This window comes from Serinus canaria, chromosome 2, assembly GCF_022539315.1.
Source record: "Serinus canaria isolate serCan28SL12 chromosome 2, serCan2020, whole genome shotgun sequence".
NCBI classification, from domain to species: domain Eukaryota; kingdom Metazoa; phylum Chordata; class Aves; order Passeriformes; family Fringillidae; genus Serinus; species Serinus canaria.
Genome location: NC_066315.1, coordinates 81,494,932 through 81,639,110, shown reverse-complemented (window position 1 = coordinate 81,639,110; position 144,179 = coordinate 81,494,932). Strand labels below are relative to the sequence as shown.

Here is a 144,179-nt window from a genome sequence, read left to right as displayed (position 1 = left end):
CAAGTTTGGCAGTGACAGGCATTAGACCCTGTATTCAAACAGAGCCACCCAACTGACCAGGACAGGCTGGGGCTGTCTGGCAGCACTGCAGGAAAGAACTTGGAGTCCTGGGAAGACAGGAGTTATGAGGGATCAGCACTGCACCCCAGTCTCAAGGGCTCAAGGAAGACCAGCCACACACTGGGCTGCACTGGCAAAGGCATTGCCAGCAGGTCAAGAAGTGTGATTCTCTCCCTCACTTGTGCACTGACATCCAGAGTACTATGTCCACTTTTGGCCCCTCAGAACATGGCACATTCTGACAAACTGAAGGGGCACCAAGATGATTCAAGGTCAGGAGTCTGTGATGTGCAGGAAGAGGCTGAGAGAGCAGCTTCTGCTCAGACTGGGAAGAGAAGGCTGAGAGGGGGCTGACAGAAGTCTTGCACTACCTAGGAAGGGATTAGAGAAGATGCAAGAAGCCACCTCTCTGAGGTGAACAAAGAGAAAGAGGCAGTAGATGCAAATTGCAGGAAGCAAGTTCCCAGCTGGATGAAAGGAAGAACATTTTCCAAGCCTGCAAGCAGGCAAGCACTAGAATAGGTTGCCCAGCAATAATGGAGTCTCCACAGTGGCAAATTTTTGGGACTCAGCTGCATAATGCGCTGAGTAACAGATCCATGCTTGAAGCAGGCATTTTGGCTAGAGATCTCCATAGGTCTTTTCCAAACTAAAGTTTCCATGATTCTGTTATATTATATGTGTTATAAAATTCTGCTCTTCAGAGGTATTGGGAAAATAATATGCCTGATTGATAAAGCTGCTAACCTCCAGAAAGTATAAGGTGTCCCTTTCCAAGCACCCTGTGCTCTAACTTCACTGCACAGATGTCGGAGTATGAAGTTGTACAAACACCTGCTGGAGGTATCACTAATTCACACTGAAACTCTTGCATACCTACACCAGCTACAGCTCCACTGCTACAAATATTTTCCATATAAATGGGTGTTTTGAGACAACTTTTAATTCTGCTTTCCCTGAAGAACTTTAGGCTTAAGGGGTTTGTCATGCTGTCTGTTTTCCTGCAATGCAAGATTGAAAAATACTTCCCTCAGGAGAAGTCATGGAAAGCAAGCCTGGAGCTTACAGAGAGGATCTCCTGGAAGAAAGACATTTAAATTACAGAAAGCAAGCTATTCCAGTTGAAGTTGTGCCAGAGTGCAAGTCTTTCACAATTGCTAAGGTGAGCTATCCCTGAGTTCCTTGGCCCAAAGCCTCTGTTCTCAATATTGCTCTAGTTTTACCTCCTCTAAACAATCTGCAAATTAACATTTGAGGATAAAAGGATTTTGCTAACAGTACTGACAGGGACTTTCTCCTGTAATGTGTCATGCCATAGAATGTGCTGAGTTGGAGTGGACCCAACAGGATCATCAAGCCCAACGTTTGGCTCTGCACAGGACACCCCAAGAGTCACACCCTGTGCCTGAGAGTGTTGTCCAAAGACTGCTTGAGCTCAGTCAGGCTGGTGCTGTGACCACTTCCCTGGGGAGCCTGTTCTGGGGCCTGGCCACCCTCTTGGTAAAGAACATTTTTGCAACATTCAACCTAAACCTCCCTTGACACAAGTTTGGGCCATTCTCTCAGGTCCTGTCACTGGTCACTACAGAGGTGAGATCAGGGTCTGCCCCCCTCTTCCCCTCACGAGGAAGCTGTAACTGCAATGAGATCTCCCTTCAGTCTCCTCCAGGCTGAACAGAACAAGTGCCCTCAGCTGCTCCTCAAATGACTTCCTCTCAAGGCCCTTCACCATTTCTGTTGTCCTCCTTTGAATGCTCCTAATAGTTTAATGTCTTTCTTACATGGTGGCACCCAAAGCTGCCCCCAGCACTGGAGGTGAGGCTGCCCAAGAGCAGAGCAGAGCAGGACAATCCCCTCCCTTGCCTGACTTTTGATGCTGTGCCTGATGCACCCCAGGACAGGGTTGGCCCTCCTGGCTGCCAGGACACTGCTGGCTCATGTTCAACATTTCATCAACCAGGACCCCCAGGCACCTTTCTGTGGCACTGCTTTCTAACACCTCATTCCCCAGTCTGTCCATGCATCCAGGATTGCCCCATCCCAGGTGCAGAATCCAACACTTGACCTTGTTGAAATTCATACAGTTGGTGGTCTCCCATCTCTCTAATTTTTCAAGGTCTCTCCTGTAGGGCATCTCAGCCCTTGAGGGAGTTCCTCCCAGTTTAGTATCATTGCAAAATTTCTTAGTATTTCCTCATGTCTTGCATGCAGGTCATGTCACAGAACAGTTCTTCTGCTTTGCATTTGATGTCCACATTCAGCTGCACAAGAGATCCCAGTTGGCTCAATACATGTACTTCCCCTGTCCAGCTCATAGGGTCAAAGGCTCTGCAGGCAATGAGAGGACCTGGATTTACCTTTCCTTCCCTGCTCCCTTGTGTGCTTTACATCACTGCACCTGAATACAAAAGCCTTCTCTGATTTCACTTATTTTGACCCCATTTCTGAGATAAAGTTGTGTTGTCAAGTACCCCTCCCTCACAAGGACAGTCAGAGCACTTGGAAAAACAAAGGGATGGAACAAAGGGCTAGTGTATTCCAAGTGAGTCGCCCTAGAGCACAGCTGGTAACATTGCCAGAGTGAATAGTGCTGTGATTCAGCTCCCTTATCCTCTGCATCCCACAAAATGGAGTCACACTGGAAGTGCCCTCGGTCTGAGTGCTGGACACTGCAAGAGCAGTTTTGCTGCTCTCTGCGAGCACAGGCAGTGCCCAGCCTTTACAGGGCTCTTGCAAACAAGGTGCACCTGTGCTGAGCTGCTTCTCCCTTCTCCTCCATCACCAAGCAGAAAAAACCTGACCCTCATCCTGACTGGCTGAACAGTTACTCTATGGGCAGTCAGTAATTCCTGAGGTACTTTTAATTTTTATATCTATTCTTATTTGATAGTTACTTTTATATATATATGTGTGTATATATATATATATATATATATATATATATATATATATATATATATATATATACATACTTACATACATATACATACACACACATATATATCTGGGTGAACCCTGGACCCAAATCAAGACCAAAGATGAAACAGACTCTGTTCTGGTTTTCTATTGACCAAAATACCCATGGGGATTGCACACTTGGGGCATAACTACACAGACATCTTCTCATCTTCTGCAGAACTTGGGGTAGGAATAACAACTTTATCTGGGGCCATTTCTGCTCTTCTTTCTATTTTGGCTGCAATACATTTAAAGGCTCCTGCCCACTGGAAGTGACCTGAAGTATTTTGTGACATGAATTTCAAGGACAGATGATGTGCTCCATCCATTGCTAGCTGGAGCTATCTACACTTTATGCACTAGCCCTCAAAAAGTCACAGGTGGATGCTGCCCATAATACCCATGGTAAATTCTTTATGGAAGAAGCACAAATGTAACTAGGCAAACCAGGGTATGAGTGGTGAGGATCCACCATGGTGAAGCTGGTAAAGGAGGAGGCAGAAACACCCTTCACCAGTACACCTACTGACTGTGCTCCTGGAAGAGCTTACAGGTCCTTTGGAAGGAAAAGAACCAGAAATTATTGCAGCCTCCTGAGGGAGAAGCTTCAGTTTATGCTGCTGGGTTCTCTTGAAATCTTCTTTTAACAGAGAAGAACATTCATTCCTGCCAGTAAACAAAGCCAGAGAGGGAAGGATGAGAAGTCAGGGGTTGCCTAGGTATTTGAAAGATGACCAGAAAATTCTTCTTTATAGCTCTTTGTCCTACATTACTTCACATGCCTTGAGCAGCTATTCTGTTAAATATGCCTTTCCACCTTCCCAGTGTTTTCCCAAGTGATTTGAAATACATGTGGATTGGATACATTAATACATTACCCCCCTGTACTCAAGGGGCCCTGTCAGTGACACCATCAAAGGCCAGGCTCCTTTTAAATGTAAAATTGCTGGTAGGAGGGAGAGCACTCAGAAATGTTAGTGTATTCCCTGCATCCTCAGCTAGCAAGCAGAGATTGTAACTGCAGTGCTATACCTAATTTGATATGCTTTTTGGGGACTTTTGTGCAATGTACCAGCTGGAATGAGAGAGGAAAATTGTCCTTAAAAATTAAATTGAAGCGTGTGTTTAGCTTAATGACCACAAAGAAACACGCTGCAGCCTTTGTGTGGCTTCAAGTTATGAGCTGCTGGATCAAAGCAATTCTGGCAGCCATCTCCTCTTAGAGCTAGATGTATGAATGTGAGAGTAGAGAGTCCTGGCTTATAGCAAGGTCATCTCATCTCTGTCACTGAAATTAATTTCAAGAAATAGATTCTCTCTTCAGGACACTTTGTCAAGTGATCTGAGATTTTGCCACATGACGTGTAAGAAGAGCTCTAACGTAATGGAGAAATTGAAGCAGCATTTTGATTTCCCAGTAATGACATCCCTTTGTCCTCTAATGCTGATGCTCTTAAACAGATGAGGAAAGCTTAAGAATACTCATTAACTCATGAAAGTAAACAGCTGGCATACCAGCTTAAACTGATGTGAGCAAAGCACAGAAGGTTTTTTAAACATTTAGCCAGATTTTTCTCTTCATAAGCAGAAACTAGTAGAAGGATAGGACCTCCCAATAAAAAATGTCTTCAAAGGATCCTTAGGAATGTCCTTAACTTTTTACAGAGGCTAGTTTTACACAAAGGGCAAAAAATTTTTCTTTAAAACAGACCTCCCTGCCACTGTGCATTGCTTCTAGCTCCACAGACATGTCCTGCCCCTGATTCCCTCATAGCCTGCCAAACCAGGAATGCCATTGCTCAGTAGATGACAGCACTGGCAAAGTTTAGTCAACATCTGGAATGCAAAGAGATTATCCTCTGTGACTCAAGCAACTAGTCAAAATGTAATAATACTCTGTAGTAAATTATTTCAACAAGATTAATTTTTTAACTCTGGAAGAGAAGCATTTAGGTATCTTTGATGGAATTCACCCTCTTATGAGAAAATGTGAAGTCTTAGCTTCTCCATCTAAGAAGGAAAGATGCAATAAGAGACTTCTTATTTCACAGCTCCTTGACCAGAGACATCTCTTTGTCTACAGGCTACCTAGGGAAAAGATACATTTTTTCCCTTCCTGCTTTTTTTTACTTCTCTAAATGAATCATCTGCTGGTGCCTAAAGATAAATCTATTAGATTCCTTTGTGCTGGGGTAGAAATGGAGGTAGAAGAGTAGGGTAGGGTAAGGGAAAAGAAAAGAAAGCAAAGTTAACACAGACCAACCTGCAAAGATGTTACTGATCTAGCCAAAGGGAGCAAAGTCACAGAATCAGCTACAACAAAAAGAATTGAGCTGAGACAGATAGCCACCCTCATGTCACTCCTTCTGTACTCTCTCTTTTTGTCACTCACTGTCAGTAAGGCAAACATACATAAAAGGGACTCACACATTTAAATCTCTGTTGCCAGGAAATATTTTGCCCTCTCTTCATGCATCCATTCCTTCCTTCCTGAGCAACATAACACTTTAAATCACCTAAAAAGAAACTTCACCTTTTCAGAAACAAATATAGTTAACATTCCCACCACCAAAGAAGACAACAAAATCCTATCCATTTTATTAGCACTAGTTACAAGCATGTTTTTTACTCAAAAAAAACCCTTTTAACTTAGTGTAAAGGGACCCAACTATTTCAGAAAGTGGAAGGTGACCTTATAGAAATCAGTAAGAGTTGGTGTCAACTTCAGCATGATCCGTGTGCCATTCTGAAGAGAAGACAGCTTCTCCAGATTGCTCCAAATGACTCAGCACTGGCTACGGCACTGAAGGATGCCAGAGGGCACAGCATTGCCTCAGAGCTGTGCACGCCCTCAGGGAGCAACTGAAAGGATGAGAATCACAGAATCAATGGGGTGCTTTGGAAGGGACCTTTAAAGGGCAGCTAGTCCAAGCCCCTGGCAATGATCAGGGTCATCTTCAACTTGATCAGGTTGGTCAAAGTCCAGCCTGACCTTGAGCATTTCCAGGGATGAGGCATCCACAGGCAACCTGTGCCAGTGTTTCACTATCCTCATAGTAAAAAATGTCTTCCTCATGTCTGAATTGATTCTCCGTTGGAAGCTGTTCCTCCTTGTCCTATCACTTCATGCTCTTGTGAAAAATCCCTCTCCTGCTTTCTTGTTGACCCACTTCAGGTACTGGAAGACTTCTACAAGGTCTCCCTGGAGGCTTCTCTTCTCCAGGCTGAACCACAAACCTCTCAGCCTTTCCTCACAGGAAAGGTTCTCCATTCCTTTGATCATCTTTGTGTCCCTCCTCTGGACTCACTCCAACAGTTCCTGTCCTTCCTGTGCTGGGCAGCCCAGGGCTGGATGCAGCACTGCAGGTGGGGTCTCCTTAAAGGAGAGCAGAGCAGAGCAGAGGGGCAGAATCCCCTCCCTCTCCCTGCTGGCCACGCTGCTTTGGATGCATTTTGGCTTTCTGGGCTGTGAGTGCACATTGCCAGGTCATGTCCATCTTTACATTCATAAAAGCTTCTCAGTTTGCAGTTAGAGCTTTGATTTTGTCTATTATTGTACCTGATCCCTCTGCTCAAAGGTGATCAAAAAGAAATCTTAGTTTTCATATGGTTACATGCAGGGCAACTTTGGCTGTTTGGTAACTTTATTGCCAGGATATCTGAAGGCTTATAGCATGCTCTACAAACATACAGGCTTTTCCTAAAGAATGCCTAATGATATTTATATATTATATCTTAAAATCTTTCAGTATTACTTGCAAATTCAAGCCTGTATGCATGATGTGCAAAAAAAACCAACTGCTTTATGTTGTGCTAGGCAAGATTTGAAAAAGGCATCTGGTTTGTATTTTTAGTGTAATATAGAAATGTTGAGATTGGTACAAATTGATTGTCCAGTTGGATGAGAAAGTCATCTAATTCTGTTTCCTAATGGCTCAAAGGGAAGAATCAGAATCTTGTCCTGGGGATCAGAATGATTCAGTTTGGAATGGAGATGATCTCATTCAACACTTTGCTCCAAAAAAGGTCATCTGGGACATTAGATCAGATTCCTCAAGGCATTGTCCTGAATTCCAAATATCTCAAAAGGTAGACACTTCCCCACCCCTCTGGGCAGCCACTTCCAGTGCTTCGTTACCCTCTGGGAGTTTCCCCTTTTCCTTATGTCCAGTGAGTAGCATGGCTGTGGCTCTTGTCTTCTTTACAGCAACCTCTGACAGAGGCTTGCATTGCTGAGAAGTGAATAAAACCAGTTCAAAAAGGAAGAGAAGAATGGCTACATTTCCCCAGTTTGTGTCTCAAGGTGACATTTCAGTGTTTAATCCTCATGGAATCTCCCACCAAGCAGAGGTCTCCATGAGCTGCCTACAGCAGTGCCCAAATCTCACCACCATGTTGGTATTCTCCCTCTAAAATTCAAGTGTTTGAGGAGCTTTATCTTCTCCTTCCACTTCTCTTTCCTCTGTGTTGACTATGGAGGGCCACTTGTCATGGAAGATGGAGAAGAACTATTTACAAGAGCAGGACAGAGCAACATGGCTTCAAACTGAAAGAGCAGGTTTAGACTAGATATTAGGGAGAAGCTCTTTACTGTGAGGGTGATGAGGCACTGGAACAGATTGCCTGGAGAAGCTGTGGATATCTCATCCCTGGAAGTGTTCAAAGTTGGGGTTGGATGGAGCTCTGAGGAAACTGGTCTAGTGAAAGGTGCCCCAGCACATGGCAGGGGGTTTGGAACGAGATGGTCCTTCTAATGCAGGTCATTCCATAATTCTGTGAAATTATATATGGCATGTTATTGTGTAATCTGATAGCACACAGTATATTTTACAATTATACTAACATGTGCATATATTATAGACACTCTGTTAAATAAACCTATAACAACATACATATGGAATATACAGTGTATGTAATATAGTTTATAATATAAAATACATATAGTTTATCAGTAATCAGTAAAATTTTGAAATAATAGATTTAAAGTATAAGTAAATATAAACATATAACACAAAGTAAATCAATTAAGGTAATCTGGGTATATACACATTTAATAAACATTGAATATAGGCTATGCATTGAGGTTTACCATGTGTTATATACTATGACATAATTTCATGTGCACCCTTTCAGTGTCCAGTTTATGCCCCTTCCAAACTCTGGAGCACAAGTCAGCTGGGCCTATTGGAACAGGCTGCTCTTTTGTGTGCCATGTTGGCCAGAGAGAGCAGCTCTTGCATGGACACATTTCCCTCAGGAGCTGGAGCCAGCGAGTGCATCAGTGCTTCATCACGTTGCTCAGTCCTGGAAAGCAGCAGTTCCAGTGCTGTGCATGCACACAATTCCCCAGAGGCATCTTTTCCTTTTAACATCAGATGTTTGACCTTCAAAATCCTTCCAAATTCCTCTCACACACAGCCAGCTGCAATACTTTAAATTGCTTGTTATTCCTAATGTTGCAGGATTCCTCCAGCAATCTTTCCCAGCTTCCCAAGTTTATCCTAGTGCTTATCCTCTGCCCTTCCCACTTCCCTTCCTGTTCCTCCCCTCTCCCTGAAGCTTCCCCTGCCTCACAGCCTCCCTGGGGGCTGGCTGCCCGTGTCACCTCCCTGCTGGGAAGCCCTTTGTGAATGGATGCATCCTTCTGGGAAGAAGCAGGCACACAGCATTCAAGAGCATATCCACAGCCAAGCCACGCAAGCTTTTCCCCTGTGCCAGGAGAGCCCTGCGGGAGCGCAGCGCCTATGGAAGGGAGGAGCTTTAACTCGGCATTTGCAATGGTTCCGCTGCCTGCCTCTGAGGCAGCATTGCTCGGGCACACCGCTCTACTCAGGGCTTCTTCAGCACCCTGCGCTCCTCCAGACACATCCCACATCCTTCGGGGGGGCGGGGAGACAGAGGTTTTGAGCAGCGCCTTCAACAAGTTCGTGCCCCTCAGAAGAACACTGACACAATGAGAGCTTGTGAGGCTGCTCTCAGAGGCTGCCTTTGCTTTGGCTTCTTTTGGGAGGCTGTTTCTGGGCATCCCTGACCTGTGCCATACATGAGAGCAGCTTGGTGCTGGTAGCACTCATCTTCCAGGCAGACGGGGGTGAGCAGCTCTAAAGCTAAAGCCAGTCTTTCTGTCAGAAACCTTCAATCCCAATCAGGGGTCTGGAGGCAAACATGGTGATTTCCAGTAATCACAGTGCATTTGCCAGATTCTTGTTCTTGGATCTTCCCTAGAAACAGTAGCTGGCATCTGTGCTGGTGCAGCCAGCCATAAACACAAGTATTGTCCTTACCAGCTGTTTCAGACTTTTTATATTAATCTTATGACTAGCATCCTCTGCTCATTCTTTCACAGTAGGGCTCCTCTATTGGCACTTTCAGCAGTGAGCCTGACAAAAGTTATCATCTGTGTATTCCCTCTCTAAATCAATGGTAATTTGTTGTAATCAGTCATCTCCCACTGAGACCTCTCTGTCATCCTATATACTGTGCTTTTTTTTTTTTTTTCTTTTTTTTTTTGTGTTAAAACACATCTACAGTATTTCAGGACTGTATAAAGTATTATTCCACAGAGCTCTCCAGGACTGGGAGTGTCTGGAAAGCTGCCCACTGGAAAAGAACCTGGGGGTGCTGGTTCACAGCCAGCTGAACATGAGCCAGCTTGTGCCCAGGTGGCTTGTGTCAGAAACACTGTGGCCAGCAGGACCAGGGCAGTTGATTGTCACCCTGTGCTCAGTGCTGGTGAGGCCACACCTCGAGTGCTGCATCCAGTCCTGGGCCCCTCACTACAACAAGGTGCTGGAGCATGGCCAGAAACAGGCAAGGAAGCTGGTGAAGGGTCTGGAGCACAAGTCCTGTGAGGAGTAGCTGAGGGAACTGGGGGTGTTTAGCCTGGAGAAAACGAGGCTTGGTGAGACCTAATCACTCTCTACAACTGCCTGAAAGGAGGCTGTAGTGAGGTGAGGGTCAGCCCCTTCCCCCAAAGTAGCAAGTGATAGGACGAGAAGAAATGGCCTCAAGTTGTTCTAGGGAAGGTCTAGATTGGATATTAGGAAAAATGTGATCCCTGAAGGAGTTGGCAGGCATTAAAATGTACTGCCCAGAGAAGTAGTGGTGAGGTCACTGTCCTTAGAAGTGTTGAAAAGGTATGTGGATGTGGCACCTGGGGACTCGGTTTAGTGGTGAACAGAGTGGTGCTGGGTTGACAGCTGGACTCACGATCATAGAGGTCTTTTCCAACCTGAATTATTCCATGCTTTTATGACAGGGTCAGATTCCTGGGGGTTTTTTGCCATATTTTGCTGAATGACCTCCATACAGGAGCAGGAAAGCACGGAAGCAGCTGCCCAGCAAGGCAGTCCACCCTGGGACATAGCCAAGACTCACCCAGACCCTGAACAACCAGGGAAGTTGGCCCTTAGTGGTGCAGGAGGCTCACTGCACCACCTCCCCAAGTCCCTTCCAACCCAGCCTGCTGTCCTGATGCACAGTCCTACATGCTCAGTTTAGGGGACAGGGTTGATTTGAAACACAGTCTCGTTCGCTTCAAGAACAGAGCCCGGAAATTAATCTAGAGAGACGGAAAATGACATCAGTTTCTTGTCGATGGCTGGCACACTACAAAGAATGTAGCAGGGAAATACCCTGTTTCATGATGTTTACTTTTTCAGATTAAATCTGATTTAATGTGCTTTTCTATAAACTTCAGGAAAGAATCAGGCTGAGTTCGACTTTCCTTTCAATGTAGTTCATGGAGGTCAACAGCATCACCCTGTTATCACAGCCCTGTACCAAGGCAGCCTGGAGTACAAAATGTTAACGTTATTCCCTCTGTTCAGACACACCATTTGTATTACATTATCCCTCCTATTTCTTCTCCAAGGAAACAGCACAGTCTCTGTAATAGCATGATCAGAAACATCATATTATTTTAACCCTGTAAACCCCCTTGTATGACATCAGTCCTTAACAAAGTGTGTCACATCCATGACCTGTTGCAATTTGTCACAGGAAGGAACACATTAAAGAATTAGTTCTTTTTTGAGGCTTTTGAGCAAGGTATTATGTGAGTTTTCCAAACATTGGATGTAAATTCAAATCCTGTTTGGATGGATGTGAAAAGCAGAATAAGTGGATTCTCCATAGGAATCAAAAAAATTGTTCATCAGTTGTGATGACTGCTTTTGTTATTTGCCACACATTTTCTAAGCTTGTCTTTCTCTCCCCTTTTTTGCTAGTGTTGCTTGACAATGCTTTGATGAGAAAACGAAACAATACAAAACAAAAAGCCAAAGACCAACCAAAAGCCACCCCACAAAACAACTTTTTATCAGAAGGAAAACCCAGATTGGCTAATATCAGAAGCAATTCAGTTAAACCCTGAAGTCCCACCCACTGGGAAGTTAAGTTGCCTAGAGTTGTCTCTGAGTGCCTTTAAGATGTTCCAGAGCACCAGAAATATCTCCATGGACTGGCTGACATCCTGTACAACCTACAGGAGACCATCAGCACTCACATGTGTCACTTGTCTCCACAGAACATTCCTTTTAAGACAGTCAAACCACCTGCCTGCTATCAACACCTTCCACTGGTATTTCTTCCCTAGAGAGGCACTTTCCAACTTCCTTGGAACATCCTGTAGTCCCACCAGGACAGGTGCCTCACAGCTGCCATTCCTTTTGTCACTTCCTTTTTGAGATCATGAACAAAGTGAATTTCCTGCACCATCTGATTTTACCACACACCACTGAGCAGTGTGTCCATCCCCCTGGCCAAAGCTCAGGCCTGGGCTGGTGCTGGCTGGGGTAAGTGGCCATCTCTTGATCAAAACTGAAGGGGGCATGGGTTTTCCTGTGCTGTCCAGTAATCAAATGACCATGCCAGCTTTTTCCTTTTTTTTTTTTTTTTTTTTTTTTGAGGGAATAAAATAGTTCTAAAACTGCTCAGATCTGCCCTTTCTATCTGAAATTCAGTCATTATGTACAACTCATCCTCTGCCTCTAGAGACAACGTAACATTTACAGCTGAACATACGACTTAATGAAAACAGGAACAAATCAGATCTGTAGATGCCTCACATTATTCATCTGCTGCAGCTCTCCTCAGCCAGCAATGCAGCATTTTGGAACACAGGACACAATTCCCCAGCCTTGTGCTTCTGCAGTGTTCCTGAAGTAACAAAACAGTGGTAGTGGTACAAAATGCCACCCTGGAGATCCATTTCTACCACAGCAATCTCACGTTAACAATTTCATCAGCAGTTTCGACTCCTTTATCCTCTGATTCATGATATAGTTGAAGGAACCATGAAGCTATTCCTCCTGTATTTTGACAGATTCCACTGAATCAGCTTGAATTACAGAAAATGAAAAGCACTGGCAATACCAACCTACTGTAGGTAGTCAGTAGGGGATCCAGTAAATGCATTATTAGACCACTGCAGGCTGGTTTAACTCAAGTTAGACAGGTGCAGGTGCTTCCCCAGTCACTAAGTGCAACATTTCCACATCTGAAGAGCCAGAGGGTGGGTGAAGGTGTACTCAGCAAAAAGTCTCAGGGGGCTGTGGCTGCCTGTGCTTGGCTGAAGGCATTCACCTGGGAAGTGATCCTAAAATCAGAAAAAGACTAAGGTTTGAATCAGCTCTGGAGGAGAGCTGCTCCAACCCCCTTCTCAAAGCTGAGCTGGCTGCCTGGCTAGGTCAGCTTGTTCAGGGCCTCACTCAGACAAGTTTTGAAGATCTCCAAGGATGGAGATCCATATCTCTCTGGGCCACTTGCCTCAGTGCTCTGTTCCTTTTGCGGGGAATAATTTCTTCCTCATGTCCCACTGTAGCCTCTCTTGCTGCATCTTTGTATCCTTTGCTGTAAGTCACATCACTTTGGCCTGAGAAGTGCCTATGCAAAATGAGATTCCACTTAGCAAGAGAATTTCAGGATAACAAGACACCATTCTCTGCAGTTTGTTCTTACCTTGAGGAACGGCCCAAAGAAAATGCTGATAAATAAATTCAAGAAAAAAAGGATCAGCAGATGATTTGAAACTGAGTTACCTGTTATCTCTTTTGAACCTGCATTCTCTATATAGTAATTAATATATCCAAAATGATGACCTAGCCCTTTAACAAAAAGAGCTTGTTCATGCACGTAATATCAATGAATGTTCTTCCTCTTGGGAACGCGTGGAAGGACAAGATAGACAGTAATGAAATAAGTTACACCAAACCAAATTAGACAGCTTCACAAATTAGACAAGCCTGATAAATATCATCAAAGGATACCCAGAGAAGTAGCTGTCACTGACTCAGAAGACTTAGCAGTCATCTGAAAAACTGAGTATGGGAGATTAGAAAAGAGCAGATGTCTTTAAAAGGCTGAAAGAGGCTGGGAAATAATGGAACAATCAGCTTAACTTCAAGGCTGTCAATCTGCCACCTTTCACAAGCTCTACAGTATTTTCACCAATAAAAAATATAAATCCAGATAACCTAAGCTGATTTTGCAGCAATGAATTTAAACACCACCATAAAATATATTACTAAGGTGTAAAAGAAAAATAGTTCTAAGGTGAAGACCATTTGGGATCAGCTGAGTGCACTTGTCTCTCTATATTCAGATTGAAAGTTAGGAAATTTTAAGATAGAGGAAATGCAAAGTTTTTCATAGGGTAAAATGGCTTTAAAAGTCACTTGGGAAAAATGACATAGACTTTTTTAGTATTTCAGGCTGTTTCAAACTCCTCCTTCACTGCCCTGAATTATCAGCTGAAAATATGGACACACAGTCAGACAGTGTACCAGACTAAGAGCTGGTCAGGGAGACATCCAGACCTACAAGGGCAAGAAATCCTGGTAACACAATGTATAGAATATCACCTTGCTGCACAAGTTAATTGGTGTATTTGAAGGCTGAGAAGCCATAGGAGTTTAGGGGATGGTTCTCAAGACCATCCTTGGTAGTTTTCTAGGTTGATGAGCCCTGGCAAAGATTTAGGGGAAAACTGTCAGAAGTTTTACTGTGCTCCTAAGGACCCTTTTTTCCCTCCAATAAGTTACTATTTTCCAGACAAAAGATATTTTATGAGAGTATTTTGTGGATGTATATTTAATTACTCAAATATTAGAAAGAAATTACTATAGTCTCTTTGGGCTTGGTCATCCTGCTCATCGGCATTTTGAAAAATTCTGTTCCTGTGACATAGTCATAATGAAACAACCAGCTTAGGATCCCTTCAGAGTGACTAAGGACCTGCAGACTCCCAGAAAACTATTCTGGGAGGGATACAAGTCAATCAGCAACTACTGGTTTAGCTCCAGCTTCAAAGAACTTTAGTCGTTCTTCAGAAGGACCTTACAAGACCAAGGTACTGAGTGATGAAACAGAAAACAAATCTCAATGCAGACAAAAGTGATTTATGTGGGGCAAAATGTTGCTATCAGCACATGTAAAATAACCAGGCTCTCACTCAGAACATAATAATGAGGCTATGACAGGCAATTCCAGTGAAAAATCAGCTTGATACTTAAGTAGCATGAAGAATCACCAAGCAGTGTACTGGAGGACAGAAGAGCGAGCACACGCTTCTACAAACACCACATCCTAAGTACCATGTGCAGTTTTTCTCCTCTGAAAAACGACATAAAAATTGAGAAAAGTTCAGAAACATTTGATAAAGATGACAAAAGATCTGGAGTAGTCTCCATAGAGGGAATAAACAAGTTAGCTAGGAGCCTTCAGCTTGGAAAAGGGATATCACAGAAGATAATAAAATCACAAGTGTCCTGAAAAAACCACTCAGCAATCAGTTGCTTGCTGTGGCTTTCAGTGCAAGAAATGGGGATCATTGAACAAAACTATTAGATGTTAAAATAGTTCTTGACATAGCAGGAAGTAGGATTCTGGGGCTCCCTGCTACAGGATGTCATGAGAGCTACAAGTCCACATGGTCTCAGGGAGCAAATACATAAAGGACCATTAAACCCAAAGACATAATCTCTGGTCCAAGGAACTCCTGGAGTGTGGAAGAGTATTCTGGGCAAGGATCACTGTATATTTACCTCATTCTTACCTAAATTGTAAGAATTGTTTTGGCCACCAGTCATATTGGTTTTCCCTTTGGGAACAGGCAAAAGTTTGTTATTCACAAACCTGAAAGCATGTGAGTGACACAAAAAAAAAAAAAAAAACAACTAGGGAGAAGTCTGTAATTTCAAGGGATGACAAGCAGCAAATGGGAAGAGAGGCAAAACATCAGAAATACAAGGAGATATTCAGGTAAGGCAGGAGTGTACAGGCATGTTCTCGAGTGATGGTTTGGAGTTACCCATCCTGCCAAAACCACGCATGGATAAATAATTTAAAGAAAACATTTGGCTACCTGGGCAACCACCCATATAGCCAACAGTTTACTTAAATGTTAAGTAAACAGAAATACCGAGTGCCAAAGAAACTTATATGTCACCCAAGCAGCCCCACCCTAGAAAAAAAAACAGATTTTAGTCAAAAAGCAACACTTACATTTGTTTAAGAAACACGGAGCAACAAATGAAATGTCAATTAAATCCAAGCACGTACGTGGCACAAGGGTGAGCCACAGGTGTGGCTAATCCCCCTGGAGGAGAAAGGCGCGGGCAGGCTCCGCAGCCCGGTGCGTGTTGGGCGCTGCGGGCACCGCAGGTGCGGAGCGCCCTCGCCGGCCGCAGCTGCACGGCCCGGCTCGGCTCGGCCGGGATCTTTGCCGGCAAGAACAGAGCCGCTGTTGTGTCCGCCTCCCTTGGCTGGGGGTTGTTTACAAGGCTCGTCCTGGGCACGGCCGGCGTGCCGAGCTCAGCTCCGGCAGCAGTGCAGCATAAGCACGCCGCTGACTGTTTCCCGGGACGGAGTTTTCCCGCTGGAAGGAAGACACGCGCTGATTTTCCTTCACCGCCGCAGCTTCAAAAAGGGCTTGTTACGGGAGTTAAATTGCTTTCTTTTGCTGTTTAATCGAAATTTGAAATTCATGGGCAGGATTTTTTTGAAGGGGTCTGTATACTTTGAGAAGCCTCATTGACTTTTGATAGGATTCAGACCTTTAAGGAAAAAGAATAAATCACCTCAGAGGCACTAGGCCACGGCACATTAATTTTTCAGCAAACTAAAATAAGAAAATTCTAAAAGAATTCCAAAAGTAACAAATTACTAACATCAAGTAAACGTTGAAGAAAAGCATCCCATATGGGGAGTTCCCTTTGTTCTCTCCTTAGCTTTCTAGGCTTTTCAGTCAGCAGATTTTAAGGATTCAGGAGTTATTACCAAGGACTTCTCTGAGCAGCACATCAGCCTATTCACTTAGATGCATGAATTTTTTTCTGTTTTCCCTCTATCACATATAAAACCCCCTGCCATCAGTGCAGGCATCTATAGTCCTGTGTTTCTAAAAACCAGCAATGCTAACTAGAGAAATCCCACTAAATTTAATTGGGACTACTTACGAGGACAGACTTCATAATTTGTGTCCAAGCTTTATGTGTTCAAGCTCAAAGTGATTGCTTATTATTTTTCTTTTGTCTTCCTTTTAAATGATTTGCAGAAACCACTCAGGCAAACAGAACACACCCATTTCATCGGGCTTCCAGCCTGGGAAACTGGCACAGTGCTTTCAGCCACTACCTACACAATTTTGTGCATCTTTCTTTCTGGCTATCAAGGCAAGATCAACTGGGAAAGGGCAATTGGTGTAAGGAAAATTGCAGTATTAAAAAAAAAAAATATAATAAATCTGCAATCTCTGGATTTGCTTGGAGATGTAGAAACTGCTGAACAGCACAAGAAAGTAAGACCCCTAGTTTCTTAGCTTTCTCCCGCTTGCACTTGACAGCAAAAAAATACATCTTGAAAGAAGCCAAGGGCAAAGCAAAAAAAAAAAAAAAAAAAATTCATAGATAACATAGGAAAATAGGACTACTGAGACCATTTAAAATTATGGGCTCTTACTCTATTTCAAGTCTAAGTTATACCCAATTTCAGTCAGTTTATGATACAAGAACCTACTTTTCTTTAGCTCCCAGATAAAAGCTTCCTACTCTCATTTTAGTCTGCCAGTCATAAGCTCAGTCAAAAGAACCTAACCAGGACAGTTCATTTTCTATAGTTTGCTTTCTGCTGGATTGTCTAAATCAACAAGTATTCTTCTCAGCTTAACCTGTCAAACTTGTATGCTTAGCAGAGCCACTGACTGCAAATAGGCTGAAGCTGCTGCTCAGGAACATTAGTAGATACAGTAGCAGCAGGCATAATTCAAAACAAATTTTCATTTCTTCACACAGGTTTTAACACTTGACCTTTTTATAATTTATGGGGAGATCAGAACATAAAGATTAGATGGATTCAAATCATCCTCAGGGCTGAGTACTGCAGAATACAATGATGACTTGTCAGTAACGCTGGCCTTTCCACCCTTCTTCCATTTCAAATGCCAATATGCCAGAATAAATGCAAAGATAAAAAAACACGGTTGAAGTTGTTTCAAGTTGCAAAATCTTTTTCCTCATATACTTTAAGAAATAAAAAATATACTTTGCACACATGTCTGCTCAAAAGAAAATTCTGCTACGCTGCTCATCAGCCTAAGGAGCTGCCAGAACAGAAGCTGTCCCATCACAGCTCTCAACTCAAAAAACAAACTCAAACCTTAGCAAAATACAAGGGCAAGAACTGATTTTTTATTAACCTATTTTATGGACTCTCAAGAGGAAAATGAGTCCTGTCAATGGCTCCTCACTGCAAGAGACTAATATCTCATCAGAGGATGTGGCATTATTTCACTTTTATGTCTGTCCCTCAAGAATTCTCCCTTTGATGAAGTAGTTCAAGGGCAAACATCAAAAAGTCTGTTGTAGCAAGGCACAGCAAATGGATCCAAGCCACATAAGACTTCCTCAATAAAAATACACATGGTAAAATTACGCTTGACAAGCATAACAAATATCTGCATCACTGTGGTCCTAGAGGAGGACAGTACCTTGTACTGCTGGTCACTTTCCTTTCAGACCAACTTGACAGAAGTACAGAGTACTGCTGAAACTAAGTCACAAAGGACAGAATTTATATTCCAAGTCTCTGAGGTAGTCAACTTTTTTTAAAGTCAGATTAAATAGATTACCCTTCTAGACCTAAATAACCTTATAAACATCTACTATACAACAACCTATATACCACCATGCTTTTTCTTTAAACTATTATTTCAGCTATAAACAAGTTATCTTAAAAAATTAGAGATGACTCCCACTTGAAGAACTGAAAGAGGAACAGATGACTGCAGCAGATTTGAGTGATGGTTCCCAGACACATTTCCAGACAGGAGTCTGCGGCACACTCAGCACACCTGAACATCTAGCTAACAATATTTACTAGCTGGGTCAGTCAAGCAATTAATCACTCTGAAGAAGAACCTCAGACATCAGTCTCTGATAAAGTGCATTTTTTTTTTCCCCAGGATGCTGGACATGGTTTTCTTCTGAATAACCATGCACCAGCTTGTCAGTCAGATATGCTGAATGTGCCCTTGTATGGATACACTGATTCTCTCACCCTTTAAAGAACCTGCAGTTATCAACAGTAACCAGATCGGGTGGTAGGTGGCATAACCAATCCTAGGAGAAAAAATGTTTTTGGAATCGATGTGCTTTGAATGGAACCCCAGGTTTTTCTTCTGAAGGAATTTCTGACCAGTTACACACATGCAGTGCATTTGTGCATACCACTGTTCCATTAAAAATACGGACTTGAGATTTTACTGGAGCCTGGTCTGTTGCACAAACCCACCAATAAAAGGGAATTTAAAATGGTGAAAAGAAGACACACTTGAAGAGAAATCTCTTTATAGCTTTCATTTAAAATATAAAATAGGTGAAACTTTAAAAGAAGAACATCCCATTCTGACCAAATTTTAAAATACAGTTTCATGCTAAAAGCAAAAATCTGGATGTGAGCCTCCGGGAAGCTGTCAAGCAATACAGAAGAAACCTAATCTTTCACATCACTCACACCCGTGTCTTTGGCTTCCTGGCTTACATGAGTGTTGGCATTTTTACTAGATTGATCTAAATCCTCAATTTTATTTTCTATTTCCATAGCACTGCTTTTGACAGGACTCTGAGAAGACTCTTCACCTATTTCTGCTTCCATTTTTGTGACTAAATCATGTTCTTTATCTTCCACATCCATTATTTCCTCTGTTTGCACCAGTCTCTGTTGAACTTCTTCCTCAGTTTTGTCTTCCAATTCCTCCTCTTTCCTCTTTGCTTTAAACACTTCAACTCCCATCATCCTCAGGTAATGGAGTCTCTCATTCTTGGGCACAAAGGCACGCAGTGATGTCTTCCCTTGCCAACCACACAGCACTATTGGACACTGAAGATCATGAGGTTTTCTATGAACAAGCAGTTAAGTTCAGTTAATTATGAGAAAATTCATCTTCAAAACTTCATTTTATAGCCATACATCAATTCAGTTCTAACACTTAATGCATTTTGTAACTATTCACAGAAGATGAAAGTAAATTGTTCTTCACTTCAACACCTACAGAGACACCTGCTTGTCTACAAGCAAGCATGCAAGCCAAAAACCAAGAAACTCAATGCTATTAAGTTTTTGCAACAAGCAAAATAATTTTCTGGCTCTTGGTTGAAAACTAATACAAAGAACAGCAAAATGAAAGTTTACATTTAGAAAATTCTCAAGAGTTTCGTCCACAAGAGTTACTTTGTCCACAAAAAGGAACAATAAAAAAGTATTTTTTCCATTCCAAATGCTGGACTTTACATGGAAACAAATAAATCACATGCAGTTATCTGTTGATCTCTGGCACAACTACCAGCTCTCCTTTATGAAGCTAAATTCTACACTTGTTTTAAGAATTCACAGACAAGACAGCTTCTTTTCCTGTTTTATTCTCTGCATCCTATATGGCGTTACTGTTTCCCTCGCTGCATTTCTATGCCTCTACTTCTGTTTTTGCTGAGTGAAAATAAATTCTTGTGCAGGTCTTAGGAGTGCATTAATGGAAAGCAACACATCTACTTACTCAGGGTCTGGGTCGTACTTCAGAACTATACTTCCCATCGCTACAGGGAAGGGGGGAACAAAAACAAAACAGATGTGTTACACTCATTGTATCATTGTACCAAGTATCTGAAAATGCTCAAGAAAACAAGTTTTTAGACAAACACAGAGCATGACATGGTTAGCAGTTATGCACATCAATACACTGAACTATAGACAATACCAGATTTTATTCCCTTTTTTTCAAACCAAAGCATTTACATAGTCACAAATGCAATTGCCAACACTGGCTCCTCCAAAATCCCAAACAAACAAATTAAATACAAAATCCACACAGTGGATTAACTCACTCAGTGAATCTAGCAAGAAACTTTTAATTAATTAAAATGAACATAAGAGTATGCCAGACCAAACTTCAGAACATTTTTTTCTTCCCACTTTGTCTCATGAAACATGGAAGTACAAGGATCAGCAATGAATTGGAAATGAAACAATAACAAAAGGCTGAAAATCAATTTTCATATCTTTAAGCATCCAGTGTAGAGGAAATTAAAAGTTTAATACGAGTAGACATCGCTCCCCATATTTATGAAATCAAATCGGAGTAACTATATTTGAGACATAAGGTCATGACAAGCAATTGCAGATGACAAACAGTTTCAAGTGGAGCATTAACAAGCAGAAAAAACAGAAGCATGTATAAAGTCTTTGTTCATCAGATATTTTAAATGCTGCCTCACAGCACTACTTTGCAGAAGTTGTAAGATTGGCAACTCTTCTGTTCTCTAAAGCTCAAAATCCTCAGGGGCTGCAATCAGAAAGGACTACAATTTCTAGCAGCACACTGGCTATTTAGTCCAAACTTTTAGCAAACAAACACAGTTTATGCTGCAGGATTTTATAGCATTCTGTGCAAAGAAGAAAAATAATTTTGTGATGGCAAAATTAGCAGGCTTACCCATATCTTTGACTTTCTTCTGTGTTTCACTGCTAAATTTACTTAAGAATGGATTTTCCTGGGTTAGCAGAATTTTGACATCTTCTATGCAGACGTTTATAATCCTTGCATGAATGAATGGGTACAGAGTATAAATGCCCTGTTTAATAAATAAAGACAATTATTTCAAAATTTAACCACTGATTTCTGAAGGAAGAGAGTTAAAAACCATATGCACTTTACCTAATACCAGAAAAAAAATTTTAAACCATAATGAAAATGTCAATTACCATTAATCTGGCAAAGTTAATGCCAGCTGTCTTATGGGCTCTTGAGGAAACCAAAGTATCTCCCTTGAGAACACAGTGCTATGCAATTACCTCTTGTGCTAATCTGAAGGCACATCCAAACTGTTCACCATCACTGTTGCGAGACCAGACTTTTATCCCTGTGTTGATAACCTGCAAACAGCAAAGCCAATAAACATCAGTAGGGAACATTAACAATAATTTAAAAACATCATTAGGGGAATTCTAAATTGCCACTCTGAACTTTTTTCCTCAACTCTTCGACTAAAAGTTCATTTGCACTGAACACTGAATTACTGTAAAAATTCCATTTCAAGGGAAAAGAATTCCATTCAAGGGAAAAAGGAACTCCTGCTATAAAAATGTGGCGCTTCCTCAACATAAAATGCCTTTTCTTCCTTTCCATATTGAAAACCGAACAGTGTGAGGAAGTGGCAGCTTTAAAAAGAGGCCAAGAAACTACTAATATCTAATTTTAATTTTTGACTAAGAATTTTCTGTATGATTCTGGGAAAGTCAATCAAGGGCAGGATTTCAAAAATGTACAAGGGATTACTATTTGGACACTATCCTTTGTGGTACTCAAAGCCTCACTACCTAATATAATCCACCAGTTTCTTAAAATTTTGTCACTTATGTAGCCATTTCCTGCATAGGGGATGAAAGAATAATTGTTTACCCATCTCAAAGATCTGTTGCAAAGATGTACTGAATATCCTCAAAAATGTTCAAGATTTGACTGGATGAGGCCCCAGAATGTATCTGATCTAGCTTTGAAGTCAGCTCTGTTTGATGTAGGAAGGAAGCTGGACTACATAACCTCATTCCAACCTAAATTACACAATGACTTTTGAGACAAATCTTTAGCATTTGCAAGACATTTTCCACAGGGAATCATAAAAAAATTTCCCTCTATTCACAAAAACTACTTATTATCCCATTATCACTCAGCTTAATGAACTTCCAAAATGTTTAATTGTTAAAATTACTTTGAAACAATATCCCTGTGTAACACAGCCAGTAAATAATTCAGCCGAACTTATCTTTTTGGTTGGCTTTCAAAGCTCTTAATACTTTTATAATTAAGGGGGTGATAAATACAACATCATCAATGCAAACATGTAAAGTTACCTGAAGACTACATAAAAATGCTGGCACACACACAACACAGTTATACATTCCCTTTCTCTACTTTTAAGTTCTCTTTCATCCACCAAATATATGTACTGATTTTTATCTCAGAGACTGTTATTTATCTCTGAGAGTCAACTTTTCATCTCTAACACAGGAGGGACAGAGAGGAAAACATTAATCTAGACTTTAAAAAAAAATACAGCCTGTCAGAGGGCTAATCCTCTATGTAAACATAGTACACTTGGCAAGTTCAAGGAGACATACACTGATGCTTATGAACCATACCTTCATCTTCTCACTATTGTTCAGAAGCACATTCCTTAGCTCCTCAGAAACCATGTACAGCTGCCTCTTTTTTCCTTCTTGAGTTCGAGTCAGTAAATTCATCTTGGGAAATGATGGGTCCAATGCATAAAACTTCCTGTGGCCATAATACTTGTTTTGATTAACTGAGCAATAAAATCACATACTCAAAATGCATGGTTTAGCCCATTTCCTCCAGCTATCTCTGCAAACACTTAGCACTTTGGCTTCAGAACACAAAGATTAGACTTTCTAAGCTGCATGACATCAGAAAAGACAAGCTGTTATAGACACTGAGACACACTGGAAAATTTCCAGTGCAAACCCTAGTTGGCTATTTTCATTTAAGTATTTAAGTATTGAGGAGAGGGGGCCCTGGTGCAAAGTCAGGCAAAAGCTGTTATGCAAGACCAACGAGACCCATCCTTTGTAATGAACCAAACTTGAACTACTAACATCCCTGAACTAATAGGAATCTTACTGCCAAAACAGACACATCTTTTTTCTTACTGGATAGGAATGAACAATGGATCATCCTCAGGGAGAAACACAAAGGGGTCTTCTTTAAAACCAAACAACTTCATTTTTTTAGATGGTGGTGGTCTAGAAAGGAAATAACATTGCATTGTCAATTTCACTAAAATTTTGCTTGCTTCAAAATCAGTATATTCAGTTCATTCAGTCAACAGAGAGAATATTGGCATTTTCTTGTGCTTCACTAACACTACACACAGTTTAACTTGTTAAAATCAGGAAATCAAGCAGTGCTTGGAAACAGAGTTCACAAAAACAAGTAAACAGAGTTTCTGATGGAATGACTGTGAAGGCAATACAGATCTTCCAGCTTCTGAAAGTATTTTTTTCCTTAACAGAGAAGAAAGTATCAGCAGACTTAACAAATGCTAATAAGAAAACTGGTTATTTTCCGAACTTGCTGAATGTAACACAGACGAGACAGAAAACATGGAAATGCAAGACAACTGAATGAATTAATTAATTTTTTTGATGGACTTCTAAATTACAAAAGAACTAAAGAATACTCAGGAATTGCAAGCTGTCACAGGACAAATACTTAGATGTGATCCTTACCCGCATACTCCTTCCTTTTTACTCTGCTCAGCATCCAAATTCTGCAATTCTTGCATTTTCTTAGACTCTTCATTTTCAGCATTTGTTGGTTCTTCAATAATACAGCCAGAACCATTATCTGAATTAGCTGCTGTCACTTCAGTATCTCCTGTTCTTTGTGGTAATTTCTGATGAACCTATTTCAAATTACAGTATTTTCAAAAAAGCAAAAGTAGCATCCAACTTGTAACAGAAGGCACCTATGTTCTCTTTGTATGCACTTAATTCCTGTCAATTTGTATGCAAGTGCTTAAACAGATCCATTCAGGGAGTTAATCTGATTACTAGATCAAGATACCACTATAAATTGCATTTACCTCCAGTACTGATATGGATAGTTTCATACCAACTGCCCAAGAAAGCTATTTTTGTACCTTCTACAAAATCATGTTCAATCCCTCAGAGAAGACTATTTTAAAACAGGATCTGCTGTTTTCCTCCTAACACTCAAAGTGACACATGCATCCTGCTGCTGCACACCTCCTTTAAGAATGCTACGATGTTTTAACTTAGAACATCATAAACTATTTGGAGGGTGCTTACTTATGAATAAATGCTGCTTCCTATTGCCACATACATTTTACTCATAAGTTGTTCTAATGAAGCAAATCAAATAAACACCTAAAAGGGATTCACAACAGAAGTTCTCACAGACATAACAATCTAAGAGATCAAATAAATCACATCAACTTAAAACCCTGTTGACAGGATTTTAAAGACAATTGACAACAAATGGATTAAAGTCAGATGGCTGAAGCTGCTGCTCCAAACAGTTTTACATCCACTCCCTGTGCTGCTGATCTGCTAATCTGCTAGTGAATCACTCCTGAGCAACCAGCCACAGAGTGAGATAAACTGACATCAGAATTAGCTTACAACACAGCAGAAAAAAGCCTTTTAGCAGGGGACCACACACAGTTGAAGAAAGTGACAGCTTTAGCTATCCGATATAATCTGCTTCTGTAATTCTTTCAAAGCCTTAATTTTAGGGTCAAGATTTAGCTTATTATTTTACTACCATTTCAAAATCCTTTTTCTTTTCAATTTTTTTTCTTTTTTAAAAGTTTTCATGGTTTTTTCATAAGTACTTCTTCAGTACTTCACAAATTTAGGAATTTATTTTTAATTGATACACTGAACTATAATGAAGGGCAGATACAGAACAGTTATAGTATGTCTTCTATTACGTGCAAACTCAAAAAAAAAAGCCCAAAACATTATTAGTAATTTACATTTTAGATAATCTAAAGGAAGTTACCTTAGGCTGACGTTTATTCCATGGCATTGGAGACTTTTTTATTAAGACAGCCACAAAGAAGCCACCTGTGTTCTGGTGATGTGGCAATATCCTAAGACTAGAGAGAAGAAAAAAAATGTTGCAGCACATTCATTGCTGCATTCATAATCACACGACACTAGAAGGCCCACATTTATACTTACTTTCAGGATAAGGTAAGTATTCCTAGTAGGATTGTGCAGATTTAATTTATCAAACTAGAAACAGGATCTAAATAGAGCATTCTGGCAAAATTACTTCCATCAACGCAACACATTCATTCATTGTTCACACTTGAGCTTTAATGACTCATTTCTAAACAATATTTTTAGAATAGCTGTGGAAAGCCTTTAAAAGCAAGTAAGTCACACTGTCAATATGTTAAAGTTTTACATACTTTTTCAATAATTTTAAATGTTTATCTCTATGGGATGCAAAGAATTTGACCTTTTCATGTGAGCACTTATTCCTCTTATGCAACTTGAAGTAATTTCTCCCGATCCACTGGAGTTAAAATATTGTGCACTGCCATGACATACGAAGCAATCAAAATATATTCAAACCTACACATTCGTAATCTGACCTAATTATAATTTGCCCACAACCATACATGTTACCTCAAATCCTCTTAAGATTTACTCTGGGAAAACTTACCAGCGCTCCAGATTCATTGCCTTTAGCTTCTCTTCATCTTTCACTGGAAACATAGTAGGACGTATTTGTGTTTGTCTATGTGAAGGCACATCTTTCCACTCCTCAAACCACTGCCCATCTTTCAGCATCACCTTCAAAGGGGTAAATATAAATTCAGTGAAGAATATAGGTCACCATTTTACAAGTTTTAATTAAAATACTTGCAAACTAAGGTTCAGACACCAAACAAAGAAGTTATTTTCTGGTACAGAAAATTAAGTTATCTTAAGTGTATTGTTTCTTTGTGCATTGTACGTGTGCACTTCAGAGTAGGAGATTTTTGCCAGCTGCAGCTCCACTGCACATACTTCTAAAAGAAAGCATACAGTCAAAGTGCAGATTGATGCTGAATCAGCTGCAAAGATCTCTGTTGACCTGTCAAAACATGTGAACTACCAAAATCCAGTGGAAGGACAGTGGTGAAATATATAAGATCAGTGAGCTATCAGATTTAAGATACACTGTTTCTTTTTTCCCATGAGACTGGCTGTGAAACGTTGTGTTACAGGCATCTTCCAAGCGGCATACAAGGGAAAAGAGCTACTGCAGTCTAGTAAAGATCAGAACTGAAGAATCCCAATTTCATTACATAAGGAATATGCAAGAGTGCAACACAACAGCTTGGTAGGCAGAAAGCAGCATGACACAAGCATATACAAGTCACTGACAGAGATGAGTTTGTCGAGAGTTACTGAAGAAATGTCCCCATGAATTTTCTAGCACCCATACCTTTACTTAGAACTCAAAACTAATCTACAGATCCACTCTAAAACACTGTGTAGACATAACATCACCTCAGTATGGCTAAGGGTCAAAGCTTTTGATGGACTCTTAAGACACAAGCAGAAGGTTAGAGCCACAACTCTTACAGGAAGGCATTCTGAATGCTCTTCAAGCAATGATACCAAAGTGAAAAAATAAACCAGGGAAAATTTGACTTCAGAGCTCTAGATGCCTGGTTTTGTACTGGATGCTAAAGTTGTAAGAAGGGCCCCAAATGGGGATGCACAGGGCAAATGCCTAAAATTAATCACTGAAATGAAGGCCCATTTTTGTTGTTAAGGCAACAAAGTAAAGTAGTTGCAGTGATGGCAACTTCAGGACTGGCAAACAGGGTGAAGCGGTTTCATGCATCTCACTGTGATTGTCTTGAAAGTTGAATCAACTGCTCTAGTGGAAACTGAAATGTAACTTTTATCTAGACTACAATTTCACTAAGAACTTTGGAATGCAGATTTCAGCATCATGAAGTCTGGCACTTCTCAGACACTGATCAGATCACACCTTGTGCCTTTCTACATTTCCTGAAATAGAAATTACTGTACTTTCAGAATTAGTATTTCAAGTCAAAATATGCTACATTTCATAGTGCTAGATGGAAACACGACAGACTGTACTTCTGAACTGCTCTTCTTTGAAAGTCACGACTCAAGCTTGAGAAAAACCAACAACAGGACTGATAAATAACCAAAGTCTAAAAAAAAACTATTTTGGTTTTACCAGAAAAACTGCCTATCAGTCCTGTGCTGTTCAGTTTTGGTTTACCAGCCAAAGTGGTAAGTTGGTGTGAACTGGTAGAATGACAAAGCACCAAAGAACACTCCGAACTCTTCTCTATTGCACATTTTACTGACCACCTGTTCGAGCAGAAGGAAGAGTAAAAGTGTTGCAGGAACAGATGACCAAATCTGGAGTTAAAAAGACGTCTTCCTTCAAGCCCAAAAAAATTCACTTGAGTTCACTCATCATCTGGCTTAAGGAGGGAGTACTGAATACTATTTCCAAGCACCCAAGTGTCCCTTGAACAAAACCTTATTTTTGTTTTTGCTGTTTCCAGAGATTTACAGTCAACTGATGTTCAGGAATACTCAATGCAATCAGTCACAGAGCTCCTAGAAAACAAATGCTGCACCAGGGAACAAAAGACTACACCAAGTAAAAACAGCACCGAAGTAAGCAACTACATCCATAGTGACACACTAGCCAGTGAGGCATGAAAATATACAGTAGCAGGAAATCAGGCCTGAAGAAAGTCTGGCAAACTTTCACACATTTTTTCAGACTAGTTTTTAAAACCTGTTAGGGAGATTTATATTTCAACTGCAAACAGAGAAATAGATGCTATAGGGAATAGAAAATGACATTAGTGATCATTATATAAATATATATATAGTGCCTTTATGGAGTACCAAAAAAGGGTAAAATTAAGATCACAGAGCCACAGTTATCCATTACATTTATTCTTCAGATACAAGTATACAGTGTAAACTTTAGGAACTGTAAGAAGAAAGAAATCAACTAGTTGCTAAGCTGCATTTCCAGTAGTAGAACATATCCAAATCTTTATTCCCTGCACCTTGTTCATTAGACTGTACACAAGCATAAACCTACCTGGCATTGCAAGAGACTAGTGAGATGGTAAGACAGAAGACCCAATGGCATTGCAAAGGCACACACTCCTAACTAATCAGTATCTTTCCCCACTACCACAATGGCCTTCTACTTTTTTTGACTATACTCTTGACAGGAAGCTGAAGCAGCTTTGGGTTTTTTGCCCCTCCCTATTAGTTTGTTTCCAGAACTGAAATCATTTAAGGCCTGGAACAAAACACAGGATGCTATTACTATTCTAGGATTAGTCACATAACAGAAGGCTTTATAGCTTATTTGTAGAAACAGTTTCACAGCTTTTACTTCCAAATGAAATAAAATGGACTAGCTGAAGCACTGCAGAATCTAACATTCACGGACCCTGAAGACAGAGATAGATGGCTAACATTAAAAGTGGCTGAAATTATGTTGCCATCTACAGGCCACATACACACAACAGAGTAGGGAACTGTAGCAAGAAATGTAGGAGACAGAGGAAAGAAACCTAGAGGTAAGGGGAGAGCTGATGAGAAGAAAAGAACCTACCCTTGCAAAGATTTTCAGCTTGGCTCTCTCCCCTAAACATCAAATCACTGCCATTAATGCAGCTCAACCTAATTTTGTGAAATGTTACACTTCAGAATTTCCCTAATTTAACACTCTACCACAGACCAAGAACTTCACAAAAATATCAGGTTAAATACCTTCCATTTTGTAATTCCTGGCATCCTCTTCAAACCTGGTAACTCAGAAGAGACATCAGCAAGTTCTAAGGCACCTAAAATCCCAAGAACATAAACATTTTGAAAACAGAATTTAAGAGTTATGTTGTCAATTGACTTTCACAAAAATAGTTCTCCCTCAAGTTTTAAGCCATTTTATGAATAGTACTTTTTAAAATTTTCAACAAATAAAATGCTATACAACTTCTACCATTTACATTAACAAAGAAGGTGGGAAGAACTGTTTATAACAACTACATAAGATACAACCATAAATTACCCAAAATATAATGGTTAGATATTTTTGTAGCTGCAGCTGTAGCTGCTACAACATGTTTCATTAAACATCAGTGTTCTAAGCAATGGAATCATTGAAGTTCTTATTCTCATTTACTCAGCATTTGGATTTACTACACTGATTATGTATTTTTCAAGAATAACTTTTGGTATAACTAAGCCTTCTGAAATGCCTACAATATTCTAATTTCAAGGACTTACAATCTCAATATATTTCAGTGAGAGAGGAAAGCAAATTTGTTATTTTTAAAACGGAAAGGAAAATTCCAAACTTTTAACACTAACCTGACAAATGACTATGTGCCTAAAATATATCAAATTACTACAAGAAACATCAACAGCTTAATTTACTGAATAAAATCTTCAAGCTGCCTAAAGTCCAGAAGGAATTATATAAAAATTTACTGCTTAAATAGGTGAACTCCCTAGAAAATAATAACTTTTAACACTGCTTTTCTGTGATTGTAAATACTTATATTACTTATACTCTACATGACTATAACCATTTACTCTTACAGTGACAGCTTAAGTAAGTCTTTTAAATAAATGAAAAGGAGATACATGAATTCATAGAAAAATTCAAAAATTACACCTCAAATCAAGTGATTACACTTGATGTTTTGCATCCATCCTTTGAATACTCCTGCCTCCCCATAGCATGACTTCAGTTGACGTCTCAAGACTACATCAGACTTATCAGGCACTGAAGAGTCTGTCAGAAGTGCTACAGTTTCCAATGGTTGCTACATGGTACAAAAAGGCCTTCTCCCTACTCCCTCATGCCTAAGGGGAAAGCAATCTCTCATCTTCTTCTGCTTCAGCAAGGTAGCACTGCTAGACTACCAACAAACCTTCTGGACTGACCTGAACTAATTCCTGAGGTACAATGCCCCTTGCAGACCACTGCCACTGCGTCTTTACTACTACCTGCTTAAGCTACACCTGTGTTCAAGTTCCAAGGAAAACATTCACTTGCTGGGACATATCACAGCCTCCAAGTATGCCTCAAAATACCTCCACTGGGCAGAGATTAGATCTGAACATCATAGCCAGTCCTTCTTTCAAAGTATTGAATTTCCCCCAGCGGCTGCAATTGCTTGCCTTCACATCCTGCTGCTTTTGTGTTCCTATCCCAACTAGATCTTAATGCTTTCCAATCTTGTCACTGTTAAAATTAATGCTTGCTTAGTATGGCCTTCAATAAGCCAAGCATACTGTAATTTACTGAAACATGTCTATGATTACCAAAGAAATTACTTCTAAATAAAAATGTCCTTTCACAGAATCAGCCAAGTTGGAAGAGACTCACCAAGATCATCGGGTCCAACTCAGGCCCTCTGCAGGACATCCCACGAGTCACACCCTGTGCCTGACAGCACTGTCCAAACGCTTCTTGAACTCTGTTGAGCTGTGACAACTCCCCTGGGGAGACTGTTCCAGTGCCCAGCCACCCTCTGGGTGATAAACCTTTGCCTGATATTCAATCTAAACCTCCCCTGACACAACTTCAGGCCATTCCCATGGGTCTTGCCACCGGTCACCCGCCCTTCCTCTTCCCTTCACAAGGAAGCTTCAGACTGCAATGAGGTCTCCCCTCAGTCTCCTCCAGCCACTCATCACCAGGCTTTTCCTGTAGGCCCTTTATCATCTTGGCTGCCCTCCTTTGCATGCTCTCTAATAGTTTAATGACTTTCTTATAAAAAAATGATCAAAACTGCACATAGGACATAAGACGAAGCTGCCCCAGTGCACTGAAGAGTGGGAGTAGAAATGACATAGTCAATTCCGAATCAACCTGCAAACACTTTATCTAAAGTGCTGGTTTTAAGATAATGAAATTTCATGCATAACTGGGGGCAGAATAGCTACTGGCACAAAGCAAACATTACACAAAACAAGCTACCAACTTCCAGAGTAAGTGCAGCTCCAGGAGCAATAGAGCTGCTTCTGCTCTGTAAAAGGCTCAACTTTAAAAAGTCTGTGGAACTTTTCATGCCAAATCAAATTAGATGTTTCCAAATTTCAGGTCATTGATTCAGAAAAAAACAGTATACACCAGCTACTAAATGGGCTACTGAACCCTACTATCACAAAGTGATGCAGTGCAGCTTCCCAGCTCATCTCAGTTTTTCTACCTCTTGTAACCTCAGCCTTCACATTCAAGCAAAAAATGCAAAAAAGCCCTTTGGGTTTAAACACATTAAAAATCCAAGCATGTCAAAATGTGGGGCAAAGGATGCTGAAGGTATCCTACTACTGGTGTACAATTACTTCACTCTAACTGCTTAACTACACCCCAGGCTTTTTACTCCTATAGTGCACAGCAGCAATGTTCCACACTGAGTTTTCCAAAGGAATTACAGATGTCAGACAGGGATTCCAACCAGTGAAGGCAGTCAGTGGGAGCCAGATAACAAAGACTGAATGCCACTGATCTGTAGAAGTGTCTTTTGTGTCATTAACACAACTCTTCAGGTTTTGTATTTGCAGCTGATTCACTCCCATTAAGAAGACTGCTCATAGCAACACTAATGTAATCCTACTGGTACCAAAAGATTTCCATAGTTGTGGAAAGTAGCAGCATATTACACTAAGATTATCACTAGTACCATCACACCCATAGCCTTTTTTGGGCTGAGAGGAAAAAATAAATGAAAAAGAAAGAGTTCCCCACTCTGTTCAAGCTTACATTCTCACCTTGACTCTTTTCCAGCAGAGATGCGATCACAGCTTCATTTTCGATGGGATTCAAGGAACACGTGGAATACACCATTCTCCCACCTTCTGCCAGCTGCTCAACACCACGGGTTGCAATTCTCAACTGCAAACTAACAGAACACTCTTGGTCTAGCCAGCTATCATTCAGGAACCACAGAATGCAGACACACAATTCTGCAGAGACTAAGCCAGCACTTGGGGATTTCTAGAGCTGTCAGAACTACACAAATTACAGTCAGTACTGAACTAAGTCAGCTTAGTGCAGTCTGTGCTGCAGACACACTCACAATGACACCTATTAAATTAGGTCAAATATTAACACTAACACTGCATAACTTTGAACATTCTCTTATTTTGTTCTTTCTAGTGCCCAATCAGTTTTATTAAGAGGTACTCAAAACTAGAAAAGTAACACCCAAAAACATGATTCTTCTCAGAAATCCAGTTAAATGAAGGATAATCTGACTACTACAAATATTATGTACAACATAGCTTAACTAGCAGTGGCCTTCTGAGAAAGGTATCACTGAGCTGGACCATGAGTTTAGACTCCACCTGCATACTTCCAACTAAAATGAGACCTGAAATAATGAATGAGTTGCCGAGAAGTCATAGGTCAGCTGAGTTACAGTAACCAATGGTATCCCCAGCTTGTTAAAAATACACAGTAAAATGTTCTGAATTTTTTTTTATCTTTTCAATTACTACATTTTGCCACATGCCTGCACTAGGCTAAGTACTTATTCACCATCAGTTTACATATATCCATCTCAGGTAACTGAAACCATTTGTATATGATCTCTAGAATACTAAAGACTTTAGAATATCACTAATAAATTTTACAACTTTGTGTATTTTCCAGCAGAATTTTACCTGCCTAAATGCTAATAAATCCCAACCAAGTTATTTGTTCCATTTTATTAGCTATACTGTCTAAATCAATTCAATAAATAATTCCATTACAGGTATTCATAACAATACAAGAAATTTAGATTCACATGCTTCCACCCTGACATCTGAAACCCTACACTTCCTCTCAATAGCACTACGCTCTTGATTTGAGAGAAAAATGATTCCTCCTAATCTCCACTTTGTCATATTAACATGTGAATGCATGCAGATGTTAAAGACATAGAATAAGGAGAGGAAAATTAAAGAAGTGCAGATGTGCAATAAGCATTTTTACCCATGGAGCTGCAAACTGTTTTGTGTTGTCCACTTCTTCCACACATCAATGTTTTTCCTCATGGTTCCATCTCCGCTGCAACAGAGATCGAACAGATTTGTATTATTTATGTGTAAGACTCTTTCCATATCAAAGCCATTTACAGCAGCACAATAGCAGTCCCTCTCCCTTGTAACTAGTTCTCCTACACTGTTCTGTTTTGTTTCCTCACTGCCTTTGTATTTCAGTGTCCTGAACATAAGGTCAAAATCTGAAGCCCTTCAACTGATCAAATTTAAGGACCACTTGGAATGAAAAAATTCACCTTAATTCTGTATCCCCACATTTAAAAAGCATTCCAAACTATAAATCCTAACTCACTAACCTACAAAAGGCACAATTCAGTAACATAAAAAAATTAGCACTGCACTTAAAGCAGTAAAATCCATGTATTCAAGTTTATGTGCAAGGTACCTGCAGGGGACATCACATAAAATCCTGTCATAGAAGAGGATCTCTTTTCTTCCATCAACATCTATTTGAAGGTTAGGAATGCTGGAGGCATCATGATTTACCACCATAATGCAAGGACTGTTCAGTCTCTTAGCCTGATGAACCAGCAAATAGCAGCGCTTGTTGTCAACATCATTGGCAATTACAAAACCGCCTGGGAACAGAAAGTAGGAAAATGCTTTACCATTCAACAGACAAATAATTTTACATAGTTTATTACCTTATCTCTGAAAGTTCTGTAAACCTTTCACTGGAGGTTTTTACTTAAAAGACTGTTCATGGATAGGGGAGCTCTTGCTGAGCATAAAATAACTTAAAGCATACTGCAGGTTAATTGATGTGTCAGTCTCGAGTTTTAGCTCCCATCCTCTGGCAGTAAGACACAGCCAAGGGCCCTTCAACTTCTGAAAGGAAAACCTCTAAAACAGAAAAAACTCCCACTGTCACCAAAGGCAATCTCCACATCAGCAAATTTTCAGTACAATGCAGAAAGAATCCACACACTCTCTACAACTTTACAGTGTCAAGGGGCAATATTTTCCGTGAGCATCTAACCAAAAATAAAGATTCTGAAGTTTACAAAACCAATAAATATCACAATTTCTTCAAGTCTAAAGCAGTTTAATCCAGTGTTTGCAGGATACCATGAAAGCTGGGCTGCCATCTACTAATACAGAAATAAAGCTCTGATCACATGTACTGTAATCTGAACTCTAAAGATAGATATAATTCATGTCTGTTTTTCAAGCAAAGGAAGCCCATGAAGTTTCCAATCTTTAATCTTTAATCTCATAACAATCCCTTGGGGAATTCAGTATGTAGTTAAATGCAGTTACTCATCTGTGACATTAAAAATGTAACAATTAAAAATTTTTCTTTCTACTACAAGAAAAAGCAGAAATGCCAAGTCACAAGTTTTTAGTTTTCCAGACTTACTGGGAAAGGGAACATTCATGTCTGCATGCAACATTTCAATGAGCTGTGCAGTCTTAGATCCAGGAGCAGCACACATATCTAGAATCTAGAACATAAGAAAAATTTAAAAATTCCTGCCTTGCACTTTTTCAGTACTTGAGAAATTTACTATGCTCTTGTTTAAATTAGGTATTTTTGAATATGTATGATTATGACTGCTCTGAATACCAATTTGAAAAAAACAAAATACAATCCTGTCCTTTGTACGTTTTACCTTTAAAGGTTGAAAATATAAAAAGGACTTCAGTTTGTAGGGAACAAAAACATCAGCTGAAATAAAATTTGAAAGAGGAACCCAAACACAGATTTGGGGATATCATCCTTTTACCAGTTCACAAACAATTCCAACTGAAGTTATCTGCAACTTTACATATATATACCTATATTGAAGACAAAGTTACATTGAAGAGCAAATAGTACCTTTCTTTAAACTATAAATAAATTAATCAGAGACAGCAGTATATACAGATTTTATAAAAATTAATTGTTGTCCCTCCCCACACATTTACATTTTAATGTACAAAATCAGGGCAGTATAGGTCTCCTGCTTCTTTATCTTGGAAGAAGCACTTGGGAAGTGTTTGAACTGCCCTGAGGCAGCTGAACATAACAGCAGAGACACCAACACCTAAATTCTAGTGTATTTCTCCCTCTTAATAAATCAATTACTCAGCTTGTGATGAAGTCATTGGCAGAGTCACTTTCACATAAAAACAACTGATATCTCAAACCCTTCTGTTAAGCAAGGAAGCTTAGAGTCTTTCCTCTTGCCCAGTTACAGATTTTCAGAAACATATGTCTATCTCCTGGCCCTTTGGCTCCAGTAAAAACCAGCTGAGATCGTGCAACAGGATAAAGGATGGGAACAATCTGCTCAGATCTTCATGTGAGGATCATCCTGGCACAAACAAGACTAAACCAGGAGAGTCCCCAGAGAAACACAAAGAGACCTCCAGGGAATGTGCGGTAAGTGCTGCCATGCAGCAGTGCTAACACATCACACCCTGCAAGACAGTATCAGATCTGCTGTTTAAATTAGGAGATGTGATGCTACTGTTTTCTACTTTAGCAGATAATGCAAAAGATTATGAAGAATATACAAGGCTAAACATATTCTAAAACTATCCAGCAAACTGATGGTGGGGGAAAATTAAATGGGAAAAAATAGATTGAAAATTAACACAGCTATGGGAATGCTTGACAATTATTAATCTTATCCTTGTGGAAGATTGAATCAGCATGTTAGACATGACGTATAGAACAAACATACTTTTGCTGGTTAAGCAAAAGTAACCTGCAATTCTGGTCCTAAGAAACAGCTCCTAAACTAAGGCACTAAGGACCATAAAAGGTCCTAAATAACAAGTCAGGGCACCATTACATCATTAAACATTTGTTGTTTTGGCACAAGAGAGGATAAAGAACCTATTCTTAGTCTGATTTATGAAATCCTACACACATTTCTTGAAAACGTTGTAGTACTCACCTAAATGAAATATTCAATGTAAAGCCTACATACTGCTAGCCTATTATATACAGTGTAAGGTGTGTGCAAAAATATCCCCACAATTTGCGTTTTCCATTAAGATGAATGTGTTTACCCCCTGTTCAATTCCAGACAGAAATAAAAATACACCTGGGACACATCAGGACCAAGACTTTCAATTTACTATTCACTTAAAAGAGATGAGAAGACCTTGCCTCACATAAAACAGCCATAACTGACATACAGTGGGTTGGGGTGAAAAGTAGGAGAAGAAAAGATGAAAAGTTACATATACTAAGTAATGTTAATATAAAAACAACTGTGCACAAACTAGTCTTTAAAACACATATTTGAAGTTTGATAAACATAAAATTTTAAGATACAGCATGAAAACTTAAGAAAGAAGAACACAATGTGGCTGCTTGAGATAGCAAGGCAACTAGCTCATTAATTTAACAGATTAAGAGAGTAAGGCTGCCTGACAGATTCAATCTGCAAACAAGCACAGAGTATGAAAACACCACAAAGTTAGAACAGAAAGTTCGCTACCAGATATCCTCATTCCTATGGCATGCCCTAAGAAAATACCATGGACATTCCCTACACACTTCAATTAAAGTTAGCACCCTATAGTGTTTAGCCACCACCAAGAGCATGTTCCAGCTCACCCAAAATATTTCATCTAACAGATTATTTATAGAGTAGAATTTTTCAGCTCCTTCAAAAGGCACAGAGGAGTGAAATCTATGAGGTAGGGAAAATTATCAGTTGCATCGTGAAAACTATATCTGTTCACAGTGTGATGGAGAGAGAGTTAAACAGTCACCTTACTTTAAAAGCAGGTTATAACAAGAGTACATAACTCACATGCAGCTAAACACATTTACACTTTGAAAACAAGACTATGCAACTGCCTAAAATTGAAGTGTTTTTTGCAGGGTATTACACACAGCTGAAAAAGGAGATGTTCCTCTGGTAGAGTTTTTGTGATCTGAACATTAGTTGAGTATTGCTGTTGACGTGCAGAAAGCATAAAATGTACCAACACAAAACAGAAATGAGTATTAGCCCTGATACTGCTCTTGTGATTTGTAGCTCAAATAAGCTAATTTCAGAAAATAAACTTTAGCATACATTATATTCAAGACTTACCTTATGATGAGGGCTAACATTAAGCAGCAGAGGTGGGATCATACTAACAGCCTCCTGACGACTGATGTTTCCCTTGAAAGGAAAAATTAAATTAAATTTGCTTTTATTCCATGAAAGAACGCATTTCTTTTGCAATAAACTTTTAAATTGCTATGTAATAAAATAAGAAAGCAGTCAGAAACACACTACTATAAGCTTAGGATGAAATTCTGTTAGAATCGAACCAAAAAAATAAAAAATCACAGTATCTCACCTGATTGTAATTTCTAACAATTGCATATTTACTCCAATTGTATTAATGCTGTAGTTTCTGCTCAAAAGAGAGGAGCAACTGGCTTAAATCAAGTGACAAACATCCATCACTTAAATGCTGTCATACCCATGCATGCATTTTTTATCAGGTTTAAATATTTGATTCCTAACAGCAACTGATCATTTTACAGGGACTCATTTTAGCATCCCAAACAACAGCAAAAAAATGCAATTCGTTCAGGCAAATATTTGTAGCTGCAGTTATGCACCAGAATCATTGGATGCACCACTACCAACTGCACCACAAAATCCTGATTTTCTGAGCTATTCAAATTCTGAGAGAAAAAGTAAAGTCTCCATCTTTCATAATGTATTTCAATAAAATATAGCTCAGGATATGCCAGAAAACAAAAAAAATCAAGATCTATCCCAAACTTACACATTCTGTCTCGCTAACCAGAAACTGATGAAACTTTTCCAGTTGCGGGGACTTGCGTAAGATTTTTCTACTCAAGTTAGTGTGCCAGGCTAACTCTTCAGGATACCTGGAAAAGAGATGGGAAAAGAACAGAGGCAGAAGAAATACACGGATAAGCCAGGCTGGTGGCTGGGAACCATGCAGAGAGCCTATTCTCGCCTCCAGATCACTCACCAGCTCAGCGACTGCGGCATCTCGACTTTTTGGCCATCCACCTCCAGGTCCTGCAGCTCTCGGAAGTACTTTTCCTTCAAGCAGTGGAGAATCTCTCTGGCGTGGCTGCATGCGAGAGACACCCGGAGGGACACCGGATGGACAATCTCAGAATCACAGCACGGTTCGGGTGGGAAGGAGCCCTAAGGATGGCGCAGTTCCACCCCCCTGCCGTGGGTGGGACTCCTCCCCGTGTGCCGGGCGGCTCTGGCAGCCGCTGTCCGGGAGCCCCCAACCCGTACCTGCGGTAGCCGGTGATGCGCAGCGTGGCGGGCAGCGGCTCCCGCAGCGCCGCCATGAACGCGTCCCACTCTCCGGCGGGCACGATGCCCAGCTCCCGGTAGTACCGCTCGAACAGCTCGTTCTCCTTCACGATCTCGGGGTAGCCGCCGGCCCAGCCCTGAAGAAAAGCGCCGCCGCCGTCAGGCTGGCGGCCCCGGCACTCCCCGCCCCGCTTCACCTCCCCCGGCCCGGCTCTCACCGCCTGGTCCCCGCCGCCGCCTCGCTCTTGCCGTTGCTGCCGCTGCTGCTGCCGCCGGCGGTCCCGCGCCCTGCGGCCCATGGCAGCCAGGCGGCGGCCGAGCCGCACCACCAGCCCCGCCGTGAGGAAGAGCGGCGACACCCGCTCCGCTCCCGCTCCCGGCCGGCCAGAGGGACCGCGCGGCTGCCGCGTGCTCCCGGCGCGCACGCGCGAGCCCGCCTTCTCCCGGCGCTGCTTCCCGGCGGAACTTCCCGAGCGCCCGGCCCAGCCAGGCCAGGCCCGGCCCGGCCCCACCCACAACGGGCGGGCGGGGGCGGGGCGGCGGCGAGCACGCCCCCGGCAGCCACTGGCGGTGCCAGATGAACCGAGGCAGCGGAGCGCGATGGGCTTCGCCGGCGATGGCGGCGTGTGCGCGCTGTGGCGCCGGGCCGAGGGCCCCGAGGAGCGGCGGCTGCTGGAGCTCTTCTCCTACGGGCTGATGGCGATGGGCGCCGTGTCCTCCCTGCTGCTCCGCTTCATCCCCATGCCCTACGGCCGGTACTCCTCGAGGCGCTTCGGCTGGCTGCTGCCCGCCCGCCTCGCCTGGGTGCTGCAGGAGCTGCCCTCCCTCCTCGTCCCGCTCGGGCTCGCCGCCTGTGGCGGGGCGGTCGCGGCCGCCCGGCCCAACCGCGTCCTGCTGGGCTGCTTCCTCCTGCACTACGCGCACAGGTGCGGGGTCGGGAGGGCGGCGCTGCCCGCGGGCACCGGCGGGGCGGGGGCAGATGGCCGATCCCTTCCCCTGCCCCCTGCCGTGCTGGGGGCAGGAGAAGGGATCGCCCTTCATAGAGATACCTGGTTGCTGCTTCCCGACCGAAGGGGTTGAGGTTCTGCTAGTTAGCGTTTGTTACTTAATATAATAGTTACTGATGTCTCTTCTGCTTTGCTACACTACGATGTGCCCTGTGTTGTTACGGTAGCCGGGCGAATAGCCGTGGCGATGCGGTGCCGGCTGACTAGTGCGCTCTGTGCACTGCGATGCTCCGGCGTGCAACAGGAGCGCTTGGCGCTCCCTAAGCTTGCAGCTCCATCACTGTGCTCCTGCTGCTGTGCCTCCTGGTGACTCCCGCTTCCGCAGTGACTTGAGCAGGCTGTCTTAAGGTCACTGTTACAACAAGAAAAGTTCAGCACCGCGTTTTGATATAATCTTGATGTTGCTAAACAATAGCTGTTTTCTAATTATATTGTTTAACGTTGTCTTTCAACATAGCGTTCGTTGCAGGGGTTGGACTGGATGAGCCTTGTGTGTTTCCTCCAGCTCCGTATATTCAATCATTCATTAAAATACTGGTTAAGGTGAGGCTGAGTGCCCTATGTTGCCAGGCAGTCAACAGTATTCAGGCATTTTGTAAAAATACTTGGAGAAGGCAGGTTAGTCGGAGCCCAGGTGTGATCTTGCTGTTCCCTTTAAGTTATGGACAGTAGCTACTTTTCATACTCCACAAGTAGATTTGCCACGAAGACAGAAGGGTTGGATTTGGCAGGTTTATTTTAAGCTACTTGTGTGGCTGATACGTTATTTTCTGCTACTTATTGAGAAAAACTTTTGCTTTTGACCAAGTGTGTTCCACAGCCTTGTGGTGGTGAGGTATATGATGTACGGTGCCTGGAGGCTGCCTTTGAAAACCTGCAATTGTGTCTTTGCTCCCCCTTTTTCTATTCTCAAGCGTAAAGACATTAGTTTTTACATGGAATCTTAACTCATCCTTGAAGTCTGGGAATAACTAGGAATGTGAGGCAATGACTTGTACAAAAAGGTGAGCTGTGCTGCAATTCCTTTTTTTCCAGTTGCTTGTTGCTATTGTGAAACCTGAAGCATTCTTCTGTATGTGAACGTGGACTGGAAGAGACCCCTGTTATCTAGTTCTGTTTCTTGTAACATTGTGTGCTTTAAATAATCCTGTGATAATGAATTTATTTGATGATGAATTTATTACTCTTTCTTGAAAGCTGTTAGGGTTGGACTTCCTTTGGAAAGGTTATTTTGAAGCAGTCATCCTTGTATAGGTGGAAGACACGTGACGAATGCTCAGGCTTCAGTGATCCTGCTTCTATATCATTATGGATCATAATTAAATCAATAGACAATTGGGAGTTGGCTAGTTCCACAAGAAAGAACACAAGAGTATTCACCTGCTCTTCTTGTTTGGAGCTAGTTTGTTTACTTGCATAATCCCCCAGGAAAAGCAATCAAGATTCCTTTCCCAAATGGATGGCAATTGTGGGTTTGTCACATCTTTAGAGGTGTCATAGAGTAGACCAAAACTACTCCAGGTGAAGCAATTAATGTTTTGGCTTACAAGGTAGGGAGGAAACTGAGGTCAGTTAAGTTAATTTAAAGGGGATTGACTTTCCCTCTGGAAATGCAGGAATTTAGTGAAGGGGTCTTGTTTCCTATCTCATCTCAGAAAGCTGAAATTCAACTGAGAGTTTAGGAACAAAAATGGACTGTGCTTAATATCAGTTATCTTTATTCCTCTCACCAAAGTAATTGCTTTGGACGTAAAGTTCAAAATTTCTGCCATACAGTAGAGAGGACTGGTCTTGTAATTCCAACTAGGCAAAAAAGAAGAATGTTTTAGATGTTAAAGCAAGTGCAGCTGTCCTCTCAAACTCACACCAAGGGCTGGTGCTGCGAATTTGTAAAGTAGGGTAGTGTGGACAAGGCTTGGACTTCAAAACTGTCTTTTTTTTTGGTTAATACAATAAGTTTTCTTTTCTTTGTTCGCTATAGGGCACTCATCTTTCCTCTTCTGATCCGTGCAGGAAAACCAACGCCATTTTTCACTTTTGTGTTAGCACTTCTGTTCTGTGTTTTCAACGGGTACTTGCAGGGTCGAAGCTTAACCACCTATGCAACTTACCCTCCAGACTGGCTGGGTGACTCACGCTTCATTACAGGTGAGTTAAATCGTGTTATGAGAACATCAGGTGTAATTTTCCTCTGCCTTCATAGCTCTTAATTTTTTATTGTGATTTTATAGTAACTTCAATGCCATTTTATAAGTCTTCTGATAATTTTCTCATTGGTGTAGCTGGAGGCCTTTTAACCTTTCTTAATCTGTGAACTGCCACTTCTTTCTGCAGTGCTAGATGATCTGATTGTCATCTTTAGTCTCTAACAGCCAAGTAAATCAAGGTAATGTATTTTTTTTTTTTTCTCGTAGAAGCTTGAAGCCTTACCTGGAACCAGCAGCATGCATGTTTAGAAGAAACAAAGCTTTTCTAACATGTAGATTAAACTAAAGTAACAAATTCATGGAGTAAAAAATCTAGCAAGGGTAGCTGCTAACTACCGACATACCAAGGCAAATGCTTACAAGTCCTTGGTGTCAGGATATCTACACTGGATACACACACAGGCACCAATCCAGCTGCCCTTGTAATTGGGGGGCGGCTTTGTCTAACAACAAAACTGGCCACACAAGGAAGGGGTGATCATTCACTCCCAATTAGGAAGTGAGGTTATATTTATACTTGAGGCCAGGGATATGATTAAAAGACTATGGTAATTAGCAGCGAAGTATTTTATTTACTCAGTTTTTTTGTTTCCTAGACAATCTACTTTTGCCTACTGTCAAAATGATAGTATAATTTCCTAATGAAATCTTTACAGAAAGATCATTTTCATCTGAAGATAAACCAGAATATTTTGCCTCATCAGTCAGTCAAAGGCAGAGTAGTGGACCATGTAGATCCTTGATCTGAGTCAGTACCCTTTTTGTTATTCAGTAACCAGAGCAAGTTGGTGTTTCTCCCTTATTTCTCAAGCCTTTTTCAACAACAACAACAAGAACAAGATATTTTTTGTCTTTATTCCAGTGCTATTTTGGATGATAATAGAGGACAACTGTGGTGAATGCTGTCATGATTATAAGGTTCAAGAAATTTCAATATAAGTAGATTCTCTTGCCAAGATTAGGAGGCAGTTCTGTTTGTGTGCTAAAATAGAGAAATTGAAGTAGAAGGGAATTACTTCAGAGGGCACTAGAATATATTTGAAACTTTCTTGGTCATTTAAAATTTCCACTTTCATTAAATCGGAATCCAGCAAAAAAAGGTTAAAAGATTCTTGATCAAAATTTTTGAAGACTGAAGCCAGGCAGACTTTGTTTTCACTACCTTAGTCGAAAGATATCTCAATACAGTGCTGTGACTGAATCATGATTAAGGAGCCATAAATCCATTCCTCTTTACTCAAATATCTTTTAAAAAATCAAATTAATAAGACTTGTTGCTGGAGTTTCCTTGGGTACTTTTGGGTGTTGTTTTTGTTTTTTTTAAGCTTCAAGGATTTCTTAAAGATGCAAATGTATCAATGACAATTCATCTGCCTTCAATTATGAATCCTTCTGTGCATGAATTAGTTTGGTTTGTATTTGTGGTTTTGTTTGTTTGCTTTTTTTCCAAACCAGTCTGAAATATATGCTTATATATATTTCTAGTACCACTAAGTGGTACTAGAAGTGAAATGTTGTTCTGGTGACTATTGTTAGTCAATACAGTGCTTTAAAAAATTATCCTGAAAACTAAGGAAGTGAAGATTCCTGATATCCATATCAACCACTTTAATAGTGTGACCACTGCTGATTTTTTAAGATTGTAATTCCAACAAATCTTGAGATAAAATTTGGCATGCCCATTAACCAGCTAAACGGAAGACTTTATTTTTCCTTTTTTTTTTTTTTTTTTATTCCTGTAATTAGAATATGTTTTGCAATTTTTTTTTTTGTAGTTCATACTTACATAATTGGATCTTAGCAATTTATAATTGCTATTTGGCATTCATCCCAGCTGGGAACCTCCAAATACCTGCAGTTTATGCTTATGGCTTTGGTCAAAGCAAATGCCAAAGTGAAGTATTGTACACTGGGTACTCCCTGAACAACTGGACTATTTTGTTCTAGTACTTCAAAAATATCTTTGTGTCTTTAAGCTTCTGTTTAAAATTACAAAAATAAATATTACTAGAATATTAGAAAATAACAATAGCAAGAAAGCAAATGTCCTGGTAGTTAAAATTATATTTCTTAAGCTGTATGAAGTTATATGTGGAAGATAAATCAGAGAGTGTCTACAAATAGCAGCCAACTAATTTTCAATATCTGGAAGCTGAAATGAGATAAATTTCCAGTGAAGACAGAAATTTGGGAAAGTCAGGCTGATTAACTGTTGTGGTGAGAAGTTTCAAACAAGTGATATGTTCTCTGACTGTAGAACCTTTTTATATAGTTTGTCGGTTTTGGGGAACACATTAACTTATATCTACAGCAGCAATTTATTTGGAGCAGGAATATGGTTTTGATGTGATTTCCTCATGGTTTCTCTGGACTATGTGTTGGTTTAATTCACAGTGAACTTGTGAATTTACCAAGTGAGCTGGTGATACCCTGAAGTGGTGACTGCGACAAACAGGACACCAACACCTCTGTGCCTGACCCGTGTGTCCCTTCCTAATCTGTCTGCACTTTTAGTTGGAAACTTTTCTTGCATTGCTTGCTTTAGCTTCTTCAAACCCTTTGCAGTATGCCATGTCTTTTCTTACTCCTTTAAGTCCCTATTCAACCACTTCCTTCAAGTGTTGATGGCTAACTTATTTGTGCATCAAAACACTTCTTTAGTAGCAGTTCTGCAAAGCAGAACACCACCTGTAACTCACAAGGTTCAGGTTACAGAACATCAGCACCTCAACTTTTTATCTGGCAATCAGGCAACTAAGTGCATCTGTCACCTCTGCTCTCTTCGTACATCAAACCTGAAGAGTGTGTATGCATTGTCCATATCTGGATATAATCTTGGAGGCAAGGGATGTGGGTTATCTCTCCTAATATTGATAGGTATCTAGATGCTCCAGATTATTGTCTTGTTGGATAAATTTATCACAGAATCTGAGATGAGGCACTGGTTAACCTCAAAACACAGATCTTACCTGTTCCTTATCAGCAGGGAATGCTGCCTTCAAGAGAAGATAACATAGGTAACATGTTGCCAAAGGATAAAAAGAATGAATTTCATTCCTAAATTCCTTTTGATTTATCCCACCCTCATGGCAACATAAAGATGCAGAACGTGACAACAATCTCAGTTTCTGTGAAAGGCTGTAATAATTGGCTTAACCATTTTGTTGAATGGCACGAGAAAATGGTACATTAATTCCTTCACAGTTGTATTCCTTTTATTGTACAGAAATCTACTGGGGAAATTCTGATATGCTATCAGTAAAATAGTCAAAGGAGAGTGAGGCTAATATGTGTCCCTCTGGGAAGATTCAAAATGGTGGTTTCTTTCAGTGGGTAAAATTTTGGTGTATTTGTTTTTCTGTGTTGAAGTTAGGGAAACATACACGTTACATCTGCATATATGCACATACATATGTTTATATAAGTCTAGCAACATAAGAATAAACTTTATTTTTAAAGTGCTATTTCCCATCTAGCGAGCTGTTGATAGTGTGAGCTGTGCTGATGGAAGAGCACAGTGTGTGACTGGGACTGTGCAGGATGTCACCAGAGCTGTTTATGCTGCTTACATTACTACTGCCTTGAGACAATATGCCTAATGTGATATCGGACTGTAGTTTGTTTTCTCAACAAACACAGTGTATTTAGTGAAAATACTAAATACAGTATTTTCAATATTTCTCTTCAGGTTTCTTAGGATGGTTGATTGGCATGGCCATCAATATTCATTCTGATCATATTCTCAGAAATCTGAGAAAACCAGGAGAAACTGGTTACAAAATACCTAAAGGTAAGTAAAATGGTACAGAAATTAATACAACAAAAAGAAGTATCTCTTGTATAAGAAGAAGTGGAGAGAGCTTGGACTCTTCAGACTGGAGAAGAGAAGGCTCAGGGAGGTCTTACCAAAGTTTATATATTATGAAGAAGAGAGAACCAGGCTCTCCTTAGGGTGCCTAGTGATGAGAGGCAGTGGACACAAAATTATTTCTGAGCTTTTTGTTTGTTTGGCTGGGAGGATGGTCAAACACACAGGTGTGGAGCAGGCTACTCAGAGAGATTGCCCAGTCTGGTTTCGAGTCTCCATCCATAGTCCTGAACAACCTGTTCTGGGTGATCCTGCTTCAACAGTGGTGGTTGAACAATATTATTTCAAGAGATCCTTTCCAATCTAAAATGATTCTGTGTGAAAATGGCCTTCTAAAGCTTGGTGTATTTTAGAGGAGGTAGTAATTTATGATATAAGAGGCAACTGGAAATAGCATTTTGTTTTCTACCACAGGAAGTAATTTTATACTTTGGGAAACATTTTCTTTTTCCTCTGATGCCAAATATTGGAAGGAATCTGTTTCATTACATCACTTGGCTTGTGCAAATCTTTGAGTTTCTTGACCAACATTGGCTATGTTTTTAAAAAGGGGTAAAAATGAAACAGCATTGCCCAACTTTTCAGAGAATCAGCAGGTGGGTGGAGAAGAAAGACTTAAGTTATTCACTCAGTGTGGGGACAGCTGGGAAATAAAGCAAGTACTCAGCATGTGACGCATCTCATGTCGGATATAAGAGGGAGTTATCTAAAGTAATTAGAGAACAGCAACAACTTTGAAAAGGGAGACACAGGAAAGGAGAACAGAAATCCAGATGAATTTGACGTTGTAAATTCTGGCCTTTGTAGAAAATGGAAAATATGAAAGGCTTTCTTATGGAGCCTATACTGAAGTGTTAAGGTTTATTATCACTTTTGGAAACAGGCACTCTTCTGCATACATTACGCTCACTGAAAGCAGAAAGATAATAATACTTCTGAATTCTGTTATCTCACTACATTTTTTTTCCTAGTTGCTGCTTTTTCTTGGTTGTTGATTTTTTTTAAAATAAAACTGTAAGAACTGAGATATATAAGGTAGACTGTTATTTTTCACCAAAAAGGTGAAAATAATTATAATGTTAATAGATGTAAATTGAAGTGCTCATGTGAAAAAAGAATATGAACATACTATACTGTGTTCAGTGTACAAAAGGGTTCTGGAGGAAATATGGTATTTGCTGTAAGATCAGGAGTAGCTGGTCTTTTTGATGTTGCTTATCCAGTTTAAGTGCTAGAATTTTACTTTTGTCACAAAAGTAGTGTAATTAAAGCAAAGTCAGAACATGTTCTTTATTACATTTGCCAAATACCTGTTTGTTTAGTCCCACTGGTAAAGCACATACTGAGATATTATCCTTTTGTACACAGACTTTGGAATTAGGGTGAAAATCTTGATTTATAAAATTCCCAGCAGCTGAGTTTATGCACAATTGTCTATACAATTGATTTAACACAGACTGCCAATTTTTCACTGAGTGTAGAGGCTGGAACAGCAGGCCTGATGAGGAATGGGAACAGAAGTGCAATAACTTTGTATGCTAGAGAATAAATTTGGAACTTTACTTCATAATAATGGTGTTGTTCATAATTAACTTATTTTCTAAAGTACTTTAAGAAATGAAATTGTAGGCTAAGTAACCCTATGAGTATTTTCTGGGACTCAAGGGGAGTATGCCTTCTATTTCTACATATTTTAAAAAAGTTTTAGGGTATGGTCAAAGAATACGTCTTTAAGTAATTATTCACGAAGGCATGTACTTGCTTCTGCTGCTAGTAAATCTGCTTTTCTTTCTTTATTTAAAGAGGAAAAGTGGAGCTACAGAAGGTCGGTCTTAGAATGAACTCTGAAGTGTTCCTTCATAGTACAGCTTGAACTGAAAAATACTGTCTCCACTGCCTTTAAAGATTACATTGCCACATTGGTGATATAGCTCCTACTTGGTGTACAGAAAAGGTAACATTGAACATCCTGACTAAGGTATTTTGAACTAACTCTGTCCTGCTTTCAGGAGGAATGTTTGAGTATGTCAGCGGAGCCAACTTTTTTGGAGAGATCCTGGAATGGTTTGGGTTTGCCCTTGCCTGCTGCACCATTGAAAGCTTTGCATTTGCGTTGTGTAGTCTCTTCATCCTGAGTTCAAGGGCTAGACAACACCACAAGTAAGTGTTCCTGCCTTGTCAGTTTTGTTGTCTCTATGCCACACTGCATTTCCATTTCACAAATTATGCCTCATCCTACAGGGATGTTGCAGAGCAAGTCTTGTGAAAGAGACTGCTGCTGTAGGGCAGAATATGATAGAGAATACTCTGAGAAGATTAAGTACTGCTGAATTTCAGCAGGATAGTACAGACAATAAACAGAGTACAACAAGGCGGTCAAAATAATGTTTTAATGAAGATAGTTCATCTTGGATCTGTAAAGGTTATAGGCAAGTCTAGCAATATTGTCTTAATTAATCAAATACTATACTTTCCCTTCTCAGACTTGTTTCTCTAATATATAAATTTTTGAAAATCACCCAAGCTGTCTTTAACAGGCACAGTTTATAGTCACGTCTGTATCATTGTCTATAATCAATTGTATGGACGTTATGAAAACAGTTCTGATAAGATGACGTTTAATGAAGTCGCTGCTCTAAACAATCCAACTCTTCATGTACTGTATGTATAGTGTGGCTTTACTGCTCACAAGAAGGACCATAGTTTGGGGAGACTTGTTTCCTGAAAGGATTCTCATTAAGGAGTAGCATGCTTAAAAGAATTTGAACATGTTGATTTTATTTTGGTTACTTTCAGCTTCCTGCTTTGGTTCTCATGTTGTAACTTAGTGGCATAAGAGGAAATAAATGGGTTGAAAAAAAAAAAAAGACCATCTGTGAGGGCAGCCATGTCTATGTCTAACTGAGTGCTAAAAACCTCCAGAAAGAGGTTTTCCTGTCCCTTGTCTGTAGGATGTTTCAGATCTGTGATACCCTCCCAGTGAACAAATTTCTTCCAGTATCCAACCTGAGCCTTCCAAACCTGTTGCCTTTGACCGTCTCTTCCTGTTTTATCACCTGCTATTAGTGAGCAGAGTTGCAGAGTGTCTTGAGTTGGGAGGAGCATTTGAAGGTTGTCCGGTCATCTGGTGTGTGGCAAACCACAAGGCTCTGCCCAGCTGCCCAGGGCTCATCCAATTGAGTTCTGAGTGTCTTCTCCTTGCCAGATGAAGCAAGGTCAGGTTCTCCTGCCTCTCCTTGTATATTACCTTCTTCAAGCTCAATTCCATGGTTGGTTTCCATCAATCTTAAGCCTTGATGGCACTCTTTCAGAACATCAAGAAAAGCTGAATGTTGTTAAAGGAAGTTTTTTCCATTAAAGGATAAATGCATGAAAATGGAATAGGGTACAGGAAAAAATACCCAAGCAACTGAAAATAGCAAATCCATATAAGTGAAGAAACATATTAGTGTAGTTTGTTCCTTTAAAAAACTTAGAATAAATTACTGAAATGGGTAAATAGGATAATAATTGTATTCCCTAGATGCAGGTTGCACCTATCATGTATTGCATGTTTTGATCTGTTTCCTCCAGCTTTGATTTTGCAGTTAGTTAGCTATTGATATTATGAATATCTGCACTTTCAAGGAGCCCAGGTGAACTTAGCTCTTTTATTTCAGAGAAGCAGAATAAATGTTCAAAAATGGGAGTAAACATGCTTGTTATGAAAGGTGAAAACACAAATAATATCTGATAGTGCTCTGCATTTTTTTAATTGTCTGGATTTGAAAATAGTGCTGGTCTTTTAGGGGTGTTAGCAATAAGGTAAATGCAATGTTTGTTGTGTTCAGTTTGAATACCCAAATTCTAACTGCAGCCAAAGAAGCTTCTATGCAGAATGGGACTCTCATTCCAGTGTGTGACATATCCCTTGCTTCCATGTGAAGTCATTATGGAATAACAGGTTTTTGATTTTTATTTTTCCTCCTTCTAATTTTAAAATGTGTAAATACTCAGTATGTGTTACACCATACATTTTGAAAGAAAGGGTTATTCCTTCCCGGACATATCTCACCACATCTGTTGGTTTGACTTCCCATTGCTGGCAGCTGTAACTTCGTTTTGTTATATTTGGTGATTAGATGTCATTAGAATAAGTGCAGTAAATGCCATTTTTCTATCCAGAGGAGGTTATAAAGACTTTTTTTTTTTTAGACAAAAACATGTATGGATTAAATTAAACACATTGTACAATTATTTCATTTCCTCAGCAGTGTTTTGAAGACTCAATACTCATCAGATTTTTCTTTGTTTTTCAGATGGTACCTTGAGAAATTTGAAGACTATCCAAAGGACAGAAAAATTGTCATCCCATTTTTGTACTGAGCTGTGCTTTTAACACTTTGAGATGGATGCTTTTAGTAACAGCCAACATTTTACAGATGCTGGCAGGTTAGCAACACACTCGGATCATCACTGTGACAAAGCTGTTCCATCAGTGCTGCTACTACTTACTGCTTTTTCCTCTTAATGGTAATGCAGAAATCTGATGGACAGGGTGAATAGGAACAGAAATGGTTTTCCAGCAGTGAAGCACCTTCATAAATGCATTAGGCAATGAGTCTGAATTGGCACCGTGGGAAGTACTGTGCATGACTTCTGATGCTTTTTTTTCTGCCTGTGAGGGCTTCTGCTATTTCCACTCAATGTAGCCAGGCTGTCCTGAGGATTGTGCTGTGAGCTCAGCCACCCTCACTGCAGTCTGGATGGTGTGTTCTGCCCACATACACAAATAGGGTTGATTTTATTTTTTTTTCCTTGCCTTACTAATCCTTTAAATTCTCCCCACCTGCATTTCCAGAAGAGCTGGTGATGTAGACCAAAGAATTAGATGAATACAGTTGATTTTAGATGAAAGGCAGTGTTTTTCCTTCTCTTTGCACCCTTACAAATATAGGGACACTGTACAGACAATATCTAATGATATTTACATAAAAGTTGTACTGCTAACAGATTAATACTGTCATCTACCTCTTAAAAGTGATAGCCATCTCAAAATGCAATGTGTCTTCTCACTCTAAACTGGTTTTGGAAATCTACTTGGGGTACTTAGGCCAATCTAGCATTGTTAACAATTGTGTAATGTTTTCTAACTTAATTTATAAAAAAACCTTGAGATTTAAAAAAAAAATTCTTACTATGCTGTTTTAAAAAAATCAAGTGTCTTCCTTCTTCTGTTGCTAACATTCTAGATTATTCTATATTCTAAAATTCTGGAGCCTTGTGTCTGTTCTCATACCCCGACCTTTTGCTCTCAAAGGACTCCAGATGGTTTCAAGAACATGATGGGATACCAAGCATATAGATTTTCAAGTTATCTGTGTCTTATGCATGATTGTAATAATAAAGAATCTTTCACAATTGCTGACACCAAAAACAAAAAAAACCAAACCCAAAACAACTCAAGGGAAAACTAAAAAATAAAATAAAATAAAAAGAAAAAAATAAAAAAGCAATCCAAAAAAAGCCTCCATGTGAACAAGCAAATTCTAATAATTAAAAAAAAAATTAAAAACAAACAAATGAACACTAACTAAAAAAACTTTTCACAAAACCCCAAAATTCTGCTGCTACTATAATTTGAAAATAAATGGAATTCAAACTTTTACCAAGTGTCATTTGCTCTGTTTGCACTTCTATGCTGGGTTATGTTCTTCAAAAAAATTAGTAACATAATTTTGCCAGATGCTAAGTTTTCTAGTAGGGTATTGCAGTAAGATTTGTTTTCATGAGCAGTCATGATGCTTGCTGGAGAGAGATGATGGTGAGGAGTTTGATTTACTCCTCAATGCTAAAATGGAGTTATTTTGACAGTGAAAGTTCAATAGTTCACTTAAAGCATATTCTGAAGATAATTTTAGAATCTTAGGATATTTGTAAATCCTGTCATCTCTGCAGCATTTTTTTAAATCTTCTTGTCCAAATCATCCACCTAGCAAAATCTCTTTTAGTAGAAAAAAAAATAGGATTCAAAAACCACTGTCTACCCAAGGTGTTTAGACACTTATGTAGTTTATGGTGAATTAATATCTTTATTGGGTTTGTGTGCCTAGATTTTGGTGATGGAGGCTACAGGGATGACTTCTGTAAGAAGCTGCTAGAAGCTTCCCTCATGTCTGGCAGAGCCAGTGCCAGCTTCTCCCAGGGCCAGCCTGCTCCTAACCAAGGCTGAGCCCATCATGAAGGACAGTAATGTCTTCGTAATAGTATATTTAAGAAAGAAGAAAAATATGTTCTTTGGCAGTGCAACATCTATACAGACACCAAGTGGAGGAGTGGGAGGAGGCACTTCAGGTGTTGGAACTGAGATTCCCCTGCTGGAGCTGTGCTCCTGCAGCCCATAGAGGACCATGGGGATCCAGAGATCCATCTGCAGCCTGTGGAGGATCCTCATGTAGGATCTGCAGCCTCTGGAGGATTGTCCTGCTGGAGCAGGTGGCCCTGAGACAAGGTTGTGAACCCATGGGAAGCCTGTGCTGGATTAGGGTTGTGACAGGGACATTTGGAGAGAGGAGCCCATGCTAGGGCAGGTTTCATGACTTGTGACACTGTGGAGGACCCATACTGGAGCAGCTGTGCCTAAACAGCTGCACCCTGTGGAAGAGTGATCCATGTTGGAGCAGTTAATGGAGAGCTGTTGCCCATGGGATGGACTTAGGCTGGAGAAGTTCATGGAGAACTGTCTCCCATGGGAGGGACCCCATGTTGGAGCAGGGGAAGGCCGCTTCTCCTTGAAGAGCAGGAGAAACCACAGATGATGAACTGATCATAGCCCCCATTCCCTGTCTCTCTGAGCCTCCCTGGGGGAGAAGGTAGAGCTTGGGAAGAAGAGAAAGGTGGAGGGAAGGTATTTTTAAGATGTATTTTACTTTTCATTATCCTGCTCTTTGTTTGTTAGTAATAAATTCAGTTAATATCCCCAATTTGAGTCTCTTTTGTCATGGCAATACTTGATGAGTGATCTCTCCTGGCCATTATCTCAACCCATGAAGCTTGGGCTCTGGTTTGTTCTCCCTGTCCAATTGTGGAGAGGAGTGACAGTGGCTTTGGTGGACACCTGGCATTTGGCCAGGGTCAACTCACCAAAATATATCTTCAGGGATATTTGTTTTAATGGGACAATCTACAGTAAAAAAAAAATCTCCTTTCTGCAGCACTTAAGAGTCTAATCTAACACCACTTCTTTTTTTGCCTTTTTTGACAAGGCAAATGTTCTTTTAATACTAAACAGTGAAAGAAAGGTCAGTGTTTATTACATGTCTATATTCAAGAGCTGTAGCTCTCTAGTCAGTAGTCTTCTATCATAGTTTCCAGAAAATTTGAACAGATGTCTTGATTTTGCTTTTCTACTATGCTAATAAATATTTATCTTGCCTAAAAGTTCAGTTGGTTTGCCCACATAATGCTAATTTATGGTTTGCCTACAGTGGGATAGGATCTGAAGTGTGATGGTTCAACAGCTTATCCCTGTTCTCTCTCTTGTTACAGAAAAGGAAAAGCTAAGGTCTGTGGGCTGTGAATATCAGCATGTTTAGAAATGTTAGTTAATTGGATTAAAAAGAAAAATCCCAAACCCAAGCCAGACAGTTTTGTTCTTTGTGTGATTATATTTTATATTCCCATTATACTTCTAAAGGCTTCCCTAAGTAAAGTACAGATTTTATTTGAGGCAGTTCTTAGAGTGCAGGTCTTATGAGGAGCAGCTGCAGAAAAGGGGGCCCAGGGGGAATTTTACTACTCTCTACAACTGCCTGAAAGGAAGTTGTAGCCCGGTGGGAGTTCATCTCTTCTCCCAGGTAAGCAGTGATAGAGTGAGAGGAAATGGCCTTATGTTGTGCCAGGGGAGGTTTAGATTGGCTATTATGAAAAATTTCTTCACTGAAAGGGTTGTTAAGCCCTGGAACAAGCTGCCTGGGGAGTGATGGAGTCACAGTCCTTGAAGGTATGCATGTAGTTGAGGCACTGAGGGAGATGGTTTAGTGGTGGACTTGGTAGTGCTGGACTCAATTAACTTTGAGGTCTTTTCCAACCTAAACGACTCTATGATTCCCACATTTCAAGATCCAGGTACATTGGTGAAATTCTAGAACTGTCTTTTCTTTAAACAATACCCCACTCATTTGTCATCACTTGTAATCCCTTTCCTTTTCAGCAGCTCTGACAGATTTTTCTGTTGGAAAATATCTAATACTGAAACATTTTTCTCAAGAATATGTAATGTGAAAATGAACTCTGTTCTGCACATTCCAGAGGGAGAAAACATGCATGCTTGCTCTTGGGTATGTCTGTAGCTATTTTTAATGGAGATGCTTCTAGTCAGATTGATACATCTTTCCCCCAAATCCCTTACTAATAAAACATAAAAAAAAGTATTCAAGAAGGACACCACAAATTTTCTGTTAGTAATCCCCTCTCTAACTTGTGGAGTTTGACCAAGGCTTTTGTACCAACAATTTCATTATCCCAGCTGAGATCTTGGGGAGTGTAAAAACAAGATTGGATTAGAATGACCTAGATGCATGTGTGAACTTGATGAGATGAACTCAGAGCAGTTATTAAAAGTCACAAGGTAAATTTGTCTAGTGATACATTCCTAGTTACGTAAAACAAAGTATGTAGCTGAGATGTTCTACACTTGCAGTTAGAGCAAAGATTAACAGAAGCTCATTTAGGTTCCTCTCCTGCGGCTAGGTCACTTTTCACTTGAAAAACTGTAGCACCTTCTGTTTCAACTGTTTTAATTGAGCTTCAGCATGATATTATCTTTTGGGGAAGTGAAGATAGTGTACAAATTGCTTGTATAAACTTGAATTCTTCCAGCAGGCAGGAAATCCTGAGTGCCTACCGCAGTTTTTATATCCTTTCTGTTATTGAAATATATTAATAACTTTAGTATGAGTCTGTCCCAATCTGTTTTATGCTTCTCAGTTTTACCAATAACAGTTGCAGTTGTCAGGGCAGCCTTTCATACACACATCCATTTTGCAAGGAAAGCAGATCTCAAGTTAAAATTGCACCACTTTTTGCAGTGATGCAATGTATTTATCACCATCTATGTGCTCATGTGCCCACACAAAAACATGTGTAAGCAAGCAATTAAATTTCTGTTGCAGGACAACTGGAGGACAAAGCCTTAACCAAGGTTGGCATCTGAAAGAATTGCACAACTGAAGCTTGCTCTTGAACTTCTTAAAACAACGTGTTTTTTACATCTCTTGCTTGATTTACCATGTCTGCTTGGAAATCAAAGCTAATACATGATGCATTGTTGTGTACAAGTGGGTAGTGGAAGCAACAGGTTATTTGCTCACAGAGAAGAAAAGAAACCTAACAATCAGTATCCTTTGGTGTAATGCTTCCCTGGAGATGTTGCCTTACCAATGTGCTAGGATTGTCTCCGTGGTGTTGTTTGTCCCTGCTCCCTCTTGTTTTGGAAATATCTGTCCAGTTTCTGAGAGGACATGGGTGGCTGGATCCAAAGAGATAGCACTAGCAAAGGCACATGTTCCAGCTGCTCTGGGAGGGAGCACTCCATTTCTCTTGAGCTACTGAAAGGGAAAACCACCACAAACTTAGTTATAAACTTCTGCCAGAAAGGAAACAGCTGTGTCATCTGGGAATGGGGGCTCAGACATTGAGCTGCACTGTCCAGACTAAAGACCAGTCCAATGTAAGCAAGAAAAACCTCTTTCAGGTACCTACTATATTTGTGTCCTGCTGGCTGCTTCATAGGGTTGGAATCTGACCTTTTTAATCCATATCAGTGTGTTGGTGAACAGCCCAAGAGGCTTCCAGTTATGTTCCCACTCCACATGCTGTTTTGCTGCAGAAGAACAAGAGGCACATGCTGTACAGAGCCAGGGTCCTGCTAATGTGCAAGGAAGCCCTGTGACAAAGCAGGCCAGTGCAATAGTGTAAATTTGTGGGATTTTAATGTTTTTCAAAGGCAAGTATGTTTCCTCTTTCATTCTCTGCCTGTCTCTTTGAAAAATGGTGATGGTATCACCATCAGGATGGAACAGGAGAACTGAATTGGAAATCCCAAATAGTACTGTGAAAGTGCTCAAGTATTAAAGGACAGTAATCAGGATATACTGAAATCAGTAACCAGAGAGGAAAATAGTCCTTTTTACACTTCAAATAACCCTTGCAGATTTTACTAGGCCTCAGAAATAAAGAGTATTAGATTAAATATAGTATTTAATCTGAAACAGTGCAGTATATGATAATAACTGAAAGAATAAAGTAATGCTAGGAAGAGTAGTTTGGAAAATATGAGTAGCTATGCAGACAGCATACAGCAGTATAATGTTATTATTAGAAAGCTAAATGACCAAGAAGAAGTTGTTTTCATAAGCAAAAAGAGAATACTATTCTAGTGTGGAGTCCTCCTTGGGCTGCAGGTGGATCTCTGCTCCATTCCAGACTTCCATGGGCTGCAGGGACACAGCTGCCTCACCATGGCTGCAGGGGAGTCTCAGCTTTGGCACATGGAGCACCTCCTCTCCCCTCCTTCCTCAAGCACCTTGGAGTCTGCATAGCTGCTCCTCTCACTCCTCTCTCCACTTGCACTTGCAGGTTTTTTTGCCCCTTTTTTACTGTCATCCCAGCAATGCCAGCACCGTCACTGCTGGGTTCAGCCTTGGTCAGCGATAGGTCTGTATTGGAGCTGGCTGGCATTGGTTTTTCTGGACATGGGAGAAGCTTCTGGCAAGTTCTCACAAAAGCCACCCCTGTAGCCCCCCTATTACCGAAACCTTTCCATGCAATCCCAATAAAATGTTTGAATTTTTAAAAGTTCAAAATAAAACACTAACATGGCACTTGTAGGAAAAGTCTTTTGTCAATAGCTTTAAGTTTTTTTCCTAAACTGAAATTGCCATGCAATGTAGACATTCCCGACTTCAATGAATAATATGCTGTAATTACTACTCTTTAAATGGGTACTATTAAAAGTAAAAAACCCCAAAGTAATTGTACTTTGTTTCCTAATTCTTCATACTAGATGAATTGTCATTGCAACAGCTTTTAATTTCAATTCAAAGCAGACAAAACAATCTCCTTTGCAGATGCAACCCCATCTGCTACTGTGGCTAAACCTCAGAGATCTTCTTGAATGTTCTTGTTTCTGCATCAGATCAAAAAAAGATAAATTGCTAGTAACATTGCAGATGACAAACCGTGCCTTATTTTTCATCGAGTAACACTATTATCTTCTGCCACTTTGTGTCTTCATTAACACTAGGCTAATTAGAAACATGAAATGATTATCTAACATTTTCTAACACATAAAATCCAGTCTAACACTGTTCTCAATTGTCTTATTGTGGCACTGCACAGATGTGGGCTTACTGGGTACCTATTGCATCATAGTTTCCAGTCCCCTCTAAGCACTGCCTAGAGCAGAAATTGTTACTCACAGCAGCAAATTCAAAGACAGTCCTCTCCTCTAGCTGAAGGACCCTGGAAGCAGACAAGAATGCACCCCCAAACAAGCATGAATAAATTACCAGCAGAAGTCTGCACCAGCCATCTGTGTCTGTTTTGCACAACATGTAGAACAACAAGGAGTGCTAAACTTCCTGCTCACGATCCTCTTTTCCCTCCAGCCCCCAACATGGCAGCACTCAGTAAGAGGCACCATCCTCTACAAAGTTACTGATAGCTAAACCTTGCCAGCACTTAGTGCACAGACCCTCCTTTGGTGTCACAGCACTCAGCCAAGCAGGCCAGGAAAGGTGGAAACCCACCCAGAGCATTTCTTAATTCAGCCTTTCAGAGGCTTATGACTTTTGTTTGGGCTTGGAAGTTTTTTGTCCAATACCTATATATATATTTGTTTGAAATATGTCAATACAAATGTACAAAGTGGATGCCTCCAGCAGGTGGGCTCAGGCACCCAGTCTGCCCAGTAGCTGCCCCTGGTTCTCAGTCTCCTCAGTCACTGGCACCTGGAGGCTCCAGCCCATGCATTCATGGAGACACAGTCTGAATCCACCACTGACTGCTCAGACATGGAGGACATCCAGCAAGAGGCCCTGGGTCTCAACCTCCACAGCTGACACCACTTGGAAATGCAAAATTCTGAGAAGCCTGCAGCTCCATCCTAGCTGCTGGTATATTTAGTCTGTTTTTGCCTCCGATTTCCACTAAACACCTTCAGTTAAAACAAACAAACAATAAACAACACCAGGGGAAAAAAATTCCATTCAATGATTTATTCATGTAACATTGTTTTACACATAGTGAATTTATGGACTATCTCATGAACTGATAATAAGAGGGTTCCTGGAGAGTTTCCTGTGGAGAAAAGATTGCTAACCCAGAGCAAAGTTTTACTTTGGGGTGGGGTTTTTTTGTGTTTTGGGTTTTTTTTTGCTTGGTTGGGGTTTGGTCTGGGTTTTTGGTTTTTTTCTTTTAATAATATCAAAACTCTTTATCATAGAATTGTTTGTGTTTGTGCCGATTTTGAATTTGTGCTGTTTGTGAATTTTTGCAAAGCACTGTTTACATAAGGAGCAGAAAGGGAAATGCTGGGACTGACCAGAAAAGTTGGGTTCTACATTTATTAGCTATTTTCAGCTTAAATATGTTCTAAAGTAGGTGACGGTAGCATAAGCTGTAGGGGAAAATACAAAGCATAGCTCTGTTTTTTATAGAGACTGCTTTCCATAACACCATATTTTTCAGCCTAGGAACCAATGTCTCCAAAGGCATTTTAAACAACAGCCTTTGAATGGGCTTTCATTTTAAGTAAATCAGTTTTCTGAAAGGCTCTCCAGTAAGGATTTGGAATGGATACTCTTGAAGACTACAGGTAATTTTCATTTCCAGGGACAAGGCCCCTTATCTTTGTTAGCCTCTGTACAGATTCTTCCAGAGAAACATACTACTCTCTGTCCAACAGCAAGGCCAGCTGTTTGGCAGCAAGGCTGGGCATTCAGCCAGAGCTCTACTTGATCTAGAAAAGGTTTTATCTTTCCTAATGTATACTGTAAATATTTTGTTCTAGCAGATCCAATTTGAAACTCTCCAGGATGATAGATGAGATCTGCCCTGAGACATCACAGACCATTTTTTCTTCCTTGTGGGTAACTGCAGATGTAAGTCTTGTGAGATCAAAACATTTTGTCCATAATTCTTGCTGATTTCCATGTGGCCCAAATGAGAGAGTTCAAACTGAATGAGAGAGTTTGAATCAAGCCCAGCTAAGAATTATGCCATGCAGTAAAAATGTCAAGAAATTGTTCTTTGTAGCTGTGTAGAAAGCTGAGGCAGAGCTGTCTATCCTATATGGTATAATCAAGGTCGAATCACTTCCACCCTGCCTCCCAGCCCTATGCCAGAGCCATTGCTAGTAGTAACAGATGGTTTCCAGGCCAGCACCAGGCAATAGAATCTTATTGCAAAGCCAAGTAGTGCATGGTTAATCGTAACATGTCCTCAACAAGAAACATACCAAACTCAGGGCAGGGAAAGGATTTCACTTGTCACAAGGATTCTGAAAGCAGGAAGAAATACAGGGCAAAAGGTGAAAAAGGCAGCTTCCACATCTTCAGAACAGATCCTTGTATGTTCCCTTGTCTACCTGTAACAGATCCAGTTCAAGGGAAGACTCTGAAGGGGTCTGCACTCCACAGCGAAGAGTCAGCCACAGATTTATATGATGGAACTCCTGAAGCATCTCACTGGGTAGTGTGGGGAACAGACTGATACTGTGTATGGTTCTCAAAGGTAAATTATGGAAGAGAAGGATCAAGAGAGGCAGAGGGACTGATCAGTCTACACTGACTATTTCCATCCAACAAAAATAAGTCTCATGGACCATGTCTGTCACCACCTCATGAGGAACCAGCTGGATAAACTTCACAGCTATCACTAGACAACCCTGAATGAGAAAACAGCTACAGCCTGGGGATGAAAAGAGCCCTTCTGTGTCCCACCAGGCAGGCATGGAGCCACAGTACTTGTCTTGTGTCCAAATTGACTTGTTTCCCAGGAGAAAGAGGTTCATGCATCCTCGCTACCATATCGAAAGAAAAAAGTGGGACTTTTATGTTTCTGTGCACAGAATGAATACCTATCTGCTTGACAGCATCAGTCAATACCAAACCATGAGCTCTGCAGGAGACTCTGCAAGTAAAGCCTGTCCCATTGCAAGTGTCATCTGTCAGCAACGATGGCAAAGATCTTCAATTTGAGCTGTAGTACTGGATGGAGGTCAGACTACCCCAAGGCAGGCTCCTGGCTGCAGAGCTGTCAGACCTCTCACTCAGCTGAGAAGTACTAGAATCATCAATTAACTGCCTGGACTCAGCGGAGTGGATAACCAGCCTGTGAAGCCTCACTGCAGGAACCTGGAGCTGTTTCCAGGCTTCTGGATGCTTTGAGCCAGTGGTGAATTTGAGGCATGGGTAAAAGCAAAGCTGCCCCACCACAAAGCTACATGGGAGCTTCAGCTTGGCACACGGCAGCAGGAATGGCAGCCTCCCTTTGCTCTGGCCCATGACCTGCCTGGAGGGAGCAACAGATATTCTGCTCTCTTAAAATAAGCACAGTAACTTCAGGCTATCAGCAATCCTAATCTGCTTAAATGCTGGCATTTCACCCTTCCTCATGCCTTTTCTGCTCTCATCACAACAAATGAATTTTGTTTCTTCAATGTTACCTGCACGTCCATAGAGCTTATGAGCCCAGGAGCTCAGAGGCATAGACTTACTGTGAAGCCCATGCTTGCTGAGATTAGAGACTAATATTATGAACTGACTCCTTAACCCAGTTTGCATGGCTGTGGAATGGAATCTGCTATTGCAGGTCACAGTCATGTTCACTTTGCTGGGTTCTGCCCTTGGATGACAACAACTCCCTGCAACACCAGAAGCTGGGGAAAGAGTGGCTGGAAAGCTGAACACTGGAAAAGGCCCTGGGGCTGCTGATCAACAGCAAGCTGAATGTGAGCCAGCTCGTGCCCAGGTGGCCAAGAAGGCCAATGGCATCCTGGCCTGTATCAGCAATAGTGTGGCCAGCAGCATTAGGGCAGTGATCCTCTCCCTCTGCTTGGCACTGGTGAGTACTCAAACCCTGTGCTCTGGGGCCCTCACTACAAGAAGGACATTGAGGTGCTGGAGCAAGTCCAGAGAAGGGAAATGGACTGGGGAAGGGTCTGGAGCAAAATTTTGATGGGGAGCATCTGAGGGAGCTGGAATTATTTAGCCTGGAGAAAAGGAGGCTCAGGAATGACCTTATCACTCTCTAGAACTGCCTGAAAGGAGGGTGTAGCCAGCTGGGAGTTGGTCTCTCCTCCCAGGTAACAAGTTACAGAACATCAAGGCCTCAATCTGCACCAGGGGAGTTTTAGATTGGCTATTAGGAAAAAATTCTTCACTGAAAGGGTTGTCAAGCATTGGCACAGACTGCCTGGGAACTGGTGGAGCCACCAAGGGTTGATTCCCTGAAGGGATCCTGGAAGTATTCAAAAGATGTGTAAATGTGGCACAGTTTAGGGGTGGACCTGGCAGTGCTGGGTTAAAGGTCAGACTCAATCGGACCTGGTCGGACCAGGTCTTTTCCAATCTAAACAATTCAGTGTGATTCACTGCTGACACCCACAGACAGGAGATACTGGCACTGCCATCACAAGGGGGGTTTGGAATGTCCAGGCATGTTCTGCTCATCTACAACCTTCAGGATCCCAAAGGCATGTCTGTTGGACTGTATGTGTGTAAGGTCCCAAGGTGAAATGGTACTGACAAGCTGAAGAAGTTCTGGAGAAGTCCCAGCTTGTTGTGGTGCGTGTTCGGTTCCCAATTGAGTTATCTCCCCTGTTTTGTATTGTTCTCCCCTTTTGTAATGTTTCCCCCAGTTACAACCCCATACTTATGTTGATGGTTCAGTCCTGGTTCCCCCTTTCCCTCGAATGGTATCCTCCCTGTCTGGGTACGCTGCCAAGCCCTTGTCTCTACCCCCGTTCCCCTGGCAACTGCCCCTTTTGTTACATTTTCCCCTCCTCTCAGGCCCTGTCCATCCCCCGGCCCCCCCCCATCCTTCCAGAAACTTCTCCCTTCCCTAGGGAGTGATTGGGCAGGTGCCCCGAGCCCCTCCCTGGTTCTTGTATCACTTGTTGCCACCCGTGTCAGTTATGTTCAATTCCCCTCCTCAGTTTCCCCGATTGGTTCTTGTACACCCCTTTATATACTGCCGTTGCCCATTGTCCCTGCCTTTTCCCGCCTGGATTCCCTGGAGACAATGAGACATTAAAACTCTGGACTGCACCAGGCGAGTTAAGACCCTCTTTTCTCTCTGGCTTCTCTGCCTTTGCCGCTCCTCTCGTTACTGCTGCCCTGTCGAAGGCGCTGCCCAGACGTCCCTGACGAATCCGGGTAGTGCCCCTAGCTGCTAGCTGCTGCTGTGCTCCGAGCTAGCCGCGGCCGCCTCCCCACCCGCTCTCAGGAGGGGTGAAGTGCATTCGACGCAGCAGCGCGGCACCAGCTGATGTCTGTCCACAGTCTATCCATGCACTGGAAAGAGCTGATGGTCAGCCTGGTTTTTATTTCTCAAGGAAGGAAGAGAAAGTTGTACAGTGCTATACAATTCCAGTATTGTACCACAGGATCAGACCCATAGGAGGATTTAGTGCAAGAAATTTGGAGTGCTGGTAGGAAGTCTGGGGGAGAGGTGACTGAATGCTCTTCTGGTTCCTGGCCTTGATTTTAGGTCCCTCAAAGAGCAAAAGGACATGTGTGTGCTGACTGATGAGCCTTCACTCTGACAGTTTTCCTAGCCCCTGGCCAACATCTGCATCTGACCACTCCACTTCTTCTGCTCCTCTTATTCCAGTCCAGATATTTCTTTACATCAAATAAAATTGCCAGCCATGTTCTCTTACCGATGCATGCTTTTCCTGTCTTTGTTCCTATCCTCATTCTAAAGGACCAGCTAAACCATATTACTCTTTCTTATCAGTCCCTATCTAATTTATCCTACAGCTGCTGCACATCAGCCTTAGCTAAAAACCCTGCCAAAAAATCTTGTTCTCCTTTGATCTTCTGTACTTCTCTGCTAACTTATTCATGGCCCAATGCAAATACAGCTCAGGTCAGCACTTTTATATTGGCAAAAAGCTGTTTCTCTTATGGAAATCTCTTTTCTGAGACATCCAAGTGATTTAGTTGTGGCCCAAGAACAGTTACAAATAATAGCTTTGAAGGTGGAGAGGCAGGACATAGAAATACTTAAGGAGAGGGAGGTGCATTGCAATAGAGCAGTTTCTATTTAAAGAGTGAATTCGTGTAGGTATGTGCCTGTGCTGCCTATAGCTGAGGACCAGTGGGCAGGATGAACAATCATAAATACTTAGGCAGCTGACCACACAAGAGAAATTATCTTCTCAAAATCTGTACAAGATCAAATATGGCTTTGATCTAGCATGAGATCTAATAAAAGTGGGCTACATCTTTCACAATGATAGTTTTTGCTGACACCTGATGTAACCTTAATTCTAACCACGGTTGTTCTGCTATGCATAAATGATCCTTCCCGGTTTAGTACAGAAGCAGCTGGTGCCCTGTCTGATTGCCATGTTAACATGGCAGATCAAGGTTCCAGGGCACATCCTCACTAAGAGACTTTTACATCAGTTTTCTCACAGCTTGTCCCCTCGTGCTCTCCCCAGCAGAAAGCTTACACCCAGCAGATATGATGAAAGAGGTTTTATTCTAATATTGTTCCTAGGAGGAACAATGCATTACTTATAGATTCTTCTCCTAGAAGGCAGTCTAGCCAGATCTCCTTTTTCCTTCCATATTAGTGCACATGCAATCACACTGTCAGTTGGGATCCCTCCTCTCTGCCAGGACTCACACAACACGTTCTGCATGCCCTCAGCTGTCCTCTGCAGCAGCCTGGAGAGTGACAACTTAAAGATGATCCTGGGACCACCTAGATTGGAAACACAAGTAAGAGAGGAATTCCAACCAGTTTATTACTATGAATTTCCATGAGAGTGGCCTGAATATATTCTCTCAACCTGTCATTCAAAGGCAAGCAACCCTTCCGACCAAAGTGACTCTTTGCAGGGCTCTGTGTTAAGCAGGACAGAAGACATCTGATTTCATACCACTCCACAGATCCCACTTAGAAAAGTACTTTCAAAAGCTTCATAGATATTTAGCATAAACTTCATTTGTTTATGATCTCTCTCATAGAGTATTTTCTACAGCTAAAATTATTCTTAAAACCCTCTTTGTGCTTGTTATCACAATTCAATTTCACATCTGTATAAAGCCTTCAAGAAATAAAGTCTGTGAGATTTGTCTTCAATTAAGTGTTACTGTTGGCAGCAGAACATCCTCTCTTATGAAAAGTGACAAGTCTCAGAGGCAGAGTTCCCAATCCCTGAGTTAAAAAACAAACTTTCCAAAACGTATATGCACCCAAACCTTCTGTAAATGATTAAAAGAAACAAAACAGAACACAACTTTAAAACTTTCATAGAACATCCTTGATGCAGAGGAATTTAATGTGTCACCAAATACTGTAAAAATATGCTGTATTAAGAATTTAAGTACTGTGTAACAAGCTAAAATAAACATTCATAATAAAGCAGACTTTTGAAAGTAATCCCTATCAGAGTCCCAAATATAGCAATGGAAATAAACTGTGGGAATGTCAAGGTGGCACCTTTACCTTGCTCCTGTTGTAGTATTGCACATCCATGCCATGCACAGAGTGATGAAAGTCTCCGAGGCAGAGTTCCCGCCAGAAGTGTTAACACACAGCCAGCAGTGTGAGGCAAGAATCACACCCGGCTGTCTGTGCATCCTCTCCCACTCTGATCCCACTCTGCATGCAAAGGGAACAGAACGGCTTGTGAACCGCCTCCCACGCCTTCTCCATTTACCACACAGCTATTCTATGTGGGCAGCTAGAGAAGGATTTTCATGTGCATGAACATGCCTGGCTGGAAGCTGCAGCTGTTCAGCTGCTGATTTATCATGTGTTCAGCTTCTCTGACACAGGGCTGGCAGCCCTTGTAAGAGCAAGGAAGACAGGGTGGGAAGAGGAGATGGCTGGTGGTTGACAGCTGTTTCAGGCTCTGTACTTTAATTGGCTCTGAATATACCTCAACAACTTAAATTTGGCTGATGCTTACAGTTCATCAGAAGAGGACATAGAGCCTTGAAAATAGGAAGGACTGAGCCAAGTAGAAGGTTTAAGGGAGAAAATTTAACATGGTTTAAGCCTGTTCAGGGTTACTCATACTTGGCCTTCTTTAAAGGGAAACACCATTTTGAAGAAAGTAAAAGCTTGCATTTCCAGTAAACAGATTAAAAGAATGCCCCAATCATGTCTTGCTATAACCAGAAACTGATGTTCTGGATTTCTACTTGTCTCCCTGTTGTGATCAGCTACATATGAGACATGAAAATTGTATCTCCACTATCTCATTCAGGAATTTATTTACTGAGGAAAAAAAAAAAGTGATGATAATGCAGCTAAGGAAACTGTCTCTCTGTTACCTCCTCCCCAACATTATCTCCTGGTGACTAGCACACTCTGAAGGTCACTTGTTAGAGATGCACCTCCTTTGGTGATACAGTCTTTCTCTCACTCCCCAATCTAGCTTGAGACCTTGTTTGTTCAGTTCTTTCCTCTCCTCGCCTTCATCAGGTACAAGTGTGGTCAGTTATACTGCTGAGCCCTAGTCCCTGTGCCTTCTCCATCCATTCCACCACAGAACTACAGAATATTCTGAGTTGGAAGGGACCCTCAAGGATCATTGAGTCCAGCTCTTAAGTGAATGGCTAAGGGCCACAAATGCTACAAAAGAGATCAGAGCTGGTGAGCATGAAGAAGGTGATACATCAGAGGCTGGCAGTGTGATTGTGGGTGGCTAGAATCAAGGCCATATGGGGCAAAATCCAAATTTCATGTCCAGTTTTTCCTTATACACCTCTAGGGATGGTGATTCCACTACCTCCCTGGGCAGCCCATTCCGATGTCTAATCACCCCTTCTGTGAAGTAATTCCTCCTAATGTCCAACCTAAACCTCCCCTGGCATGGCTTGGGGCTGTATCCTCTTGGGCTGTCAGTGGTTGGCTGGGAGAAGAGACCAACCCCCAGCTGCCTACAGCCTCCTTTCAGGCAGTTGTAGAGAGTTATAACATCACCCCTGAGCCTCCTTTTCTACAGGCTTAACAACCTCATCCTCCTCAGCCATTCCTTATGGAATTCGTGCTCCAGACCCTTCATCAGTTTTGCTGCCCTCTTCTGGACTTGCTCCAGCACCTCAATGTCCTTCCTGATTTGAGGGGCTCAGAACTGGACACAGGATTCAACGTGCAGCCTCACCAGTGCCAAGTATATGGGGAGAATTCTCATTACCTGCATCCTCACAAATTCAACAGTGGGAACGAAGCTTTATTGAAAAGAAAGGATATTTTTGATCCAAACTGTACTTGACTTCAAAACATTCTGAGAATTTAATCTTCAGAGTGGAGTTTCACTCAGTAAAGAACAGCTGAATTAAAATCAACAAGACTTTAAAAAAACTTAATCCTTGCATAGGGAGTTCTCACTTGCTACTTTTAGAGGGAAATTCTCACTTTAAGGAGACAAGATTAGAAACACGCTTTATTTAGATTTCTCACTGGAGAGGCTAGAAACAGAGGAGTGAAAAAGCTGATGTTAGAAGATGATAATCTTTCTTCTTGTTGTGCCACTACAGACCACCAGGTATTATTTCTCTATATTGTGCACATTTATGTAGGAAACATGTAATACCTCCTTTTTTGCAGAGATATTTCAGTGATGTGCTACAAGCTTTGACAAAACATCATGAGATAAAGGAATTGGTGTACTATCAAATCATTGCTTATAGATTTTTCAGAGATGTCCTTCTTCTTCAAGTACTTAAAATGCAGACCTTCAAACACATTGTGCCCATCCATCCTTCCCATGTTCTCTAGTACATTTACATAGTATCTGCTGCCTTGAACCCATACAAAGAACTGACAAAGCTCTATTGTAGCTTCAGAAATTCTTTCTAACACAACTTAAGCCAGTGAGAGACAACTCTCTTTGTGGCTACTTCAGGAAACAGCCTAGCCTCTTCCAAGACAGTGTTGGTGAGAGTCTCTCCTCATTCAAAAGCTGTTTCTGAGTTACTGTTTCTTACAAAGCATTGATCTCTACCACTTAGACCTGAAAATAAAGATAATTTTAGCAAAGAGGGAAATCAGGCCCTCTTGAAAGTGCCGACTCTTAAAAAAGGCAGCAGGGCAGGGAAGCAAACAAAGAAAACAGGTCATGAAACTGTTGAGCTTGGAAAGGTCTCCATACGATTGGCCATTGTGTTTTTTTGGTTTCCCCCTCCACCTCTTCGAGCAACCTGATCTAGTGGAAGGCATCCCTGCCTGTGGCAGGAGGGTTGGAACTAGGTGATCTTTAAGGTTCCTTCCAATGCAAACCACTCAGTGATTCTATGATTCTATGAAAACACTGATCAGTATTCCTTTATTTTAAGAGTTTTAACTCAGCAGGTTGAAGATGTGACCTTTACTGGATGTATGAAAAGTCAAAACATGGAAATAAAAAGACTGAGATGTTGGCTCTGTAGCTGCCTCGGCCTTCTCAATATTTCACAGCTGATCTACAAAGCAACTCTTTCAACAATTAGCATACCACAGCAGCTACGCTTGCAGAAATACTGTCCATCCTCACCTCTCCTTGATGTACCCAGGCCATCATAGAGGCAAGAATGCAAAGTATTCAGGGCTGAAAGAAGAGACAGTGTAATTGTCTGGTTTATTTCTTACAGCTTCTATATAATAAGAACAGAGTCGAGGGGCCTGTTTATTTCTCTTTAGGTTCAATTAAAACCAAACCAAAACAATCCAAAATCCTATGGAAGATGAACCATAAAATGAAGGACTGCTATTAGTAACTCAAGTTGAAATCTCTGCTGAAGATCTAAACACTTCATTGATGATGCAAGAAATTGTGGTGAACATACTTCTACATGACAAATAATTAATAGCTCTTTCATGTGGTTTGGGCTTGGTTAGTTTATTGTGTACTTTTATGTGTACTTTGGCTGTTAGTCCTGAAAGCAGTCCTATTCCTTAACAAAAATAAATTAATGACCTGCTTTTTCTGAATGACTTCCGGTAATAAATATTAGGCTGTCACCCTCATATCAGTTTCCCTTGCTCTGAAGTCTAAGGGCATAGTTCGAGAATACAACTGCATCAAGCACAACTATCTTTTGCTAACGAATGACGGTCTTGTTCTCTCTTCCTCTCTCCACCCCCTCCTCAGTGCCAGCTCTGATCACAAAGTAAGCTAATTCAAAATGAACTGCTGAAAACTGTTACTTTTCTTCCAAGTGCAGTCTTCTCTGAATTAAAAAGTTAAATTGGATCACTGATCAATATCAGGGATTGTGCAAGGCAGCAGGGAAAGGAATTAGCAGGATTATAGAGAGCAGGACCTCTCCTTTTCTCACCTTCTGCAGCAGCTAGTTCATTCAAGAAGTACCATGCAGCTGCATTGGAGGGCTGTGCTAACTATGATTCCCTGATAGTATTTGGCTTTATGCACGCACTCTTCTCTCTGCTGTTCTGTAGTCAGGTTAAGGGCTCTACTGAACAGTCTGGGGAGTCCTAGACTGCTGGAGTTTCTGGGAGGACACTCAGGACAGGACATTTTACCCATATGCACGCTGAAGCTGCTCAAGGAAATAGGCAAATCACTGGATTAGAAAGAGAACCATTACATCATAATTCTGGGAGGCTGGCTCTTACAGCCGATCTTCAGATCATGGTGTGTCTGTGTCTGATCCCGTTCCACTAGCAGTGTCCATTTTACTTAATGATCACTGCATGCGAAACCCATCCCTTAGAGACACTCCTTGGAACAGGCACTGTCTCCCTGTCCTGTCCACAGTCCTGGACTCAAGCCCAATAAAAACTGAAGTACCCAGTGGAAATGCAGTGTTTTCTTGGTGCTACCAATCCAAGGAAAGCCTTCCCTTGGTTATGAACTTGCACGGCGCTGCCGGACACATCACCCAGGCCTCCCCTTTCCCTCAGGGAGCAGAGTGGCCCTGCCCAGCCCCACATTCTGCTGCTCAGCCTCCCCAAAGGAGGTCTGCCTGAACTTGCTTCTCCCCTGAATTAGTCCTCAAAATCCACCCTTTTATTTTTGTGGGATCTGGGCTACAGTTTTCCACAGGGATGAGCTGTGTCATGGAGGGGTCAGACAATGCAGTATTTGTGAGAAACCAACACGGAGGCAGGGCTGCAGCTGTGCCAGCTGCTCACGGAAAGGCTTCAAGGGGGGACAAGTGAGAAGGGAACCTCATGAACGTCTGTAAGAATCTGAAGAAAAGTTGTTAAGGGGATGGAGCCAGGCTCTTCTTGGCGGTGCCAAGCAATAGGACGAGAAGGAAAGGGTAGCAACTGATGCAAAAGAAGTTCTAAACATGAGGAAGAACCTCTTTCCTGTGTGAGTGACCACATACTGGAACAGGTTGCCCAGAGAGGCGGTCGAGTCTCCCTCACTGGAGATTTTCAAGAACTGTCCGGACGCAACCGCGTGCCACGTGCTCTGGGACGCGTCTGCTTGAGCAGGGACGCTGGACTGTGGTCCCTTCCAGCCGGACCCATTCCGTGACTCTGGGAGTCTCGGAGCTACGGGCACCGGGCCGCCGCTGTCCCCGCCGCCCGCCGGGGCTGAGGCACGGCCGCGCGCGCCGCGCCGCGCCAGCGCGAGGCGGGGGAGCATTCCCAGCTCCCGTCTCCCTCCCGCTTCCCGCGCATGTGCGGTTGCCAGGGCGGCCGTCTCCGGTGAAGGTTTAAAATCTGCGGGACATGCGCAGTGCAGCTTCTGGCCCTGGCGAGGGGGACACGCCACATTGGAACGGCGAGCGGAGCGCTCCGGGCAACGCCGGGTACAGTTTGCGCCGCCTTAGCTTCTTCCCGAGCCGCGCTCGCCTCGCCCGGCTCTGCCTCCGGCCGCCCTGCCGCCCTCGCTCGCTCCCTCCTCCCCGCGACACATGCCGCTGCTGCCGGGCCGCTCCTAGCGCCGCTGCCGGGCCGAGCGAGCGAGGGAGCGGACGGTGAGCGGGCGGCGGCGCGGAGCTCTGGCCGGGCAGTGAGGAACGGCGGCGGCGGCGGGCGGGCGTGGATGGATCCCCGCGTGGCCTGGATCCAGCCCGAGCAGAAAGGACCCGCGAATGCGCTGTGGATGCAGATCTGGGAGACCTCGCAGGGCGTGGGGGGCCGGGGCGGCGCCAGCTTCCCGCACTACCTCTGCCTCAACTCCCCGGCGCTGGACTCTGCCGCCTCTCCGCCCCGCGGGCACGGCTGCGTGCGGCTCGGGGCGCCCGGCGCCTGCTGCTCCTCTTCCTCGCCGCCGTCGCCTTCGCCTTCCCCGCCGGCCCTGCTGACCGGACTGGTGCCCGCTGTCCCCGGCGGCCCCGCGGCGGTGAACGGCGGCGGCGAGGGAGGGCGGCGGCTGCAGAAGTCGCCTTCCGTGTCTTCCTCGTCCTCCTGCTCGTCGGTGGAGTCCGGCACCGAGAGCCCCGGCTTCTCCTCCTCGGGATCGTGCAGCGGTGGCGGAGGCGGCGGCTCCTCCTCTTCCTCCGGCGGCCCCCGGGCGGTGGCGGTGGCTCCTCCCGGGCTGCTGGGCAGCGGGGCTGGACCCGGGGAGTTTTTTAACTTCCACGAGAACAAAGTGAACGCTGTGAATGGGCACCACCAGCCGCCGCACCCGGCGCGCAGCCCGCACCCGCCCCCGGCGTCTCCTCAGCAGCACCAGTACCACCCGGGCCGCAGGAAACGGGAGAATAAAGCCAGCACCTATGGAATGAATTACCTGCTCTCCGGCAGCCGCGGCGTCGCCGTCAACAACTCCCCCCACCAGCAGCGGCAGCCGCCTCAGCCAGCGCTGCAGAGCCCCGGCACCCCCTGGAAGACCCGGAAATACAGCCCGGGCGTGCAGGGGTGAGCAGCTGCGGCCCCGGGGACTGCTGCAGCCCCAGAGGGAAGGGGGGCCTCGGCCGCCTCCTTCCTGCGGCCCCTCCGGGAAGGGGGACGGTGGGTTGGGATCACACGAACTCCTCTGGAGCCGGCCGCAGCAGGGAGGCCGATGGCAGGGGATGGCGGGGCACAAACCCGTGCCCTTTTGTAAATCACCTTGGTCTGTGCCGGCGGGGTGGTTCGCGACCGAAGCAGCGATTCATGCAGTGCGAGGGAACCCGTAGATGCAAGGGGTTAGGCCTTACTTTGTAATAGGTTGAGAGGTGAAGTTGTCAGGCCGTTGTTAGAGGTCACCTACTAAAGCACCTATTAAAGCAAGGATGTGTGCAGGATGCTTGTCAGAGCTGCCAGTCAATTCAGATTGTAAGGGGGAAGTGGAAGGCTTCCGTTCAGAGGGACTCAAAACCTTTGTGTTAATTTTCAAGTGCCTCTGCTTACGCTACAGCAAGCTGGTTAGCTTGGGGAGTGTTAGCAAGATCACTTGAAAGGGAGGTGCCGAGTTCTGTCTGAGACATGAAAGTCAGTGTAGTCTTAGAACATTTCTCTCAAGTGTGTTTTAGCTCTAGGATAAATTGAGCCAGCCAATACCTGTACAGAAATCTTGTCTTTTTGAAGAGAACGTTTTTATGAAGCTTACCCTGTCTTGTAAGCTGTACCTTTCTCTTATAAATGGCTAGTTAGTAAGGCCGAGTATTCAGCTTGATCTGATTGGCATAGAGAAGGGACTAAAATTGAACAAAGCGTGTCTGGGATGCTTTGTGAAATTGCTGTATTTCACCTGTCAAATTTCATTCAATCAAGGGGAAATGTTACTTTCTAAAGTTAAGGGTTTTTTATTCTTGGAAAAAGTGCTTGCTGCATTGACTGACTGTAGCAGATTTCTGATGTCACTTCAAAAATAGTTTCTTGGAACATCTTAACATCAAGACCCTTGGATGCCTGTGGAATAAAGGCATTGCATATTTGTAGAGGGGAGATAGCTAAAGATAACAGGGTATGAGCTGGGGATTTTTAAGTGAGAGATTTAACTTAAGGACAGTATCTTCCTTTTCTTTTTCATGTAGTACTGTCAGGTGCTGAGTGTGTTAAAAATCACGAAGAAGTATTTAAATACACTTTTAAAGTTATATTTTTGCAAACCATAACCTCAAGAGAGGGAGGACAAGACTAACTGACTGCTACTTTTTAATTCCAGACTGACACTAAAACTTCAAATTTCTTGCAGGAAGCTAGAATTTGAATCTTCAAGAGGTGTCTTGCACTAGGAGCTTTGAGTCCTATACTAAGAAGTTTGTATGTCTCAAGTTCCAATAGTATCTTCAAAATAGTGTGAAATTTTATTTTTTGTTTTTGTAGAGATGTAGTAACTTTTTAATTTAAGGCATCTCAGTGTAAGTGAGGCAGATCTCCAGGCAGGTGGAGGAAGGAGCAGCCTGAATTCATCCAGCAGGTCTTTGGCAAATGGCAAACCTGTGAATCAAATCCAAATATTGCAAGTTCTATCCTGTAGCTGTTAGGCAGCACCACCTATGCCATTCACATAACTTTATTTTTCATCTTCTGTCCTGTTTTCTTTCAGCTTTCATGTAATAGTGGCCATGCCACTCTTCAAGTATGAGTTTCTAGAGAATCCATACACAAGGAAATTGTTAAGCTGAGATTCAATTGTGCTGTTCAGTTCTGTAATGTAGGTAGTTCTTTTTCTGAAATGTTAATGACAAGTTTTTTGCTCAATATCTTTGAGCATGGAAGCTGTGTTTCCTGATCTTCTGTCAGGGATCTCTGTTACAAAAGTGGGACCTGATTCTGGCAGTGGGATACGAGTAACTGCAGCATGTGTGATCCTGTAGTTCCAGAGCATTCCTTAAAGTAGTAGGGAACTAACTAGTGCTGAAGGAGAGCATGAATCTTGAAACCATATACCTAAAAATGACAAGCAATTTCTGCCTTGAAATCTGAGTTCTGTTACCCCAGGTGCATCTTTAACAAGTGTATATTCTTAAACAATTTCCTCTTTAGTGTTAGTAATTTTTTGTGAAGTGCTTGCGTGATTGAAATGAGAATATTTTCACTGATGGATTTACGTATCTATCTTCTGCAGTAATTCCTGTTTAGCGGTGAGCTTAACTTTCTCCTGAAGCCTGGCTTGTGTGTTATTTGGCAATTCAAATGAAAATGCACTGAAAAGACAGGGATGGGGACAGATCCCTACAGGAGTTTCTTTTGGATCCCTTATGTTCCTTTAGTTGCCTGCTGTTCCCTGGAACTGTCAGCCGGGTCCTGAAGTATCTCTTTGATAATTTATCGTCTGTTGACAGAGCATCTTCAGTGTTGCTGTCCTGGTATATGCAACTGTTGAAAAATGTCATCCTGAAAATCTTCAGCTGCAGTCTGGTTTGGGCATTGATTAGAGGAGGAAGGACTTGATCCTAGGTCCTCTTATGCTTACCCTGTACATGAATGGTGGAGCTTACTCTGCTGTGAATATTGTTTGTAAAAAAATGCTTTTCTACAACATGATGAAATTTCCAAGTGATACGCAGTGGCTGACAGTGTTACTGTATTGTCATCTGGTAACAGAGTAAGCAGGGTAATCTCTGTTAGCCCTCTCCCAGGCTACAGTCCTACTTCTGATGAATTGTGTGCTTTAAAGCAGTACTGTGCTTTCTTGCTTTCTCATTCAGAGCTGAGGTTGGTCTGTAGCACTGCAAGTCATATTCACACTGCTCATAGTCAGTGGCTTTGTGATGGTAGGTGTGGTGATGTTTAGGAATACTGTATAAATGCTGTGTTTTCCTCTGTTTTATGTACATAATTCATTTTTTTCTAGTGGCCTCATGCTTTCACCACTTTTGATAGCAGCATGACAGTCTTTGTGAAGGAAATTTTTTCCATAAAACACAAGAGTGAAAAGCTATGTTTGATTAGATTTCATCCTATAGCTGTTCTTTTGGATACCCTAGATTGTCCCATGTCATGGTTTTAACAGAATTTTGGAAGGTAAGGATTGAGGAGATTGAAGCCATCTTTATTTCAGTGCTTCAACAGAGTGATTAATATAGCAGTAGTGTTAATTCCTATGTGCCTGGGTTTAGTTTAGGACTACAGATGACAAAATGATTGGTTTCAGATGCAAGGCAGAGAAGTATCCTTTAATATTAGAAGGTTAATTCAAGCTGTTGTGACTGATGTTCAGAAGTGCATGTTATTTCTTGGTACTGTAAAGTGTCCTCTTGTGTGTAAAACCTACATCTAGCCTCTTAGGGTGTATATTCTTTGCTCAGCAAATACCTTCTGTTTCTGTAAAGTCAGTATCTTAAATATATCTGAGTAATTTAAGCATCCAGAGAGTTTAGAAGTGCTTGACTATTACTTGAAAATATGGCATCAAGCTATTCTGAACTTTTTGCTAAGCCTTTATACTGAGCCTTTTTGGTAAGACTTTTGTTTGGATGCACAGCTAATGGAGTGCTTTCTCTGAAGACGTAGCAAATAGCTTGTGAATAGTATAAAATTACATCAGATTTAATTATTTTATTTCTTAATATGAATTTAACAAAGTAAGTAACAATTTAAAGCATTTTTAACAGTAGGAGTCTGTACTGCTTAACACTTTCAACTAAGTGTTGTCTAATTGTAGATGTTGAATGGGATTAGTGCTGAAATACCTGGCGTATCTGCTTGACACATTACAGTGCTGTGCAGAAACAGCAGAACTGGCTTGTTGAGGATTAGTTTGGGTACCAGAACTGTTATGATACATTGGAATGGTCCTCTGCCTGGACTAATTAGTGTTGCACAGTGTCTGATGACTTCCTGCATTAATTTTTCCCCCTGTATAGCTATAACTCTCTCTTGATAATGACAAACAAGTTGTGCCGTAGAGTACAAGAGCACCAAGACCTCCACATTTCCTTTTGCTGAAGGAAGATTCAGGGCAGCATTCTCTAATGACTACAGCAGGTACTTGGAGAGAGTTCTCATAAGCAAGGTAAGATTATGGCAGTGCTTCTACAGAAGACTGGTTTCAATGTTCTCCAGTTTGCAGCTGAATGATAGTGTGCACAAAAAGTGATGTCTAGAGATATGGTGGTGCACCTCTATGCTAAGCTTATATTAGATCATCTTTCTTTCTTCACCTATATGCAGTGTTTCTAATTCCAGTCTTACAGGGCTTTTTTGAGTTTTTGATATATTTCAGAACTTTAACTAAGATAAATTTAATTACAGTTTAGTGCAGTGCAGTGTTAAAAATCCATTGCATTTAGAGCTGTGCATAGCTCTGGTTGCATGTTTGTCAACCCTTTCTTCTTATTATCCTGCTGTCAGAGCTGTCAGATACAAATTAATGTGTGGGCATGCCACATTGTCAGCCCCTTCTGCAAATTTTGTTTTCTTGTATTTTGAACTGAAAGAATGTAGACTTTGGAAATGCTCTGAAGCCTTTACTGTCTGCAGTGAGATGTCCAGCACTTTTAAGGGCTTTAGGAGCCTCCCAAGGGTGGTTATTCTTAACTTCTCCCTGCACTTAACAGTGCTGTCTTGCTCCAGCACCTTCTAGTAAAGAATCAACATAGTGGGCTATGCTTCACTCACACTGCTGTCCAATCCTTGGTGTCTGCTGTCTGTGGTGCTAGGTGGTCATCTATAGTGGAAGTGTTGATGTAGGAGGCAGGTCACGCTGGCATTTTACACTCAGTTCTTGTTTTGCTTGACCATAGGGTCAGGGTAGAAGTAGGCAGCATATGCTGGAGTGTATGCAAGGAGAAGTGTGGAAGTAGTTGCCTGTTAGTCATAGTAAATTTCAGGAGAAAGCATCAGGATGTAGTTAAATGGATTGTTTTCATGCCTGAAGCTTGGTGTGAAGGGAGGTTCCAGGGTAGCTGCTGGATGAATTGTCCAGAAGAGTAGAACATCTCTTTTTTCCTGTGGTCAAGTAAGTTGCCTTGGTAAAGCACAAAATTTCCATGCATAGTGGGTACCTAGTGCACAGTTAAGAGACTGATGCTGGGGGGAGTGGAATGAAAGGAATGTTTTGGCAGCAGTAGGCTCCAGAGTCACCAGAGGTACTAGAGGTCAGAAAGGCTGAGCTACAGTAGTAAAACATGAGAAGGCCTTGCATGACAGGTGCTCACATCTGTGTGTAAAGGAGAATGGGACATGTTTGGAGCAGTTTAATCCTGGCATCAGCTTCATGGTGTTTTTGCCAGTTGTTAGGCTTTGGCAGTAGAGACAGCTGGCACTAAGAACATCAACAGCTGTACTGGGTGAGACCCTTAGAGGCCAATGCCAAATGTTGGGAAAAGAACATATCAACATGAGCTTGTGATGATATTTTCTGGAAGCATCTCCCAGCTTTAAATTATTAGTGGTCCTTGGACTCCCTGGGTTATAGGCAGTGCATTGTTATGCTTATTGTAGATTTTATGTATGAAGGTGTCTTTCCTTGATCTTTTATGATCTGGGATTAGTGATGACCTGTGGGATGATATTCCTCAGTAAAGCTGTGCATTATGTGATGATTTTTTTTTTTTATCCCGAGGCTGTCACTAGGGTTGTAGTGGCTGGCAGTTGCAGGTCTGTGCATTACAGAGGCAGACCATGAATGCTTTTTGCAGGAGACATGAAAAAGGAGGAGGGGAGAGGAGGCTGAATCACCTGACAGTTGTTTGTTTTCTAGTCTGTTAAATAATTTCTTGTGTTGAAACTGTTTCCTGCCTCTAGATGTTTATCTACTCTGTATGCTTTGCAGTCCCTGCTTTATCTTTGGAACTCATATGAGCCATACCTGTGTGCGATAATGTCCCAGTATTCCTGCATCTTGGGCTATCTTGTTCTATCTTGTATTCTGTCTCCTTGTTGCTAACATGGGACTTGTCTGATGTTTTTGTGCTTGGAGACTTCACCTGTGATCTTCCTTTAGTATGGAAGCTAAGAATTCCATCTGCTTGTTTCCTGGTTAAAACATTTCTTTATCTATATGAAGGGTCTTTCCCCTCATCTCATGTCAGCTTAATTTCTTCATAAGCCTGCATAAGGGTGTATGGCACCATTGTCAAATGCCATTTGGAAATCCAAGAAAATAGTAGATTTTCCTGTGTGGTTCTCTGATTCTTCCAAGTAGCTCTGAATGTTGTTTTTGTTGGTTTTTTTTTTTTTAAGGCACTGCATCCATTCATGATAGTAATATTAGCATCTTGATATAGTCATAGCTATTCATTTATTGCATTGATTCTGCTTTAGGCTGCTTTGACTATTTTGAATGTCAAAGCTAATCCTTTTAAATTAAAAAAGATAACTACTTATTGTTCTGGTACAAATGCAGTATTGCGTGAGTAAGACTTTTGGTGAATACTGAATTACAAGGAATAGGTTTTGCTGTGAAGTATTTTCTGTCAAAAAGTCTGGGGCGAGTTCTTCCTTCATAGTTGTGGATCAGGGAAGTCTTTGAGGAATTAAAAAAAATTAAATACTAACTTCTTTACATATCATGCATTTGGATCACTTAACTTTCTCAGTACTGATAACTTACTTCACTTAACAGAAGCAGGTTTTTGGGCTCTTGACTAGTTTAGCCTTTCTCAGTCCTAGCTTAGCATCTTGTTAAGTTGTTCCTCATAATCGTTTTTGATATCCTTAATCTTCCAATCCTCTTTTCCTGCTTTGTACGTGACTTGAGGATTTCTGAAGACATCTTCTGATGGAATCCTCTGACAAAGTAGTAAAAGCTCTTTTTTTCCCCTAAAATCTGATTAGTGATGCACACTAAATAACCAGTGTGATATCTTTAGAAGACTGAAACACACTGTTCTTTTGGTTATGATTTTGAAGGAGCTTCCTCTATTATATGGCAAACTGCAACAGTACTTAAATCCAGAAAAGACTTTTCTAGCTTTTTTTTTGCCTTGCAGAGATGCTGACTTTGAGTGTGAAGGGTTTGTTGCCAGTAGTGCTTTGATGGGCACATTTTGAGTTAGAGTCCGCTGCTCAGAATTATGTCAAGAGTTGCTTCTCTTTAATGTTTCAATGGCTAACCTGATGTAATGAATACCTGATCTACATGGGCTAAATTAGTCTCTCATCACTAATATGTTTCTGCTGTTGCAGTCTGACTTGTCTGGGACGTTCGCTTGCTATCTTTGAGCATTTGGAAAAGAATGGTATTAAGACAGGAATTTCAGGGTTTAGTGATTCTATTTATTGGCATAGCAAGCTTGCTGATTCGGTCCCAAGGTTTAACATATGGCATTCTCCTTCACTGGTGCAACAAATGATTGTGATGTTTTCTTGGTGGTGTAGGGAGGTCCATCAGTCCAAGTCAGGAGTAATGCACTTTAGAAGCTTATGTAGCAGATGTACATTGCTATGTATTGAATTGGAGATGTACATTTGCTTATTTTAATTTTTTTTTTGTGATGCAGCTTTTTCAGAGCCCATACAGCCATTAATAAGGTAATTGGTTGAGTTTTATTGGATTGATATAATTCGTCAGAATATTTTAGTTGCTGGTTTTCTTCAAAATGCAAACAAGTTGTTACTTAGGTCTGGACATTTGCAATAAATCAGTCCAACAAACTTAGTTTCTTGGGTGTATCAACTTGTCAAGGTGTTTTTAAGAGGCAAAATCAAATTGGCAAGAAACTTGGTCTGAAGTTAGGATGGGCTCTGACTTGCATGACTCTGGGGCAAAGAGAAAGCTTAGAGAGGAAATAAGAACAATATTATCTCTTGTGGATAATGTACAGTATATTTGTTCTGTGGTTACTTTTTTCTTCCTATCTCTCCTTTGTAGCTAACTTGCAAAGCAAGCTCAATTCTTATTTGAGTTTTGTATTTACCTGTCTGTAAAACATTTCAGAGTTCAGATTTTTAAGTACTATACAGTTGGTTTTTTTTTTGGTTTTTTTTTTTTTTTTTTTTGTTTTTTTTTTGTTTTTTTTTTTGTTCTGCCAGTCATTGTAGTTTGCTGCCTTCCATATGATTAGAGTGACAAAGTTAATTGCTATCTGAATAATGTAGTAGTGTGAGACTGATTTGGTGCAGCAGTATGGTCTGTGAATGTAGCACTGTGTTTTCATAGTTTCTCTCATCTGTAAGCTTAGAACATTGCATAGGGCATAGAGTAGTAGTAGTGCTGCCTGAGCCTTACTGGTGTTGAGGAGACTAGTATACAAAGATAAAGGCATCTGATGGGTGTTGTGTGTGGGAATGGGAAGAATTGTAGTTCTTCTCTTCTTGGTCATGGCTGTATTTTAGCCCCTTTTTTAGGTGTTTTAATCTTAGATCATACTGGGAGAAGGCTGTCTCAGAATGCATCCTTGCTTTCACACACTCTGTGTGTGTGTGTGTGTATAGATATATAGATATGTATCTCCTCCTTTATTTCACTGAACCATGTTTTTTTGTTTTAGACTGTAAGACTGACTGATTTCAACTATGGAATGCATTTGATTGTTGTAGTGTGAGATCTCACCTGCATTTCCATGATAATGCAATTGTGCTTTGCCCTAGTCATAGGTGAAGGTACAGTTCAACAGATTTCCAAAATATGTGCAGCGACTGACGTGCATTTCGTCTTTTAGTCTTGAGACAGTGAAGTCATGCATGTTTTGGAATTCCTGCTTCATTGAAGGAATGTATTCTATGACTTGTAGCCTTTATTTCAACAGAGATTCTTTTGAGATGCTGTTTATACCTCCCCATTTCTTTACCTCCATTTTCTACACATCCCTAGTATTAGACCCCCATGCTTTAACTGTGGCATCTATTCTTTCCTTTTATAAGGTTACTTGGATGATGTGTTAGCCTTCAGCTAGAAAAATACTCAATAAAGAATATGTTTTTAAAAAGAGGTAATTGTTCCACATAAAAGATGCAATCATGTTTGTACTGTTCCTTTAGAATAAATTAATGTGCTTAGTAGTGTAATCATGTTGAAAAGGAACCAGATGCTTACTTGAGGGAACAAAGTCTCTGTAGGTTTTAATTTACCTTCTAGTTTGTTTGTGATGTTTGAGAATTTAGTTTCACTGCATTGAAGTTAGCCCTTGAAGTAATAAGTCAATATTATGTATAATACGTTTGCAGTAAATGAGTAAAATGGATGATCTCCTTACTTAGAAACCTGCCTTTGAGGAAAAGCATTGCAAAAGTCTGAGAATGTCACCTGAGTGATATTTTAACCTAGAGGCTAGAAGAGTGGCTGTCTTTCCTTAAACAGTAGAAGGGATAATTTTTCGATAAACAGAAGATGTTAATTTTGTTGCAGTAGTTTAGCCTGTAAGCAGCAGATGCTTGCTGTGCTTAGCAGTAATAACATCAGTAAGTGGTAGGTTCCTCCAGGCTGTTAAAATTAGCAACCTGAATAATCTAACAAGTACAAGTAGCCTCTCTTTTTCATTCCTGTGTTCTAATCTTTCCCATCTTATATTAAGTAAGAGTACAGTTATAGCTTACCAACAAGTTTCTTTCCCAGTATTTCTATAAATACAGGAAAGCTGTCTTGTGAAGAAGTCGATTAAAAGGCCTACATTTGCTAGTGAGGTAATACAATGGGCATCTTAAAATGTTACAGGAGATTGCTAGGTGCTGTGATGCTGTTGGGAATCCAAATTCTTTAAGAAGCCTGAAGGAAATTGAGAAGACTGATTTATCTATATGTTAAGGGAAGCTCTATTAAAAAAAAGAGTTCAGATGTTACTTGTATCTGCATGTACATTATGTGCTGCAGATGGAAATTGTGTTCCTAATGGTTAAAATAATGTCACAGTCCTGACTTAAAAAGTGCTTATGAAAATCATAGAGTGTACGTGGACAAAATACTTAAGTAAAAACTGTCCCTGTATTGGCTGGCTCACTGTTCCATGATTATGTGGGTTTTTTTCAGACATTGTATTATTCTTTCAGCTAGTGAGAAGTTACACTGGGATTAGTCCTGAACAGCATACAGGATCTTGTTATATATACATGAGTTGGGGTTTTTTTTGTGACAGTGTTCTAATAACTTTATCTGAGCTAAGATGTTTACCAAAATGCAAACTACTGTAACATTAAGTTTAAAAAAGCATCTCTGTTTTGAGAAGCTTCAGGTGTAAACCAGAAGGTAAAATGCTGCAATGGTTGTACTGCCATATGCTGACTGTGAGTATAGCATTGATTCTTATCCAGAAGGACATAGACCAAGAAGATGATCTTTTAGAAACTGTTGAATTAAGGAAAACTGGAAAGAGCATGCAAAGTAGAAGTCTTTTAAGTCAGAGGGTTAAGAACTGGTTTGCCAAATGCATTAAGACCTGAAAGTCTTGCACATCAAAAGCAAGAAACTTGCCAGAGTCAGTAGGGCTCAGAGAGAGACGTGAGAGGGCACCAGGGGGAACACAACCATGTAGTAAGAACTAAGTGAACTAATTGCGTTCTGTCAGAGAAGGACTTCAGAGACTTAAGAAAGCTTTGACTCCAGGCAACTGCAATTTTAAATTTCAGTAAGAGTTTAAATCCAGTCAGCAGAATAATACTGGTTATACACCCATGTCTTGTGGTATATGCCAAAGAATTTCAGGGGAATTAGCCGTGAGTATGGCTTGAGCTCTAAGTGAGCTTTGATGTCTAGACCTCTGCTGTTGTCCAGTGCAGACTGAAGTGTTAAACCAAGTACTGCCTTGCCAGTGTGAAGTAGAAAATATGAACCTTACTTCATATTAAAGAGCAGATGAGGGAAGGACATGTAGACTAGTGATGAGTGATACTCTTCTGAGTCTTTCATAATGTGATTAACAATTGTGACTGTGTTAATCATTGGAAGAGAGGCTCAGTGTGGCATCAAAGTGAGATTACTTGTGTGTTGGCTATTTTCCTGAGCTCACTGATGCACTGGGGCTGCTTTTGAAAGGCTGTGCTGTGTGTGGTAGAAGTTGTGATAGGGACAGTTCCCCTTTTATTCTTTTCCCTAATACAGGATGCCTACTGTGAATGCATTTTTTCCCCAGAAATGTCTAGATCTCCTGGTGTGGTTGGATGGAGCTGATACTATAAAAACCTAGAACTACTTGCATGACCAAACATAAAGAAAGGGTCTAGTACATGTTTTGATCAAGGTAGTTGTGTCTCACAGGTCTCTTTTTCTTGAAAGATTCATTGTTAATCCATATTCCTGTGTTCAGTTTGATAACATAACTTCTGGATTTTTTTCCAGAAGAATGTTTGAGATTCTTTTTGAAGACTTTGTAAAAACCAAACATTTACAGGTTTGCTGGGTTAGCTCTTAGAAATAACCAAAGGGAAGAATAAATTATTTACTTTATAATAAGGGAAAGTTAGAAATAGAAGTACTCAAGCCTGTTGCTCGATATCTTCATAAATACCTGGAGGGAAGAAATGAGTGAGAAGAGGATAGAAAAGATAATAGAAAGCTGGAGCTGACTGCAGACAGGCACAGTGGGAGTTCATTGTACATTAGATTATAAAATTGCTGGTAAAATTAAATTCTAGTAAATATAGAATCATGACTGAAGAAAAATAATTCAGGCTGAATGCACACAGTGAGTGGGCTCTATGTTGAGAGTTTTGTTCAGAAAACAGTTTGAAGCTTCATCATTATGGTTTCTTTTAAAGAGCAGCTATGTGCTCAGGTACCCTCAAGCAGCAATATTCCCAAGTGTAGGGACAATAAAATGAAAACAGGTGTGTGTCCTGGACTGAATGGCAGAATGACATGTTGACTCTGTTTGTGTTTCTGCCAACCTGTCAGAAAATGTGGTGCAAATGGAAAACAAGCTGAAGAAGGTTAGCAATGATCAAACTAATGGAAAACTAGTGGATAGAGATAAATGGATTGAGAGCCTGAGAAGCCTTGTGTTTTGAGATGAACTGCCAGTAACAACTTTTTTTTTGCCCCAGGAAAAAACATCAGATAAAATCATTACCAGGCATCAGTTTAAAATAAAGCACTTTTTATTCTGATGCATACTTAAATTCTCATTGAATGCCACAAATAACAAAAGAGAAATGGACTAAAAGACCTGGAAGAATCTATGGAACGAAGCTCTTTGAGCTAATAGGTATCAGGTTGGGATTCACCCTGAACGTATGCCAGGTGAAATTACTGGAGGCTTGGAAGGATGGCTGCCCCTTGGCTTTTCTTGCCTTTTTTTGCTTTCACCCTGTGTCTGCCTACTGCAGATTATTATAGGCAGAAGAATAGGAAGTCTTTAGACTGTCCCCATTGCTGTTAGGTGTATTCAAGTATTTTATTCATTGGTCTTTTTTTCTTGGAAAGATAGGAAAAAAGCATACTTTCTGTAAGCAAAACAAAATAAGAGCATGTTAGTTTGTACTTTGTCTTGCTCTAAAATTTTGGAATCAAGTGGATTCATCAGCAAATTGAAATGTTAGTTAAATCAGCTGTGTAGTTAAATGTTCAGTTGTGGGTCCAAGCTCAGTTTAAGAAAAGAGAAAGGGCAAACAGTAATTCAAAATATTTATGCTTTTTGGAAGTATCTTTGAGCTTTGCTGCAAAAATCTCTTTGTGTATGGAAAGGAATACTGACACTTAAAAAATTAGGCATGTGGTCTCTTGGAAGTTATGTGCTAGCAGGGGAGTTGCTGAGTAAAATGAATTGCAAAAGTCTCAGCTGAAGAGTTGAGTTCTATTAGAGAGGTATTAAATTTTGCTTTTGGAAGGCTAAAAAAACTGTAGATTGATTTTTGGGTTTAGGACAGCATTTGGATTTCTCTACGGTGTTAACTAGATACATTTTGTGAGTTAGACAGAAATCTTAGAAATATGTCAACATCAAAAAGATGTTTTGGAAAAAATGTCACAGTGGTAGTTATTTGCATTTTTGTTTGGCATGGCTTTATGCTTTTCCATTGAAGGCAAACATGACATTCACCTGAATACTCAGATTTGGCAGCAAGAGTTCTATAGTACTGGTAGATGTGAAACAAAAGGGCTTATTAGGTGTGTAAGGTTCCAGTGTCAGGACTCCTTATGTAACATTGGTATAAAAATACTTTACACTTGAGAATATATTTAACATTCCTCACTTTGAGTTCAGTTGGAAGGTCACTTTCTATATGAATGAATGGCTAATGAAGGGCCTGAGTGTCAAAGTGTTATGTTTTTACATCAAGAAGTACTCAAATGTCCTTTTTATTGTCCTCTGCAAAAACTCACTAATGCCAGCGGCCTGTTTGCAGTCTGTGTAAATTGCTGCATACAAAGAAGTAAGAACTGCTGGAAGAATAAACCTGCTTGGAGATTTTGGTTGATCTTGTGCTGCTACACATTTGCATCGTTACGTAGTTTTTAAGGCTCAGATTTGTTTTCTAAAGAAAAGAATCATTAAGGATCAGGAATTGACTTTGGCTTTCACTGCTGAGTCGGTAAGAAATTTAGTAAATATCTACTAGAGTTAGTGTTCTGAGCTCTTGGGTTAAAGGATGATATTAAATAAAGCCTATTGCCTGTTTCTTGTAAAATTTATGGTAATAGTTAAATAGTTCAATTGTCTCTTTAACTGATTCTACTTTCTCCATTAGACTACATGAAGAAATCATTGACTTCTATGACTTCATGTCTCCTCGTCCTGAAGAAGCAGCTATGAGAAGAGAAGTGGTAAAAAGGATAGAAACAGTCATCAAAGATCTTTGGCCTACCGCTGATGTGAGTGTAGCTTCAGTTGTGATTTGCTTCTCTAGTAAATTGTAGAGCTTGGTTCACTTAACCTTGCTGTTATCTTTCTTTCTTTTAGGAATGAACAGGTAACTCTTCGAGTTTAAGGCAATTGACTAAATATCGCAGTTCTTGCAGTATTTGGAAATTAATTTTCAAATAAGTGGGGAGATTTCAAACCTATATTTTGGGTTAATGAATTCTACTGAATGTTTTTTCATTTTGAAAACTGCTAATGTGAAGCTTTTAGTAGTGCCTTTCTTAAAGTAAAAGCTTATTAAATTGATTGTCTCTGTATAATTTAATTTTGAATAATAAAGTGAGACTGACTACCTATGTATTCATTTCTGCAAGGAGTCCTGAATGTGTGGATGTTTTAAAATCAAAATATTTTATGAAAGAGCAATTAAATGCAGATTTTTTTGTACTCTTCATGAATTTGACATTCAAGAATTGCTTTAGTCCCACTGTAGTGGGAAAATAGCACTCCCTGAGGCATGTTGCAATCAGAGCTAGAGTAATTACAAACACTTTGTTACCCAGTGAATAAGTTTGCTTATTCAAAAAGAATGTGTTCTAAATTGTATTTCTAGCATCACCTTTGTGATTGCCAGATTGTAGCATTGTCCTTAGCCACCAGAAAAATGTTTGAGACCATGGTGATTTCATAGCCTTCCATAGCAGACAGTGAGGGCTCAGGCTACAGCACTGAGCTAAAAATACTGCAAAACTGATCTGCTTCATCCTCACCCATGTTTTTCCTTCATAGTGAGATTTTTCTACCTTGTTGAGATTGATATAAACACTGAAATGGGCCTGTGTTACCTGGCCAGAAACTAAGTCAGTTTGTGCATTGGGCTCTGCTGTATCAGAGAGGGAAGGACATCTCAGTTCTTTAGATGGGAAGCTGACTGAAAGTATTTGATGTGGTCTGTGGGTGTATCTTCATTGTGCCTGCTTTCCCACACACAAACAACTGCTGCTACTTCATAGTTGTTCTTGACAATAAAAATCTATAGTATTCATATTTATCTGAATGATATGTTTAGATATACTTGCTGGTCTTTAAACATAAAAATGTGAAAAAAAATTCCCTTAAACTCTTTCACTTTCAGTAAAATTGTCCTGTAAGGAAAGGAAGGAGCAGGAGGGAAACTGATCAAAGCTTGTATGTCTGTCAAACTGGAAATAAGTAATGAAAAGAACTTAAATGTACTCTAGCTGGATTAGTACTTGTTTCATGGTAAAGAAGCCAAATTTCCTCTAAAGTTGCATCTCTAAGAAAAAGTGTGTTTGTACAGAGAGTATATAGTAAAGTAACTTTTTTACTGGCTATAACCTTAACAACTGGAGAACAGTATGAAGTTTTGTGAAAGTAAAAGGAGCTGAGCATTCATAATTGCAAGATGTTTTCCTGCTGTCTTCTTTTCAGGTCCAGATATTTGGCAGCTTTAGTACAGGGCTTTATCTTCCAACTAGGTAAGTAATAGTTTACTCTTGTCTTCTTTTAGAGAAATGCTAAATTTCAAAGAGGAGTTTGGAATGTGCAAATGTGTCAAACTTTTAGTATAACTTTTATATTACATGTGACAAAGGGAAGAGCTTTTAAACTTAAAGATTTGTAATAAATATTTGATGTATTATCTTACTGCTCTGCTTGTTGACCCTTTGGTGAATTACCTTTTCTTCCTTGTGTCTGGGGTTTGCCTTTGGCTTTTTTTTTTTAACAGACAGTGAAACTGAATGTTTGGCATTTCCCTTGCAAAGATTGTTTTGTTAAACAAGATAAATTACTAAGAATGTGTCACTTAACACAGAGTTACTGTGTAAAGTCAAAAGAAACATCACAGTGCTGTATTCCCATCTTTTTGGGGAGCAAAATGTCTTACTTAATTTGGTATTTTGGATCGCTTAATGATTCAATTGGATGTGGAAACCTCTGTAGCTCTGCCTTGAAGATGAAGATGTCTTTATATAAGTTAAATTTTCAGAAGGAAAGCACAGGAAATTTCATTTCTGTGAATACCAATCACTGATAAAATTCTTTGGATTATTAAAATGCCTGTCAACATGAGTAGATAGATGATGGATGGAATTAGACTGTAAGTCAGAGGGAAGGGAGCATGAAAGGTAAAAGGGAAAGGAACTTGGAGAAAAACTCATCAGAGTAGTGGAAGCAAGAAAATAGAATACTGCTTTGGGTCCTAAAATACCCAAAGGGATTTGGGTATGTCTTGCTTAATGCTCCTAGAAGAAGCTTACTGGTAACCAATTTTGTAAATTGCAAAATGATCACCATGTATGACTTGTAATATGTAGAATGCCAATCTTACCATATTTTTTTGGCAGTGTCTTGTGCTTTAGATTTACTGGATTTCATGCTGTGTTCTTTTTGTCTAGTGATATTGATCTAGTTGTTTTTGGGAAATGGGAACGACCCCCTTTACAGCTGTTGGAGCAAGCACTGAGAAAACACAATGTGGCTGAGCCATATTCCATTAAAGTACTTGACAAAGCTACGGTAAGTAATGGCTTTGGAATACTGAACTGAAAAACTTTCAGGCCCCTTCAGATATTGGTGATAAATAGTATTCTTAATTCCTTAAGCAAATTATATTGTCTTAAACTCTCTGCAAGATTTCAGTGGAATCTGTATATGCTTAGCAATAGCATGGAGTGTTTTGCATGGACGTCGGTAATTCTGCGTACTGTGTTTGCTGAAAGCCATACTTCATGTTTAGGTTGACAATAAAATATGAAAGTTTGTATTTGCAAAATATCCTGTAAAATAAATTAACTGCATAATATTTTTCCACTGACCTTTGAGGGGAATTTGTTAAGCCAGTAACTAGAGCTGTCTAGCTTTCAACATGGTTTTCAGGTTGTCTTGTTTCTGATGGCATGGTGAAGTGTTCCAAACCTAACATTGGGTTTTCCTGTCCAATATCTACTATGTGAGAGCTTTATGTCACTTGTGAAACTGATGTGTGGTATCCCTTGCATCTTTCTTGTAAGCCTGAATCATGTTGAATATATTAAAAACTTAATGCATGAGAATTTTATGTTACTGAGCAAGTTTCTTCAGGGGACTAAGGTGAGTATTCCAAACTTCTGTGAGCAAGCTTCTGTTTTGTGGTCTTTAAAACAGTCTTCCTCTTTTAGGTTCATAATATTGCTGTGGCTTTCATTAGAGTAGCAGTATGTGACAGTAGCTTTGGTAGTCATTGGTTTGACTGAGAACTGTTGGGATTTTCAGAATCTGTATTACCCGTTAATGATGGAAATGGCACTAGCTAGGCTTAAATTCTACTATTTCTTCCTATTTTTTTCTTCTGGTATTGGTATAAAATGATGCTCTACTTCTGCTCTTTTCTGTTTTCAATTTCAGATTAAAAATATGAGGAGTTCAATTTAAAATAAATGTTATCAGCTGAAGTTTAGGTTATGATTGTTAGATGATTTCATAGGGTACTGCCTTCCAGGTGGTGGTGTGAAGCTAAACTACATATTCAGTCATTTTATATTAATTTATTCCTGCCATATTACTATGGTGGCTTTGCTTTATTTCTTCTGGCTTTCATTTGACTCTGCATTGAACCAGTTCATCTTGATAAACCATCTGGCATTACTTTCTGCTAGGCTGGTTTCCTGTCAGTTCAGTAAGTGAATGGTGCAATACTGGGTCACAGGAATGCAGTTCCCACAGGTTATGAGATTACAAGATCTTCTGTTAATTAGAATGAGTCATTAAATTAAGTAAATTAAGTTGTCATATGAAACATTGCTATTGCAGCTATGAAGGCACATAGCTGATGGCTGTGGTAGAGTACCAGGGTGATGGTAAGTTAATGTGGTTGTACATTAATCACCTCCCTAGAAAGCATTCAGTGGTCAGTCAGGTTAGGATTGTCTCCTCTCAGACAGACCTGATAGTTGCAATCATTTGGACTGTTTATGTCCATGTGTCTTGAGTGAGCTAGGGAACAGCACCAGTGTTGTATTGCTGGGGATTCACATTCTTGTCTTAATCTTTTCAGGTACCAATAATAAAACTCACTGACCAGGAGACAGAAGTGAAAGTTGACATCAGTTTTAATGTAGAAACTGGTGTGAAGGCAGCTCGATTTATCAAGGAATACATGAAGGTATCAGCCATGTATTGAATGTTATGCTACTTACCCAGGATGTGCTAGATGCTTAGCTAACCTTTTTTGGTATGACCTGACAATTTATTGCTGAAGTCTATTTTCATTAATACTAATTAAACATGTATATTTTAATTGATTATCTATTGGTGTCCATTCAGCATTCCCTTGGAGTGCTAGGTGTTTGAATAAACCTGTACACTGTGAAAGAACTTCTATGGAAATGTCTAGATGTACAGATAGGCACTAAACTTTGCTTCTGAAGCAAGTCTCTTTTTAAGTTTTGCTTACCTTGAATTTAAGTGATGCTGCATTATGAATACTGTCCTGCTAAACTATCAAAAAACAATTCATGTGTAGCTACACACTTAAAAGTTTCCTTTCATGCTCTGTAGTGAAAGAGTATATTTAGAGTAAAAGCTTTGACTATAGTAAGTGACATTGGCATTCAGAGAAGGATCTAAAAGTCTTACTGTTTAGGTGGGAAATAAATTTGATACGTAAGGTCTTTGATCAAATAAGAGCTGAAGTCTATTCATCTGTTTCTAGAATTAAAAAAAGCAAGCTTCAGTTCTTCCTCTGGAAACACTGTATAGCACACCACTGGAAATAATTTTGTATTAGATGAATCTGTGTGTGCTGAGATTGTGTACTTCTTTATTTGTTTTGGAATGTTGACGTTGTCATTGATAAAACTTGTTTTGCTTTGCAGAAATATTCTTTGCTACCTTACTTGATTTTAGTATTAAAACAGTTCCTCCTTCAGAGGGATTTGAATGAAGTTTTTACTGGTGGAATTAGCTCTTACAGCCTGATTTTAATGGCGATTAGTTTCCTGCAGGTAAGTCTGTTCCTTATTTGTTTCCATATTCTTCAAAATATTTTAGGTTCTGTATCTATGCCCTTTTATTGTACTGTTTCTTCAGATGCCCTTTGCAAAGTGCAGCATTACTGTTATGCTGTTATGGCTCTGAGTGTTTGACTCTTTAAAAATCCTGTGGAGTACCTCTCAAACATCCAGGATCCTATCCTGTGTGAGCTGGAACAGCAGCAATTGCCTTGTGAAAGGCATAGAGGCTGTTCATTGCTCTCTACACCAGGGCCTCTACCTGAATTATCTTAATGGTGCTTCATAAATCTACAGGATGCTTTTTTGTCTTTTGCTTCCCATACTACTGGTACTGAATGTGCAGAGTGGTTGATTTCAGTGTTTATTAAAATAATGAAATCCAACAGTCAAGTCCTTTTTTTTTTTTCCTTATATATTGGTTAGGTTTTGACATGCTTAACACTGGCAGATGCTGTGTTGACTGATGAAATAGTCACAAGTTATAATGTTAGAAACAAGTTACAACTTCACTTAATACATTTTTGTGACAGTGAGCCTCCTGTAGGTATGATGAGGTGTGGGGTTAGCATCTCTCAGCAGCTGTGGTGATGGAAAACTTACATATTCTGCTGCTGGTGGTGTTGACTGGTATATTGCTATGAATTTGGTGTACCAAGTATAATAAGTAGAGATAGAGACACAAAGTGTATTTCATTTGGGGCAACTAGATTGCTCCCCACTTTCTAAAAGAATTGAGGGATGGATTTGCTGTGGAAAATCAGGTACTACTTTGTTACTAAGTAACATAATTTAGTATGCAGTACTTATTTCTTGTTTTTGACTTAGGGAAAAGAATTCCACAATCCTCAAAAAGCTACATGAGGAAAGATGAAAGAATTCTTTGACTTTCAGGTACTGCTGAAGTGCTGCCCCCTCTAGGTTGTGTGAGAGTGGTTTAAGTACATGAAGAGTTAATTATTCAGCTGTTTAAATGAGCTTTTTGATGCCCTGTGTTATGGTCTGAAAACTACTAATTTTTTATATGCAAAAACTGGTTTGTGTTACAGCTACATCCAAGAATTGATGCCAGAAGAGCTGATGAAAACCTTGGAATGCTTCTAATAGAATTTTTTGAACTTTATGGAAGGAATTTTAACTACTTGAAAACTGGTATTAGAATAAAAAATGGAGGTGCCTATATTGCCAAAGAAGAAATCATGAAAGTCATGACTAATGGATACAGACCATCCATGCTATGTATTGAGGATCCTCTTCTGCCTGGTAAGACTGCACACTTGTTGCAATATTCCAGAGCTCTGGCTCAGCTTGTGCTCTCAGCTTGCGTTAGTCCGTCAGACGAGTTAAGAAGCTGCACTGGGAAGATGCTGCTGCTGTAGAGGTACAGTCAGGTAGGAGGGCTGAGGGATATGGGCCTGAGGTCTCACAAAATTCTTAGCCTGAGTAAATTGGATTACGTACAAACAGTGCAGTTGCATAGTGCTTTGGAGATCCAGAACTGTGTTGAGGACATAATGAGATTCTCTAACAGCATTGAGAGGTGGTGAAAGAAAGAATTCCAGGAAATCCTGCTAGGGGGATTGTTAGCAGAACAGTTCTCCCTTATTTGCTGTGAGAATGAGATTGGAAGGTGTAGCTTTTACTGCCACAGTCTGTGGTGCCATACTTCAGCTGAGTTGCACCTTATGGGAAAGAAATGCCCCAGGTGCAGAACCAGTCCTGCAGGGTGGTGCCACAGGGACTGCACAGGAACAGGGGTGAGTATCTGCAACAAACAGATGCAGTGGTGGTGGTGTGGAGATCACTTTGCATAACTGGCTTCTGTGCTGCACAGGGATCTATAGGGAATGCCAGTTAGAGTTTTAGAGTTGCATGTTCTTTTGACAGTACTTAACATAAAATTTTATTTTTTTAGATTTGGTTTTAATTCAGTAACCCTCAAAATAATTGAGCTTAATTTTGGCTAAGTGCCTTGGGAAAATTTCCAGCTTTTTAGTACTCAGTTTGTATTCTATTTAGACCATCACAAGTAGCTGAAATTCCAAACCAGCTTTTTAACAAAGTAAATTTTCAGTTAATTTGGAATTCAGCACAAGTATTTCTAGAATGTAATTGGCAGTCCAAGTCCATACTGTCACATTTTGTGAGTAGACATTTTACAGCACTTTTAAAGCAAACACCATGGATCAGAAGTTGAAGTCTGGCACCTTTCTAAATACTCAATATGCTGAATGTTCATGCTTGCCTAGAAAAGGTTTCAGGTGTCTCTAATATGTTTGTAACTCTGTGTCCATCATGACTAGTACTTGGCCAGGTTTAGGTTAGGGTGTGATTTGTGCAAAACTGTCATTGTCATTGAGATTTCCTTTAGGAGCTGTGTACTTACTTGCCTGAAGACCCATTTGAATAGCAGCATCAGCCACAATTATTTAGAGTCAAAAATCCTTACTGCCCTTCAGTACTGTTCCCTTCTATCTGCTGGGGACTGAAGGAGAATAAACTGCGTGTGCTATGCCATGTTTTAATCACTGCCAATAGTACTCTGTAGAAGAAAAAAAGTCTAATAGGGGCTCTGAACTGTTCCTCCAAGCATTAATCTTGCAGAAGCAAAGAACTGTAGTTTAGAAGAAAGAATAGCTGTATGCTGTCAAAGAGTTGGTAAGAATTAAATTAAATAAAGAGTTTATATGGTGTGAGATAATATAATCCTTACAGGGCATAGTGTTTTGGCAATGGAAATGAAAACTGACAATATTTTGAAGTTACCTGACCACTGTGTCTCATAGGGTTATTTTTCAGCAGCAACCACAGACCTTCAGAACTTGCCAGATGAAGCTAGGAGGAAAATTACATAGCACATATAGGATGTCTCTTTGAATCAGATCTGATGAGTACAGCCTCCTTAGATTCAGACTTAATCACATATTCTTACAGTATCTAAAATTGCCTGTCAGGTGTATGTTAGTAGCGTCTAGAATTCTGTTAATTAGTTTAATTCTGTTATTCCTGCTGTCCCAATACAAAAATCTTCTGCAAGGGTTCAGGTCCTTGCCCAGTTTACAAGTCATCTCTGATGAGTCTGTGTTCAGATCCACTTAATATCTGACTCTGAGGGTTGGTGGTAGTACTGTGAAGGAGATGGGAATAAGTTATTTTCATAAAGAGTGGACACAGATGTCTCAACTTTAAATTAGCATAAGCTGTGAGTTTTACCCCTGCAAACCTGTGTTTGCACTGTATGCACAGGTTTTTAACTTTGTTTTTCAATCCTTTTTTTTTTTTTTTAAGCCTGATCTCAACTGTCTATAAGGTTCCTTTTAAGCCTTGGAAGAATACTTGGAAAGATAGCTTCTTAATCCCAAAATGAGACAAAAAGTACAGGGATAAAAAAACCGCTCCCTTTCAATTTCTCAAAGATTATCAAAGTGGTGTAAAAGTCACTCCTGTCAGTGGATGCAGTAGTTCAGCAATGGGATACTGAAGAATATAACTTAAAAGAATAGCTTTAAAGTGGTTTTGCAGGGAACAGGAGTGTGTTTAGTGGGATTAGTTTCTTAAAGTTGAGGGAACTGTTTTTTGTTCAGTGTGAAATGGTGGGGGATGTCTGGCTAAGAGATGAAAGGTGTCATCAGAAGGATGTGATACATCACTCTAACCTGCTCATTACCTTGTGTTAGTTCCTGGATTTGGGAGGAACCGGCATCCAGGTTTCATATTGTGTTGTTGTTTTGGTTGCAGTGAGTTTTCTTAGATTCTCTTAGGTACTGCAGCGTTTCCTCAGAGATTCTCAGAGACTGATCATTGTGTGCCAGAAGATGATAATTTGTGTGATTTAGGAACCAGGATTCCAACAAAAATGTTAGAAATGGACACTTCAAGTGGGGAGCTTGTTGAGGTCCAGATTTGAGTTATCCGACTAATATAGCGGTGATGCGTTTTGAAGTTGTCATGTATACTTGGTCTTTGTACATAGTATAAGATCCTTCATCTTGAGTTAGTGTCCTAGGACAGGGTAATGAAATGAAAATCATTCCCTTAGCATTGTCTAAAGGAGGGAGTTTCCATAAACATCTTGTAGCTGCAGCGTTTCAGTTTCTCAAAGCACTTGTCCTTTTTGTAAAATATATAAAAAGTAAAAGCATTTATTAAAGAGAGCTGCAAAGCCAGGCACCCAGAAGTTTGTTCACGGGAATATGTTGGAGCAGGGTAGATGATGTCATCTTGGAGGAGGTTTGTCTAGAGTTGGTCTACCAGTATCCTGTCAGACATAACTTTGCAGTTGGTCTACCAGTATCCTGTCAGACATAACTTTGCAGTTGACAAATCTTTTAATCTGTGGCTGTAAAACAAACTTGGCACTTACCCAGCAGACTGTTGGGGGGGCTTGTTGTTTTATACCTTTGTGAATCAGGTTATTATCAAGGTCCTCCAATCATTGTGATGCTCATAACAGGAATAATTTTTGGTCTAGTTTCAGATTGCCAGTAGCTAGAGTAGCTAAATTGCTACTCTTTAACACCAAGTTGAAAACTTGGAGTTCCACCTGCACAGCTCCATTCATGAGCAAGTTTGTTCTTCATTCTGAATTGCTGTGGGCAGTAATGAAAGTTCTAAACCTTTAGTTCAATGTTTCCTTGGAAAAGAGAATCTTTAACTTGCAGGGTTTATTATGCTTTATGTTGCTTGCTTCTGCATCTTGATAGGTCACAAGTATGGGAAGTAAATAGATTTGAGATTGGCAACATCTATGAGATTATCTCTTCTAGCCTTAGTGGCTGCCCAGAATGATTCATTGCAGCTTTTCAGTATCAGCTATCTGTCATTAGACCCTGCAAATACATATGTTTGTGTGTGTGTATAAAACATAAGTGTTTATAAAAATACACAGGTTCATTGAAGTTAGCATTTGAAAGAACCTCTTAAATGCTGAATGTTGCAAAAAGCTGTTTACTAGCTAATAGCTTAACATGAATGGGTCTGCTTCAGTTCTAGCTCATGGTCTTACCTTTACCTTTTCAGGCCGTGTTCTTAAAACCGCTTCAGGTAAAGGAAGGCTACCTGATGGAGTGGTAATACTGATAGCAAGTGATGGAAATTTTGGACATGCTCCTTTAGGGATGAAGGCTTTGTAAGAAAGAATAAGGATTGAATTATACATGAAATCACACACCATTGTTATCTGCTAATGTACATCTGAGGATTGAAGTATGTATGATTTTTTTAAAGAGTGACAGCATTTGAGTTGCGTGCTTTAACTGATCAGTCTAGATTGTGACCAAAGAAGGATGCTCAGTTATGTAAGATGTGGTTCTCTAATGAGAGTGATCTCTCAGAAGAAAATCTATTCAGGGCAGCAAATGCAAATGTGTGATCTTCTGGCTTCTTTAATGTGTTGTTTTGTGGATTGGCTAGAGTCATCTTTATACAGACTTGACAGGTCAGTTCACAGTAGCTCCTGCTGCAGCCCAAGTAAAAAGCTCTGCAGACTGTATAACTGATTAAGACTCGTTAATTCAGACATTTTTATGAATGAGTTACAGGTGCAGAGTGAGGCAATCCAGGAACCCAAGCATGGTATGGCATGAGCTATTCTGCCTCTGTTCTCAAATCTGCTTCAATCAAGACTCAAACACAACTTCATTGATTTAAACTAAACTGCCCAAGTTTGCTGTAATTGGTTTAGGAAAGGCTTATGATTTCTTTTACTGGCACAACAGAGGAGGTAGTGACAACTGCTGAAAGGAATAGCCAATATTTTGTGGCAGCCCTGTCTTCATTTTGGTATAACTTTATGCAGGATACATGCCAAATGTACCTGCCTAGCATTGGGTTAGACTAAACTAATAGATTCTTTGAGTGCATGTTGAGTGTGTATTCTTAATTAGTGTTACGTGAATTTATAGAAGCATTTTGGTTGGAGAAGAGCCCTAACATCAAGTCTAACCATATGACTTTAATTTAGTGGTAGGTGTGTTTTTAGCCACTTGTATGTATTCCATTTCTGTATTGCTTCTCAATTCAATTCTCTTACATATCTAGGTTTAGAATATCATTATGTGGCTGGACACGAGTGTCCTACCTCTGAAAAGCCCTTACAGAATTAATCATTACTTTTTTAGTATAGTTAACATTGTGTTCTGATTTCATGACCACTGAAACATTTTGGTCACTTTCCAGCCACCTTTGGACTAAGTCCTTTGTGAAGTCCTCTGTGAAGAACATTACCATGTGTTTCCTCCTAGATTCACTGTCCTAGGCCCACACTGATCTCTGCTGTTACTTCAGAATAGATTCCAAAAGCAGATAAACGATTTGGAGAGGCTTCTGTAACTTTGAGCCTAGTGGCTGCTGTATACAACAGTGGTGCATTCAGAGCAAGATACTCAGTTATGTCAGTAAGCAGGAAGTATTTCTTGATTATTTTTTATTTGACCATGTGAATTACTGGAAAAATTCTGTTTTCCCAAAATGCTTTTATATTTTGAGTTAGTTTTCATTGATTATGCTTTTCTGTTAGAGTGGCATTATGGTTGGGGCATTTTGAAAGGAATCTGTTTTCTTCCCCTGGATGACAAATTTCAGCAGGTTTGTCTATAGGGCCTTGCTGGAAAAAACACTCGAGAGTGAAGTGTTCCTCTAAAGTCAAACTCAGCCTTGTTGGATTCTGTCCTCCAAAGGGTGGATTCTGTCCTTTACCCATCAATTTTTCAAAGCAGATTTTTAATTTTTTTTTTTTATTCATGGGCTCTGATCTGATTTTCATATTTGGTGGTTCACCCCTTTCTAGTGTTCTCACAGCATTTCACACATCATTCTGTAGGAAGGAACCTTGCCCTGTAAGCAGTTTTCTACCTACTTAAGACCTAGTCCATATTTTATGCCATTTGAAAGCAGTTTTATTCATGTTTATTAAATTGAATGGTGACAGTGAATTTTGATGTCTGATGCCAAAACCATCCACATGAACCTCCCAAATGCCTTCTGCTAGTAACAGCAAGATTGTTCTAGGTATCAGATGGGTGATCTCTTCTTGTACATTGTCACTGATACAATGTTCTTAACTTCTGCAGTTCTTCACGTGGCAATAGACTTGGTAAGAGTTCCAGTTAAAATATCACTCATTCCTAAAGTAGGGCAGTTGAGAGTGCTACAAACTTGATCAAAAAACAGTACTATAAAAGCTTCTGGAATCTTCTATGATAGAGTTTTTAAAAACTGGCTTATCCTGTGGAGATGAATATCTGTATGTGCTGGTTTATTAATCTGTAGTTTTCATAAGGTTAAATAGGGTTTTATGTGAGTCTCTATGACATAATGAAGGTTATACAAATGAAATTTTAAATTGAATTTGGCCTGCAAGACTCTGCTGGTAAGTGAGACATGGTACTTTGAACTTGGTAGGCTCCCTCTGGAAGACAGCTCTAAGAGCTTTAACGCTCTGTTTATTTCAAGGACTATATATGAGTATTTAAGACGTGCTAAATGTAGTGCGTATTGTTAAGTATCATTCCTAAGGTCGACTTCTTTTGTTGAAATAGGCACACTTAGGTGTTTCACATGTGGCTGGGATGGGATTACTGGTTTAAACAGAATTAAACTGTATTGTGAGGCTTCTGAGCTTTAAGTATGAGTAATGTTTTGGTAACCAATATTAAAAAAAGTTGATCTGATGACTGTCACATTATTTCAGGAAACGACGTTGGCAGAAGTTCTTATGGTGCCATGCAAGTGAAGCAAGTTTTTGATTATGCCTACATTGTTCTTAGCCATGCAGTATCACCACTTGCAAGATCATATCCAAATAGAGATTCTGAGAGGTAATTAGTTCACTTTTTCAATATCCATTTGTCTGTGTAATCAGTTAGGAATGCTTGGTTCTAGATTCATAAAAGGAATGTTATTATTTATTGTTTAACTGTGGTTGTATTGAAATCTGTACAGAAATTTAAGCTGCCCAGGGATATGAGAGTGCAGTGCCTCAATGTGCAGCACTGAAATGAAGAGAGTATGATAAAACCCAGGATGAGTCCAACATTCTGCTTGTAGTATTTCAAAGGAGGGTTTGCTGGTTTAATGTTTAGTATGATGCATGTCTGTGTTGTGGCAGAAAGAAATGTGTGTGATCAGATTACTTGTTTAGACAATTAGAAAACTAGACAACAAGGCTAAGAATTTCCCTGGTTCTTTAATAAATGCCCCCATAAGCTGTTTTAAAAGATTTGATATGTATTTAAGGATTTAAAAAGACTTAAAATACTATATTTAAAAAAACCTAATAGAATCAGTCCAGTTTAATCATATTGTCAGAACTGCCATTAAAAGTAGCATGCTTCTAGACGTGCCACTTTTAATGCAGTTCTTAGTATCTTTCATAGAAACACAACCAGTACTTTGAGCTCTCACCTTTGCAACTTCTGTTTTTTGAAAGAGAGAGGAGAAAGATAATGAAGGCATGGCTGCCATGTGGTATTTCCATTAATGTATCTGCTCTAGCACCTTTTGTTCTAACCCTTAGTGTGAATTTGGGCTAGATCAGAGGACGTCGCTTCCTTGAGACTTCCCTAAAATCCCAGTGGCTTTGAGCTCCCCAGCTAATCACAGGGAAGGATGGCTGTAAGATGTCACATAAACCATCTCAGTACAACTGCAAACTCTAGTCATGATGTAAACTTTCAGCATTAATATTATTGAAATAGTTTGCTCTAGTAAGCTTACATCAAAGTGGACACAGTCTTTCACTTGTGAATTGAAAACTGACAGTACTTGAGGAGTGCCTGTAAATCCTTTAGGTTTTCAGTGGTATTAAATTCACAAAGGTTGAGACTGCACTGTGTTGGAGGTACAGAAGGAGGGGTATGGAGTGTTGCACACTGACATTTGAGACTGCTGTCTTAAGATATTAAAGGTCACTGTTAAATGTGTATTGGCTGACAGTTCTTGATACTGAATTAAACTTTGTTCCTACCTAAGTACAGGTAGACTAACCTAGGGATTCCTGAAGTTTTGCTTGTCTTGTGACCTGGTCTCCATTAACTTCTCTGTTTTTCTCTGAAGAATATAGCCATTCTCTTATGAGGTGTCTTTATTTACTACAGGCATCAAAAAGTATACTGTATAGCATCTAGTGGGAGCTCAGGTGTTATCACTATGTGCACTTTGCATGGACTGCACTTGTTACTGTATCTGGGAAATGTTTGAATTTTGCTCACAACTGCAAACCTGTGGAGCAGTCCCAGCAGCAGTGTTCAGGTGTCATGTCTGACCTGTCTGTGAGTTCTGGGCTGTCTCTGCCAGTGACATCTGAATCTCAGAACCCATCATGCCACTGGCTTGCAAGGGGAACAGCATTCAACAAATTTCTGTATACAAATAGTTCCCCTAGCACCAGTCTTGTCAGTGCAAAGGACTTGTAAGTGGATGATGAGCTGTTTGGTAACAAATCTGTTGCAGAAGTCAACATTCCATGTTTGGTCTCAGTTAAACCTGGTGTGCTTGGGTTATCCAGGTATGTTTGTGGATCCCTCTTCCTGCTGTAAGGCAGAGTGGTCCATGCTCTGTGTAAAGACCTTTCTGATGGCTTGACCTAAAGCCTGGCCATCTGGGAGCTCTTTGTCCTGATCCATTTTTTTCCTTTTCTAGATTTGTTAGTAAGTAGGTTAAAATATAGCATAACTATAACTATAAACAGTGGGCTTCTTTTAAGACCAGGGACTGGCTTCTAGTAGAACATTACATTCTACTAGAGGGATCAAGACTAAATGAAGATTACTTGAAAGGATAGGAAGTTGCAGGAGGCTGAACTCCCCAGGCTGAGTTTATTCAGTTTTGTCCTAATTTTGGGCTAGTTTTTTCCTAAGTAGGATGGTTCTTGAACTGTCTGATGGCTTTGAATTCATATTTCCTCTTCCCGGGGAAGGTTTCTGTGTACAGAGTTCTATTTTGTAGATGATACCCAGTAGATTTCTCATCTTTCTTGGTGATTGTTGTAGTTCTTTTTCAGGGTCAGTCCAACACAAAAATGTCTACATTAATTGAAGGCTTTCTAAAGGGTTGCTGCTTCTGATAGTCCCAATGGGGGGAAATAAAAAAGTCAGATAGTAGTCCTTCAGCAGCATAGGCCTTTTTCTTCATCATGTTCTGTGGTAGCACATTCCACAGAATAAGGGATAGATTCCCATCACTTACCACCTTCATCATTCAGGCTTCCAAATAGAACATCTGAGGTGTAGTGGGAATTAAAAGCTATCTCCTATTATGGAAAAGCTTTCTTCTCAGTGGAAACAGTAATCGGTTGAATCCTGAAGTGTTAAGATGATAATTTCTGTAACTGTTTCTTACAGTTACAGAAATTACCTTAACACTATTTTGTCCTCAGTCAATCTTACCTATCCCCTTCTGAGAATGGCTTAGGAGAGTTTGATTGACAGTTTGGTTGATTTTATTAGAGCAAGCAGCTTCCTGTCATCTTGGAAAAAGGAGTTTCCTCTTAAGAAAACGAGACTGATCCATTTTGAACTTATACAGCTTGTATGCAAGCTAAAATTTGGTGTTGTCTTCAGCCAAGGTGACTGAAAATTGTGATTGATTTCTTAATATTTAGGGCTGCGGAGACAGCCTAGCTGTGAAATAGTCATGGGCAGGATATCTCCTGCTTAAGGATTGGTGTTAGTATGTGCTTTGAACAGCTTTCATGTGATCTTTGCCCCTAGCCTGTCTTGGGGAAAGAGTGTGCCATCTCAAGTGAGCTCACTTCTGCAGTCTGTGAGGAATGATACTTTCACAGAATCATTTAGGTTGGAAAAGACCCCAAAGATTGTTGGGTTCAGCTGTTAACCCAGCAGCCACTCTTGTGTTCACCACTAAACCATGTCCCCCAGCGCCACAGTTGCATGGCTTTTAAGTACACCCAGGGACAGTAACTTCATTGCTTCGCTGGACACCCTGTTCCAGTGCTTGACAACCTGTGTGTTGAAATTCTCTCTATTATCTAATCTGAACCTTCTGTGATGCAGCCTGAGGTCATTGCCTCTTATGCTTTCACTTACTGCGAGAAGAGACCAAAGTCCACCTGGTACAACCTTCTTTCAGGTAGTTGTAGAGAATGATATGGTCCACCCTGAGCTTCTTTATTTCCCAGGCTAAACAACTCAGATCTTCTCAGGACTCATGCTCCAGGCCCTTCACCAGCTTTATTGCCCTTTGGACTTGGTTTTGAGACCATTTTTCCAGTTCTGTTTCTTGATGAACCACAGACAACCTTAGCAAATATTTGACAACAAGCTCTCAATAAGCTCTGCTTATTGATTTTTGTACATTTAAATAGTGGATTATCTGTTACCACCCTGTCCATGGCCTTTATATTAAGGTGTAATTTCATATTATACGTTGTCCAGGCTAAGTACCTGTGTACTGTCTTCTGTCAGATGTGCTGTTCCTTCCTTCTTAGTCTGAATCTTGCCTTGCATGAGGTCTAGCAGTCCTGTAGTCAGAAGATGAGTCAGATGGACTTTTTGATCTGACTTAAAGCAGTTATCTCAATGCTTCTGTCATGTCAAGAAGTTGATCCAGCTTGTGGCTGATGACGGGTAGATCAGAAGTGACAGAAGCATGAGGAATTCACATTCGGAGCAAGAGGGAGAGAGAAGTATTGTACCTTTTCACAACCCTAAGTTGTGCTGCTCTGGATGTGACAAAAATCCATCCTTAGGTTAATATTTGTTTTGCAGATTGGGATGTTGGCTCACACGCTGTTCTGTCACATAGTTGGCTAGGAATGTGTGCTCAGACTGCATCTCTAAACAGTTCTGCAGCCACGTTTGGGAAGCTGAGGAGGTCATATGCAGTGAGGAATGGAAGACTTGGTTTTGCTGTCACATGCCCTTCAGTATAAATTAAACTTTGGAAATCTTGTGTATTGTGCTAGATGTGGTGCAGTTGGATAAGGGAAAGACCTGTAATGCCAACAAGTCAGAGTCTGCAAAAGCCTAGGCAGTTTTCTACTACATGTCTGGAGTTGTCATTTACAGGTGATATTCTTCAAAACAACCACAGCCAGGTAGAAAGTGATCTTTGCATCTCTGTGCTTGGGAAGTTGTTGGGTCTCTTCCTTATATAAAATATACTAGAAATATATTAAAAAAAAAAAATATATATAAATAAACTAGTTCAGTAAATAGCTTATTCCTGGTCTTAACTATATCATAATATTAAGGGAAAAAACTTAAAGGGGCATCTTTCTCAGGAGACCTGTCTGATTTTACTAAGCAGTTAACAGTATTTTTCCACGTCTTCCAAACAAGCATATTTGAAGAACTGTTTGTCTCAGACATCTGTAGAAATTGTGGCCTCAATCAAAATAAAAGCCCCAAAAGCATGACATTTTTCACAATAAAGGCAGGGTAGATTAATAGGTTTCTTTGTTTTGTTCCTAAGCATTTTTGGTGTTGAAAATAAATTTAGGCACAATTTTCAAATGCTTATTTTAAAAAATTGTTCTTTGAACCCATGGATGTGCTTGAGTCCCATACATAGGAAATGGTGTTCTTTTGAGATCAATACCTGGCTTGATCACACTTGCTTCCTCTTTCTTTGCTGCTTTATTAAGTTGATGTCAGTTTAACCTTGATCACCTTTTAGCTTCTGATGTCTCATAATGAACGTCTTTAATTTTGCTGCACAAGCAATGTAGCATGGATCTGCTTTGGACTCCTGACCTTATAACTTGGAGAATTTCCTTTTTTCTACCTTTATACCAAAAAGGAGAGTTTAGATCTTTGATCTCTGTGCTCTTTGAAATGAAGTAGTGAGAGAACATATTCCCCCATTCTATGCACACAACTCTTCCACAATTGTTGGTGTAGCCGTCATTTCACCTAAAATTTTCTGTTCTTTGGTATATCAGTCACCCAGTCTGATAAAACTACCGATGTCTGTTGTTCATTTTGCTCCTGCTATATGAAATTATGAGTCTCTGTTCACTTCCAGCACAGTCCTCCAAGAAGCATCAGGTTTGACAAACTCCTTATATGTAATAAGCTTGTTACTCAGCCCATGTTCACTTTCTGGTTGTGAGACCACAGCTGGTGGTAGTTGTGAAATTTATGTGTAATCCTAGAGTAGAAGCTCAGCTCTTTCTGAAGGCCGTCTCAGATGAAACTTTTTAACTGCAAGATTTCCTTCCCTGTCCTGGTGCTGATGAGACCCAGCTGGGGCATATTTGAGTCCCATACTGGTGTTGTTCTCTTGGGAGCTGCAGCTTTAGGGCCACAGCTAAACCTCTGCAGTTTTGGTCATCCCCATCTTCATTCTGTCTCCTCTTGCTCATCTTTGAGACTGAGAAATCAGAACTGCTTTTTATGTCCTGGGAGTATACATCAACAAAATGTGATCCTCTGATTTATTTATTCTTTTCTTAGTGTGCTCTGCTTAGCTATTGAACTGTGGGTCCAAAAGTTGATCTTTAATTATAACCCACATTTCTAATTTCTGAGTGGTGACAAGCACATCTGTAATTCTGCATGTAAAATTCAAGAATTTATTTTCCAGCATGCATCATTTTATCCACATTACATAAATAGAATGGTGGATGATGTGCATTGTGTCCTGGTGGCCCATCTAAAGCTGCATTTGGATTGTAATTTAGATGATATTATTTGGTTCAATGTTTGCTGGACTGACTTTTTCAGTACTAACAGTAACATGTCTTTAAAGCTGGAAGACTAACATGGAACATGTGATATTTGGTCTTGCATGAAATAATAATTGCTAGGATAATAGGAGAATTATTGCTACCTAAAATGTTACTATGAAAAGTAGTAAAGATAGTCTTAATATATTAGGTTTTTGTATGTCCTGCCTTCCCATTGTACAACTAAACTAAAACAAAATTTCAGTACTGGTACAAAGTACCTTTATGATGTGAAATACAAGATAAACTTTAATGTAACCATTGAAAATTAAAAAAAACAACATTACCGGTTCCACAGTGGTAACTTTGCACAGCCATTTTTGTACAATAGTAATTTCTTCATGTATCTTGAGTGTGGAGTGTATAGATAGTGTTTCAGTGACTAGTCTCTAGTGAAAAGAAACCTTGAAAATTTCTCTCTCAAACAAGAAGACTCAAGAAGTATGATTCAAATAGCTGAATGTTGGGAAAGTGTGTTGGAAAAAACACTACTTTGTTGATAACTGGTCACTGTTCAGCAGGACCAGGTAAGCTTTTTCTCTGAGCCTCTTACTGTTATGAGTTTATTGAAATTCTACCTTTTTTTGGAGCCAGTCTGTTTCTTGTTCCACTACCTCACAATCCATGGTACTTTGTAATTGTGGGGCCATTATCACCTTATAAGTTGTTCCGTAAATCCAGAAGCAAGGATTAGTGAAGGTCTCTGCTCCACACAGCCAGTTGTGATGCTGGGATGTTTTTTGTCTTCTGTACATCCCATACCTGTTTATAAACCAGATTTTGTGGAAAAACTTCCTGTATGGAGCAATGCAAGAACCATAAATTGCTTTTATCAAATATACTGTTATCAGCATGTGCATTCTTTATAGTTAATATGCATTCCATTTAGAAATACAGAGTAAAATCTTACCTGTGTGTCACTGCTTGCATGTTAGTATGGTAAAAGAAAAATAATATGAATATAAGTGGTGCTTCAGTGGATTAAATGGTGTGCTAAAAAAAAAGAAGGTTCAAAAAGGTTCTTTGGTTAGGGATATCTTAAACTGACTTTGAGTGTAATTTGTTAAAATGCTTGCAAATATGTAACAAACAGTCTTTGTTTAATACTTAATTGAAAAATTTTTTTAGCACATTAGGTAGAATCATCAAAGTGACCCAAGAAGTGATTGACTACAGGGCCTGGATTAAAAAGAAGTGGGGGAGCAAAATTAATTTATCACCTGAACTTGGTAGGTATAGCAGGAAACCAACTTAAAATTTTTTCTTGACTTTGATGTAATTCAAAATACTCATGCCTTGAAATTAATCATTCAGATATACAGAAAAAAAAAATAAAAGGAACCTGTAACTTTCTAACCCAATATTAGTTTTCTCTGAGCCTGTTTTTCAATTAGCTTGTTAAATTGCAGCTCTTCTTAGACTTCAAGGCCCATGTGTTTGTATTCTGTGCTCTTAAATGATACTTATGTTTTCTGTTAACAGATAATAGGTTGAAAATAAGAGATCCGGTAGCTCTCTGCAATGGAGAACAGCAGCAGAACAGAGACTCTGAACCATCTTACAATCAGCACTTGGCGTTGTCATTGGCCAGCACACAACAGTTATCCTCTGGTTCATCTGCCTCTTCTGTGTCATCACTCTCCAGCAGTGACATTGTAAGCTTTTTCTTTTAATGGGTTAAACTAGTAAGTGGCAGAGATTATCTTCAAAGCCTCAATTGATACAGCAGTATATACAGCAGTTATTGGGATACTGTCTCTAAACAGCAAATCGGTAATGTCCTCTGCTCTGAAAAATTACTGAAATCAATTTTTTTTTGAGTATTAATTAAATGGGTCTTATTTCCATCCTAAATCTTTGGTATCCTTTGTGGTAGTAGTTAGATGCAATGAAATATAACAACCCAATTTAACAGTAGCTACTTAAGTTGAAGAGGAGAAATGTTGTCTTATATCCTTCCATTAAGCAAAATCTTCCATTGTCAAATTCTGATCCTTGTTCCCCATACCTGAAATTGAACATGAACATTATATTGTGCTGTGAAAGGTGAATAACACTCATTATTTTTAGCCAAGCAGTCAGTTCATGTTTTAATGGTAACAGGGCACTTGCATAAACTCTTGTCGGCTTCCTTATTTAAAGTAGTTGCTGGCTTTTAATATAACTTCCTGGAAGAAGAGGCTGCAGTCTCTTGAAGTATGTTCCCAGACTCTTTTAAGGTTCTGCCAGGTGGTTTTGTTTTGGTATAAAGTTAAATCAGTGCAGAATTGGGCAGTGCAGATTACAAAGCACAGCTATGCAAGGCATGAGCGGCTCATTGTAAAACTTCTGAAGCATTTTTTCTTAGGTAAAGGCATTAATGGAACGAGATGTAATATGCAGTCAGCTATGACAGTGAACAACTAGATGATGCCAAGAGAGGTCCAAATACCTGCTTTCAAAAACTAATCAAATATGGAATTAAAAATTGGGAATTGTATTCAATAAAAATTTAGTAATTTTTGAGGGACAAGCACTGCCTATATATGTTCTGGTTACTTTCTGTAATTGCTTTATGCTACTGTTCTTTTGGTGTTGAATTGCCTTTTTATGCCACCTTCAGTAAACAGGACAAATGTTTTAGTTGTACCATCTGGCTAATGAGCAAAGAACAGCATGATACTTGCCAGTGATGCTATTAGCTGTGCTCCTGGTTTAAGTATATCAGTGGAAAAGATTTTGCTGTAATAAATTTTTATGAAAAATGCAAATATTGGCTTATTACATTGGGAGTGCACAGTGTTGGGTGGTGAGTTGTTATGAACTCCCCGTAGTCCTGTTTAGCCTGATGTTGAAGGTGAAACTTCATTGCCTGATGCCAGAGAAATTAATGAAAAGTGAAAAGGATCTCAACAAGATAGAACTGAAATCAACTTGAGCATTCACAAAGTAAAAGGAAATGCTACGTTTTCTAACAAAATAAAAAACCACATCCCTGTCCTTGTGAGAAAGGCCAGGTCATATATTGGCATTATGTCCTTAGCCGACTGATAGAATGTTAACTTAATTTGGAATGGAATGGCAGGTTTCTAAAAAATGACTGACTTCATCCTACTCTTACTTGGGTGTGTGAAGAGGAGAAAGTTCTGGCTGAGCAGTCCTGAGCTGCACCTGATTCAGGAGGAGAAGTCTATTCTGCCATACTCAGGTGATATGTGCCATGATCTGGCATAGTGCTGTGCCCAGGTTGCAGCAGAAGAACATCTGGCATGTGTGACAACTTGGTATTTGTGCCAGAACTTCTGGTGCATTATTAATAGGCATGATGTGATGAGCTTTTCAGTCAGCTTCAGAAGAAGGTAATTACAAATATGGTGCATCTCATCACTTTAGAGTTACATGCAGTGTTACCTCTGATCTTGTGGAAGGACTATTCCTCAGAAAGGATTCTTTATTTATTTAAAGTTAAATCATCTGAAATTTTCTGGTACTTGAAGACTGAAAGCAAGGTATAGATTATAAAGAAAGTGCAGGAGATGAGGACACCCCAGAGATACAGTGTGCTGACTTCTTCCCAATAACTAAGGTTTTATTTTAATAGCAAGATATTATTCCCTCTGTCACTATTAACCTTAAGCACAAACTCTACGTTGTTTCAGGAAGTGTTTTCTTCATTTCTGCAGAATATCTTTTGCTGTTTATGAGGTTCAGAATCCTATCTGTTGAATTGTAGACATTAGATAGCATATTTGCTTTTCTATTTACTGCTGAAGTTTCACTGGTAATAGTGATCAAGTGCTCCTTTCTGAGTTCTACCTGCCAGTATAATAGAAATCAGCTTACTTGTGTTGAGGAAGAGGAAATAGGCTTGAAAATTTGTGACATTACTTTCTCACATTGCCCCTCTCCAGCCGTCCCCTGAAGTAGTTGTATTTTGAAATCATCACATCACTGTTCACTGATGATAAGTCTGGAGGCCTTGCATATATTTGTCAACATGTCCTGGAAGCAATATTGGCAGTATATATTAAGTGTGCAGGCATTATCAGAGCAGTGCAGTATTGCCCACAGGGATCCTAGAATTTTTTTAAAACCCTATAGTTTAATAGTTGATTGCAATGCAGCGTGCTGTTTGGTTTTTAAAGATTTGCTCCCTTGGAGTTCTGACAGCATTACAGGTTTTGCATTAATAATCTGTAAATATGACTCAGCAGCTGAATGGATAATTGTTCTGGTGTCTTGGACTTATGGGTCTGTCAGCTAAAGCAATGGTTATAGATTTATTCCAGCAGCAGGAAAACAGAACAATAACAAGGAGCATGTTTTTCTCAAGACTGGGTTGTCATAAACCAGAGTTAACATTTAGAAGGCAGCCTCTGAATGTCTGTTATGCTCAGAAAATTGGAAGAAAATAAGAGCTTACACTACCCTGAGTTCTCCATACTGGTGGCAACCTTTTTAAGATGAGAACTTAAGTATCACTGAGGAACAGGAGAACTTGTCTTCTTAAAGGACAGTCTTCTCCTTGCCCATATATTTTAGATCTATGTGCTTTTTTTCAGCATGCCATGTGAAACTCAGGAGGATGTTTACTTTCATCTTTACACATTTAGGACTAATTTGCGGGAGAACATGCTTCTGGGCCACTGTGTGTCTGCACAGCCCAAAGTTAAGAACTGGATCTAATGAGACCAGATGGTAATTTGAACAAAAGGTATCCTTTTGTGAATTTCCCAAAGTAGCAAAGCTTTTTTCAAAATACCTTAGTCTAGCACTCTTTGGCCAATAAAATTCTAGCCATGCTGTCTTTAGTAGGTGTTCTAGCCAACTGTAAAATCTTAATAACAAAGGACAGCTTTTCAAAGGGCCAGTAAATTTTGGATCAAAGACATTGTGAAAGAGAAGCCTGTTTTCGGGTATTGCTGTAACTATTAGTGGGAGAGCTGTTCAGTTAATGGGATTGTCCTACTGTACATATCAATACAGAGCTCTCACTTAGCAGTACTTCTAATATAGTTCTGTGCTAAATATTGAGTCCTAAAACTCCTGCTGTGTTACCTTGGTTCTGTGAAGAATGTAAATATAGTGATCAGGAGCAAACTAAAGAACATGTATTAAAAAACTTAATGGATACAAGGAATCTGGTTATCAGAAATATCAGACTATTCATATATTTTTTTCAATTATGTTAATTATCAAACTGATCTATGTAGTAAGTCTTCTCTCAATGAAGCTTTCTGCTGATTTCAAATGCCCTATGCTGCCCTGAAAAAAAACAGGTACATTCTTAACTCCTGCTCGCAGGTAAGTTGTACAATATGATGCATTCCTACATGATCCAACAAATGTTGAAGTGAGTAATGGAAGATGTTTTATAAATGTCTTTGCCATCAATGACAGTGCAAAGTGTCCTTGTTTTGCTTTATGGAAGCCAGAGTCAAACTGTTTAACAACAGAAAACTAGCCTCTGGCATTTAAAAAAATCTCACCGTGGTACTGAGTTAAGTCATTGCTATGAGGATCTGAAACCAGATGAAATGAGCTATGTTCACCCCCAGCTCTCTACTTGTTTTGGATAGTTACAGATGTCAGTCTCACAATCAAGCAGTGACCAAATTCCTCTTGAAAATGCTATGTTGGTTTGGTTTCTTTTTCTGGGTGCATTTTTTTTTTTTCATTCTGGACCTGCACTCTATAACTGGTGACCAGGATTTCTTGTTGCTTAAGCATTGTGGAAAAATGCTCTTCATTAGCTCAGGAAGTCCAAGAGTAGTGCTGGAGGATATCTACTGTGTGATCAACAGTCTCTGCCAAGTAAGAAATAATCCTAGGTATGTTTTTGCAGTCTCATTTTGGTCTGGTTTGATTTCTGGTGCTAAGTATGTTGTGCAGTTCTGATAATGTTAGGCCAAGTAAAGCTTAAGATTTTATGTGACAGTGATGGCTGCATGTTAGTAGCAGATAAAATGGCCCATAGGAAATTCTTAAAGCCCTTTTCTGTTTCCTTATGGATATATAATGTCCAGTCCATCACAGAAACAGTTGTCTTAGAAGTGTGTTTCTACCAAATTTCATACACCTTATCTCTGTTTTTGGTGATAATGTTGTGTGGGCTTCTGTGATGAGATAATTTTGTGAAGACCTCTGAGTTCTGCAGTCAAGCCAATGTAGTTGGCTTGTTCTGAAACTAAAGTTTCAGTGAACAAGGTATCCCTGTAGTCTGCCGTTGGAGATGACACCATCCTTGTCTCTTTTTAACTTTTTAACATTTACAATAGCTTCTTTCAGACTGTTCTTGAAATTAACTGTAACCCTTTCATCAGAATGTCAGTGCTTGATCTGCCCATGGGTCCCCCCCATCAGCTAGAGAATATGATGTTGAGCAGAACCTTCAGTGTTCTGTGAATCTCTCTTTTCACTGTATTAAAGTATTTTGTGTTCAGTACCTTGACTGGATGCTTACATTCTGAGACTAATATATAAATATGACTGATAAGAATAAGACTTATTGTTCTTTCTGTTCTGCTGAATGCATACAAAATCCACACTGATTTTTGGAGCTGTTACTTGCTTTACAGTAATGGTGGTTTAGTGCTTGAACTCAACATGCCTAATGAAATTCTCAACCATCTCACCTTCCTTCCTATTAGCCAGCCTAAATTTCAGCCTATTAGCAGGAGCTATTGTGCTTCCATATTTAGAGAGGTGATAGGGTACATGACATATCTTGTCTGGATAAATGTTGTGCTTTTTAAAAGTGATTAAATTGGCAGGCATGAGGCATGCTTATCTTCAGTAGAGAGACAGACACTTCAGAATATGTATCAGTTCTTCTTGAAGTCTTGTTAAATCCATTGTTATGACAGATTAATTTTTAGAGTTGCAGTTGAAATTGTTCGTATAAGGAGTGGGGGCAAAAGGAGGTTGCCTAATAAAATTCTTAGCCTTGAGAGCAGGAGCTACACAATTTTTTCTCTCTTCTTTTTATGTGCCTGTATATTCTTGTGTCCTAACCAAAGTAACTGTTCAAATATGTATGAGTAGTTGATCATCTTTGTGTATAATAATGCAGGTTTTGTCTTAAGCTTCTGCCCTTCCTGAACAAATAGAGGCAAGTTCTTAAAAAAGCCTCTCTTAATGTTTAGCCTTCGGAGAGATATAAGTGCTGACTTGCAGACAAGCTTGTCTTCAAATAAAGCAGTGGGCAACACTGAGTGCAGAGACACAGACAACCTGGTGTTAACTGGGGAAAAGCATTTAATTGACATTCGATTTGGGGCATTTAAGAGTTTAATCCCCCAAATCATCAGAAGTGCCATTATTTTTTCTTATTCTTTCTGTGCAGATTATGAACGCTTCTGTGAATTAGAGGGCAACAGATTTTTCCAGTGTTGCTTTTGCCTATTTTCCTCTTTCACTGTATGGCCCCATGTTTGTTTTCAAAGTTTTTAACCTGTATCTCTGACAGTGTGGAATTTTATACTGTCCCAGGCTTTTCTTCAGTTCTTCTGTACCAGTTCCTTGAGCAGTCTCTTCTCCCTATCCACTTGAAGTAAGACTAAATTTCTGCAAAGCTGCAGGAGGCACAATTTTGAATACAAAATTCTAAAGTAATTTTATTTAATAAGTTATTCCAAGCAGCAGAGGATGCAGAGGGAATCAGTAATTCAGCAAGTAAAGTGGGATTTTACTGCTGTGAGGTCAGTGAAGTAAGGAGAGGAGCACATAATTTTTCAGGAGTTGACTTCAGACTAGTTTCTGATGCCAAAGTCTAAACTGTAATCTTGCATATCTAAACATTCCCTCCCATGAAAAAAAATGTCACAGAGATACCTAAGCCATTTTAGGATGGAAGAAAACCTAAATTCAGTATTTATAGTTTAGTATGATGCATGTTCAGCTTTCATAAGGAGTCCTGTGCATAACTTAAAAATCAAAGTGGAAATATTTTTATATTGTTAGCAATACAGACCAGTTGAAAGCCTGTGAAATAAAAGTATTGGGGCAACAAATGAAGTTTTAAATTACACACTCTTGGGACCTTTTTTATTTAAGATGGCTTATCTGAAATACAGTGAGTATTGATAAAACATGGAATAAACTTGAAGTCAGGTCTCTCAGGGTGTAATGAAGTGTAGTCGAAGGGGTGCTGGCTTTGTGTTGGATCTGGTGCATGCTAATTAGATAATGTTTTCAGTTGTCTTTCTGTAAAACAAACACTAATGCTTTTGGAGAATGCATATTTTTCAGTTTGCTTGTGTATCCTGTATTCTTTCATTTCTCTCCTTCTGTAAACACAATGACAAAAATATTTTCTTTTTTGCAATGAAAGGTAGAAAAAACAACCATTTTCACCTTAATTCAAGACTTATATTGTTTATAGGCTGGCCAGTGGAAGTGGAGCAGCTATATTGATGCAAATTATCTTGTGACCTTCCATAAAAGTAGAAATTTTGTTCATCTCCATTCTACTTTATTTACACCATAGCTGAAGTTATGGCTCCACCTACCAAGAAAGGAAATGGCACACAATGTGGAAGAAATGGGATGAGGGCAGGGGGTGATCATACAGTCACCTTTGGAAGCATGGTGATTTCTCAAGCACAGTTAAGTAGGCTGGGGCTAAAGCTATACAGTGAGAGCGTGCATTGAAGTTCTTCTCCTGTGCATGGATACAAACTAAGATATGTCTGGATACAAACTAGGATATGTCTGAAGTCCTCTGGTATTGCTTTATGTTGAAAGGAATGTGGTTTTCCGTGTTACTAAGCCAATTCAGTAATAGGATGTATTTGCTAGCCAAATTTCCTTTCATTAGCTGCTCCTGCTTTTCTGTATTGGTGTACACTTAATCCTGTGGTGAGCTGATTCAGAAAGTGAAGCTAGTAAGAAGGTGATTACTGTTTCTGTGGTTCACCTCTGTGAATTAGCACATAATAATGTCAGATGCTAAGACAGGTGTAATGGAGAAGGATGGAATGGGAAAAGAGGCAGAAGGATTAAGACTGGCAGCAGTCATCTGTTAAATCACTGTAATTGTAAGTAAGGAGAGGAACACTTGAAAATGTACAGTGTCAAGTGTTAACTATAAACAAGACTTTTCAGTTCTTTGCTTTCGAAGATGGAACAGAGGGTTTACTGAAGTGATCATTGTTCTCTCACAGCTTCCAGCTCCTGAATGTTGTGGGAAAGAGAAAAAATATTGTTTAATTAGTGGAAGAAATTTTGAGGGTGGAAACAATAAGGATCTTTTTGCCAAGACTTTTGTAGTTCATTCTTAGAGATGGGGGTGAAAACCCAAACTCATCACACTATCAAGAAACTTGCCTTCTATTGTTTTAAGTTTTTATTTCTGAGTACTGACTTTAGGATAGTTAGACTCCTTTAGCATTGTGCCAAACTTAAACACACTGGGGTCGTGAATTAATCTTAGGCGACTTCAGCTCTTAGGAAGGTACACAGTCTTGAAAATGGAAAGTTCTGAAATGGTAGCTGTTGTTAACTGAGAAGTTACCAGGTATCTTAAGCCTTGAGTTATTCATGGAATTGAAATAAACTCTTATGGCCAGACAAGTCAGTAATGAAGTTTTGACAAGTAAATATTCTCTTGGTGATGGGGTCCTTAGTCTTCTTATAATGGGAGATGCATTTTGCAGAAAAGTAAATTATTTTACTTTGTTTTCATCCTATGTCAAGAAGAGAAGTATGGATTTAAGGTCTTCATATTTTGTATGATTGCAGTGCTTCACTGTTTCTGTTTAGGCAGAAGTTCATCAGTGTTTCTAGGTGTCTTCCATACTTTCTCCAGCATTAAAGTAAACTAGTGTCCTCAGTAATCAGGGCTGTGAGTAGTAGAAATCTTCCTTCCGCATACCAAGTTCTTAATCAGGAAGTTGAAACAGGTTAAAGAGCACGTTTTAAAATGGAAACATCCCAGGAGGATAAACCTGCATCTGTTAGTCTTTCTTGGTTTCCAAAAGGATATCTTTACAAGATATTTTCCTTGCAGGATGAGGTACTGCTGTGAGGTGCACTCTTGTAGCTTCATCTCTACATTGTCTGCTAAAATCAATTGAGGGATCATACCCCTTTAGTGAACATTTATCTTTTTAATGTGACCTCTGTAGCTCTCACCCCAGTAGTGGTTGGAGCTTTTGTCTTCCAGATGTGTACCTAATGTGTCAAAAGTGTTGCCTCCTTGTATTTACTTGTAGGTCATCTGAACTTCTGTAGTGTCTCAAGTTTGCATGTTACACTTAAGATTCTGGTGCTGAAGACCAAGAAAGATTTAATCCTTCTGTGTAGGCTGTGCTTATGGAAAATCAGATTTGTTCACATCGGGCTCAATTTTATGATCCAAATTTAATCTTTCAGCTTAAGAAGGGTAATACTGCTCTTTACAGAAGTTTTTGATACTCTCAAAAAGTCAAGAACATCAAAATATCAGTAATATAAGTCAGTCAATGCCAAATCCATACAGTAATGCCACTGGCAATTCAGGATTGCCTTAGAAAAAAGATACAGTCTGCCTATATGAGATGTGTTTCAGTAAATAACACTTGAGGCAGAAAAACATACCTTTAAAAAAATAAAATAAAGCAATACCAGCTTTGTTTGTGGTGAATTCTAATCTCAGTTAAATGTTTTGATGCTCTTTTCTCTTCCATCTGCTATTCTTTTTCTTTTGAGCAACTTTTTGTTGCTTTAAAGCCTCTTAGAAATCTCATTAATGAGAAGTGTCCGATCTGAGTTAGGTATGTGAACCTTCAGGGATCTAAGTAGAAGTGAAAGGGGGAGATCCTTTGAATGGAGATACTATAATTGTTCTTTGGTCAGGTTTGTGAAGGCTGCATTGCAGATTTGCACATTGGTTTGGCTAGACAATAAGATGCCTTTCTCCATCCCATTTGCTAGCTCATGGGTACTTGTGAGCATGCTTAGAACTTCATTTCCCTCTCTTCTCATTAGCTTTTTAATAAATTCCATGACCAAAAGTGGCCAAGGAAGCTCATCTTTGTGAAGACCTTAGCCTATTCCCTCAGTGTCAATGCTGTAGGATTGGGCAAAGGAGAAAAATGCCACCAAATCCAGGCATCAATTAAACTTAATTTTTGGTCAGTGCTACAGCATGTAGTTTCCCTCTATGATGAACATATTTATTAAATAATAAATATCTGATCTCATCTCATCTGATTTCTGCACAGATTCTTTTCACAAGTATGATGTGTCTCGAGTGATTTCATGATGCAGTTATCTGCTTTACAAAGGCATACTGTAACTTTTACCACTAGTTGAACTAATAGGAAGCAGCTCCTTCCTTTCTAGATCTTTTTTTTTTCAGTAAGCACAGCTTTATACAGACCAATAAAAGACTGGTTGTTCTAACAAATTGGTTTTGTTGAGGACTCTTTCTACCGTGAGTATTCAATTCAGCTGGGATGCAAGTTTTGCTTTGTAGTAGCTCATTGCTTAGCCTGCTCAGTATTCACTGTTGTCAGTCTCACTTATATAATCTTCTCCCCAAGAAAAGCTTTTAAACATTCTCTTGTTTCTGTTCTTGAGCAGCCTATTCTCTAACTGAAGAATCTAATTTAGAAAACAAGGCCATTTGAGGGCAAATAGTAGTGCTGGAGATCTATTTAAAGTTTGTGATTTAAGTGAAGAGTCTTTGCTTCCAGGCGATTAATTTTTAGAGACAGAGCAATAGAATACTTCAGTAATTACTTCAGCAGTAAAGATCCATGATGACCTGAGCCAATAATGCCTTTTAATGTGGTAACTTCTAAACTACTAATTGGCCAACCCCCATCTCTTGCTATATTTTGAACCTAACAGCTGGCAGTGGAAAAAAGGCCAGTGGTTTGGGATGAAGAATAGGTCTTTCCATTGTTTTGAAGTTCAGAATGCTTTGGAGTTAAGAAAGTGGTAAAAACCAGCAGTGAAATGTAGGGGATGCTACTTCTGCCATTGTGTTATGGCTGAAAAATAAGTTTTACAAGAGTTTTTGTGTTTAAAGTGGTTTTAAAAGGCTGCAGCTTGCTTTCCACCTTTCTCAACTTAGAAAATAATTGCTCACTTAAGAACTCAGGTAGTTGGGTATTTTCAGACTTCAGAATTTCCTGCAAAGCCCTGGATCTGCGTTTGCCTCCTTGCTGTTAGGTGCTCCAGACACACAGGACTTTAACATCACCAATATGTTTGCTTAGGATGCATCTGAGGTATCAGGTGATCAGACTGGAAGGAGGAAGAATAGTAATCAGTGAGATCAGTTCCATTGCAGTATCTTTTCTGTTATCCTGCATCCATCTTGCTTTCCCTGAAGAACCATCCCCCAGATTTCAGATGGAAAGTGAGGGGAGCAGAACTCCCCGAGAGCAGTGGCCTGTGTGACTGGTGCATATATACTGGTCCTGAGGGGCAGAGCATCAACTTGTTTCTTGGGAGGTGGAGCCCTAACTTTACTGTTGCTGGGTGGAGTAGGGGAAGATTGTAACAATTACAGTGAGCAGTTTTGCCATATAGATCGGTGCACTTCATGAACTTTGTTCTGAGGACCAAATCTGTCAAGACAACTAAAATTTTTGCCCTTCTATCACCCAGAGTGTTGCTGTTCTTGTTCTGTTTTTTTTCCCAGCTTTAGTTCTTCTAAGTTTGAATTTGCTAGAGACATAACTTTGGCTTTAGATTTGTGCTGACTGGAACTGACCTGTGATTGCCATAGACCTGTTGACATTGTCTTCTTCATGGACGTTCAGTTAAACTTTTGCTGGATGTATAAAATAAACATAGTGCTGGCTTTTATTTATTTTTTTTTACTATTGAACAAAAATCATTATGTTTTACAGTATTCACTTGAGTTGATATTTGGGTGCATTTTCACGTGCATAGCCTGTATATACTGTACTTTCTGTAAAGTTGCTTTTCTTTTCCCCTTTTTCTCTGCCAAAAGGAATCAGATACACCACCTTGCACAGCTCCTAATGTTTACCAGTTCAGTCTTCAAGCACCGACTCAGCTTATGGCCAGTTTAGCACCCGCATTGCCCCTGCCAAGTGGTAAACCCCAATCTGCGCCTCCGAGAGCCCTGATAATGGCCACCAGTAATCAGGTATGAGCCAGCAACTCTGTCACTGTGAGCCATCGCACCGCAGCCACAGGTCATGTGCGCTGTGCTGTCAGCCTCTGAGCATAGCCAGCCTTCACAGAGCATGTGCTGGGGTCATAAAAGTACTTACCTGCTGTGTCACAGCTGTGGGGAGAGCAAAGGGTGGGAAAGGGTTTGGAGTAGAAGAGCCCCTCCACAACACAGACACCTAGGAGTAACTTAAAGGAGGAGTGTCAGGTGTCTGCCTCTTTAAGTTGTATTTGAGAATCCTGGTGCCCAACTGGTGGGATATTTGTGCATCTTCAGGTTCTTTAATTTCCACCACCATATAGGTGGTGGAGCTGTAAGATAGTTTTTGAATTTTAGGGAATAGTACTGACCATTCTAGGCTTATTTTGTTGTCTTGATTTTGAATTATTAGATTTGGTTACACTTGTAATGTTCTGTAATACATATTAAGGGTAGAGAACAGAAGATTAATTATGGATATGTGCACAAGGTTTTTTACCAAAAATTAAATGTGTGCATAATTGTGCTGGGACCTGAATGTGTTTTGGCTAATGTATCTGTTCTGGTACAACCTCAGTGCCTCTTTCTGCAGGAAAACACTCCCCCAGTCTTGATAATTACAGCTATTAGTCAAACATGCCTCACACGAGGCTTAATGCAAATTGTGGGTTGTAGGTTGCCTGTGGTAACGAAACAGTGAGCTGGTTTCTTTGAAACTTAGTTTTGGTCAGTTTCTCTTCCTACTTCTCCAAGTCCCTCTATGAGAGTTCTTGGGAATCAAGGGCCAGGAGATTTTGAACTTAATGCCTTTTAAAATGTGATTCAGCACTTACTTCATGGATCTTTACTGGACACTCTCATATTTGTCCATATCTCTGTTCCTGAGGAGCCCAGACCTGGGGCCCAGCACTTCATGTGTGACCTCACCTATGCTGAGTAGAGGGGAAATGATCACTTCCCTTGACTTGCCTTTGGTTTTAAGCTTCTAACTGATTACACAGATTCTTTCCCTCTTTTCTTTCCCTACTGCTCAGTCCCATGTAGGCAATACCAGCTTATCTGCACAGGAAATGTATTAGTGAGAAGAGAAGATAATAGAAAAAATATCTTCTATTATATCTGCAATTGAATATTCACTGGCTAGTGAATACAGTCCAGTCTGAAACTTCAGATGTTTTTTAAGAATAAAACTGGAGAGTTAAGTTAAATTTCATCTAAAATACAAACTTGGTGCAAATTATTCTTTCCTTAACAGCTTTGCTTTTCTGAAGTACCCTGGAGCTAGTTAGCAGGCATGCAGTTGTTAGTACAAAATAAGTTGGCCCTGAGTGTTTCCCACAGTTGTGAAGAGGCAATGTGTTGTGTGAATTTTGGATGTCTGCTAGAATTTTGAATCTTGGAAAACAACTGCTTTGTAGCACTTTTTCTGGCTTTCTGTTCCTTGACTGTCCTTTCAAGTGATTAAGTATTCTGTTAGTAGTTTTATAGTACTTAAATGTTTAAAAGCAGGAATTTTTTTTGTGGCTTTGTTTAACAAAGATGTGCCTTTGAGAATCACATTAAATCAGAAGGATTTCTTGCTACTTGTAGTTTAGAAATGGGATAAGAGGCTATTTGCATTGAATTTACCAAAAGCTTATATTTTGTGAAGTAGAAGTGGGTTTTTTTTATAAAGTTTATGATTGAATCAGAAGTAGGAAATGAAATCATTTTACCCAGAATACTGTAAATATCTCCTTTCCACTTCCAACGATCTGGAGCATGACTGTGCTAGATTAAGCTGGTGGCTTTTCTTTTGAGTGGATGAGATTTGGCTAGCTTATAACTCTTAATAGGTGCACTCTACCATCTTAGAGGACACCTGCCCTGATAGATTTGCACATGTGTAAGACTTTCTTAAAAGCAAGTCTTCTTTCATGTTAAAAAAAAATTTGAAAGGGACTCATTTGTCTGCATGGTGTCTTCAGCTTTTTCCCTGGCAACTTTTTCCACCTCAGTTCAGCTTGGAAAGCTGTACCTAGGTATTGAATACAACTCTCAAAAGCAGGAGGTGCCAAGAGCATTTAACTGTATTTTGAACAAATTACTGCCTTCTAGGCAAGTTTGCTGCTGTTAAAGCTTCCTGCTATTTTCATTTTTGAAACATGTTTGGTGTGATTGCCAATTCTATTTATGTACTGCATAATTAATTGGAGAATTTCCAGATAGTTCAGGGACTGATTAAGCTCCTGGCACAGGTCTGTGTGCTTTTCAGGATCATTATCATCCATCATTTTTTCAAGGTAATAATTTTTCTGCTCTGCTGACAGCATTTTGAAATTTTACTTGAGGTTTATGAAGCAGTGCTGCCCGTTAGAAATAAGCAGAAAAAAAATGTTGAGACGCGTGTCCAGGTGAGTAGAGGGGGCAGAAGTTGCTTGGTAACTTCCCAAGGAGAGAAGGGGACTACATTCCCTGTTGCTCCTTTGAGATAAGTTTAATTCATGCTTGATTGCTGTTCACTAGGTTACCAAGATGAAGACAGAAGAAATTTCCTTAGGTCAGAAGAACTCTTTCATTTAACTTTTAAGATGCTTTCTTTTTTCCCCCCAAAGGGTTATGTTTTGATTTCAAAGTATCTAAAGCCAGCAAACACCAGTTCCTCTGCTGCGCTGGCTGGCTTCTAGTGTGTCTGAGGAAGTCTCCAGTGAAGATGAGTGGTGTCTGATTGGGAATATGTTTGTAGTTTTGGAGACAACTAGGAAGTGAAACCTTAATGTCAGTGCTGAAATACCACAGTCAAAACCTGTAGAGAGACTTGCAGAGGTAGATCCTTTTTTTTCAGATTCTTTTGAGTTTGGCCAAATAAGGCAGAACATTAGAGCATTTTAACTTACAAACTGCTTTTTTATATTGCATTTTAGGTGCTTCTGTGGCTAGCATACTTTGTTTCAGAGTTTTCTTTTATCCAGAGCAATTGTTAATGGTGTTGCTTTGTCTCACTAGTACTGCTGACACTGCTTGTATCTCTGAGATGATTGCTGGAAGGTTAGCAGCTTTGCTAACAAAACTAGTCGGGGACTGGAGTCAAAATTTCTTTTAGATGAGTGCAAATAGTAAAGTGTAGCTCACTTGGATGAAGGATAAGTTTGTAAAGATACATTTTAATTGGTGTCAGTACAGAAGTATGCTGAATTCCCTTTGTATATTGAGATACTTCCGTGTTTTCAGTGTCATCTTCAATTTAGAAATTACCTGATTTGTTCAATGGCATTTTTAAGCTGTTTAGGTACTGAAGGCTTCTTCATTCAACCAAATGACATTTTTGTTTTTTTTTTTTTAATTGAGAATGCTCTCATTTAGGGTGGAATGATTTTTCAGTGTCTGTGTTTTAGGCTATGGTTGTCTGCTTTGGAAGCAGTTTTGATTCTCAGACTCCCATCTTCTGTGTGTGACAGAGCATTGTTTGGTTTTTAACACATGCAAAACTTAGGAGAAGATGATAGAGGATTTTATTTCCTTTTCTAAGGAAAGAGGAAAAGGAAAAACTGGATCTGAGTTTCAGTGGTTGTTCAGCTGGAAACAGTACTGGAGATTTTTCATCTAGGTTGCCCTATGCTTAGGCAGACAGTCTTTATGTGGTTTCCTTATGGAAACTGACTTAGCCTGACCAGACCCTGGATAACCTAATCTGACTGTTAGAACAGAATGTTGGATTAAGTGCTCTCCAGAGGTCTCCATATAAACATCTAGCGTAGATGTTTAAAGGACTGTATGAAATCCTCTGGCCACATTGTTGGTTGCTTCCTGAGTTGCAGGAAAGTCTACATAGTAATTTCTTAGAAACATAAAAAACCCCACCATAAAAAAAAGACTTATTTAAATGCAGAAGTCATACCTTCCTTTTGGTAACATAGTACTCCTTTATCTTCCAGTGTCATTGTAATCAGATTTTTGCTCACAAACTGAGATAGATTTGATTAATCACGTATGTATTTCCTCTTCGGACTTTTTCACATGTATTGCTATCATCTCATCATTTGGAAAGAGTTGTTCTTACTGTAGTAATAGTATTTCTGTTCCTAATCAAAAGTCAGAATTCTCAGTAAGGTAAGATTTCTCTTTAAGGTCTGAAGCTGTCAGCTTTATGCTAAAAAAGCTATTATCTCTTGTTCTCTGTAGTGACAAGTATGCAGATACACTTCATGGCCCATGTCACAACAGCAGCAAAGTTGCAGTATGAGTTCTGTCTTCTGGTACCATTGTTTTGACTCTTGCCCCTCAGTTTTGAAACTTGAGTACTGACAAGATCAGAAAGGGTATTTATTTCATGTGTCATTCTAGTTTCTTTACCATAACAGTTCACTATTTGCTGCAATGCTGATGGTACTGTCCACTGTCAGTCCCTGATTTTGGGGACTAGGCCCTCTGCTCTCTCAGATACTAATTTATCTCAGAGCTGCTCATACTCATATTGCCTAACCTGTTGTGAAAGGTGAAGAGAACCTTGACCTTTGTGTGGTAGCTCTGCCAGTAATCTATAATGGAATTAAATAAGAGATGGAATATTGAAATCATCTGTTCCCCTTGGAGCTTTTATTTTTCCAAGTTTTCTTGTGCTGTAAGGTAAGAAACATCTGAAATTTCTTGCTTTTGAGCTCTTTTTAGTCCCCATGTGGTTTTTCCTTTTCTTTGCTGTTCTTATGGTTGGGTCCATAAATTTCCCGTTTTAGTAATGTCAGAAAAGAGTTTGGGCTCATTGTATAAAATCTATTCAGGACTCAAGATTTTATTGGTTATAGCTGAAATTGGCCTGTAGGCCCCAAAAAGAGAAGTGTCTTTGTCTGCTGTGTTTTGAACCCTATTTCCATAGATTGCCATTACTGAACAACTTTTGGAATAACTTATTTTGGTTTGTCTCTACTTCAGCTTAGAATTCTAAACCACATAGAAATCTTACCAGGTTAAGAGTACACCCAGATAGCACATGCAAATATCTTGCAGAATCCTGTTAACTAATCTAAAGTAATGAGGCTAGGGTGCCTAATAATTGGCTTATTGCTGATGTAGTTGTGACTAAAGTGTTAGCTAGGTCATTGTCCATTATTTCTCTGCAAAACAATGAATCTATTTCATAAAGAAGTTAAATTTTTGGTGTATTTACAGATATTATGATCAGAAAGTCGGTGAGTGCTACAAGCCTAAAGTAGAGAATTTGGAAATAATGCAAACTTTGTGAAATTTTGAGAATGCATGATAGGTTATCTATGGGATATTCAAAATGTTAATGGTACATTAAGGTAGCACTGAATACTACTCTGGTATTTCACATGAAATGGTTTTGAAGTGTGTGAGTATGATGACAAGTCTGATCAGCTGCAGACTAGATTCAGTTATGGCCTTTAATCCTCTTAATAACAAAATACTAAATATGTGATCTTTCAAAACTTGTCTTATGCCTTTTCTAAGCTTTTCCTTTACCTCTGTAAGTACCTAGCAATCATTTTGGAGCACTGTATGCATAATTAATTTTTAAGTTGAGCACAGATACTTTTTAGCACAGATACTTTATGTTGGTAATTTATATATTACCAACATTTTTCTGCCTTTCTTTTCTCCCTACATTAGAAATTCTATCAGGCAAAAAAAGAAACCTAACAAATCCAAAACAATTCAGAAGGCTGTTTATGTTTAGACTTCAGCTCTGTTATGTTACTTGTGTTATTTCAAATTGTAAGGGATTGATTTCTGGCTAAAAACTTTCTTTTTGAATAATGGCAGTCTTTAAATGTCAGCAGTTTTGTACAGTAAATTTGCCAGTATTTAAGAATAGAAATTTGGTTTCCTTAGCAAATAATTACTTGGAATTTCTATTGCAATCATAATTGTTTTCTTGAGGTTTTTTTCTGGGGCTTTTTATTTTTTTTAAATTTCCTCTGGGTTTGTTTTTCTTTGTGGTTTGTTTTTTTTTTTGGCTTTTTGTTTGTTTTTTGTTTTTTGATAATTTTTTTTTTTGTTGGGGTGGTTGTGGTGTTGGTTTTTGTTTTTTTGTTAGATTCTGGGAGTTTTGTTTGTTTTTCTATTTTATGTTTTTTTTTTTTTCCCCTGGAAGCTTTTTTAACCGGGTATGTGATGAAGAATTTCACCTTACCCCCACCTCCAGCCTTGTCTTAAATGTGAATTCTTTAGTTTACCCTCCAGATGTAGCAGATTATTCAACACAGCTAAAAACCAAACCAGTTTTACTTGTTGAATCAATAGCCTTAAGATGGGAGAGATTGTTCTATCTAGAGAAATAGATCCAAAGAAGTTGAAACTTCTAAATTGAAGATTTCTGTCATATCACAGAGGAAGGGCTTTCTTTCTGGATTATCTGATCTCTCTAGACATCATCTACTGCAGATGTCATGTCTCAGTGACTGTGTGTCCTGAGCATGGGAATGTCCAGAAGTTTGTGCACAGGAGGAAGATGTTTGATACAGTCTCTTGAGATTTCTAAAAACATGAAGTAAATTTCTTTTATCAAAGGTTCTGAAGGAAGCTAAGTGAATGATATGTGTCCCGTTTCAAAAAATTAACTAATTGGAAAATGAGGAACAAAAAATTCAGTTTTTCTGAAAGATTGAGATCATCAGGAAAGCCTTGCAGGAGTTTCTGCTGCCTAATATCTAAAAGGCAGTGGATGAAGCCTAGTGAAGTTTGCTGGTGGTGTGAAGCACCTTAAGGGCTACTTGAGAAAAGATGCAGAAGGACCTTTCAAGGTGATGGCGAGGAGGGAGAGAAATAATTTAAACTTTGTAGAGAGTAGTAGGCCCTGAGCAGACAGTTTCTTGTAAAGATGACATCTTGCAGAATGCCACTAGTGAGTATAATTTTTCCATTTCTTTCCTCATCAGAGGAAAGTCAAAACACAAATGGAAGCAGAATAGGGAAAGTTGTCAATAGTGATCAAACACATGGAACTGCTGCTCTGTGAAGAATGAATGATTGTTTAACCTTGACAAGATGAGGTATATGAGCTGGGTCTGTGTGGTCATCAGCTGTATATGAAAAAGAGAGCAGAATGACAAGAAATTTTTTATTCCAAGAACTGATAAATCATCCCATAGTAGGCTCAAATTAAATGTGATGCTCATTTAAGCTGTGAAATGCCATAGCACAGGATGCAGGATGCTAAAAGCTGTTGGTTTCAAAAAAATGAGCAGACTAGTGAACTTGAGAACTTGTGAACTTCTTGAACTCTCCACAAACGTGTGTAGGTGAGAACTGGTTAGATAAAGGTATCATCTCTGACTGAAGTGGTCCCTGAGTCAACTTCCTTAAGCACCTCTCTCAGCTGGTGAGTCATATTGGAGCAGGATTCAGATCCTGCTCCAATAGATTGACAGTGTTTATCTTGATGGCCTAAAAACAATGTAGAATGCTTCATCACAAGCTCGAGTTCACATTCTGGCTAGGTTATGAATCATTCTTCGAAGGTTTGTTTACCTTTTGAGCAAACTAGGGGTATGACATCTTTTAGGATACAGGTGGATGCACTTGTCATGCTTGCTGTGCTGCTTGTCTGATCTTGGGTCACCTGCCATCCTGCTCCCAGTAGGTTTTTTTGGTGGATCCTCACTGATATTGAGGAAAAAATTCCCAGATTTTTCACGTTTTCAGCTGAAGTGGATGGATTGGCTTCCTGGAAGTTTGTATGCTCCTTGATCAGTTTTGTTCTGGTTGTTCAGTAGCAATACTAAGGTTTTCCTCTGTCTTTCTTCAGCACATAGTTGACGGTCACTGTGATGACTGGCTCCTTTTAGTGTTTTACTATTATAGGGTAATTTTTAGTATTTTGATATAATTTCAAGTAAATGTTTGTATATAATTGAGTCAGAGCTATTCTTACTGAACTAGAAAACTTTGCCCAAGGATGTGACATGGTGTGTTTGCTTGAAGGACCACTTGCCCAAAATAGAAAACATTCTAATTTTTTATAGTTTCATGTTGTTTACTCGCTAGAATATCTACTAGAAGCTATTTATGAAACATATATTATTAAATAATGTTTGGCGAGTGATAACTCCTAAATATGGAAAATTCTCAGCTTGCATTTCCTTTTTCTGTTTGTCCTTGAATTATTTTGCCACTGGTAGTCTGAGAACAACACTTGGTGTTTAGAAGTTGCATGGTGAAGGTTGATTAGGTTGTTGTAGGACATTGTATAAATCAAAAATAATTTTAAGGTTTTTTTGCCACCCTGCAATTAACTGTGGTTGTTCTTCAACACTGGTCTTGACCAGTTTGTCTTTCTGGATGCTCAGTGTCTCTTCTAGTAACAGTTTGGCAGTAAAATATTGCTTGTGGAATTATGCTTTCAATAACTCTTTTTGTTTTGTGCACACAATTGTGGCTTGGTGTTCTCATTTCTTTCGACTTTGCACTCATTGGGAAATACAGAATATGAAATACCTGCAGCTACTTCAGTGTTCCAAGCAGTTGTCCCAAATATTAGCTCTGTGTTCCTGTGCAACCCCTTAAGGTTAGAATTAGCTCTTGTTACAGGCAATCAGCTGCCTGTTGAGTTACTGCTGTCAGACATCAGGAAAGGTTGCTTGCATTGATGTTACCAATATTTAGGAAGTCTTTCAGTTTCATCTTCTGAAACTCTTGTACCCAATTTAAGTACATACACATTAAGCCAACTTAAGTACTGTATGCCTTTAAGTGATAGAGATACTTGTGGTACCTTATGGTTATTGGAAATCCCCCCCAAAGAAAGTGTTCTGCTACTTTTCTGATCACATAATTGTTTTGCCTTGGTCTGCATATGAGGTACAGCCTTGGAGCTGTGTAAGCTGATGATCAGACCAGTAGGATTTTCAAGCTCCTCACAAACCATACCTAGTTAGCCTGTCACTGACTTGAGATTACGGGGAAAGCTGACTTGTACTCCCCATGCACCAGCTCATGTGATCATGCCCTTACAGTTCTCCATGATGTTTCTGAAGGACTGAAGTATCTCATCTGGTCATGCTCTTGCTGAGATACTCCAAAATATACTCATCTGTCACAATTACTATTTAATGTGGAAGTTCTCTTGTGGTTTTATAAGGGAGTTGTACAGTGAATATTTTTCATCCTGAGATCCGAGGGTGTTAAGGATGCTTTGAAATCTACACCATTTCATTTGGAGGACATTTTCTTTAGAAAACACTTAGTAAGCTGTTAGTGCCTTGGGACTTGCACAGCTACAAATAAACAAGCATGAAAAGACCCATTGCTTCAAGCAGTGTTTTGTGGAAGTGACTTGTATGTTGAGGAAATACAACTGGTAATATATGTTTTCTTTGCTGTTTTTATGCCTAAGCAAATGCTGATCTTATTTTATTTTTTTTAGCAGCACAGCGGAATGAAGTTTTCCATGAAAGGAACTCATAACCAAGGCAACAGCTACAGCCCTGTCAGCAGTGGAGGCATGAGGCAGCCAGTTGGTAACCGTGGACACCACCAGTACAATCGTAATATATGGAGGAGGAAAAAACACAGAGACAGCTTGCCTATTAGTCTGAGCAGATAATGGCAGATGCCAAAATGACCTTCCCTGTTCAGACAAACTGAGTGAATGCCACTCCACTTGAGGGATGGAGACCAGCGTCCAGCACATCGTTTTGTTGGTGTTGCCAAATATCTGCAGCTGACTTCTTTGCATGTTTCTTTGTGTGGTGGTTCAGTCCATCTTCAAGAAGTAGTTGTGCTTATCTGTGAAGCCTTATTCAATGTGGAAGTTTGTTTTCTGCCTTCCCACAATGGTTCATTCAGTGCCGAAGCAGCTCTGACAATAGAACTGCAAGGACATTTACAAATGCTGTAGCTTTTTTGCTGTGGCTATATCTGTTCCTTTTCTTTTATTTCAGAAGTGAAGGAAACTTCAGCCCCTTGGAATTATTTTTTTTTTCTTCTTTGCAGCAAATCAAGTTCGGAGATCATAAAAGTGAATTTGCTGCTCTCCTGTTTTTTTTTTTTTTTCTTTTTTTCTTAAAGCTCAATTTTTTTTTCTCTGTAAATATTGGAAGTATGTTTTGTGCAATAACTTGGAATTTTTAATTTAATTTCATATTATCACATAAGTTATATTTAAGGGGAAGAGGTTTTTTAATTTACAGATCCTTTCCCAGGTTGCATTATCTAAGTTGGGGTCATAGTTTTGGCAGGTTGTCTGAGCAGTGTTATAAACATGACATTTGGTAATATTTGAGGCTTCTTGATTCACAATGAAAGTGCGATTTGGCTTACAGTTTTAAGAATTTACTAAGCTCCAAAGCATTTTGACCCTGTGTTTTTTAGCTCGTTGTCTGGCCTCTATCAATCGTCTTGCTCTGACCAATGAGTTTTAATTTTCTTTAACTAGACAACAAATCAAACATTTGTAGTACCAGAAGTAAAACTTTTGAGAGGAATGGGAAAAAGGTTGGTTCAAGTCCTGATATGAAATTAAAAAGCTTTGAACTACATGCTTTGATGCATTTTAGTAACATAACCTGTTAATGTTTGGGTTGAAACAACACTATTAAACAGAGGTACCCGGCTTAAGGAATGTGGAGAAAGGAAATATGTTGATTCCATTAAGGAATCTGTATAGTAGTATGCATTAGTTCTGTTAAGAGCAAATATATAAAAAGTACTTCAGCTGCTCTAAGCATTACAAGAAGTATCTTTTAATGTGTTGCAGGAGAGCACAGCCCAGTGTTGTACACAGTATGAGTGGCTGGCACTTAATTTACAGATGCATACAGGTATACTATGCAAGTGTGTATTGCCATGACAAACACTGTCTTTAACTTTTTGAAAAATGTACATCCTGCCTAACCCTGAGTTTTTAAAGCACCATAGTTGTCCTGGGAGTAGGTCACATCTCATGCCCTCTGACTTCCCTTTTTTTAAGTGAGAGTTCTTAAGCTATACAGAAAACTACAGGTGAGTTATGTAAGTCCACTAGCAGAGAAAGCTGAAGAATCCTGTTAACAGGACATCTATACTGTGTACAGATATAGAAGGTTTTAAAACTGGTATTTGAATATTGAAATGAGATGTCAAGCATGAAGCTTTTTAATATGCTGTATGCCTTTGAAGCAGAAGTAGTTCATGGTATTATTGAATCTGTCAAACACAAACAGGTCCTTTTGTGAGGGGAGAGAGGGCAACATTCCAAACTAGAGTAGTGCATATCTGTTTGCAGAAAGTTTGTCTTAATGCTCCAGATTCATCACAATAACAAAGTTCTAAAAATTGTGAGCTGATTCATAAATAATATCTAAGGGCTGTTACATGAGCCTGTACTGCTTAGTCTTCACACACTAGCAATATTGAGCATAACTACATTAAAGAGCCTTCAGAGGCTTTAATTGGTGTCTTATACTAGTGTCCATTTTAAAGCAAAACTCATTTGAAAAGTGGTATCATGTAACACTTCAGTCATGGTGAACCAAATGAATTGGCCTGGCTATCACTGTGGTTATGTGCTACAGGTTTAAAAAAATGTTTAAATTTTTTGTGTGGACAACTATGTGGAAGCTAAAATTGACATATTTTTATGTAAAGTTTTCTATTCTTTGATTTTTAATAAACTTTGGAGACCAGTCACTCTTCTGTATTTTTTTTATGGGATTCTTAATGGATGAAGTGAAACTCGACCTTGTCCCATTCTTTGATGTACACTTTGAACACCTGCTTAAAATTGTTCATGATGACCACCTTCAGAATGAGCTTGGAAGGTGGATGGGTGCCTTCCAATGATGGAGATGTTTCTCTGAAGGGTGCAGTGAGCATGGATATTTCTTTTGTACTTGTGGATTTGGTTCCTTGATAATGAGAACGCAGAGGAGCTGGAGGCAGTGCCTGCAGTATTCTCAAGAGGAGATCAGCTGACTAATTCCTTGGGATGCCTTAACTTTTAATTAATTTTTTTTTCCTAGTCCCTCCCTGTAGTTTTTAAACTCCTTTCAAAATCTTACTTAATCTAGGTTTCAGCCTCCTCAGAGATTGGATTTGTCTTGTCTTTTTTTTGTGGAGTCTGAAAGGACTCTAAAGTGTCACCAACTGACTCTAATTAAAAATTTTAAAAAATGAGTCTTTGGAAGGAACTAGTGTGTATATATACATATGTGTGTGTGTATATATATGTGAATGCTGAGAAAGGGAGCTGAAGTGTTTTTAATAGACAGCAATGCAGGGCTAGAGATTAGCAATCAGGGATGGTTCTTGGTCAATCTTAATGAGTATCTGCTGGAGCAAAGCAGAGACGTAGTGGGAAGGGAAAATAACCACTCAGCAGTAGCTTGGATAATGATTATTTTTTGTCAGTCAGTTAGCCAGTGGGACATGGCTGACAGAGGGATATATAATCTCTGCAGACACAAAGATTAAGTGCAGCAGCATTGGTTTTGTAACTTTCTAGACTCCACCTTTTTCCTCCTTCTGTCCCAGATGATGATTTTGCTTTATTCCTCCCAGAGATTCTGCTCAACTGTCTATCCTTGTTAGTTGTCTGTATTTAATGCATTTGGGTTCTCCCTTGACCCCCTGTTCTCTGATAAAAAAGTGAGAAATCCCCTTGATCTCAGCCCTAGTGACTATTTTGTACAGTGTTCATAGGCAAAACTAGTCATGGATTTTGAAAAGTGAAAGGAAGAGGCTGCAAATTGAATAGAGGGATGGGACCCAGAGAGTCCATTGTGGAAAGAGCTCAGTTGTGATCTATCTTTGTTTACAAGAGATGTCAATGTTAGTGTTTCATTGGACTTCCCCTGTAACTCCATCCCTGTGCACTGAGGCAGGCAGGGAAAGAAGACAGAAATGTGACTGCTGGTACTGTACTCCTGGTTCAGCACTGTTTCTTTCCATGGGAACAGGAAAGAAGGCCCAGCCTCTTGAGAATGGGCATAGCCATACTCAGAGTAGCATTGGAAAACAGCATGCCTTCAAGCAATGTGAGCTCTTCCTCATTTGTGGGTTAAAAGAAAAGCCTAAATTGTGAGTTAACAGGGAACTGATGACTTGGTGTAGTGGGGAAGTAAATCTGTCAGCTTCTGTGCTCTCAAAGACAGGAAGCTGCCTACTTGCAGACTGCTGCCAGTATAGTCTGGTTATAAATGTAGTAGTAACACCTGCACTAAACCAAAGTTATGACCTGAATTGTTCAATTGAAAGACATGTCAGAGTTATTGATTAGGTGGCTGCCCTTGTGTGCTTACACTGTTTTGGCTGGGGCTTGAAGTGTTGTGGAAAGCAGATGTACCAAAAAAGGAGGATTTTGTAAGTAGCCTTAGAAACCTGAAAAGAAGTATCTGGGATAACAGGAAAATGTGTGAAGAAAAATTCCAGAGGATGCCTCAGAACCTTAACTGATAGTGCCTGTCTAAAGCTCTGCTCACAGTTCTCAGTGTTGTGCTACTGCAAAAGTTTTGGCTTAGAGCTGCCTATGGCACAGTAGCCTTTTAAGGCTAAATTAAGGATTCTCAAAAAAGTATTTGCCTTTTTCATAATACTTTTCTATTGACAGATTTCTGCCTGAGTATAAAAAGAAATTATGACTGGCCCATGCTCAGCACATACTGATGTTATGCATATCTGTGTGTGAGGTCAGGAAAGACAAAGGGCATTTCATCCAACACCAGGTATTTTTACCCTTATCCACCAAAATGTGACATGTTCTTCTGATGTGAATTCTTTGGAAGCAGCAAGCTGCTTCCTGCTTCAGTAACTTAAAGGTAGATTTAATGGACTTACTAAAACATGTCTTCCAAATAAATGCTTCACTCACTCATATTCAAACCTAAACCAAACAGGATTTAGGAGCTCCTATTACAGGATTTTGTGTGTGACAGAGTGAAAGTGATATTTAAACTGGAAGTCCACGACCTCTGTGCTAGAGTTGCCACTTTTTATTGCTCACTTTGGCACTGATCCTCGATGGACGTTCTGTTGAGAAAATCATTGTAAGAAAATTCCTTGCTTCAGTCTCCCCCTGTCCAGAAAAAAAAAAAAAAGCTGAATCTTTGGATGGGTTACATCCACTCCTTCAGGATTGCTGTTGGACACATCTGGCTAATTTCAGGAGCCAAAACGAGTAGATGCAATCTCACCCTTGTTAAGGTTTGCATGTCCAGGTTGTAAAAGTCACTTGGGTACCCCTTACTGTATAATTGTGGGTGAGATCAACAGATCATCTCTGTTCTCTTGGGGCAATTTCTTAGGAGACTTAAGAACAGAAAACAAGATCCTTTTATCAATGATTCATACGTGTGTATTCAGTCTTCTGTAGATGAGCAGAGTGCTGTTGAGGTTCCCAGCTGCACGAGCAGGATTTTTTCTGTCCTCACAAGGGCCCTGGAGGGAGGCAAGGCAGCCCAGCAGGTGTCTTTGCCCCTCAGATTAGGGGGTAACAGAGCAGGTCTGTGCAAGAGTTTTCTGACCTGTTCCTTATACAGTGGTTGAACGAAATTATTTGCTGTTTTCCTCTCATTCCTCTTTTAAAAAAGAATCGTCAGGGAATGGAAGGTAATGGGAAATGTGCTGTGTGGGTGTGAGCTTTAGGAATTATGAGTGGTCAAGCACTGGAATACAAGTGCTCTAGTTTGGTAGTAAGATTTCTGTCCATTGAAGTAAAAACCCAGGTAAACCATTCTAGTTTCTGTCAGTCCTGTTGCACCACTTTACCTCTGTAGGGTGTTTCCTCATTAAAGTTTTCTCTCTTACCACAAAAAAAACCCAAACTTTTTTTTTTTTTAATTTTGCTTTCTCTCTGCTGGGTTTATGAAGATTTTTAATGGGGACATAAGTTGGGTAGGTATTGTTTGGTTTTTTACTTTGTCCTGCACTTGTGAAAATATATCTGCAAATTCTAGGACCAATAGACTGAAACAGGTAAAAACCTAGTGATTTCTGAAGTTGATAATCCCTGGAAATGAATAGTCCTCCATCATAAATTATTAATCAAGAGATACAATTTTTGTATCTTCTCTGTATGATGATGCTTACTACTGGTAACAATTTTTTCTGAGTTCAGTCAACTTGCATTTGCAATGGTAGCACAATGAAGGTGTGTGGGAGTAGTAGTTTGTGTAGGACATCAGCAAAATACTCCAAATTGCCAAACCCTTCACACTTTTTTTCTGGGGAGCTGCATAGATCCATCATGGAAACTTTTGATAATTAAAATTTGCTTGTTTGTCTTTATTCTGCAATTAATGAGTATGTAGATTACTTACACTCCCTGAAAAATTGTAAAACAGTACTGATAGAGCTGAAAGCATCATGAAAAGGCTTTTTTAGAGGTAAGATTTGGAAGCTGCTATTAGCCTAAGTTTTACCTAAATAACTAAAGGTTGTATCTGCCTAGATCAGAGTTGTTCCTTACCATGCATCATAGAAGCTGGAGACTGAACAATGTTTTTTAAGACTGGATATGTAGAAAAGAAAATTTGCACAAGAAAAAGGAAGCAGAATCCAAGACCTTAATGATCTTTATTTGAAATATAAAATAACAATTTCAGCAGAATGGGAATTGTGACATGCCAAGCTGCAGATCTATTAATAAGAACTTAATCACCCCCTACTACTGTTAGTGCTACTACTAAAAGTATGATGTATGGAGCACAGCTCCAGGATGCCTAAGACACTAATAAGGGCAAGACATGCCCAAAGTCCTTATCTGGAAAACTCATATCAGTATTTAGTTTTTATTTCTGTCACATAACAAACTAGGCTAATTAGAAACAGAGGCAAATTGTAACACTGATTTATCAAATGTTTTTAATGCCTAACCCAGTATTGCTGCTGTTAATACCTATATGTTTAAATTGTTTGGTAAAGCCTGTGGTGTGGCTCAGTGCTAGGTGGTGACTGAGCCAGCGTGTTCTGAACCCGAATAGCATCAATAGATGGCGCTGAGTGCAAATTTTTGGGCCAAAGTGGTGCCGTTAGTTGAAGATTAACTTTGGAAAGAGATTATTTTATCTGTGTTTACTAATGATTGTGACTCAAGAACTGCCATGCATGGGCTGAGTGTCCTAATGTGACAAATATGGGAAACGTGGCCTGTACAGAGAGTTGGAGTTTTGTAGTAAATAGGTATGGGATGAAACATGAAGCACAGGGCTGGAAAATGAGAATTTATAGCTAGTTCCAAACAGTGAAAGCTGATGGGTTAGAAATTATGAAGAGGAGAGACACCTGGGCATATTTGTTAACAGTATGATTAAATTCACCAGCTTGTCTCACAAAGCTGATAAGTGAACCAAACAGATGAAATGTTTCCATTAGTGTTAATGATTTCCTCTTATTGCAAGTCCAGAGTTTTGCTGGTTAAACTACCTGTGGCTTTCCTCATTTCAGGGGAGAAAAAATAAATAGACCAAAAAAAACCAAAAAACAACAAGCCTAATCCTCTTGTTTTCTTAATTCATGTTTCTTTATGGTAGCAGCTACAGACCCAGGTTTAAGGAATTTTCTGACACCTGAGAATCTACTTCAACTGGAGATTTATCAAAGCACAAGCTAGCTTTTATGATGCCATGTCAAAATGCTGTGAAGTACTAGAGGTGACAGATACCATCACCCAGCTTTTTGCACCTATTTGCACTGTACTTGTATTGACAAACTTTTGATCTTTGGCTTTGGTGTAGGAGTGACTTACCTCCTGGGGATGGCTGAACGTGCTAGCTGGCTGTCACTTCAGATCTCTGGGTGACAAGTGGAAGATCAGACTGGATGTAATCTGTCTAGGGACTATGGTATGACTGAGGTAGTCAGCTTTCCTTTCTCAATTTTCTTGGAGAAATATGTGTGGTTTTATTCTGGGTTTCCTGATAGATGTTTTCGTGGTATCTGGAATAAAAAGGAATGCAACATTTCAGACCGCTCCAATAACCCTGACCACTTTAGTGGATAAAACTGGATGTGAGTTTCACGACACAATTTGACCATGCTTGGCATCCTAGCTTGGTCCCTTATGGGCCTTGCTTCCCATTCCTGATCATTGGCCTACTGGCACAGATAGGCCCAAAATCAAAAGTAAAAGAGAGGAGGGGTGGGGGGCATCTGACGTTTTGAGGAATGTAACCCTGTAGGCATGAAAAGTATTTAAATTCTCATTGTGTGGCTCTTGGCTGTCTGCAATGGCTTAAAAATGGCTAATTCTTCATCATTGAGAAGGGTCCTCCCACAGGGAGGAAGAGGTCTACTCCAGGACTGCTGGGTTTAAATGGAATAAATGTTGCTGCCACTCCCATCTGCTTGTACAGTCTGGTCTTAGTGACATGAAAGAATTTTCTTCTCCACTGGTTTAGTGTATTTGCTTTCACTTGGAATCTATAGTCCTAATATAGTCCATACTGTCCCAAAGGGGACAATGTCTGTTGGGCTGACTTTACCAGTTACTTAATCTTCCACATTCTCAGATTTATGCAGGATATGGTTGAGGGGGTTTTTCCCCCCTCTGTACATTACCTGCAGTTCTAAATTTGATGCTTGAAAAAAAAATCTGCCATCAATTTGCCCTTAGATTATGGCATGGTTTTACAGCTTTCTGGAACAGAATTTCTGGCACTTCTTACCACCAATGTCCCTACCTCCAATGGGCTCAGAGCAGCCAGATGGGTTGTGTCTTCATCAAACATTGTGGAAGTGCTGAAACATCCAAGTGTACAGCAGCATTCTGCAGGACAGTGCTGAGATAGCTATTTCATTGGAAGACTTGGAAATGCCTGGACAGACCCCAAGATTCAGGATGATGCCTGGAGTATCTGGGGCTGTAAATAATAATGGCAGCCAAACTTTAAAGACAGAAAAGGTTTATAAACACTTCTCAAAATGACCCCCTGTTCATCCACCACACAGCTTCCTTCTACTTTTCCCTGCAAGCCTTTATGTTCTGTAGGAACTAAAAACCTGTGGTTTCTGGCCCTGGTGAACTCCTGAGAGGAGAGAGAACCGTGGGGAAGGAGAGGTGGGGAGGCATCTGATTGTGAGGACTGTAATACTCCAAGCATGAATCCTATTTAAATTACCAAGGAAAAATGCACTGTTTATTCATTATGCATTTAAATTTCAGAGACCCTTTGGATGCAGGAGGTAAAAAGAGGCTCAGCAGGATCTTTCTAAAGATGTTTTATGAAAATGATTGTGGTGAACATAAATTAATTTTCTAACATTGTTTGAGCAGATTGCTGTCAGCTGTTACGTCACAATTAGTTTGTCCTTGTGCTTTTCTAAGTGAATATTGATTCTAGAAGGAAAAAGGATTTTTTTCTTGTGCATTTTGTAGAGTTTTTTTTTTTTAATTATTTTTGTGTTTAAGTAAAAGTCCCTGTGGAGTCAGGGAACTGAATGTTGCTCATCTAGCAATAAGACACTAAATTGACTCAAGCATAGGATTTTTTTTTTTTTTTAAATTTATCTTCTTACAGGGTATTACAAGATTTTGCTGCTGGTAATCAGGAAAATGCGATTTGCTAAATTCAATTTGCTCCAGTGACGGGGAGGGTGCGCTCTTGCATCACTCTTACTTCCCACTGCACAAGCAGCAGCTCGACAGTCTCTGGGTTGGAGGTGGTGCTATCATGATGGGAAAACCTTTCCTGAGGCACAGGGTAGCTTTAAAGGTAATTTTCTTTTGCTTCATACGGATAAGGCTCAGAACACTTTAGTTATAAACAGTAATGGATGTCTGAGCAAGGTAGTTGTTTTTCTGTCTATCAAAATTGTACTTGGGAGGGCCACGCTGGATTTGTGCTGTGCAGCTGTACCAACTGAAAAATGTTTAACCCTTCCAGAGCCTAAATTGCTGTTTCCTTCTCATGGTTCTCTCGGTCCCTTTACTACACATATCCAGCTCAGGTGCATGAGCTCCCAATTGTTTTAGCATGCAGAAGAGGCTCTTTTTTCCTAAGTGCTCTTCGAAATGGAGCTGGGATGCTGACAGGTTTTGTCCAGTTAGCCTGAAATGGCTGTTGCAGGTTGATTTCCCCTTTCCCCCCCTTTCAATGTTAAGATTTCAGCTAAAAATAGAATATACTCAGCATGAATATAAAAGACACTCTTGAAAATAGCTCCAGGCATCATCCAGTTTGGGGATTCATTGATTTGTGCAAACCAGTACTTGTGTTCAGCTAACACAGATCCTTCTGTTACCCAGCTTTAATTCAATAGTTACTTTACCATTAAAAAAGGTTTCTAAGACTAGAATTGGTCGAGCAAAATCTTTATTCACTAAAATAATATCAGCAATCACCCTGGCAAACAAGTTTGTGTTCACTAACTGTGCATGGGAAAGAATAAATAGGAGTAAGACTTCTAACACAGAGCGAAGATGTGCAGCCCAGAACTTTATTCAGCTCTTGAGTGCAGTTCAGGCTGAATGCAGGGAGTCTGTGTTACCTTTGGTTTCAGAGTGAAATTTGTGCTTTTAAAGAAGAATTGGAATTGCAAGTGAAACAGGCTGCATTGGTAGGCATTGTATTTAAATAGGCTCTTATGTTTAGCTGAAGAACTTACAATCACAACTGTGTTTGTTCACAAGGTTAGGTCATTCTTGCAGATTAGAATTAGAATTATTTCAATCAAGCTTTGGGTGTTGGTTTTATGTTTGGGGTTCCCCACCCCAAAAGCTCCCACCCCACTTCTCCCTAGAAGCAACCAGAGATTAGAGTATTGATATCTGTTTCTCTCCTGTACCATTTGCTGGGGTGTTGCCTCCATTTGGACTCACATTCAGAATGAGCATCTAAGACTTTCATTTTCTTGTGTTTATATTAACACTGAGTAATGGCAGGGGCATTTGCAGAGCTTGGTTTTCACTGTCAGAAGCAAGCACTTGTTTTGCCATAGCAGAAGGACTTAATCTTTCCTGGAGCCTGCTTCTTTCTCCAGCTACTTCATATGCTGTATAATGAGTAGTCCTTTGGAAAAAATCATGGCTTGTCAGTCCTGTGTATCAAACCTTCTGTGTTTTACCAAACTTTTGTATGCTGAATGTTCATAAAATATTTTAGATTTCTAGTTTGGTTACTGTATATCTTAATTTGAATTCAACACACATTTTAAAAAAGATTTCAGCAGTGCAGCCTAGAGCAGATGTCTTTCTTTTTTTTTTGCCACATAATTTTACATAGTTCCCAATCATTACATGCATGCCTCAATTCAGATGAATTCAAGAATCTAAGCCATCTATTCAAATATGGCCAGATTTGGAGAAGTGAAAAGTAATACCCTGTTTAGTTTCTGTGTAAACTGTATTGTTTCCACATAAGACTACACAGGATACACAGGTAGGACTTTTCACCTATGACAAAAGATAAATGAAGATGGATTTGACAAAGGTCTAAACTATCAGGTGAGGTAATAGTTGCCAGTCTCTTCTGACAGCAGTTGAACATCATCTAATAAATCCTGTAGATGCAGGTTGAAAGAGAGCAAAGGGAACAATATTTGTAGCTCCTGGTTTAGTTGTAGAATTTTTTCCTAAAATATTTTTGTATGCGAAATCTTGAGCTTGAAGATCAGTTGGCCAAATCCCAAGAAAAGAAATCCATTCAGGACTGTTCAATGTGAGATAACGCCTCTGGATGCAGCAACCAGAGCTGCAAAGGAGTTGGTTTGGAAAAGGAGCTGTGTGGTGCAGATGGAGGCATGTCTTTTCACTCCCCTTCAGAGGCAGGCAACTGTTTCCAGAGCTTTGGCTGGCTTCAGGTTGAGGTAAACTGTCTCCAGATAAACTGAAGGGGGAAGGAAAGGGACAGAAGAGAAGGAGTTTTTACAATGAAAAGGATCCAGGAAAAAAGCATAATAAGATTAAATTAAAGAAAATTACATTAAAGGAATCTGTTGATACTGACTTCTTCAACTGTACAGGAGAGTGGAGAGCAGTAAAAGGCTTTAGAGAGAAGAGAAAAATTAAGAATAAGCTAATTGCACAGAGGGGAAGGGGAGGGGGGGAGGAGATAAGTGGAACTAGTGGAACTTGTCAGGAAAAAGTGGAAGAATAAAAAGAGAGAACACTGGCAGCTGTTTATGGGGCTTAAATGCTCTGTTTGTCCACTGTGTCCCAATTGCCCACCTAGCACAAAATGCTGTGTGGTTCTACAGCCTCCAGCTGCTGTTTGCTCTGCCATCCATCTCTTCTCTGGTTTGGCTCTGTTGCCACCACTCTGCTGGGTGGCCGAGGCTTTTTTGGGTCAGCTCCTGGCCACCTGTGGGATTCACACCAGCAGCCTGGGGTGAATATTAGTAAGGCTAATGCACTTATGGATGTGAAAACAAGCTCTCTGTAGTGTGTAGAAGCCTCTTTATTATGAGTCTTTACCTTATTCTTTCAATGTACCACTGATTATTTTAATTGCATCAAATTTTGGAGTGTTGTTTACTGGGTCTGCCCTCTGGCTTAGGCAGCTGTCTGTTTTGATTTGGTACAGGTTTGGGCAGCCTGACAGCTGCTGTAACCTCTGTGGTAATCCCTTGGTCATGCTCTTGAAGAGTTTTTGGATTTTCAGACTCAATATGTCCCCCTGTTTCTATGCATTTAGTCAATACTACACAATGATTACCAGAGATATGCAGCAATATTCTTAATCCTCGTGCTTAACAATGTCTGACACTAAAGCAGTTTTCTTGCAAGGATTTCACATGCAGGGAATGACTCCATTTTTATTTTGTAAATACTCTGTCTATACATGGACTTTCGGGGAGGAAATCTGTATGACTGTTTTCTTCATTATAAAAACATTTAGTATACCCCTGTATAGGAAGAAGAATTATATCAGATAGACTGTTTAATGCATCAGGGCAATTATTTTCTCCTTAGCTGTAGTGTTTATTTTTTGTGGGAATTCTTCCTCTGTTGGTGCATGTCAGAATGCCACTGTTGGATTAGCTGATTTACAGCAGCTAAGAAAGGGCTCTCAAAAATTTGAACGCAGGATATAATGTCTGTAAAATGTCTTGAGAAGTATAAAACAATGAAATAATTAGTAAGTCCTTATAAAAATCTGAAAGGTAGATAGTAGGATGGTGTATTTAAATGTCAGCATCTTGTCAGTGGTTGACAAATGGAGTGTGTGGAAGCTGAAATCTGCACTTTCCCTTCCCAAGTCGGCTGCTGTGATCAGGTGTGGCTGCTCACACTCCTGTGAATTTGAGTAACACAATCATCGTCTTGATAATCACCCCCACTGAGCCTGTCTGAAGTTGGCCAACAGAATCAAATCTTCTAATAGAAGATATGTAGATGGGACAACTACAATGTAGAATTGCACAAGCTTTGTTTTCTTAGGAAACTCCCCTAAATAAAACAGCCTTTTAGACCTATTCATGGGTCTTGCATCCCACCCTTACATCTTCAAGTGCAGCTTTTCTTGTGTGACAGATACCAAGATTGGAGGCAGAGAGCAATTTGATTAAATTTGTCTCCTTTGCTGCCTTAGGTACATTCTGTGTTTTCTTAGAATATAAATCCTGCTGCTAATTAAGTTGTTCTCTATTTGATATGATATTCTTAAAAAAAATGTAGCTCACCTCAGGGAATCTCAGAAAGTAAAATGTCCATACACAGGATTGTAATTTACCAGGAATAACTACTGTGTATTCTTTCACTTGAAACAACTGGAGCTGTTTTCATTTTCTTATAAACTCTTTTCAGTTTGCAGAAGTTACTTTTATTCTCAAAAGCTGGAAAACAATCATAATTCTGAGAAAGTCACATACTGATTATTTGAGTTGAACAATGGAGAGTAAAATTGTTCAAGCTGATCTCTGCTCCATGCTCCATTTTAACTGTAGAGAGGTGAACAGTGATTAAATATAACATTTGTGCAGAAGCAACATGCTCAAAGGGTAACAGTGAATACAAATTTACATAATGAGTTTGAATTAATTTTGTATCTAAAGAAAACAAAACCCCACAGAAGCAGGTTGTTTTATGAGCAGCAGAAATAATCCACTCCAGTCTGTCTGTATTGCTCCTCTTTCTGTTCTGATCTTGCTTCTGTACTAAAGACCAGGTTGGAGAACTCCTTGGGGATTGTTTTGCTGATCCTGTGTTGATCAGAGGTTGTATAAGATGACCTTCAGAGGCTGAAGTCCCTCTGAGTCTGTGTTATTCTACGACCCAATTTTTCTGTCCACTTTGGTTGACTTTATGAGATAGCTGCATGGAATATATAGGGAATTGCATCAACAAGAGAGTGTTTCTCCTCTTAAAAAAAGACCCCTTCATTTTGCTTGAGATAAAAATAGGAATAAATTTTGTTTTTCTTCTTCACATCAAGCTCATAATATTCGGAGGGAAGCCCTTCCTTCATCACATCTTATACCCTCAGCAGGTGAAGGGAAGTGAGGAAAACTTTCCTGTTAATACAGGTCTGTGCAGGGTGAACTGAAGAAAGCTGTTTTCGATGCTTTGGTATTTCAGTTTCTCTGCCAGGGAATTTCAATGGATGTGAACATCTCTGTTCCCACCTACTTAACAGTTCAAATATTTTTTTATATAATTTGTCTTTAAACCTATAGCTACTTTATCCATAGTAGGAATAAGAAACTTAAGTTTAATCCTCTCATAACAATTCTTTCTCTTAGTAGGAGTGTTTACTGCTTTCTAGACTGACACCTTACAGAGCCTATTTACTTCTACAGCCACTCTTGCTAGTGTGTCCCAAATCAAAAAACATAGGAGTCAGCTTAGCTAATTAGGAATATTCCCCATATTTCTTGTCTATTTGCTTCATTTAAATATGGTAAAAGCCTCAGAGGCCGACTGTGACTTTCTCTTTGAGTGGTTTTTTTTTTATGAACCTGCTGCACCCATCTTGAGCATTCCTGGGGTGTGGTGAAGGCTGTTCTTTTTCATAGGCTTTTTTTGTATACCCATTCCCTCCTCCTCTGGATCCTGCTGTCTGTTTTTATCCTGGTGGATATGCTGGGTGTTACGATGAGTTGTTAGCACCTGACATCCTTTGCCAGGAAGAATATGATGTTCATATGGATAATTTTCTCCTCCTCCCTCTAGGAATTACTTGGGGTTGTTTCTGTTTGCTCTCTAACACACTTTTACACCTTTGTCTTTCTTAATTTTTCTTCAGCTCAAGTGTTACATCAACCTTTGCTACATCTTGTATTGCTCTTAATAAATATATTATTGTTCCACTATCTTATGAGGCATATATTTCTCTATATTTCATCATTATGTGACAGGCATAAATATCACATTCTGCTTAGAATAACTTACTACTACTGCTAGCTACATAAAGCTGGGGTTGTACAATGCAAACATAAATGAAAGTAAATAAATTAGCCATGGACATATGGTAACCAAGTAAACTAATTTAAAACAACTAAGTAAAGCAAATTTACAGGCAGATCAGGAAAGATGAGCCTGAACCCATCTGAGAAACTTAAGGTCTAATGCCCTTTAAACTCATTACAAAAATTGTGGCCTGTCAGTGACCATGGGAAAACTGTATAACAGGTTACATGGTCAAGCTACTAATATTTTTTTCCCCAGATTTTCTATCTTTGTACCAGCAAGTTGAGATTTGGTTCAATGTCTTCAGATCTGTTGCTCCTCCCGCATGAATTATGCATAAGAAACAAGAGTTCCTAAGTATAGTAACTGGCTGGCTTCTAGCATCATCACATTGGGATGCTACACTACTTCCGTCATAATGAACTAGCCTGTTTGGTTTAATGGCCATGATGTCAGGCTCCAGGAAAAACCTATTATATAGCATTGAATCTTTAAGATGCAAATTATGCCAGAGTCATTTGTTCTCATGCATAATAGTTCTTGAGTTGTAGCAGTACTTTCTGTACTTGGACTGTATAAACACCCTGAAGTGCTTTTCATTCAGTCTCTTCTTTACTATAGGCTGGAAAACATCTCACCTCTGTATATCAAGAGAAGCTTCTTACATTTCTACTTTTGAGGTCAAGGTTTCATAGTGCTCTTACTCTCAGAAATAACATTCCTTGTGTTTTTTTTCTTTTGTCTTTTTGCCCTTGTTAAACACCAGATTAAAAGGAGTGCAGGTGAGCTACTTAGGTGTTTGCATTTTCAGATTATCTGTACATTCTAGTCACAGTATATTTACTCTTTGGCTTGTCTAGGGGAAGAACCATTCCCATGGGTGTTCCCAACAGGCTTTGAGTGTTTCAATGTCTTGTCAGTCAATTAACATTCATTAAAGACACAGCCTTTGGGAGAGTCTGCTGGGAAAGGTCTGCTACTGCCTGCTGCATCTAGTTGTGGACCTGAATAGAAATCTGTAACTTAAGAGCAAGGATGAGGCTGGATAGGAATATAAAATTACCTCTAGAGGTTGTTTAAGATACACTTTAAATATAAATTTAGATGCAGATGTCTATAAATGGAATAAAATTTTCAATATAAAGGTAGTTAAAAATATTTTAAAATGCAAATGAAAGGCTCCATTTTCTGAGTTTTCTTTAGCTTTGCTCTTTCATTTCTTGCTTCACAAAGTCCATTCTTATGAGTTTAAATTATTTCATTTTCAGCTTCAAAGTAATTTGCAGACAGGGAAACATCCATGAAATATGCTTATGGGCATACCCAAAATGAGATTGCTCCCGTTTAATGGAACTTTGTGAGCAACCCCTGGGTGGCTGTATCCATCCAGATGTATTGCAAGCATGAACTTACTAAGACAAATTTTTTAAACTCTTTGAGGTTTTTGATCTTGCTCTTATAAGAATCAGTTTTTAGAACATGATTGCATCAATAGTGTAGGTATCCTGCTCTTATTACAAATGAGTTTTATTCACAGCTCATCAAAAATCATTTGTTCTTGTGCATAATAGTTCATTTCCTTCCCTGATGTTAACTGAAATATCTGCCATTCTGTGTATAGGTATAAATGCTAGAATACCTTTTTGTCTTTTGGAGGAGGATTTCTTGGAACCCCACAGCAAATACTTTCTCACAGTTTCTCTTCAAACAACCCCCCATGCCTTTCATCTCTCAGGCAGGCTTTCTCCACATGCCTTTCTTGAGTGTAGGTCATCAGTCTTGGATCTGCAACTGAGAGCAATTTCCATCTAATGGGAATACCTCTGCTGGCAGACATTAAAGTTTTATTTTTGGTTGTTTTGGGGTTTTATAAGTGTTTTATTATACTGGCCATTCATGTGGGCATACCTAGGCAACGTGTCCCAGTACTGTGTACAGAAAGAAAAGCCAGCGTGAGCCTGGCTCTCTGCTTATAAAACCAGAGCAGCTGTGCCTGTGCTGTGATATGCACTGACCATGTTCAAAGCAAAGCTTTGCACTAATCATCTTCAAAGCAAGGCTTTACCTACTGCTTCTTCACAGTGTTGGTGCTGACAACAAAGTTCTTCCAAAATCATTTGCTGTCTTTCATAAAAGCGAGAGGAAGTGAAGTAAAAATCTTACATAAAGCATTTTGCCAGCAAAAGCTCTTCTCTCTTACAACAATATGTTGCAAGAGAGGAGATTCTTTATGATAATGATATTTCCTTGTTCATATATTCAGAGTTCTATTTTAAATCTTGCTTGAAAAGTTTCTGTACAGTTTGTCAGTTTTATGCATTTACTTGTGCCAATATGCATTGCTATACTCTAGGATAGCAGATCTGAAATGTAGTTTGCAAAATTCTAGTTAGGGGAAAATTTGCCTCTAAATTCTTAAGTAGAAGAAAATAATCATCTGACTTGAACTGCACTGTTAAATCAGTTTCTTTCAAGTCATTGATTTTTTCCAACAAATTCAATTTTATTATAAGATATGTAAGGATCTCGGTAATGTCCCTAACCTAATGTCTCTCTTCTGGGTGTTTTATCATGTCCATCACAGCAGTACCTGTGGCTGCCCTGAATGAAAAAAATCCACGACCTTTGGAAGCACATGGATTTCAAAGGGTAACAACAAAAATTAATCTCTTGGGTCATATCTGAAAAGCAGCTGTCTGGTTGTAGATTTTTTATGCATTGTCTCCTGTAAAATTAATGTGATATTTGGATTCTTGACAGTGCCTGTAAGGGAAGAAAGCTGGGTATGAAAGAGTAAGGAATTTCCAGACAGAGAATTTCAAAAATTATTTTTAAAATTAATAATTTTAAAAAAATGTAAATACTTAAGAGTAATTTCTTATTAATCAATAACTACTGATTCAATTAGTAAGAAACCATTTAATATTACTCATACTAGAATACTAAAAGAAATTCTTAAAACGCACATCACATTTATTGATATCCTGTTACAATTTTACTTGCACTCATGCATACATACACAACTGTATGCATAGCTAGTGTCATATCACATAGCAGTGATCCTTTGTCAGAGGCTGGCTTTTGTCAAAATTGTTTGGATCTATCCCCAACAAATCACCCCCTGTGAATGACTGGCCTTGTTCATGCAGGGTGGCACTTGGAGAAATCCATGCCTCAGAGAGTGCCCTGTGGATTTTGCAGATGATTTTTTCACTGGTCTGCAAAGCTTGTTGTGCTCAGCATTCCTGTGCCTCACCTTGCAGCTCGTTACTGTGTTTGTTGCTGATATCAGCTGCTGCTGCTGGCATTCCTTAACTGCTGTGCTTGAGTAAGCTTCTCCCTACATGACACAAGCAGGATCATCCACCTCGGGGCACCTGGTCCATCAGGGCTTCCAGTGTTTGGGCAAATAAGTGGAACAGATCAGTGCCTTAGGACAAAGTCCCTTGCCAGAGCTTTATAGGGCACTAAGTAGCTGTGGCATAGGAGAGCAGGTCCATTCCCCAGTCCATGACTGGTGACAGAAGTAACAGGGAGTGCTAGACAGGTCTGGTAAAAGAGATCACCAAGCTCCTGCAAGGGCTGCTCACCAGGAAAGGAGATGCACAGTGGGTTAAGAAAATTGCAAATAGTGCACAGTTACTGGTAGCAGTAAGGTTTAGAGCAATGTATGAAGAGTTGAAGGACATTTCCAAACCACTCAGTCTTGTAATATGTTGTCATTTTGTTGCAGGGGTTCCATACTGGTGTTTTCTCATGGGCTGCTCCTCCAAGCACTGACTCTTTCTTCTCCACAAAGCACCCAGCTGACTCCAGTTCCCCTCTCAAGCAGCCACCCCACTCTTTTATAGCACTCTTCTTCTCACTGGTTACAGCTCTGGCCTGTTC

General features: G+C 39.9%; 3 protein-coding genes across 6 annotated transcripts; 2 read left to right on the top strand and 1 right to left on the bottom strand.

Annotated features, from left to right (window-relative positions):
* Nucleotides 1–18,857: 18,857 nt before the first annotated feature.
* NSUN2 (NOP2/Sun RNA methyltransferase 2) lies at nucleotides 18,858–38,814 on the bottom strand. Its single transcript, XM_050971243.1, has 19 exons — nucleotides 38,648–38,814; nucleotides 38,409–38,566; nucleotides 38,128–38,232; nucleotides 37,915–38,020; nucleotides 37,224–37,295; nucleotides 34,547–34,631; nucleotides 33,572–33,764; nucleotides 33,119–33,193; nucleotides 31,912–32,042; nucleotides 28,900–28,973; nucleotides 25,787–25,917; nucleotides 25,115–25,211; nucleotides 23,818–23,993; nucleotides 23,239–23,331; nucleotides 22,711–22,846; nucleotides 21,364–21,444; nucleotides 21,005–21,143; nucleotides 20,069–20,108; nucleotides 18,858–19,414 (listed from the first exon to the last, which is right to left on the bottom strand). The coding sequence occupies exons 1-19, from the start codon at nucleotides 38,726–38,728 to the stop codon at nucleotides 19,009–19,011; spliced, it is 2,379 nt and encodes a 792-aa protein (XP_050827200.1). The 5' UTR covers nucleotides 38,729–38,814; the 3' UTR covers nucleotides 18,858–19,008.
* Nucleotides 38,815–39,011: 197 nt separating this feature from the next.
* On the top strand, nucleotides 39,012–51,158 carry SRD5A1 (steroid 5 alpha-reductase 1). Its single transcript, XM_009089188.4, has 5 exons — nucleotides 39,012–39,355; nucleotides 41,418–41,584; nucleotides 45,332–45,433; nucleotides 47,521–47,671; nucleotides 49,810–51,158. The coding sequence occupies exons 1-5, from the start codon at nucleotides 39,030–39,032 to the stop codon at nucleotides 49,874–49,876; spliced, it is 813 nt and encodes a 270-aa protein (XP_009087436.4). The 5' UTR covers nucleotides 39,012–39,029; the 3' UTR covers nucleotides 49,877–51,158.
* Nucleotides 51,159–69,355: 18,197 nt separating this feature from the next.
* Nucleotides 69,356–127,636, top strand: TENT4A (terminal nucleotidyltransferase 4A). 4 transcript variants are annotated; one of them, XM_018907243.3, is made up of 12 exons: nucleotides 69,356–70,555; nucleotides 84,131–84,254; nucleotides 85,696–85,742; nucleotides 86,664–86,784; nucleotides 88,301–88,408; nucleotides 89,121–89,249; nucleotides 90,305–90,518; nucleotides 96,946–97,072; nucleotides 104,071–104,171; nucleotides 104,425–104,597; nucleotides 115,871–116,029; nucleotides 125,400–127,636. In XM_018907243.3, the coding sequence occupies exons 1-12, from the start codon at nucleotides 69,738–69,740 to the stop codon at nucleotides 125,574–125,576; spliced, it is 2,298 nt and encodes a 765-aa protein (XP_018762788.2). In that variant the 5' UTR covers nucleotides 69,356–69,737; the 3' UTR covers nucleotides 125,577–127,636. The 4 variants fall into 4 exon arrangements, with proteins under 4 accessions (XP_018762788.2, XP_009095843.3, XP_018762799.2 ...); XM_009097595.4 differs by having other exon boundaries at nucleotides 125,397–127,636; XM_018907254.3 differs by lacking the exon at nucleotides 115,871–116,029.
* Nucleotides 127,637–144,179: the final 16,543 nt, after the last annotated feature.

Coding starts and splice junctions, on each gene's coding strand:
- TENT4A (XM_009097595.4), top strand. CDS start 69,738: ATGGATCCCCGCGTGGCCTGGATCCAGCCCGAGCAGAAAGGACCCGCG. Junction 89,250..90,304: donor TGGCGATTAGTTTCCTGCAG/GTAAGTCTGTTC, acceptor TTTGTGTTACAG/CTACATCCAAGAATTGATGC. Junction 116,030..125,396: donor TAATGGCCACCAGTAATCAG/GTATGAGCCAGC, acceptor TATTTTTTTTAG/CAGCACAGCGGAATGAAGTT.
- SRD5A1 (XM_009089188.4), top strand. CDS start 39,030: ATGGGCTTCGCCGGCGATGGCGGCGTGTGCGCGCTGTGGCGCCGGGCC. Junction 41,585..45,331: donor TGACTCACGCTTCATTACAG/GTGAGTTAAATC, acceptor ATTTCTCTTCAG/GTTTCTTAGGATGGTTGATT. Junction 47,672..49,809: donor AGGGCTAGACAACACCACAA/GTAAGTGTTCCT, acceptor TTTGTTTTTCAG/ATGGTACCTTGAGAAATTTG.
- NSUN2 (XM_050971243.1), bottom strand. CDS start 38,728: ATGGGCCGCAGGGCGCGGGACCGCCGGCGGCAGCAGCAGCGGCAGCAA. Junction 21,445..22,710: donor ACAATAGTGAGAAGATGAAG/GTATGGTTCATA, acceptor TGCTGTTTGCAG/GTTATCAACACAGGGATAAA. Junction 21,144..21,363: donor CCTTCAGATTAGCACAAGAG/GTAATTGCATAG, acceptor TTTATTAAACAG/GGCATTTATACTCTGTACCC.